Raw genomic sequence first — 133,618 nt, forward strand, 5'->3', positions numbered from 1 at the left:
CGTCTAATCACCCTCTTCGTGGCAATTACTTACGAGCGCCCAGCAGAGGGCAAGCGCGAGCTGCTTCGCTTTACCTGGGCGGCCTCGGAATAGAAAGCGAATCTCAGCTTTCCCTGCGTTTAGCTCCGCCTACCTATCGCCCATTCATTGGTTCCTCCCTTCACCAACGACTTCCGAGCTTGTTGCGAACAGCCAATCAGCTTGCGTTTGGGCGCCAGGCTCTTACTTTGCCGGGTGGCTGGGGCATCATGGCAGCCGCCTGCATGGCTGGTCGTTCGGGGCTGAAGGGGAGGGCGAAGGTGGCGTGGGGAGCCCTTGGGGGTACCGGCACCCGGGGACCCTGCCTGAAGGGAACGGGCTGGCTTCGGCTGGCGCGATCGGGTCTGACCAGGAGCCGGTGGAGCTCTGCTGGAGACCGTAAAGCGGTGTCTGTAGAAGTAGGGAGTAGGTAAGGGTGGTCGGCATGGCGGGGGGGGGGGGGGGGGGGGTCTTCTCGTTCCTTTTGAGCGGGGGGAGGTCCCTTCTTCCTTCCAGCTGCGCATTATGCAGTCCAGGAATTAGCTGACCGTAAAGAAAAATATTTCCGAACACGTGCGAAGGGTACTTCCCTATCAACTCCTTTGCAGTCCCTGTCAGAATGCCTAGGTGCCCTTCCCTTCGTAAAGCATTGAGCTTTTGAGCATGTGCAGTTATTTCCATTCCTGCTGAACGTTTATGAAGTAGTCTGAGCGCTTTCTTTACTGGTTCTCATCAACGGACATGGAAAGTAGTCAAAACATTTCTGACCATATGCAGAGTGCCTTTCACTTGTTGCAAAAATATCCATATTACTTATTTTGGTTTTGTCTTCTCTAGTGAACTCTGGGCAATATGGTTCCTCATTGCTAATACTTGATCCTTTGAAATAGGTTAGGCTGAGAGCAACTGGCCCAGTTACCCAAAACTTTATAGTTTAAAGCTTAGGGTTTTTTTCAGTTTAAATCCAGTTATCCGACTAATACACCACATTGGCTTTCTCCATTGTAACTTTGTGAAGTAGTAATTAAAAGGGCACTTATGAGCATGTCTGGTGTCTTGTTGCTGAGTAATCTTAGCCTTATGAAGTAGCAATGCTTCTGAGTGTGTCATTACTTCATCATCACAGAACTAGTGTGCTGCCTCTCTTAAAACCCTGTCACCTGTCTTAAAAACCCCTTCCTCATACCTGCATGAAGAGAGGCACCACTAGTTCTGTGATGATGAAGCAAAGACGCACTCCAGAAATAAAGAATCCTCTCTCATGCCTTTGTGAATAGGTTTGTTCTCTGAGTTGTGCCACATCAGCTTCTCCAGCCACAGAGTTTATCCTTATACTGTGCTATCTTCCTGTAGCATTCATGTTTCTCAAATGGGTTAATACAAGAGAGCATCACCACCTTTGGTCTCCAATGCCACATTATCTCTGGGTTTGTTGACAAGTGAAAATATAGGCCTTTCCCATCAAAGCAAAAAAAAGGAATTTTGATTAGTTTTTCAAAAGTCCTCTCCGCATCTCTGTGTTAAAAAAAGATAATTGCAATACATAATCAAAAGCCTATTGAAATAACAGAACTGACTTCAGTTTGTGTTGGGGTTCCTTAACCTGTTGTGCTTATCCTATACAGGCAAACGTATTTGCAGGGAAAAAAGCATAATTGTTGTACATGGTGATCAAACGCAAATACTTTGCTTCCTGTGCCCATTCTGAGAGCCTGCCACATACATATACTGTGAAATACTATGCAGTCATTATAAATGATCTATTCTAGAGTTTGAGGATAATATTTTTCTATCAGAAGAAAGTGTTTTCTTCTGGGTAAGAATAAATATGATTGTTTTGTTTTGCTTCCTTTCCTTCACCATTTTGTAGGTCACTCCAGCGTTTCTGAAGATAGTTTAAGGGTGAATAATAAAAATATTTACAGTGTAGAAGTGGTTCATATAGTGAAACTTAACCTCTCTCTCCTGTTCTCCCCCCCTAGAAAACTAGAAATTTCCTCTGGAAAATTAGCCAGGTTTGCTGATGGATGTGCTGTAGTACAGGTAGGAGCTCTCTTGAACTTCACTTTGTAGATACTGTAGAAGAAGTTCTGGGATAGGGGCTGTATGTAAGTTTCTTGTTTGTTTTTCATTAAGCTAGGGGATACGTCGGTGATGGTGACAGCAGTCAGTAAAACGAAGCCCTCTCCATCTCAGTTTTTGCCTTTGGTGGTAAGTGTTACACATAGGGTTGAAGAACAGTATTTTGGATCTTAGATTGACAGTGCAACCCTAAACAGAGTTAGTGCAGCCTGGATACATTAAATCTGTTCAGGATTACACTGTTCTTGTCTCAGGTGCAAGTGACTGACACCTTGTACACTGAACCTGATGCTGAACAGAGGGCCATAATTTGCATAATAACAAATGCATAGGATTGTGCTATTTGACTGTGTTGCAAATAATTTACAGGGGAAAAATTACTAATATTTCTGAAGTTTGTGGAACAACTTTTTGCATTTGGATGGATCAGATGCTGCAATGTTAATTCCTGATGTGTTTTCAATATCCTGTACTGCACTCATGATACTTCTTTCCTGGCAAGAGGGAAGTACTACTGGTGAGCAGATCATCTGATTCAGGAGTTAAGGTGTCACTTGTTCTGGATTGGGTTGCACTCTCTTAAAGGAACAGGTCCAGAATATGGGGGTGCTCTTCCACCCAATCCAACTCCTGGAGAATCAGATGATAGCTGTGGCCAGAAGTGCCTTTTGCCAACTTTGTCTCGTTACCAGTTGAAGTCTTTCCTGGGCAGAAAAAGGTCTGACCACTATGGTGTACATCATGATCACATCTGCATTAGTTTACTATAATGCACTTTGCTGCGTTTTAATTTATGTATGTTTGTGTACTATTATTTTAGCTTGGTTTTACATGTTTCACTGATGTTTGGTTTTCATAGATTTTAAGATATTTTTAATTAGGTGTGTTAGCTATTTTGGTAACTGTTAAGAGCGCAGAAAGACAGGTTATAAATTTTGTGAATAAGCAAAGAAATAAGGTGAACAATGTTACTCATGAAAGTTTCTTTTGTTACTTAAGGTGGATTATCGACAAAAAGCTGCTGCAGCAGGAAGGATTCCCACCAATTACCTGAGAAGAGAACTTGGTTCCACTGATAAAGAAATTCTTACCAGCAGAGTAATAGGTATGCTAAAAGACTAGGGTGTGTTCACATACAACTATTGCACTAAGTTCCTGATAATTTGAAAATGAAGAGTTTACCTCTGAATGGTTTTCCATAGGGCAGTTCTGCCAGTGATGGCGAACCTATGGCACGGGTGCCAGAGGTGGTACTCGGAGCCCTCTCTGTGGGCACCCGCACACAGAGTTCATCATGTGGGGGGTGGAAAATCTTCCATACACACACACATCTAGGCTGGCCTGGGCCACTAAGCACGACATGCACGCACCGCGGTGAGCAGGGAGGACTCGGCTGGCGGGCCTGGTGCCTGTGCTCCAGGTGGCTCTTGCCCAAGGTAGGGGGGCACAGAGGAGGCAGAAATGCTAGAGAAGCACAGAGCAGTGTACGCAGGACTTCCTGGAGGCTAAAGCAGGCTGGCCCCTGCTCAAGCAGGTAGGGTGGAGGAAGAGGGAGCCAAGCGTTTTTTTCTAAACTGAAACCTCAGCATTCAGGTTAAATTGCTGGATTGGCACTTTGCGATAAATAAGTGGGGTTTGGATTGCGATTTGGGCACTCGGTTTCAAAAAGGTTCGCCATCACTGTGCTAGACACTCAGGAAAGAATTTGCTCTTTGATTCACAAATCATAGAATCACTTGCAGTCTAATTCTAACACTTATTTGGATGTCTGTGCACTGAAATCAGTAGGGTTTACTAGGAAACGTGCTTATGGTTGCTGCTTCGATTGAACTGTCTTCATACAGCAGTGAATGCCCCAAAACAGTGTTTTTTGTCAATAGATTAGCTTTCAACCACTTTTTCCTTTTATGCTGTTTATTTTTACTCCTAGAAGAGAAAAGGAACAATTTTTGTTGATCCCTTCCCAAGGGAGCTGATTTACACTTTGTTTTTAATTTAGCTGAAATAATTTTTTCATTTTTTAAAATGCTCAATAAATCTAGAGATATTTCGCCTGTTATAAATCATTTGCTGTTTTAAAACTGGGAAGACCTATTTGAAGATGTTCCTCTATCTATAAATAGGATTTTCATGTTTACTTCAGCTAAGCTATTCATGGCTGTTGTGTGGTCAATTTTGCTAATTCTCTTTGCCTGAAGAGTTACTATTGTAGCATTCCATTCTGTTTAATTCACTGTCAGGGTAATTTGTGACTAGAGTGAAGTGCTGCTGGAGATCCTAAGCTCTATATGAATATCCCAACATCTTTTTATGTGAATTGTTGAAATATTTTATGCTCTCTCGTAGATCGGTCAATTAGGCCACTTTTCCCAGCAGGCTACTATTATGATACACAGGTAAGTGACTATGAGCCTTGTCCCTAGCACCAGTGATATGTGATTTATTTGCTACATCCTGATACCATTTTTTCTCGTTGCTCAATGTGGTTTACAAAATCTGCCAGAAATCTTATCTGTTAAAACCGTGTCAGGGGAAAAGCCTTCTCCATAAATCAACCAGGAACTTTCATGCCAAGCAGGGCTTTGAACCTGGATCTTTCTGATTCTAGACTAACACTAACTATTACAGTATGTGGGGATTAGGTGCAGTAACAAGAAGCGGTGGGAAAATGGGGAGGAAAACCTTCCTGGCAGTATTGAACCCTGGGGAGGAAGTCCCATTCTGCAGCTTCTCATGTGAAAGTGTTAACTTGGAGGTCCAAAATATTTCTAATGAAAGTTCGTTCCTTTCTTCTGTAAGTGTGTTTTTACTATGAAGAATAATATATATCAGTATTATTTTCCCAAGGAATATTGTATGTGTGAAAATATACAGCCTGTAATTGGTTTAGTATTTAAGCAAAATATATTTATCAGTTATTTCTGAACTAAAAAGCTCTTGTGGTGCCTTATAGGGAATAATGCATTGGTTGATATTGTTGCTGTTACCATGATTGGTATAGTGGCTGTCAATTAAATGAACAGAAGCCTCGTCTGCTCTCTCCTGGAACATAGTATAACTCAGAATCATCTGCCACTGTAACTAACTCTTCCTTTCCCTCCTCTTTTCTTTCAACAGATCCTTTGTAATCTTTTAGCTGTTGACGGTATCAATGACCCTGATGTGCTGGCAATCAATGGAGGTAATAATTTTTGGAAACCTGGCCTATGTGTGCTGCAGAAGAAGGTGGAAAGAGTTCCAGGATGGTAGAAAATGGGCTGTGTTGCTGCAGATTACAGCAACTAGAATAGTGCTTGGAGAGTTGGAAGCATCTCTCTGAGAGCAAAAAGCTAACAACACAAATTAAGCTAGGCTGGAATTATTATTCTAGATCTGTTCGTTTTCTTTCATGGCAATGTATTTAGTTTTAGGGATTATTCAAAAATGTTGTCTCCCCCCTCTCTCTGAAGTAGGACAGCTGACTCTACCCTTTCAAGATCTTACCTTGTTATTCTGCTGAACGTGTATACTAGGCCTTAGTAAAACATTATATATGCAGCTTCAAGTAATGTATTTTACTTCTTTTAGCTTCTGCAGCCCTTTCATTATCCGATATTCCATGGAATGGCCCAATTGGTAAGTAAAGATGTTAACATAATATTTGCCTTTAAAATGCACAACTAATGTTTCAGAACAATACACTCTGTTCAAGGCCTCAGTATCTTTAGGAGTAAACTGATAAAAGTTTGTGTTTTCAGTCAACTCCCAGAACAGGTAACTTCCATGAAATTGCATGATAGCTCAGTATCAGTCAGTCTTCATCATTGTTTAGCTGTTAATAGCGTAAATGTACACATTGTTTAGCTGTTAATAGCGTAAATGTACACAATCGGCACAACAGAATGTCCTATATGTAAGCAATACAATGTAAATGAGGTCCAGTTATTTATTTACAATTTTTATTTTCTGCCCCATCAGAGCTACCAAAGCAGCTTACATGGTAAAACAATTAAAATCAGGGTTGAAATATGTGTATAAAACTCACAACAGAAAATTAAAATACAAAGCAGAAGATGGGGAGGAGGGTCACTGACAAATTTTAGGCAGAACAAAAAATTCTTCATCCATTGGTGAAGAACACTGAAGGAAGAGTAGAGATGAATATTTCTGATGAGGGGGTTCTGTGTTGATGCTACCATGTTATTTTGAGACTGAGAAGACTCCCATCTGAGGTAGAGCTCTAGTCTAAGGGGATAGAGGCTATACAGGGGGCCCTTAAGGTGTGGTGGTCCCAAAACGTATTGGGCTTTAGAGGTCAACACCTTCAATTATTCCCTGAAACAAATTAGGAGCCAGAGTAGGTAGATCGAGTCTGGAGCAATAAGGTCTGTACCGGCTGCTGCAGTCAGCACCCTGGCTGAAGCATTCTGTACCATTTGGGCCTTTTCCACACATGCAGAATGATGCATTTTCAATCCACTTTCACAATTGTTTGCAAGTGGATTTTGCTATTCCGGACACCTATGAAGTGGATTGAAAGTGCATTATTCTGAATGTGCGGAAGGGGCCTTGGAGTTTCAGAACACTTTAAAGGCAGCCCCAAATAGAGCACATTGCAGTCATCTAATGTAGATGATACCAGGGAATGTACCATGGTGACCAGGTCTTTCTGCCTAAGAAAGACCACAGCAGGTTAACCAGTCGAAGCTGATGAAGGGTGCAGCTGCAACCTTCTTATCTATCAGTAGGCCCAAGCCCAGCAGCATTCACAAGCTTCAGACCTGCTGTTTTAAGGAGTACTACCCTACTTGGCGCATGAGGCATCTCAAATCCCAGGTCAGCCCTTCCATCTGCAAGTGCCTTTTTTATCTTGTCAGGACTAAACGTCAGTTTAATGGCCTTCATCCATCTCGACACGGTCTTCATGCACAGGTTCAAGGTTCTTCATCCTCCCTGGGATTTAATTTTGTAAAAATGAAACAATACAAACATTTTAAACTCTTTAAAATTCTGTCAGATTTATTGCAGATAAATACAAATTATATGACAAGTAATGTATTGGCTCTTGGTGTTGAACGAAAGAGGTTGAACTTGATAACCAACTATTGGTACATTTTATATTGGTCTTAATACAATCTAATAGCAAAAAAATTATCAGATTACAGTTTCTGAGGGTTGCTGTATTTTTGTGCAGTAGAATAGCTAGATTCAAGTCCAGTAGCACCTGAGAGGCCACAAGGTTTTCAGAGTATAAGCTTTAGAGACAGAGCTCCCAATTCACTGAAAATCTTATTGGTCTCTACTGGACTTGAAACTAGCTGTCATATTACAGACATTCTGGATAAATTTTGCATGGACTTCACTTGCCACTACCCTATGTAATGAAACGTGAATAACTCTGCCCACTCTTTTGGCAGATGGTTTTCATAGCAGTTTTCTCAGTTGTAGGTAAATGAAAGGAATAGGCTGTGAGGCTCAGTGTTAGATCTTCCATGCAGAAGACCCCTCTTCTTTTGTCCCCAGCAATTCTGGTTTAAAGGATCGGGCAATAAGAGATGTGTGGCCTGTTTCTGAGACCCTGGAGAGCTGCTGTCAGTCAGAAAATGATACTGGCCTTAATAGACCAGCGATCTATGTCAGTTGAAGGTAGTTTCATGTTTTTAAAATGGGAAATTGGCCAAATAGGAAATTCCGCCAAAGGATACATTCTTGACTCTACGCTACTTTATATGGTACCCAGTACAGAAAAAGAGAGCATGTATTTTGCCCTACTGTAAAAACAATTCAAACTTTAGAGTTTGTGCACAATCCCTGCTCACAGGATCAGGGATTTCAGCAGGCCAGTATTATTGTTTCCCAGTGCCCAACTGTTTCTCTTGGCTGGTCTGTCAGGGCCAGGATCTTGCTTTCTTGACTGCTGATAGGAGTAAGTTAAGTGTTGGATCCAGCCAGTTTTTTCCATCCACCTCACTTCATTTTTCTCTTGATGGCATCCCCCATCTCACATGGCTTTTGTCCATGGAGGTCCCAAGATTCCCATAATATATTTTTGGCTGGGTAAAGGAGACCCCCCTCCTCCCTTTTTCGAGAACAGCACCAACCTAAGTGTCGACCTCACTTGAAGCTGTTGTAGGAACATTTGCCCAGTAAAATAAAATCTCTTGCTTTGCTGGTTTGCCAAATGTATGGTAACATTGAAACTTGGATAGCTTTTCATTGTTTTAAAAAATGTTTACGTCCTTTCTTTGTCTTTTTGTTCCAGTTGCAAAAAAGGTAACTGATGGAATATTTTAATTTATGGAGTATTTTCCTAGGTGCTGTGAGAGTAGGAATGATTGATGGAGAAATCATAGTCAATCCCACTCGAAAAGAAATGTCTTCTAGTATTCTAGACTTGGTTGTCACTGGAGGTCCTCGTAGCCAGGTTGGTAAGTGACTAAAAATTATTATTTAAGTGGTAAAATGCCCAGGGAATGATTAGGGTTGTACTTTGTTTAAGACATGAGGTTGTACTTTGTTTAAGACTAAGCAGATCTTGTCCAGTTTGGGTGGCTGGGTGGGATCCCTCGATAAAAATGCAGTTTTAAATTGCGTAATATCTGTATGTGACAGCTGAAGTCCATTATGACAGTTTACTCCTTTGTGTTGTGTTTAAATTGATAGTTATGTTGGAAGCTGCAGCAGAAAACATATTGCAACAGGATTTCTGCCATGCCATCAAAGTGGGAGTGAAGCATGCCCAGCAGATAATTCTAGGCATACAACAACTGGCGAAAGAGCAGGGTGTTGTCAAGAGGACTGTCCAGAAGTTTTTCACTGCTCCAGAGGAGATTGTGGATTGTGCGAAGCAGTAAGTATGCAGAAAGTTGTTAGTATCTCAAAAATTGGTGTAATATTTAAGGAGGGAGCGGGAGAGAATTCTCCAGTAACTTGCAAGGCGCTTAAGGAAGCAGCTGCAGCTGAGATAGGAATTAACACTCTGCCCACTGCCGTCAGCAAAGCTCTTCCTCCTGTTCTTTGTCTGCCTGTTATGGCTGGTGCTGCATCAACTACTGGTTCTGCATCAGTCCAAATGCCTTGACAACATTAAGAAGGCAGTCAAATATTGAAAGAAATACATTCTATCCCTGGTATATTTTGACAAGAAAATGGCATAAGAAGGAAGACAGACAGGTGTACAGGTGGCTTCTGTACATTGTACTGTATTATTTGTCCCCACTTATTCCACAAAGACTCAAAATAACCAACACATACCAAAATAATAGCCTGAAAATAGTTTTTGTTGTTGGCTTAACCTCATAGTCCCCAACCCTCGCTGAAACAAAGGTGGTTTTCAGAGGTCATCATAAACCAACAGGAATGAGACACTCTTGGGTTTGTGTGCCTCCTCTGGCCCTTGTGAGGCTTTCCTACCTCACTGCAGACTTAACTGCATTTTGTTATTTAAATCAGATGCATTAACAACCTTCGGTTCTGGTTTGTAGGCCTCTTGTTAAAATCTGTAAATTAGACAGCCTAACATTTTATGGTGAGTTCTAAGCAAGGAAATTCTCCTTCATCTGAGAGCAGTAGCACAAACCTAATTTTTTGCCTTGTTCAAGGCAAGACTGTAACATCTTTGTGAGGTCTCAATGCAGCTGTTGTCTTAATTATGTGTATAGTTACCTTTTCTTGCATTTGTCCCTTGCAGTTGCCTCTTTCCATCCCTCTTAACGGATTTATGTTGCTTCTGTCCTCCAGTTAATCAGCACAAAATAAAACATAATAACATATAACATCATACTAGCGATTAAAAACTCAGCAGTGTGTAAGTACAGTGTAAGACAATGAGCAATTTAAGATTCTAATAAAATATTCTAGAAACAGACTAAAAAGCATAGTTAAAAAATCAAAAACAGGAGTAAATTGAGACATCTTTCCATGGTGCCTAACAAAATGTTCAATATTTACTCAAATTCAAGACTAGGTTTTTTTTCTAGGAATGCCATGAAAAGGGAGATCATCTTATGTTTCTATACAAGTTGAAGTTATAACTAGTAATAACTTTAATGTATGTAACTATGAGGCATTCCCTGTGAGTGCCTGCTTGTTCTTCACTGTCATCATCACCCTCATGGTGTTCTACCTTGGATTGGGAGGGGCCAGCCTCAGATTGGGCCGCAGAGATGTCTGATTCCCTGCTCTCTACTTCCCTTGCAGGGCGATTCCCCAGTGTGCACAGGCTTCTTCCTTACCTCATTCCTCCTCAGCCAGGTCCCTCCCGTTCCTTTTAAAAAGGGTTGCTCCGACCCCTGGGTTTCCCTCAGGTCTCCTGGGCCGTTCCCTTGCCCTTCCCACAGGACTCAGGTTGGCTCCTAGCCCTGTCCCTTCATCATTTTCCTCCCATTACTCTCCATCAGCCCCATCCTGGTGTCTTCTCCAATGCCGAGGCCTGCTCTAGGCCTTTCTGGCCTTGTGCTGCCTCCCCGGCTTCAGCTGCCCTGGGAGTCTTCACCAGCTCCTGTGGGCAGCTCCAATTTGTCCACTATTCCGCCCACCACAGCGCATCAGCTTGTTACAGCTCCTGGGCCTGCTGTGGCTTCTGGACCTACCGAGGGTTTCGGCCTGTTGCATCTTCTGGCCTCACTGCTGCCCCCCAGCTCACCACAGCTCTTTGCCCTGTTGCAGCTCGTAGTCCCACCATGGAGAGTCAAAGCCATGGGCAGACTGTTGGGGGAAGGGGGACACCCTGGCGCAGGACAGGAACATAGCCCCCTGGCCTGGATAGCCCAGGCTAACCAGATCTCGGAAGCTAAACAGTTCAACCTTGGTCTATATTTGCATGGGAGACTTCCTAAGCAATACTAGGGTCACTATAAGAAACAAGCAATGGCAAATAACCTCTGAATATTCCTTGCCATGGAAACGCTACAGCGTCTCCATAACTCATCTGGCAGCAGCGTGTGTGTTTTAAAAAAAAATAGGGTAGTTGACTCACATTCAGGATTGACTTCTTTTTGAGTAAATATGGTAGGATAGGCATCATGTAAGCCTCAAAAGGAAGCATGTGTTACAGGTGCCTTTGCTGAAAATACCCGGTCTCTGATGAGATATCTGCTTCTCTGGCTTATTTTACTTTATAAGGTGAAGTATGCATCAACAGTATACTTTAAAAAAATAATAGTGCAGTACAAACAGTCTTCTGTCCAGTCCAGTGCTTGTCTGTTCACTTAATATTGAATATAGAAAATGTGAGGCCTTTCCTGTTACAGAGATCTCAGTTGAGTGGGCATAACACATTTACCTTCCTGGTATAAATCTTTCAGGTATAAATCTAGCACATCATCTGTTTTTGCTGGGTTGTTCCAGTCTGTTTCAAGGCAGGGGGAATACATCCATACAAACGTTATAGGAGGAACTAGAGGGATCATGTAGGCCTTGCCCCCATCTCACTAAGGATTTATGTAAGCACCTGGTGTTTCTCTGGTGAAAATGTTATCTGTTTTGTGTAATTGACTTCTTGAGATTTTTGACATGAACTAAAATTACACCAAAATGTAAGTTGCATGCCATTTTCCCACTTGCTCTTTTTTGCTCTGCAAGGATTGCGTCTGAAAAGGTTACTGCCGTGTTCTCGGACTACAGCCATGATAAAGTGAGTATTTTTTAAAAAACTCAGGTTGCTGCATTACATTTAACTTCCTCAAATTCTTCATTTGCAAACTTCAACTTGAGTAACTAATGTGTACTCCTTCCATTTCACTACTTAGACTTCTCTGAATATACAGTACCCTCTCTTGCAAATGTGCCTGCAAATGCAAAGAGGGTATTCTTTAGCAGTCCCTCAACCATCAGTCAGTGGAGGCTGTCAAGATGAATATCAATCCACGCCATGCGTGCATGCATACACACAGCTGTCAAGTGTCTCAGGGGCACAGTAACCTACAGAACTGGATTCTGTATATTGATTGCTGTTACAGGAACAGGCACCTTATTCTGTTTCACCAACTAAATGGTGATCAAAGCTTTTCTCAAATTGCATATCTTAGAAAGGACATAAAATGTGTTTTAAGCAAGTTTTTCACTTGCTGGAATTAGATGTGTCATTAGTTAGTTGTAGCTAGGGAGGAGTAAAATCAGAAAATCTGGACATAGTTCATAGCAGTTGTCTCTTGGATGTGTGCCTTGCATTTGCATATATCCACAGTGAGGCTTCCCTTGTTATTGTCCATCCACTTGTGGCTTTCATTGTTCCTTTCTGACCTGTAGTGACTTGGAACCTGTAGTGACTTGGAGCAGTGTCTTTCCAGGGAATAATCTCTCCCTATCAGTTTGGTTAGGTAACAAACTCCCAAGTATCCATCATGGAGCCTTTTAATTGCTGGGACATGTTCCAAGCTGCACAATGGAATCATGTGAGCTGTCGCACTGGTGCCCAGCATAAACTGAGTGAGCAACCTACTTTCCTCTATCTGCACATAGCCTGAGAAAGACTGCTAGTGGTAGATGAGCATTTTACCCAACTGTGGAAATCTCTGTTAGAAGAAGAGTTGGATTTATATCCCCCCTTCCTCTCCTATAGGATACTCGAAGGGGCTTACAAACTCCTTTCTCTTCCCCCCTCACAACAAACACTCTGTCAGGTAGGTGCGGCTGAGGGAGCTCGAAAGAATTGTGACTAGCTCAAGGTCACGTGGCTGGCGTGTGTTGGAGTGTACAGGCTAATCTGAACTCCCCAGATAAGCCTCCACAGCTCAGGCAGCAAAGCAGGAAATCGAACCTGGTTCCTCCAGATTAGAGTACACCTGCTCTTAATCACTATGCCACTGCTGCTCCTGTTACAATATCCTTCTTAATTCTTTCGGAGGGCCAGTTTGGAGTCAGCTATAAACTGCTTTCCCGTGGTGGAGTTTGTTAGTATGAAGAAAAATTTCATGTGTTTGAGGTCCTTTAAAAATTATATCAAGTGAAGGGCAGTGCCTCTTCAAGGTAGCACTCTGAAGCTTCCATGCACCACTGAAATAAGCAAGAGATTCACAAATTAATCAGCTCTAATGTTTTGCATTCCAGATTTCAAGAGATGAAGCAATTAACAAACTTAGGCTTGAAACAGAAGAACAGCTGAAAGGCAAGACACCTTTTTTCAGTTACAGATATCGTTATATAATACACTTTTCTGGGTTGCAGTTTTAGGACTACTTACAGTTTTAGGACTGCTGACGCTTTCTTAAAATATTTCTTCCAAGGAAATCACAGTAGCCTAGTTTTTACTGAAATAAACCTTAGTGTGCGGCTTCAAGCTGCAGGTGTGGGGCTCACATGGCTTGGATCCAACCATCTTTTCCATTGGTGAAGATTGAGGGAAGAGGGTCCCCTATGACCCCAAAAAGGCTGTGTTGGACATCATGTGACCTTCATGGACGAAGAAGAAGAGTTTGGATTTATATCCCCCCTTTCTCTCCTGTAGGAGACTCAAAGGGGCTTACAGTCTCCTTGCCCTTCCCTCCTCACAGCAAACACCCTGTGAGGTGGGTGGGGCTGAGAGAGTTCCGAAAAGCTGTGACTAGCCCAAAAGCTGTATGGAACAGGGAGTGAGGAGAATTGGGCAGGGCAGGAAAAAACGTTGGAGGGATCTGACTGAATTGTCTTTCATACAAAAAAATTCCCTGCACATAGGAAACAAGACACGAGGGAGAAGGCTGGGCTATAATACTTCTCACATGTATAGTTTTCTACATGGATATATATTTTTGGTGTAGTTCTATTCAGCCATATGCAGATGAAAATACTTCATCCCACATACACCTTTGCCGTCTCAGTGAGAAGTAGGTCAGTATGGCAGATCCTGTGTTATGAACTTTAATAAAGGAGTATTTGCCTTCTTTCAATGCTACAAGGTATTGAGGTCAGTCTTCCCGCACACTGTAGTTTTTCATTATCCTTAGTGCTCAAAACTTGGTCCCTGGCACTGAGTAAAATTTCTAAAAACAGGAAGGATTCTTTTTAAATTGACAAATCCTTCTGATTCACAAATACCCTTAGGAGAAATCTTATGTCCCTTCTTATCACATTATCAGGGAAATAACACTGTGTTCAATTTGTGTTTCTGATCTGTGTTTATCTGTAGAAAAATTCCCAGAGGCAGATCCTTATGAAATAATGGAATCGTTTAATGTCGTTTCCAAGGAAATTTTCAGAAATCTTGTTCTCAATGAGTACAGAAGGTAAATATGGGAGTTGCTGCCTTGCTCTGTTTAAACTGATTTGATTCATGGAATGTTAAAAAGGGCTTTAAACAAAGGCCAAAGACAGAATCTTCCATGTGCTAGTTCAGTGTCCTTGCATATAAGCGCATACGCAAGGCGTTTCCTTTTGGGGGGAGGAAGCTTTTACATGATGAATAGGTGAGATGGTGCCCAGTCTGTTCCTTCCTGACTAAGCGCATTGGACATGCCTTTCAAATGAGAGCCCACAAACTCATCTGCCTCAGTTAAGTAGTCCTGATCTAGCCAATCCACAGTTATCTCATTTATGATATGGTCTAAGCATATTTAGGCACTTATTTGATCTGGATACTTCATGTGAATGTATTAGGCAGTGCAGGGTGGATGGCTGCAATCTCACTCTTCCAGTGTGTGTAGCCTTTCCCCATAAATTACTTACTTGCAATAAAACTTATTAATTATGTAGTGCTTTCAATGTTCCAAATTCATCATACACATTATCTTAACAGCCCTGCCAACCTGTATATAAGGCCAGTATTCGTTCTGCCATATTGCAGATGGAAGGTGAGGGTGAGAGAGCCTAGATGGCCTGAGACCACCTAGTGGGTTTGTGGCAGAGGTGAGACTTTAATTGGGAACTTCCTGATCTACAACTGATTCTTATAACCTAATGCTACACCAGCTCCAAGATCAATATACTTCATACCATAGAATCCCCCATCACTATGTATGGGTGTGAAAGTTGGACAGTGAAGAAAGCCAACAGGAAATCCGACACACAGGGACATACCTCTAGCACCCAGGCTGCTTAATTCCCAAGATCCAGATCCAAGTATGCTTCTAGTGCGAAGTTGAACAAGATTTTGGAAACTTCCTTCACTGTGACTTTTTTTTTCTGGATATTTACTCCCAATAGGTGTGACGGTCGAGACCTGACTTCACTTAGAAATATCAGCTGTGAAGTGGACATGTTCAAAACTCTTCATGGGTCAGCATTATTTCAGAGAGGTCAAACTCAGGTATATGCTTTTTCTCTTTTTTGAAATGTTGAAATGATGCCAAGTTATTTGATAAATACATGACTCAGGAAGCTGGCTAACACTGAACCAGACAATTCATCAAGGTCATTATTGTCTTCTCAGACTGTCAGTGGCTCTCTGGGTTTTTTTGGCAGAGGCCTTTTACATCACCTGCTCAGTGGTTCTTGTAGCTCAGGGGTCCCCAAACTATGGCCTGCGGGCCAAATCAGGCCCCCGGAAGACATTTATCCGGCCCGCTGGGCAGAAGCGGATCTCCCCCTTCTCTATCTCCTTTTCCCCAGGTTTACAAACAGCATTAAGCGCGGGCGACTCGCTGCTCATTCCAAGCAGCCGGAGGGGACCGTACCAATGCAGCAAGGGGGGGAGAGAGAAAGGCGGCAGAGCTGCCTTTCTCCTCCCTCAAGATGATAAGTGCGATTCCGACCTCCGGCCACTTGAATGAGCAGCGAGTCGCTCCGCGCTTGAGGCTGGGCTGCTTGCCCTAAACCTGGGGTCGGGTGCCAAACTCCAGGCGGCCCCTGGAGCTTGGCACCCCAACCCCCCTTAGGTTTACAAACAGCCTCAAAGCTGCTTGGGCGCACTTTCCGGCTCTGCTTTCATTCCAAGCAGCTCGGAGGGGACCGTACTCATCATCGACAAAGGGGGAGAGAGAAAGGCGGCCTGAGCTTCAGGGGCCGGGATTGGGCAAGGGGGACCAGCGCTGGGTGGGGGGGGCTCGGCCAGGGGCAGGTCGAGGGCGGATGGATGGCGCCCCCCCCCCCTGCGGGCAGCACTTGGTCCGACCCCCGGCTGGGCTCTGGCCATGCGTGAACTGGCCCCCTGTTTAAAAAGTTTGGGGACCCCTGTTGTAGCTGAACGTATTGGGGATTGAATGTGGAGCCTTCTGCGTGCCAAGCAGATGTTCTGCCGCACAGTTCTCCTCTCCCAAAATTATCTATGAGGATGCTGTACTATTTAATTTAGAGTTTTGGATCCTAGATTTGGACTTCATGTGCTGCCCTGTTCAACACATGAAATCCAAATCTAGAGTATTCCTCACTGGTGACTGTCTGGCCTCTGCCCTTCCTCTAAATCTATTCTGATCTGTCTACAGATGTACGCTTGTGCCATCAAGTCATAGCTGACTTGCAGTGACCCCAGCAAGGGGCTTTCAGTGCACATGAGAAGCTGATGTGGTTTGTCATTGCCTTCCTCTGCAGAGCCTTCCTTGTTGGTCTCTCATCCAAGTTAAAAACAATCCACACAAATAGGTAAAAATGGCACCTTCCTAAATATTTGTGTGAAAAATTAGTTGTCATTGAGTGCCTGACTGATACTTGTGGACCACATTCTATTCCTTTGTATGGCATTTAGCTTTTACAATTTAGGACTCAAACAACTGTGAAATATAAAGCTTAGGATGGGGGGGTGAGTTCTTACCAGGGCCTTTCTTGGGTGTTCTGACCACAAAGCTTCTGAAAGATAGAGGCTAGAAAGAAAGGGTACTAGCTCACAGTGGTGACTACTTGTGAAAAAAGTATGAATGCAGCCCTGAGTAGCAGTGGTCTTCTAACCCATTGGACTTTGACATTCCTGGATTAATGCTTCAATCCTGAACATACTATGTTAGTATGTAACTTGTTGTGGGGAGGGGGTGTGCTCTTATCCTGACTTTAGCTGTAATTTACTGATGTTGCTGCTGGTTCTTTGGTTGGACTTTAATAATATTGTCTTTCCTTTTTTGAAAAATAAGATATAATTTTTTTTAAGTATTTTGAAATCACTGACTTGTTTCAAGTAAATCTGGTTAAGACTGGGATATAATACTTGTAAAGATCAGGAAAGTGATGAAGGAAGATAAGGATAAGCATAGTCCAACGACTGTGTGTGGTGTGTGTGCTATTTCTTCAGTTACTCTTCCTCAGCTTCCTTCTCGACTTTTTCGTTGTTTTTTCTTTGTTTTGTTTTAATTGGATACATCAGGAGTATTAGAAGTCTCTAACAGTATTATGTAAGAATGTCAGGAAAATTTAGGACTGCATCTACAAAACAAAAGGCATGGTGTTATGAATGGTACCCATGTTGTATATTGTGTTGAAAGCCAGAGAGGTGTAACGGTTAAAAAGTTGGATGAGGACTGGGAAGTCATGAGTTCACCTTGCCATTCAGCCATAGCACATGCTGGATTACCTTAGCTAGCCACTGGCTCTCTGTTGCTGTTCATGTAAAACAGTGAAAAAGAAATCATGGTCATTATCTTGGGCTCCTTGGAGGATAAGCAAGTTAAAAATCTGTTAATGGCACATGGTATATCTTCTTCAAGAAATTATGTAAAATAATGACCAACAAGGGTTGCGGATCTATCCCTGGTAATGCACAGTGTCACCTGCTTGTAGGGTGCAAGTTGTGGGTGTGTGCTTGATTTGATGTTAAGGTTCAAATTACGTATGACACTTTCTTCAAACATTTTAAAAGGGGTTTTCTTTGTTCCACTAGGGGTACTTTTTGAGAGGGAAAATGGTAGGTAAGGGAACATTTATTTAATCTTCCTTTCCTGCCTTTTTCCTGTTATTAAAAGCAGCTGCTTAACTGCCAAGGTAAAAACAGCTTGGAGATGGGTATTTTCAGTACGAGAGGAAAGTTCATGTCACTGTATCATTCCTCCTTGGAAAAAAACCCATTCCTGGTGGCTGCATTTGGAAAAAGAAAAAAATCAAGTGTGTTAAAATGACCACAGAAAAAAATTAACTGTAACTTGAGTCCCAGATGGGTGACTCTGGGAAATGTGAAAGATACAGAGTACTACGTAGATGAAGTCTTCTAATAAACTGTTCCGTGAACTCACTTGCTCGTTGACAGTTTCTGGGCTGTAAAAGAGAAGGTGGTTTCTAGGTTGCAAATGCAGTTACAGAGGCAGAGGAAGAAATACTCAGAAAGGCCCTTAGTTACCCCTGTTGCCAGAGAGTATACTTCTAAGGGTGTAGGGTTTTTTGTGGGAGATTTGATACATTGGAACATAGAGAGGTGGATTTGTGACAGGCATCTTGAACCCATACTGGTATATATTTTCTGTAAATATTCTGTTGTAGAGAAGCAACCATTTTTGTAATAGATTCAAATCCAGTAGCTTTTTTGAGTCAAGGCTGTATTTATCAGATACTGATTATATGAGCTTGGACTCCTGAAAGGTTATGCCATGAAAATCTCGTTGTTCTCTAAGATGCTGCTGGACATGAATCTAGTTATTCCACTCCAGACAATCACAGCTATTCTCTGAAACTGTTTTATGATGGGAGGTAATTTCTGAGTATGCTATGTATTCAGTCATCTGTTAAAATGAAATGTGTGGCCTTACGTTGATTAATGCGTTTCCTCAATTTCGTACTAAATTGCTGTAGATTGTTCTAAAATAAAGTTTATTCCATCTTTGCAGAAATAATAGAATTGTATCCAGGTTTCTCTGCATGAGTGTACTTGAGCAGACATGTTCTGCATCACTATTAAAAGCAGCACTGTGTGTGGGACGTGCATGTCGGTGAAGGAAAAAACTTATGTGGGCGAATAACTTAAAATAGCAGCATCTATGAATCAGACCTGCTGCTGCTTAAATTGGAGGGTGGTTAATTTTTTGTTTTGTTTCTGGGGATCATTTTTAGAGGAATTGTGTGTACCGTATATACTCGAATATAAGCCAAGGCACCTAATTTTATCACAAAAAACTGGGAAAACTTATTGACTCGAGTATAAGCCTAGGGTGGGAAATGCAGCAGCTACTGGTAAATTTCCAAAATAAAAATAGATACCAATAAAATTACATTAATTGAGGCATCAGTAGGTTAAATGTTTTTGAATATTTATTTCAAAGAAAAACAGTAAACTAGCTCTGTAAGTGGAAAAGAGGGTCAACAAAAACAATATGGTATCAACAATAACTGTAAAAGTACAAAAACCTTAGCTCAATCAGCAACCAAGCTAAAACACAAGAGTTAAAATCCTTCAAAACTGGATTCCTCCTCATTTGGGACTCAGCAGCAGCCTCAACTCAAGAGAAATCCTGCCCTCCCCCCGATTGTTGCTGGCTTTGGAGAGAGGATTACAACTGAGTAGCAGTGTACAAAGTGCTCTTAAGAACATTGGCAGTATTAATGCAGTTACTTAATACTTGCTACATGCCATGTAGAACATGATGGGCAACATCAGTAGCAGCCTTGGTGTGCTGCAGTATGCCTCAATGGATAGAGTCTTTCTCTTAAATTAGACAGACCCAGTTTCAAATTCTCATTCCGCCTCTAAGCTTGCAGAGTAACTTTGGGCGAGTCAAGCTCTGTAAGCCTAAACTAGCAGGACAACAACTTGCCCTATTAATAGCAAAAGACAGTAGCACATTGGAAGCAACGTTTGTATGAAGCGAAAGGGAGGAGGAAAGCTCCCGGGGGAGTTCTATCACAAGGAGTAATATATTAGAACTTGCCCTATGAATCACGGTTATTGCATAGTGAGTTTTCTTTGTCTTCTGGTTCACATTCACAGCAGTCACAGACAGGGGACAGCAACTCACAGATGTGATGATACTGGCTCAGGTGGTGAATCCTAATAGTAAATTATCTATCTCCATGGTAACTTGTGAAATTTCCTTCCCAGGGAGATTCTTCTGTCCTCTGTGATCATTTTCTTTTAGTAGCTGATGTTGTCCTTTCTCTTGCATCTGACATACCCTAATTGATTCTCCTTGTTTATTTTTAATTGCATATTTTTAATATATGTATGATTAAAAGGTAATTTAATGTCTTTTTGTTTGCCTCCTTGATGTCTTTTTGTTTGCCTCATTTATTTTTAAACATTTTTATCCTGCCTTATACTTGAAGACCTCAGGGCGGTTTACAGCTTAAGGCATAAATATTGCCTAAAACAATTATAAACTGTAACAGTAATAAGGCAAAGGCACATGGCCCTGTTTATCTCACCATTACAGAGAGACACTAAGGCCCCAACAGGAGCGCCATTCATGCCAGCCAGAAATTCCCCCAGAACATTTAGGAACCTCTTGGCTTCCATAAGTAGAGACTTATAGAAGCCAAGAGGTTCCTGAATGTTCTGGGGGAATTTCCAGCTGGCATGAATGGCCAGACCATCTCAGTGGATCTCCCTCCACTTTAGACAGAAAGGTATTTTAAATAAAAAATAAGCTTAGCATCTGGACAAGGGGTGTCCAATTCTGGTGCTTCAGACGTTCATGGACTACAATTTCCATCAGCCCATGCCAATTGGCCAGGCCAGCAGGGGCTGATGGGAATTGCAGTGCATGAACAACTGAAGCGCCAGAGTTGGACACCCCATTCTCATCGTAGTGCATAAATCACCTTTGATGTGGCTACAAGGCTTTGTGCTCACTTAACTGAATTCAATATTCGGCCTTATTTTGGTTTTTAAATGTGTTTTGTAGAATTGCGTAACAAAAAAGTTAATACCCACCAAAACTGCTGTATTATCGTATAATGTCTTTGTTGTTCTAGGTCCTGTGTACAGTTACGTTTGATTCATTGGAATCAAGTGTAAAATCTGATCTTATCACAACAGCTATCAGGTATGTGACCCCTTTCCCACTCTTCTTTCTCCGCCCCCCTGCCCCACTTCTGATTTTGACTCTAGTTACATTTGTACCATGTAACTCAGATTTTGTGTCTAGTTGGCATTTTATGACATTTTATGTATGACATTTTAATTTTAAAAAATTATTTGAACCATCCTTTTGTTGTGTAATCCTTCTGTGACTTCTACATTGTTTTTGTTAGTACATTGCAGTTTACTGGGTGTTTGTAATTTGGTGACCAGTTTGAGAGAGTGTAACAACCCACTGTGTGTTATGGACTTCATTGTTGACATTGAGGACTTGATGTTTATGTTCTTAAGGGAAATAGGTGTATTGAAAAATATTTTAATTTCATGCTCTGTCTTTAAAAAACTGAAACTGCTCCTTCACTTCAAACAATAATACAAAAATAGGGAAAAAAAACAGGAGTGGATTTCCCACTTGACCCTGCATGATGTCCCTTCTTACTGCAGTCCTTGTCACACATAGCTTTTGTTCATTCAGGTCCTGTGATCCCCATCATAGTCTTGTTTGTCATCAGACGTAGAGCGGCACTAGTCAGTGTAGACAAGTAGAGACTGTAGTCTACCTGTATATATCTGACATATACTGCAGCCTCCCACCTTTGGTGGCCAAAATGGGCACTCCTCTTCCTTTCACCAACAGAAATTATGGTTGGAGCCAGCTCTCAGAATTCTGTCATTAATCCCAAATCAGAAGTCATCATAAAACATTATTAAGAGGAGCTAAGGTCTGTAGATCCTGACCTGGGTAGCCCAGAGTAGTCGGATCTCATCAGATCTTGGAAGTAAGCTGGGAGTGCTCTGGTTAGTATTTGGCTGGGAGACTATCTTGAAAACCCCATGGGGCTGCCATAAATTGATTGCAACTTGATGGTTAAAAAAGGGTATGCAAAGCTTTCTTAAGAAGCAGGGCCTTGCTTCTTTTGTATGGTTACAAGCTTTAATCACATAAAAGGGTTTGTTGGTTAATGCATGGGAGCTACATTTAATTGATGAAGACAGTTTATTAGAGTGTGACTGAAAATTAAAGTTATATCTATGTTCATGTATTTTTGAGGCTGTGTTTGTTCTGGGTGTGTTAATACAATGAGAGATAGTAAATATACATTTGGTTGGATCCAGCCAAATGTTCACTTCTCTCACCTAATTCCCCTCATTACTGTAGTCCCGGTCATGGAAGACATTCTTGGATGAGATTGGACTTTGGCTAGATGAGGCAGGCCTCTTTGGAAAAGGAGTTCCTTGTTCCTTTTATTGTTCCAACTCCCACCTCAACCCTGGTTTCATGTGGTAGTTGACTTAACATGGGTAGTTCATATGTAAAACAGGTGTTTTCTGAAGAAGTCAAAGAAGTTGCAGGTTTCTGTGGGAGAGATGCTCTCTAAAATGCTTAGTTTGTAGGCCAGGATTACTTCCCCTTCTCTATAGGAGAGCACTTAGTACATTTATGAGAACAGATAGGTTAGGTGAGAACATTGTTGTTAGGTGGGTGCTTCGCTGAGTTCTGTGTAACACTTTTTTTCCCTTTTAGTGGAATAAAAGAAAAAAACTTCATGCTCCATTACGAGGTATGATTTGCTTTCTGTTACCTAAGTTTCCGCTTAAGTATCCATGCTTAATCATCAGGCTTATTTTCACTCTGCTCTCTCTAGTATTTATCTGTTGTAAGTATTCTCAAGCCCTAGGCAGCTTCTTGTGCTGGAATCTTTTTCTAGGGCCTGAAAGTTGTACAGAAACAGTGTACAGAAAGTTGTTCTACAGAAACATGGCTAGAAATGTAATTGTGGCTATTCCTTCAGTGGGGTGACTTTTGGAGTGTCTTTATTTTAGAGGCTCTGTTGAGTTCTGATTCTGTTTCTAATTGCTCACGATATGAATCTAATGTATACCACTCTGAGGACTTTTAAACCAGGAAAGTAGCCAGTAAGCTTCATAACTAATCCTTCTGCACGGAAACAATCTTATACAGTCCTAATAGGGCTAGCAGCATAGTTGAATATATTAAACTTTATCTCACTGAAAAGGCCAAGCCTCTCAATAGTATATTACCATACACTTTAAAAAATGTTTGCTTCCAAGTCACATCTGACTTATGGCAATCCCTATTGTGGTTTTTAAGGCAAAAGACATTCAGAGGTGGTTTGCCGTTGCCTGCCTCCTCATAATGACTTTGGTGTTTCTTGGAGGTCTCCCATCCAAATATTTGGCAGCGTTGACTCTGCTTAGATTCTGAGATCAGATGAGATCAGGCTAGCCTGGACAATCCATGTCAAGGCCATTGTAGGATATCACTTATTAATTATAGTTAAACAAATATACGCTTGTACGCTTGTTACACATACCTATAGTATGCATAGGAAATGCTGTAGATAAAGGGTCTTTGACATGGCACCTTTCCTCGCACCCATCAAAGTGTTTTTAGAAACTGGGTGGCGCCAAGTGGGTTCTTGCCCATCAGTTCTTCTGATTGTCCATGTGGATTAAAATAGCATTATAGCAGTAGCTGCAGCCACCATGGTATTTGTTTTACTTTCTCGCTCCTCTTTCCCAATATGCATTCCCTTCACTTGGGTTTCCTCTGTGTGTCAGAGCCTGATGGTGGCCATTTTGTGGCTGACTCTGCCTTCTGTGGCAATAATTTTGTTATTGTACTTACCACCATGTGTCAAAATGACATATTTGAAAACTTCTTGGGAGTTCTCAGATTTGATTTCTAGACAGAAACACCTTTCATATCTTTGCAAGATGAATGAAAAATCCTGAACATTTCTAAACCTTAATTACACATGAATGTAAATTCCCTTGGTACACAGTATCAGGACATTTTGCATAAACTTTATTTAAAGTTAAGATGTTTCGGTGGGTCAGTGCCTGTTCCTTTTTTAACGTAGAATTATGATATAAATATTCAGCCTAATCTTATGCAGAGCTGAGCCCCAAGTCTGTAGCAAGCTGGTGTGGTTGGTGTTGGATCCGGGAGACCCTGGTTCAAGTTCCAGCTCAGCCCATGGAAGCTTGCTTACTGGGTGACCTTGGAACAGTCACATTTTCTCAACCTAGCCTACCTCACAGGACTGTTGTGAGGATAAACTGGAGGAGAAGAGAACAATGTAAGCTCCTCTAGGGAGAAAAGTGGGGTGCACAAAATTAAATAAGATTGCAGTGAGTCTTACTGTGCCTGAATCTGTATAGGGTTGGGAGAGGGGGTGTTCTTAAAGGTCAGGCTTTTGACGATGTTATAGGTGAATCATTCAGAAACATGTCTGGATGTTTTGAACCAGCTATTTTCAGTTGATGATGACGACACTTTAAATTACTATGGGTAACATTAACATAACAGCAGAAATGACTAATTGTGTTCTACCATCTACCTATTTTTATCCTCTTGGATGAGTTTCTTGGTCTTTTGCCTTTGAATGCTTCCAGTCCCAAGAACTCAAGATGCTGATTTTTTTCTTCTTTTTTCTTCCCATCCCCACACGTCTGTTCATGGAAACTTTGCCTTCTTATAGTTTCCTCCATATGCAACTAACGAGACTGGCAAATTTACTGGTGTAAACAGAAGAGAGCTTGGTCATGGTGAGTACAAGAACTTTTAATGTGCACAGAAACACAGAAGTGCTTTTTGTATTCACCGTATATTTTCCCATAATAGGCGCACTTGCGGAGAAGGCTTTGAAACCAGTGATTCCCCAAGAATTTCCTTTCACAATAAGGGTTACTGCAGAAGTATTGGAATCTAATGGTATTTGCAATTTTTTTCTCACTTTTAATTTACTGTTCCTGTTGGAAAATCAGCCGTGGGCATAAAGGTTGCTTAAAGTGGATTTATTACGTTTCTATTGCAGGATCATCATCAATGGCCTCTGCATGTAGTGGGAGTTTAGCCCTGATGGATGCAGGTATGCAGTCCACCAAATTTACAGAGCAAAAATCATGTTTTCAGTTCATTCATATGGTAGAGAATTTGTCATTTTAGAAATTGATTTTATTTTATTCGCAGAATTTAACATTTTGATTTTTAAAATACTAAGGATCATATAATCTGAGTCCCAGGGCAACAAGCGGTCTAAAAATGCAATAAATAAACAAATGTCGTCCCCTCCCCCCCCAAAAAAGCCTAAAGGAAAGTAATCAAATTTAACCATGGCAGCAACAAAACAGGGCAAGTAAGGACCAGCAAGTCAAAATAATTGTTATTAAAAATCAACTGGAATAGAAGAAAATTAACTTATCTATAACTGATGGAGTCAGTTGAGTGAGTCAAGAAAGGGAATTCTAGAGCTTCAGGGCAGCCATTGAGAAGATCTTGCTTCATGTAAAGGTCATGAAGCCTCTACAGTTGGTTTGGTATCTGAAGCAAGGCCTCTTTAGCTGATCTTAAAATAGGAGGAGATTCAAATGGGAGAAGACTCAGAATGGAGATCATTTAAAGTTTTTTTTTAGAACAAAGACAGCACATGAATTTGGTTTCTTATGTTTGGAGACATACTGATAGCAACTGTTTTAATACCACTGCAGTATGATTCTGTTGAAGTAGGGTCATAAAAATCAGGCGTGGATTGAACATTATGGCCACCAGGGAAAGTTCTGGTGGCAGAAGGGGGGGCGTCCCTGGGCCAGGCCAGCCCAGGGGCAAGGCATGGAAGTGCCTGGCTGAGCTTTGAGTGGGCTATGGTCGGTCTCTCTTTCTGCAGCTTTATTGTTAGCCACCTGCTCATCTGAGCGCCCATTGCAGAAGAAGTGGATAGTGGGCAGAATTAAGGCAGCAGGTATCTGGCCAGCCAGGAAACCTCAATCAAAGAGGCTCCCTTAGCACGAAGTAACAGCTGTTGTTGCTGCTGTGGCCACAGGGGGGCAGCGAGTAGTCACCACCCCTTTCCCACACATGCTGGGAAGTGGTCACTGTCTTCTCTTTGCTGCCTGTGAGTAGGTTCTATCGGAGCTCAGTTTCCTTGCTCCTCCAGTGGCACAGCTCACCTGTATAAATGGCCAGTCCTGGCTGGTAGCAGATGGAGGAGCCTCTCTCCATCTCTCAAACGAATCCAGTTTTTTCCCAAAGATTAGAAATGGATGCAGAAAGAAAAAAATTAAACCCTTCTTTTTGGCTTCCCCTCCCCACCCATGCAACAGGACCAGGGATCAATGTTCCTTCCCCTTCCCTACTTTCCCCCTACCCTGTGCAGTGTTGTACAGCTGCAGATAGCTGAGAAAACCTTGTGGGTTTTCTGACTGAAACTCCCTGGCTCTCTGTTCCCCCTTCCTCCCATCTCTTGTAGTTTTTCCCTGATGGTGCAGACTGGCTAGGCAGGATGGCTGGGTCTTTTCCCTGCCTTTCCTCCTTTGTGGGAGGTGGGTTTCTTTTCCACAGCCATTTTTCATCCTGGTCCATCCTTGCAAAAATGGCTGTTTCTTGCTTGCTGTTAGGAGTCCCAATATCCTCTGCTGTAGCTGGTGTTGCTGTAGGTTTGGTTACAAGGACTAATCCTGAAAAAAATGGAGACATTGAAGATTATCGCTTGCTAACAGACCTTCTGGTAAGAGTTCCTAGTTGTCTGTTTCTCAGTACTATTTGTTGCCATTTTTGTAAAAAAAAAACTTTGCTCTTTGGGAATCAAGGTTCTTCCTCAGCGTGTCCAAAACTCAGTACTAAAGAACCTGAATTTTGACCTGCATAAGATAAGCAAATCTGCACTACTGCTATTGTGCATGTGTGTTTTATTGTGAACAATCTGAACCAGGGATTTTCACATTGACAGGTTGGTTTGGATAATCACAAGTAAATGTCTATTTGCATTGCTGAGAGATTTCATAATTACTATTTAATTTGCATAGTTTCCAACATAACATCTTCCTCCATTGCCTTGTCAGTGCACACAAACAAGTGCAAAGGGGGAACTAATGCAGAGTCAAAGCAAAGATGAAAAACAGTATCGTGGGGAAAGGATTTTGGTTATGTTTCAGGAACATGTAGCTTTACAGATTGTCTGACAGAACAGCATGTAAAACAATGGAGTTCTCTCAGTTAAACATAATAAATTATTTCCCAGTGCACCATCATTTTTCTCTTCTCTCTTTTGATTCAGTTTGCATAGTCCCCAGCTGGAGAGTACATACTTGGACTGAACAGTGCACCCAAAATGCTGGCATTGGCAAGTACCACTTAGAGACGAGGTTACTCCTGTGGTTGCCAGAGTGAAATGCACTGGTAGTCTGGATCTTTCTCTGGCTTTCCCTTCCCACAGCAGCCCTTTGTAACCTCAGAAAAGGCACTGCTGGGGTCATAGGCCCCCCATGGGCTAAAAAACTCCCTAGTGTGCATGAGGGCCTGCAGTGAGAAAGGACATTGCTAGAAATTTCCTCCACCTTTGTTTGGTACCAACATAATATTTACTGTGCTTTCCTTCTGTGAGTCTGGTACAGGACTAAAACAGGACTGATTTCTTTATCTCAGTCTTCATGCCAAAGGGGGTCCATAACCTCTGACAATACAATACACTTTCAGGGATCACAGAGGGCTGATGTAGAAAGTGGGAGAAGATTTGACACACCCAAGTGCTGTTTGCTCTTGTTGCCATAGGATCCAACTCAGTCTTTAAACTATGTTCAGCAAAATCCAGTGTACAGGGGACACTGGTCAACTAAAGCGTGTATTTTCCAACGGGAACTGCTGTGGGAAGACTGGGGAAGACCTGCCACTGCAGCTCCCTTCGACTCACACAGCTATATCATCCATCCTTTTGCATCTTAACTGGGAAATCCCCTGTTCATGCTGTCAGTTTGCGTGCACATTCTTCATATTAGAATTCACCACTACGTGTTTGAATGCACATTCTGCATTGTACTCAAATTAACTTTGATGTTACGATAGACATACAAATTTCTTTCACACTACATTGTAACTCTTTCCCTGGCATCCTGGGAGCTCTGATTCTGTAGGAAAGCTTCTGATATTTGACACAGCTTTCTGGAACCTTAAGTTTGGCTTCAGTTGTTGTTCTTGCCTATTGAGTTTCCCTGACAATCCAGCTGAAGTTAAATGTCATGTCTTTCTCTAGGGATAGTGGAAACTATATGATGGAATTATTGCAACAGGAGGGAGGAAAGACCTCTGTGTATTCTTGTGGAAAGTGTGGGTTTACTATAAGGAAATCTGTTAATCGTAGTATGTATGTTCGTTTAATATGCCTTGAATGTAAACTGTTTTACATACGTAGACATAATCTCTGCAGCTTTTGGAAAACAATTGTAATATATATATTTTTGTGACAGGGAATAGAGGATTATCATGGTGATATGGATTTTAAATTGGCTGGGACAAATAAAGGAATAACAGCTTTGCAGGTATTCTCTAATTGCAATTTTCAAATTATCCTCGTCTAAATTATTCTACTGGTATGCAAATTTTTTAATTGTGTATTATTAGGCTGACATCAAACTACCAGGAATACCCCTAAAAATTGTAATGGAAGCCATTCAGCAAGCTACTGGTGAGTGAACAATCCAAGTCATTAAATCATTGCCTTATTCCTATGCTGTTTTGATTTTTATTTCATTAAGGGGTGATCACATCCTTCAAGAATCCAGTTAATAAAGCCATATACTGATCCACCTCCTTGTTTCTGTCTATGTTGAGCTGTTTCTAATGTTTGGCTGGCATGCCATGCAGGAAGAACCTTATAAATAAATTTGAGAAGCTCTTAGGAATTTTCTGTAATACACTACATTAATATCAAAAGAGCCAGATCTTACAAAATAAACCCGCACCTCCAAACTTCATGAAACACCATACCCTGCTAAGCTTACTAGATCTTTTCCCCTCTACCCATTCTTCAGATAGGTGAAGTTCCACTATGCAACTAGGAAATATTCATTTTCAGTGTAGGAAAACACGTTAGTAAATGTATTGGAGATAGGCTTGTGGTTTACATCCAAACATCAGTTCATGGCTAAAGCTTTATTGTGATGTTCTGCTGACTAAAACATGCAGACCTAGTTCTGCACAATGTGAACACCGTATTGTTAATTCAGGCTTCGATGATCTGCTTTGATGATCTCCCATCTCAATCTTAGCCATGTTTCTTCTTTCAGGCAAACCATTCTTTATGGTCAGTGAAGTGTGCCGCGCAGCCTGCTTTTTGTTTCTACAATAGAATGATAGTTCTCTCTCAGTGCTCTTGGGGTGGGGGTGGGGGGAGCATTTTGCTTCATTTGCATGAACTGCAGAAAACACAGGATCTGAAGAAATGAATTCATTGTAATACATCAGAGAATTTGTGTGAGCAGAACCCATTATTTAGGTGAAGGGGGAAGCCTTGCTGGGTAATACATTTGAATATAAAGAATCAACCTTCTACGTATCTCCCCCCCACACACACACACACAAACACACACCAGTCATACATAGATGCACAGTAATATTACTGTTAAAACCAGACAGAATAGAAAATGGAAGAAAAGTTCACTATAGCTCTTTAAAATATGCCTTCTTTGTAGTAGGAGAGGTTTAACATACTGGAAATAGCATATGTAAAAAAATTTGGTTGGATCCAAAATATGTCTTTCTGTGTTCTTAATATCCTTGTGCAACGTTAGACTGGAAACCTGTCTGCTTTTTGTTTAAACAATATGGCTACCAAAAAAGTTCCTGAAATCCTCACTGTGGTACAGTAGTACAAATGCATTGCCAGAAGAGGCATGTTAAAATCATTACAACAGTGAAGCAGCTTTTCCTATAAATGACAGATTTGTGGTTTGTTTGTTTTTAATGTTAGCATGTATGTGCTATATTTAAACTGAAAATATTTTTCCCCACAGTGGCAAAGAGAGAAATCTTGCAGATTATGAACAAAACCATTGCGAAACCTAGAGCAAGCAGAAAAGAGAATGGACCACTTGTAGGTAATAAACATCATGTGTAACCTACTATGTGTGGAAAAATTGCAAGTCCAGGTTTTTTTTAGGCTTGCAAAACCTGCTTGTGGAGAACAGGAGCTGGTGACGAGGGCACCAGTTGCAGTCTGTAGCTAGTAATGTAGACCTGTGTGCTCATGACATTCAGACTTATGAAAATTTCCTCATGTTCTTTCCTGTTAGTCTCAGTTTTGCACATAGAGTACACAAGTGGTGCTTGTACATTTTTCAGGGAAGAGAAGTGTGAAAGATGATTTGCCAAGTCCTCTAGTTGCATAATATAATATAAATGTCGTAAATATAAATGGGTTAGATAAACCCTTGGGTATGTCTTTTTAAAAGTGCTGATGTCAGAATGGGTTAATAAGGTTCTTTAGGTAATTGATTATCAGCTAGTAGAGAGCCAGCATGGTGTAGTGGCTAAAGTATCGAAACAGGATCTGGGAAACTCACGCCATGGAAGCTTGCTGGGCAACCTTGGGCCAGTCATACACACTCAGCCTAAACCAGGGGTAGGGAACCTGCGGCTCAAGAGCTGCATGCGGCTCTTCTGCCCTTGCACTGTGGCTCCACGAGCCGAGCCGCCAGCCCCATCCTTGCCCGCCCTGCAGGCAGCAGGGCGGGCGCACCAACTGCCCACTGTCGGCTGGGCCACGCAGTGGGCTTCCCCTCTCACCCACCCCGTTGGAGCGGGGCGGGCGCTTCCCTGGTGGCCGGCGAGGCCGAGCCGCCGGCTTCATCCTTGCCTGCCCTGCAAGCAGCAGGGCGGGCGCATCCATGCGCTTCTCAGAATGAGCGGAGTAAAAGGTAAAAAAAAAAACCCTATATATATAGTGTTATCTTTGTTTTAAATGTCAAAAATTATTTGCCGCTTCAGGTGTTTTCTTTTCCCGTGGAAAACGGGTCCATATGGCTCTTTGAGTGTTAAAGGTTCCCTACCCCTGGCCTAAACACTGGAAGAATTCGTATGGGAGACGTCCAAGGAATACCAGAAGTGTGAGGCAGAGGCAGGCAGTGGCAAACCACCTCTGAATGTTTCTTGCTTTGAAAATCCTTCAGGGTCGCCAAAAGTCAGTTATGACTTGACAGCAAAAAATAGGAAGTTTGTGAATCACTTCATGATCTGAGGTGAAAGTGAGTTAGACCAAGTGCGCATTTATTGAACATAATCAGGAATGGGGACTAATTTTTTTTCTTCAATGGGAAAGAGAATGGAGCACAGAGAATAAAATGTGCAGAAACTTGTAAACCGCTGCATCTTGTAGTACCTGAGCATATATATCTTTGCAATATGAAAAATAGGTAAAATAAAAATAGAAAATAGAGAAGACAAATTTTGGAGTAAACAAGTATGGTGTCTACACACGAAGTCTCCAATTAAAAGTAGGACTAGCAGCATATCTGGATATTGAGTTAAAATTGTAACTTTGACCTGTTCAGTATTGTGTCACTGTAGACATTCCAATATAAATGGTAGACACAATTAGTCACATTGAAAAATATATAAAATGTTATATATGCCAGTGCAAACACAGGTGGTGTTTGGTAATTCTTTAGCTTTTTTCATAAAAATCTTCATTGTGCACATTTGTGAAACATTTTTAGAAGCACTGCACTCATTCCAAAAGAGACAATAGGAGGGGTTTTGTTTTTTCTTCAGTTCTCCCCAAAATGTCTTAAATCCTTGGAGGAAAAAACAGGGAGAAAAAGAATATACTGACAGAAAAATAGAACTAAAAAGTGGAGACAGAAAAGGAGAAAACAGAAGGTAAAGAGCTGAAAGAGCAAAAAGATGTGGTAAAAATTAGAGACAATTAGAGAGCAATGGATTCTAATCTGGAGAACTGGGTTCCATTCCCCAGACCTCCACATGAAGCCTGCTTGTTGGCCTTGGGCTAGTCACAGTCTTCTCAGAACTCTCTCAGCCCAAACAGGCAGGCAATGGCAGACCAACTCTGAAAGTATCTTGGCTTGAAAAGCCGTATGGGTTGCTATAAGTTAGCTGTGTCTTGATGGTGCGCGTGCACACAAATTGAAGATTTGTAAAGTAAAGTAGTAAACTTGATGCCTTTTATTTGCTTTATACCCTACTTTTCTATTTAGTGGAGATCCAACGCTACTTACATTTTTCCCCTCCAACCTGTGATGTGGGTTAGGCTGAGAAGGTGTGCCTGGCTCAAGGTCAACCAACAAGTTCCCATTTGAGCATGAGTCTTCCAGATCCTAGTCTTAACACTGTAACTACTACATTGTGCTGGCATTAGAAGAACATTTTTTTCATGATTGCAGTACACTCACTGTGCCCGTCTTTTATCTGATACGGTTAAAAGATCATAAGAGCAGCTGATAAATGGCAGGCAGTATTGGTATTTTTTGTCTTTCAAACTGCCAGGGTGTTTTGCCACATATATCTAATTCTGACAGATGGGCTAGTCAGTGTGTTTGTATACTGATAGCTTTCGTGAAACTAATTTGGGAGAGTGTTTTAACTTGCATTCATAACATGCCAGAAAAGAATTAAAAATCTGGCAAAAACTTGATCGTATTACTGGAATGTGCTTAAGATATGGACACTCTGGATTTCAGAAACTGTTGAAGTGCCACTGTCAAAAAGGGCAAGATTTGTTGGCCCAGGAGGTTACAATTTAAAGAAAATTCAAGCTGAAACTGGTGAGTCTTCTTGCTTTGCAAGGATTTAATCACTACATTGATCTGCATTAGTATAAATATCTTTTTTAAAATTAGTGTACAAAATTACTGTACTGTTACTGTACAAAGAAAGCAAACTTGTTCCATTAATCTTAAATCCTACATTTACTTTATTTTGAAGGAGTGACAGTTAGCCAACTAGATGAAGAGACATTTTCTGTGTTTGCCCCGACTCCAGCTGCTATGCACGAAGCACGAGAATTTATTACTGAAATCTGCAAGGATGATGTAAGGCTGCATTCTAATGGTGGAGGGTTCATACATTAGGCATAATAATCTTGTGCACTTGTCTGGGGGAGGGATCCATCTCTCGCATTCCAACCAACTACTTTGCCTTAAATCCTTTGGGTAGGGGAAAAAGTAGAATTTATGGAAAGTTACAGAGGGCTTTGAAAAGGCCTTTCAGTTTCAAAAGCAGAAGTCCAAAATTCCTTGGATGTGCAGAACCCAGCATCGTTGCTCTTTAGATCTTGACCTATATAGCATCTGTGCTCTGAATCTGTCTCCATTGTTTTTTGTTTTCCTGTAGCAGGAATATCAGTTGGAATTTGGAGCCATTTATACAGCCACAATCACTGAACTGAGGTGAGTAAAACTAATTTAGTGATCATGTTTACCAATATTTTTGTGCCTTTCAAACTGGCCCATCTATTCTGATGGCAGTGACTCTGTGTAGTTTCAGGAAGGGAAAGTTCTGCCCCACCACTTGCCATTTGAGATTTTATGACAATAGATGCTGGGAATTGAATTTGGGATCTTCATCATGCAGAACATATGCTTGATAACTAAGCTGTAGGCCCTGATCAGAACGTGATGAAATAACACAAGCTTCTTATTTTATTTTATTTTTGGTGCAGAGATATTGGAGTAATGGTTAAATTGTACCCAAACATGACTCCAGTTCTCCTTCACAACTCTCAGCTGGATCAAAGAAAGGTATACATATCTCATTCCAACCAAACAGCAGCAAAATAATCCTGTTGTGTTTTTCAGTTGTTATGACTGGGGAAATGGTGTTAAATTGTGGAACTTGTGCAGAATGTCAAAAAACCTCTCTTTGTTGAAAATGCTGGTTAGATCGGTTTTGCTTGATGTTCAGTCTGTTTGAGAAAGCATCACCCACGAAGGTAGTCCTACTGTCACATGGGGCTTCTAGTGGTTTCCCATGATGACATATGCCCCTGCTTAACCACAATAATATTACACTATCTCATGTTCACAGACTATTCACTAGTCTGGGGTACTCAAACTTTTTGACCCTGTGGGCACATTTGGAATTCTGACACCTCATGGTAGGCGTCAAAACAAAATTATTAGTAAATGCTGTGAAAAACCCTATAAAGCAGCAGAATTCAAGAACCTTGCTGCAGAGAAAAATCAGGCAACAGAAATTAGCCAACCTTTTGAATACTAGACAAAAGGGGGTGGTCTTTGCCTACCTGGAATGAAATGTGCAAGGGTGACATGATAGGAGACAGTGTTCTGTAGTTCTGGAGCAACCACTGAAACTAGTCTGTTCCTAGTGAATTCTTGTCTTGCTGCACCTGAATTAGCATCTTAAACAGGGGTGGGAGAGGACGGTTTCTATGGGAATAGACTAGGGTCCCTTTATGTCATCTAGGTTGTTTGTGTTTGTCATAGCCATTGATGTATCAGTGGTAAATGTTATGTAGTTCATCATAGTTGAGTCCTTTATCTAAGCTTGTCTGTAAAAGTTGAATTACATGGGATTGAAGATAATGGCCAGAATCCTTAGAATGCTATAAACTATTTAGTTATTTACTTTAGTTATACCCCAGTGTATTCCCCAAGGGGGGACCCTAAGTGGCTTACATAATTCCCCTCCACTTTATCTTCACAACAAGGTAGATTAGGATTAGAATGTAGGGCTGGCCCAAGGTTACCCAGTAAGCTTCTATGGCAGCATGGGAATTCAGGCTTGGGTCTCCCAGATCCTAGTCCAATATTCGTACATAAGCTTACATATGACAGATCTTTTCATAGTAGACTAAGTGGATTTTGCCATTGCATGTTACCCAGAAGACCAGAAAGTTCTGGCATGAGTTCATACTTAACCAGGATTGTGTTTTTAGCATATGCTTGTGCATGTTTGTCAATCCATCTGAAAATAGTCCTAAACTGTACAAACAGAATTACTGATGGGAACATTCTTTCGTAGATCAAGCACCCTAGTGCTCTTGGATTAGAGGTTGGCCAAGAAATCCAGGTAGTTTTTCTTTTTATCTTTTTAACAATTCATGGGGGTGGTTGTGGGTTAGATCCCACCACTGTTTTCCACCATTGCAAAGTCCTTCCATTGGGACTGGGAGAGTAACTCTCATTACACCCTCCCCCCATAGTGTACTCCCCTACACTGTTTCTAGCATGTTACTTAGGGGGTCCCTTAAACTTAGGGCAGGCGTTCAGGAGTCACAGTGAGCCATAGCAAGGGGGGAGAGCTATGCAAACAGAACAGAACTCACAAATAGTTGGATTCTACTCTACATAACTATATTGATTACATTAGGGCTTTTCATGTAAATACACATTCACAGAGCAATGCTTTCACCAGAGTCATTACCTTGCTAATAGAAAACAACAAAGAACCCGTTACATATGCAGAATTGGGTTTCTTAGGCAGCAATCGCCATGCAGGTTTTCCTCTGCTTTGTCTTCCAAAGTGCAGCAAGATTTGGGGTGGGGGGGAAGCATTCTCCTCCTTCAATTGTCCACTTTCCAGGATTTCCCTTTCCTCGGTATGTTCTTTCTCAAACTTTGTTTGATATGGTCTTTCTGGAAAGAACAAAGATCAAGTATATTAGCAAGCCATCTGGATTAAAGGGTTCCACCCACATTAGCATCATTTTCCTTGCCTCTGTCACCCCTCTCCCCCAACCATTTCAGTTATGCCACTAGGATTGTTTTTCAGGCTGCAGTCCTGTCTGGGGGATGTTATCTAGATGATTGAGATGCATACCCACAACAATGTAACTGCTTAAAGTAACTAACCAATGCTGCTAGAAAGATATATGTAGCCAGCCTGCTGTATGTATCCATTGCCATCTGTGCATTCTTTCCTTGATCGTTACTTTATGGCTTCACACACTTTGTAGAATAGGCTTCCCCGGTACCTCTGTCCCATGAGAACTGTATTACATCCAATAGCTCGTAGAGCAGGAAGCCAGGTGACTCTCTCTTGCTATCTGCCATCAACCTTGGGGCGCCTTAGCTCCAAACACTGTTTTTCACAACCTCTTGGGAAAACAGGAGGGGAGCTTTCATTGGGGGTAGAGGGGACTGCGAATGCCAGTTTTGTCAGAACTGGCTTTGCCAAGTATGATGCTTTGATACCTCTTCAATAAACGCTACTGATCAACACGTCAGTCTATTGTCGAAGGCTTTCACGGCTGGATTCAACTGGTTCTGGTGGGTTTTCCAGGCTGTGTGGCCGTGGTCTGGTGGATCTTGTTCCTAACGTTTCACCTGCATCTGTGGCTGGCATCTTCAGAGGTGTATCACAGAGGGAAGTCTGATACGCACTGTTTATGGGCTTAAGGTTCCGAGACCTAACAAGTCCAAAGGACTAGACTTTTTTTATAAGTGAAAGCTGGGAATGCAGAGAGAGAAACAATAGATTGCTGTAACATTGTTGTGCTACTGCCCAAATTTATTTATTTATTGCTATCATGTCACAACTGATTTATGATGACCTGCCTCTGTGTCACAGTCCTAGTATTCCTTGGAGGTCTCCCATCCAAATACTTACCAGGCTGAGAGTGTGTGACTGGCCCAAGGTCACCCAGCAAACGTCCATGGCATAGTGGGGAGTCAAAACTGGGGTTCCCAGATCCTAGTCCAACAGCATAACCTCGACACCACTTTGGATGTACTGTGCAGTAGCAATCACTGATTTTAGGAAAGGCCAGGAAAAAAGTATTTTTGTGGGTAGGGTGAGATGCAGGGGAAATGGCCATTGGTCAGAAAAAGTGCACATGTTTCTCAGGTGGACATGCTAGTGCCCGTGCAAATGCCTCTGCATTTACATAGGTGGTGATAGGGAAATGGAGAATCCTCGCCAGCTGCAACTGTAGAAGAAACAAAGGAGGAACTTTCACATTTCAGGACTTTTGATTAGTCCCTTGGGATCCTGTTTCTAACATTAGCTAAGCATCTGTTACACTTATTCTGTTTAGTTAATCTTTAATTCTTCCCCACCTTAATTTCAAGGCAGATTTATCTTTTAATTTTTATATTGAATCTTTCGTATCATCTTGCCATATGCTGATAACAACCTTATTTCTTGTGGACAGGTAAAATACTTTGGACGTGACCCAACTGATGGCAGAATGAGGCTTTCACGGAAAGTGCTTCAGTCTCCGGCTACATCTGTTGTTAAAACTCTCAGTGACAAAAACAGTATCGTAATGGGAAGTGCTATTCCAGAGTCTACTAGCTCAGCATCATAGCAAAATCTGAAACCCCAGGAACTCTTCTGGACTTATCAATACTGTGATTCTTTGAATAGCTCTTTTGAAATGTCAGGATGCTATCATGTAGAGATTGAATAGCTCTTTTGAAATGTCAGGCTGCTATCATGCAGGTTTGTATTTTGTGCAGACATTTTAAATTTTGTATAAATATTGTTCATTGCAAGTTTATTTTTTTCAGTATCTAACTCACCCCCCTCCCCATTCCATAGAGTTGTTGGTGGTGGTTGTTTTCTTCTTCCCCTTCAAAAAACAGCATACATTCATAATAATCCTGATGAGAATCATATAAAACTTGATTCTGTGATCTAGCTCCAGGCAAATTGAACTGATCCCTTCAGATGGTAACAGAAGAACCATGACTTTACCTTCACAAAGGCGGGTCAAAAGAAGCACAATCACACACATCACTTTTTTTTCAGTATCCATCTGCTTGTGAGATTTTTTTTAAAAATCTTATATGATCATATTTTTATAAACTGGAGAACAGGATATGACCTTCAAAACTGTTTCTCTCTCCAATAAGCTTTGTTTCATTAACTTTTAGCAGAGCTGTATGTACATCATTCCCGTTTGAAACTATTGGGAAAAACTAACAGCTATAAAACTGTGCTACAAGATTTGGAAATAACTTCTAGTGGATATACATTTCTCAGCAGAAGTGGAACCATCAGATAAGTCTCTGGACTGCCGAAGCGACATAGTGACATGAAGGAATGGCAGAATAAGGACGTTTTATTTATGAAAAGGGAATATTCTAGAGCTACCACTTTTCAGAGATAATGACAGCACAGAGTCTTTGTCTCTTGCAGTGCTATCTTAAGCAGAGTTTTACACCCTTCTATTGAAGTCACTGGACTTATGATACAACTTTGGTCAAGATGATGCTATTCGTCACTTAGCTTCCAGGTCCTCTGAGCTCATGCATGCTGGAGCATTCAATGTGACTTGAGGGATGGAAGAACCACGCTGTCTCCATTCAGCTGCTGCTTGGGCTGACCACCTGTCATGTTGGCGGACTGCATCAAGGGGGGAAAGAAGACAGGTGTGAGCAGTGGAGTGTAAGTGAGCACAGCCTTGCCTTTTCTCAGCAATCATCTGTTGTCAAGGAAACAGTAAATAGCGTGGCCTAACAGGACCATAAAATGCAAGCTGACAAACATTAAAATTTTCACAAGCATTCTGTAAGTCTCTTAGGATTATTTGTGGGATGGTCCTCTGTCCTTTTAATAAAGATGTGCACTCTGATCATTTAACGTACAAACATCTTGTCATAGCATTTAAATAATATGTCTTACTGTGGAGAAGGTCATACACCACCTTAAAACAAAAATGAAATTGTTTAGAACATTACAGGGTGTGTGGAATTTCCTGCTGCAATTCATAATTCTGGTTTCAAGATATTATGTAACTTCTACTCAGAACTGTACTACTTGGTAGAAGTTATAGCCTAAAGGAATAAAAAGCAAAACGGCTCAATAAGTAGAATTTGGTTGCCAAAACTTCTTGTCAAGTGCTGTTGAATCCAGAATCAGACACATTCTATCAAGAAAAGGCATGTGGAATTTTTCTGAGATCAAGCCAATAATATCTATTAAAGAAATATATCTCAGTTTAAATTACAAACCTTCATCATAGTATCCTGGAATATAAAAAATCTGTAAAAAGAAAACCGCATTTATCATGTACAGCTGTATATTTTTGCTACTTGAGCTATTAAAATATTAACTACACTTGTTTCATTTTCCATTAAAACGTATTTCAAGAATACATATACAAGTTTGGATCTAGTCATCTTTTCCATTCAGCCTTACTTGGTTCCCATCATCACTACAACTCCATTCCACATGGCTTTTGTTAATGCAAGTCTTACAATTCCTAGAAAAGTTTATTTTGGTGGGTCAAAGGAACCTTTCTCTTTCACACAAAAGTTTTTGGATCCAACCCACAGATACAATATGATTTCTGAACATATGTTGTGGTGACAGGTTAAGACCCCATTTTAAAAAACAGCTTTAGACTGAAAACAAATTCTTGCTACTGAATCTTCTGAAACACTGTCATTAGGAGCATTCTGGGAGCCTAGGCAAATGGGGCCTCAAAATCGCTGCCATCCCATCAATCCCCCCACCCCCATTACGAAAGCTGAGCAATGGATGACCATTACCCCATGTGAGGCAGGTGGGAGCCAATGTTAGAAACTGGCACACCACCAGTCTGAAAACAACCTGTAAAGAACTAAACTGTATGTATAGGCAATACAGAAGCAGTACCTTTGAATAAATACCTGTGGCATGCACATACTTTACTGTGTAAATTATTTACAAAACCATACAGTCAGTCACCTACATAGCTGTGTAAGGAGCTAAGTGAAAGGGTTGGGTTTTGTTTTTGTTTTTTGAAAAAATCATGTTTCTGATAAAGTGCAGTGGTGTACATGAAACATCTGAGGAAAAGCCGGATTTTACATTAACAACAGCCGCTGGCTACAGAACAATACAGCTGCTCACCAGACATCCCCTACTGACTGACTATGGAATGGACTGGAATGCCTTGAAATGTTTACAGTTGTTCAAATTTCATGAACTGTGTTGCTGAAAGTTGTGCTTATGCTTTTCTGTGCTTTTTGTATCACCTCAGATTTATATGTATGGTTTTGTAGATAATTTACCCAGTAATGTGTGTCCATTCTGCCAGTATTTATTCAACAGGTACGGCTTGTTGTATTGATTATAATAGTCTTATGTACAGTTTAGTTTTGTATAGGTTGCGTTGTGACTTTTGTACTGTACACCCTTCATTTTGTAAACAGCACCAGTCAGAACAGGGACAAGTGGCTACTTCTGCCGAAGCCCAGGCTGGGATGGGTGCAAGTGGTTGTTGCTGTGAGTTGGCATACTGAGCCCTGGGTGGGAAGGATGTGAGTAGTGGCTGAAGCCTGCTCTTTTTCTTCTTTCCCTTCTCTGTCAGGGGGTGTGAGTATGTATGCAGCTGGCCCTGTTGCTCATCGGCTGAGACAACCCTTCCTGTCATTCAAAGATATGGGAAAAGAGACCAATTTGAAAATGGTTATGAATTATTCCTAATAATTATTCTTGGGGACATGGGGTTGACCATATCAGTGTTGCTATACAAGGCTTCTATTTTCTGGATACAGTTCAACCCGCTGGGTTTAACTTACAAAGCCTTTTGGTCGTGCAGCTTTCTGTACTTCATGGTTTCTTAGGACCTTGACGCAATGGCTTTTTTTCCCCCAATTGGACAGGATACGGAACTCTTTCCCCAAGGTAGTACTTCTGTATTTTCCCAGCACTTGACGTTTTCTTTCTGGGGAAACTAGCCTTTTCCCCACCTCAAATATTGCAACTAGATCTGTGGTTTTGTGAATGCCTGTTTTTCCCTGTCTTGAGGTACCATTCCAGAGTACTTATCCTTTCTCTCCCAATGATTCTGAGAACCTTCTGTTTTTATAAGCTCATTAATTTGAAGACTGTAGCCTCTTCCCCTGCACACTTCACTGTTTGCTGCTTTTTATTTTTAGTGCAGTGGTTCTCTTGTACTAAACCTCTAGAAGAGCTAGATAACTTCCTCTGGCCATTATGTATGGTTGTGGTGTTGCACTATTGGTGTTCAGTCAAACTAGTGTGAAAGCACAGTGCTAAGGAATTCTCATCAGCATCTGGAAAGGCCTGTAGATCACATGAGAATTCTATTAATTACTCATCTGTGTGTTATGTTCAAGTGCAGAGATGCTAGTTTTCTCAGCAGCTGTTCCACAACTATGAAATTATCTCCTCTCTGGGCCAAATCCAGCCCTTTCTTAAGTTCTATAAAAACTCTCTGCTTAGACTTGGCTTTTTAAAAGCTAAGGGTTAAACTTTTAGTAGTGTTTCACATTTTCATTTGCTTATTTAGGAAAATAGGCATTAACATGTCGGGCAGCCCAATCCAGATAGGGAGACAGAATGGCTTCAGGAGATAGACTTGCACCGACACGTTTACCATCCCAGCTGGTATAAGTGGTAGTTACACTGGCCAGGAGGGCAAGCAGGGAGGCGCACAGTCTCTACGATGCCCGACACACTTGCAGCCACCACTTCTACAGCTGTGCCAGCCTGGCACGGAGGGTGATGCAGCTGAGGAAACTTCCAAAGGTGACACCAATGCTAATTGGCTTCCACTGGGCTTTAGCCCCGGGGACATTGGCAGGATAGTCAACAGACTCCATGAAGTCCTCTGGAGGGCTTTCAGGTGGCTGGGGTTTTTCAGCTTTTCACTGCCTCTCTGCACTGCCTGGAGGAGGTGGTGTGGCAGCACAGCAGCAGCACTGCCCCCGGCTGCCCCAGGGTCTGGTTTGAGCTGTTAGGGTGTGGAGTGGTCTAAGAGTCATCAGGTTGGCTAGTTTCAACATAGACTACCCTTGCTAAACCTCTGCAGGAAGGACAAAGATGCTAAACTTCTGAGTTGAATTTGAGAGTTCAGTTAGGTGTTTTATTATGTGCTGTCACTGATGTTTTATACGTAGTTCAAGAGGAGATACTACCCATATATGTTTGTTTACAATCAAAGTTGTTAGCCAAATCACGAATACACATTAAATCCCTGTAGCTAACAAAAGTGCCTTCTAACAAGCAGAGAATGTGTATATTATAGGGTATTTATTACTGAGATCGAAATATAGGGCAACACTCTAAAGAAATGATAAATAAATAAACTGGAAAATACATTTATTGAGTTAACAGAAAAAAACCCAAGTTAAATCAAGTAAATAAAAATTGAAGGACTACAGAAAGGAAACAAATGTATATGTCAGGTTCACGGTGTAAACACTTTCCCAAGCAAAATGCCTGCTATTACGGGTGGAAATAAAGGGAGAATCAAAGACATAACAAGCCTTCTTCCAGAAGATGATGGGGCATCTCCACAGAGGGAAATTGACCAGACTGGAGAAGCACAGCAGAGTGGAGTGGAGTGGATAAGCAGAGAAGCCAACCATACAATTGAGAGAACAGGCTTAGATCCAAAAACCAACTACGTATTGGATGGGGTGAGGGATAAGTTTTTATACGTTTTTGCTAAAATTGTGGAAGGAAATGGCATTGGAATGTGATAGTGATGAAAAGCCCACCTTTCTGGAGCTAATTTGAAGAGGGTTTGTGGGGAGGGGTACATTGGGGAGCAGAGCTTTCTTCTTTTCCATTAAAAGTAAGAGTATCAAGAACTATTCCTTGATGCCTGAGTACATGAGAATAGGGGAGAGATCTTCCTGTCCTTAAGATGAGGAAATGACTGGGGCAGGCCCATTGCCCACTGTCTTGATGATTTGGGTAAATCATGAAATCCACGTTATCTGGGAGGGGACCCCCACAAGAGATTAGTTTCACTTGATTAATAGAGCCATCTGTACATTCTGTGCATGTCCTCAGCCTGACTCACTGTCATTATATCAGTTTGGTCCAGACTCCATTTTTCATTGCTAGGCTCATACTAAGATGTGCATGTGTGCAGAGATCAAAATGGGGGGTCCCCTGTGAAAGTGGGTCCCAGGGCATCAATTAGCATATATTCTATGATTCTGAAATCCAGTAGAAATTTGAGATTAGATTAGTGGTATTTGAATCTCTAGCATACAGATTTCAGAGGGGTGTTAATCTGCTGTAGCCAAAATAAATTATTTGTGGCATCTTAAAAGCCACTGGATTTCTTACACTGTGTGTTTTATGAACTAAAAATCATTTAATAGTTGTATGAACTATTATAGCTAACTGGTAAAATGGAATCTGTGGCAGTCATAATAGCCCAGACTAGCCTGGAATCATCAGAGCTTGGAAGCTAAGAAAGGTTGATCATGCTGGTACTTGGGTGAGATATCACCAAGAAAGACAAGGGTTGCTACACAGAGAAAAGCAATGTCAAACCACAGCTGCTCATCTCCTGCCTTAAAAACTCCATGGTAGAACGTCATGTGTTCGCCATGAATGTATTTATTTTTATTTATTTGGCTGTGGCCTGATGGCACACTTTACTTAAAGAGATATCTAAAGCTACAAATGGCTGAAAGGGTTAGGGGAGTTATTGCCCATCATAGATGTTATATTACACTGCACAGATGAAAACAGAACCAGTTCAAAGGCTAAGCAACTGAGTTGGAGTTGGAGTGAGTCTGAATAGAGTATGTGACACACAAAACTGCCTTATGCTGAATCAGACTGTTGGTCACTCTCCCTCAATAATGCCTATTCAGACTGGCAGCAACTCTCCAGGGTCCTAGGTTTCTTTCACATAAAGAGTTTCAGTGGGAAACACCAGGTAAAAGTTGTTCAGTTGGAATCCATCTGGAATCCATTAGGGTTCTCCAGATTAGAATCCACCTGCTCTTAACCACTATACCATGCTGGCTCTGTTTCTCCAGACCTGTTGTCAACCCTTCCTATTACAGAAAGTAAACTGTCCCTCCTTACCAACTCATTCTATTTTAATAATTCATCAGCAGTTGGGAGTGATCCACACTCTGTTAGGATTGCTCACTTTTTTGTACATTACTAGATCTTGTGTCTTGCAATACAATATTAACAAACCTTGTGTGTGTAAAGTGCCACCAAAGTCAAAGCTGACTTATGGCAACCCCAGCAAGAGATCTTCAAGGCAAATGAAAAGCAGAGGTGGTTTGACAGCACCTTTCTCTGCAGCCTTCCATGGAGGCCTCCCATTCAAGTACTGACCCTGCTTAGCTTTCAAGATCTGACAAGATTGAGCTGTTCTAACACTGCCTTCCCTCCATAACAAATCTATCCTGAGAAACTGAGCCTTCTGATCTTGAAATAACTCCCCCCTTTCACCTGTATTATAAATCTCTCTGCCAACACTTCAGGCAGTTGAGAATGTGTAAGAAAATGGGCTCTGGTTCACAAAAGCTTGTGGTGTAATAAATTTGTTGATCTTCAAGGTGCTATGGAGACTGTTGACCTAGTGACCTTTGTAATAGCAATTTATAGGATGTTGTTTTTAAGGTATGTTGTGTTTTGTAGTCAGGGTCTGCCCAGCCATAGAGACAACCTAGGCCAGTGCCTGGAATTCCAAAATAACAGTTAAGGCAGATGCCACCAGAAGTGTTTGGTAAAGAGCAGCAACATGTACTTATGGAGAAAGCACCCATTGTGCGAAGGAATACCTGTAGCTGATTGGCTGACACTGCAGGGTTCAGTCAACACAGACAGTTGGAGTTGTTTAAGCAAGTTATCGTTTTTTGTTGGACTGCTGCTCAGGAGCACTGATAATTGTGATGAGAAGTGCTCTAAAGTAGACAAAATCAGTCAGTTCCCAGTTCCATTGTTGCTATGATTTGTCCCCTCTCCAAACCTTACCCTACTCATACTCATCTCAAGGTATTTCCAACCGAACTGGGAACTCCAACGTAGTAAGAGGTATTGCTAAACCTTGGGTTTACTGGTAACTGGAAATGGGTAGCTCATTACAGAAATAGTTCTCCTTTAGCTGCTTGCATCCAGTACTCTGCTGTCAATTCCTTCCCAGCTGGAGGTGAATCACGCCCATTTAAACTGTTTCTGACGCTCTTGTTTTCCTTTGACCTCTGCACGGTAATACGACACACCTAACAGTTACATTGTTGAGCCTTCTCGCCTCATTCTGCAATAGCATTTCCCTCCCAACCTATTTCTGCGTATACGAGAGAAAAAGGAACAATACAGAACACACTTCGTTCAACGAATGGATTGTAAACCTCACAAGTTTTAATGCCATAAACCAGTTTCTAAAGTGCTCCCTGAAAATACTGGCCGCACCTAAGCAGAAGCACTACTAAAATAGCTATTTATATATGCATATAATACAAGAGAGACAAGCAACCCTTTCCTCCCGCCCTCGGATGCGAAGGGATACAGGACGCCTGCGCAAGCTCTTCTCCGCCCTTCGTAGCAGCTTCGCGTTCTCGCTGGCTCGTTGTTCTCCGTCTCGGCCACCGTAGCCCCTGCTGGTGGAGCCCGTGCAGGCCTTCTGCCTCCTCCCTCCCCTACTCCGAGAGGAAGAGAAAGGCAGGAGTCGGATTACAAGATGGCGGACGCGCCGCGGTGGTAGTCGCTGTCGCTGCTGGTACAGTCGAAGAGGCAAGAAGGCGGCGGCGGGCCTGGGCGCCATGAAAAGAAGCGGCGTGTTGAAGGCCTCCTGAGACACTCCCCGTGCCCTTTCCCCCCGGCCGGGCCCCCACCATGTCGGACACCCGGCGGCGGGTGAAGGTCTACACGCTCAACGAAGAGCGGCAATGGGACGACAGGGGCACCGGTCACGTCTCCTCCACTTACGTGGAGCGGCTCAAGGGGATGTCGTTGCTCGTCCGGGCCGAGTCGGATGGTGAGGAGGGGAAATGGGGCTAAGCAGGCCTAGCAGCTGTTGGCTGGCTGGCTGGGACAATAGGGACCGGCAAGGGAGGGGGAATATGGTCTACGAGCCAGGGGGCTTCCTCGGTGAAATCGGGCCCCCACTCTCAGTCTCTCTTGTGAACTTTTGGGTCAGGAGACAGGCGGTGTAAGGATGCGTTTATGACCTCTTTCATGGCTGTGCCTTCTTCCCACCCTAAGAAAAGGTGTGGATCCCCAGTTATTGGTGGTCCCCTTTCCCCCCCGAAGTTCACAGACAGCTTCTCCAAGGAAGCCCCATACGCTGCATGTTTCTTTGATACCCAGCTGAAATGGCTTTGTGAGATATGCCGATGACTTTTCTCCTTGCAAATGTATTTGTAAAAGTTACTAGCCCACCTGACCGCACGTAGTATTTGTATTAGTTGGTGGAAGAACCAAATTTCAAACAGCTTCCTGATCTAGTCACCTGAAAATGTTATTTACTTACCCAAAGTGATCCAGGAGTAGCTGTTTAGAAGCCTGTTATAACACTGTAATGCTGTGCTTTTCTCTTCCTCAGGAAGTTTTCTTCCAGCATTTCCAATTGTACCCTGTCCAGACATGAATGCAGCTTGAGAATTTCCCTGCTGATTCCTCCACTTCTAGAAAGTTTTTTTTAAGTTTGTGCAAAGGAGACAAACAATGCAAACACAACCCGTATTTTATATATTACTCTGTCAGTTCATCTCTCTAAAGGAACAGATCTCTAAAGGAACTTGTTGCTTCCTTGGATAAACCAATTATTTTTGATGTGAGACCCACTTCCACTTAGTATACTTTTCAGCACCCACTTACAAAGTAATTTCATGCCGCTTTTCCTCTCCCCTGCATTATACACGCAGGAATCTCACATCAGTTAACATTGAGCAAGGTTATATTTTGGGTTTTGGTATTTATAAATCTATAGATTTATTGAGCACCAGGTTGTAATTCATGGTCATTTTCCAAACCGAAATTTGCTATGGAGTCTCCTGAAGTCATCCTTCACAATCTGCCCTAGTCTCTCATGTCTTTGCGCTCCATCTGTAAGAGAGTCATGAGGCACTAGATTAAATTAGCAGTGCAGTCCTAAACAAAGTTTCAGTCTTCTAAGTACACAGACTTTAACAGATTTACAAGCATGTAACTTTATTTAGGATTTCACTGTACATTTTTCATTTGAGAAATTATTGCCTACAGTGAGCAATGAAACCTCTCCATGTCTCTTTTTTCCCCAGATTACTCTCTTGTGCTGGGTGATATAGGAGTAAGAAAATCTCACTGTTTTGTGTAGTATATGAAACACTTTTAAAATTTTCCTCAGGTTTTGAATACTTGCTCTCTCTTGATGCTGAAAGAAAATAGGAAAATACTTTTATTGGTGAGAAGGGCTATTCTCTCTTGAGTGGAGAATTAATTGAAAAGGTTTTTTGTTGCAGTATTTTTGTAGCAGGGGTTTAAATCTTACTGTCTCATGTCATTACTTCTACAAATCAGGAAAGCTGTTTTTAGAAGAAAATGTGTTGGCAACACTGCTGACGAACAGGTGTTAATGTGCTAAATAAACCTTGTCAGGGCTGGAAAGATTACTGGAGAACTGTTGCCTCATTACATTGGTTGCTTAGACACACACATAATACAGAGTTTAGGTTTTCAGAGTTCAGTGTTCTGAAAGTACTGTAGCCCAAGGGTTTGTTAGCTTCTACAAGAAGATAAAAATATAAAGCTCTTGGATGGCTAATTAATTTATGTGACTATTTACCAGAGATTGTAATCTGGTACTTTTGGAATCTCCCAAATGTAATGTTTTAGAATAGGGTTTCAGAAAAAGTGGGGATACTTTTACATTTTGTTTTGATATGTCTCTCACTTTAATCATTGATTGTTTGTGCAACTTCTTTTATAACTTAATGGGGTTGTCAAAAACAGGTATTACTTTGGATGCGATCTAAAGGTAATTGAAATATTTCAGCCTCCCAGAGGTTCCTAATCTGAATTTCTTGTTAATTTTTCAGGTTCACTTCTGTTGGAATCAAAGATAAATCCGAACACTGCGTACCAAAAGCAGCAGGCATGTACTAATTTTGATATGTTTCTGTTTTGTTAGTGTTGAACAAATAATCAGAAACTTGATATTTTCTACAGTGATAGAGTAAATTAAGTAGTCATGTTGTATTTTTAAGCCTCTAAAGATTTTTCATGTAGTGAGTGACCCCTTTTAAAGTTCTTATTAATCCATTTGATTGTGATATAAAGGAGGGGTATAGGTGTGTGGTTTAGAAAAAACGTATTTATTTTATTTTTGCTGTTAATATACTGGCATCTGAAACTCTGGATCTGATATGGAGTTCTTCATCATAGTGGATTTAATTGGGCTGAGATCCACATTTTGCATACCACTAAGCTAAGAAATTAGTATGAGTAACAGGTTTCATATGCTTGTACTTTTCAAGAGTTGATACTCTGACGTACATTCATTCATAGATATGTACCACCTTTTTCTAATTTCAAAAGTATTTGTATACATTCTGCTTTTTACTGGCAATTTAACGCTGCTGTTCTGTCTTGTAAATTGCAATGTTTCTGGGTTCTTACTTAATGCAGGACTCTGCCACTTAAGTTCCTTCAACTGAATACTCCTCCTGTTGTTCTGTCTACCTGGGATTGCAGAATTAGCAGGGAGGGGAGCAGGAGGCTACGCCTCTTGTAGGCCATAATATTTGACTTCCATGGTGTATTAGAAGTTGTGCAGATCTGAATATCTGTATCTAGTACACAGTTGCTTTTTCACTGCGGTAATTTATATGTATTTGTTTCTATAGCATCTTACCTGGATGTTTGAACAGGATAAATGTTATACTTGTGATGATATTGCATCAAAGTTATTTGCAAAGGCAGATTTATGGTCACATTTGCATAAACAGCTACTATGCAAACTGAAATGTAGTCTTCAGAAACAATCATGGTAGGAAGAGGAGACTATGGAAAGATCTAAGGGTTGTGGATTTATTAATGAACTTTACAGTGCTGTGTTGTACTTGATGTTTGTCTGCCATGAATACTTTCCCCTTTTATGGAGAGTTAAGTTGAGTAAAGTATAGAGGTTATCTCAGAGATCTTTCTGTTTGTATAATTTCTTGCTCTGTCTCTTGGTGGAAGCTACTGTGATAGAGTGGATTCTTAGAATAAGTATAGTAGTCCACTTTCTAATGGGAAGAGGCACCATAACAATGGCTTTACTCTAACAACATTCTTAAGAATGGAGAGTTCAGGGATAAACTTATGTGATGTTTTTTAATTAAGGTGCCAAATAATGTTTTCACTTTGGTCTCTCTAAGCCTATTAGTCAGTGATCTCAGAAAGTTCTGCTTAAAATGAAACAAATAATACTAAGCATTTATGGGTATATGGCCTAACTTGCTGAAGGACTGATTGGACAGTCCTTCCACAAGCTGATCACCATTCATGTCTCTGGAAATTAAGGGCTGTTCTTATAATCAGGAAGATGGTAGAAGTTTGGTAATATGTGTTAGAATGTGACATACTGGAAAATCGGGGGGGGGAAACGTGTAGCGGAAAATTATTTGTAAGCCATATTTGTTTGAGTTTATTATTCAAGGCATTTTCTTCAGACAATAATTTAAGAACGGCCGTGAGCTTCAGTTTTGCGGCTGGAGCCATAGGAGGTGAACATGTTTTTTATGCTTTTGGGAAATTCAGTTGATTTCATTAGCACCCTTACTTACTGTGGAATCTGTCTTGTAAGGAACTGATTACTGGAGCGGGGCTGACAAAACAAAATCTAAAGTAAAATGTAGCACTGTTTGAAAATGAACCCAAATTACTTAGCTTTAATTCACTTGTTACCTGTTTTGGTATTAGCTTATCTATTTCAACTTGGACATCTTGGGACTGTGTACAAGAATAATTAGTTCTGTGTAATAAACTTTCAGGTTATTTTTACTGTAGTAAGAGCTGATGCTCCCCTTTTTCACTGTGTCTAATTTTGTCATTAGAATTCAGACAACTGCCTATTAGATACCATTTTACACGATGCAATTAGAACTACATATCACAGTGTTTGCTCTTTACCTTTGAATAAGTAGAAGCATTCCTGAAGATGAAAGAAAAAGCAGTACTATTCTGAGTTAACTACCTACCAATCTCAGCTGATGCATTCCCAGCCCTCCATCACACTTTAGTGTGACCAGGCATTAATCTAAGGAAGTCGAGGCAAGACCTTGGTTTTTGATGGCTGTACTTCTTTATTAAATTTATATTCCCTGTTTCCTCCAACAAGCCTAATAGTGCAATCCTAAGCAGAATTCTGCCTTTTTTGGATTCATTGAAGTCAGTTGCCTTAGAAGGGTGTAACTGTGCTTAGGATTACAGTGTAAAACAGCTTATGTAGGGCTCTCAGGTACCTTTTGGTGCTAACAAACATGGCAAGTAACTGCCTCTGGGTTAGGGAATTGCTGATTCCAATTGTGTTTATGTAAAGTGGGTACATTGATGACCTCCTCTGTGAAGCTGGAAGAATAATTGGATGGGCAAGCATTTTGCTCTTGCACATGCTTTTGCTGGAATTAAACGTCCTTGCTTGTAATCTTTTATGTATAAACACAATCGAAGAGGATTTTGTAGTAATTCCCCACTCCTCCACACGAGTGGCAGACTCTTATCTGGTGAATCAGACTTGTTTCCTCACTCCTACATTCCTGCTGGGTGACCTTGGACTAGTCACAGTTCTTCAGAACTCTCTCAACCCCACTTACCTCACAAGTTGTCTGTTGTGGAGTGAGGAGGGGAAATGAGTTTTAGGACCCTTTGAGTCTCCTTGCAGGAAATACAGGAGAGGGGGGTATTAATCCAAACGCCTCTTCTGCTACTTGTTCAGTTGTTGTAGAGACTTGAGTTCAAATTGCTACTTAGCCACAAACTCACTGGATGACCTTGGGCAAGTTCCTGTTAAGGTTGCCAGAAGTCTTGGTGAAAAATGTCCAATCCCTTTAGTACAGGTTTAGTGTATAGAAATGGGCAGCTCAAAGCCTTTCATGACATGGATGTAAAAAAATATCACTTAGTAGGTGACATCCCATTATGTTCCTATTAAAGGGACTGGACTTTTTTTTTTCTCCAGATAGGTGGCAATGTGAGTTCCTATCAAAAAGGATCACTGTAAGGATAAAATGGAAGTATGGAAGGCCAAGTGAACTCCTATGAGCTTTTTGGAGAAAGGACAAAATAAGAATATAATGAAAGTTTTGCAAAAAAACCCCTTAAAAATAAAGTCATTTCTGATCTTCTCATTGACTGATTCTGAAGATGTTTTACCATATATACTCGTGTATAAGTCGACCCACATATAAGTCGAGGCACCTAATTTTGCCACAAAAAACTGGGAAAACTTATTGACACGCGTATAAGTCGAGGGCGGGAAAATCAGCAGCTACTGGTAAATTTCAAAAATAAAAATAGATACCATTAAAATTACATTAATTGAGGCATCAGTGGGTTAAATGTTTTTGAATATTTATTTCAAAGAAAAACAGTAAACTAGCTCTGCAAGTTGAAAAGAGGGTCAACAGAAACAATGTGGTCTCAACAATAACTCTAAAAGTACAAAAGCCTTAGCTCAATCAGCAACCAAGCTAAAACACAAGAGTTAAAATCCTTCAAAACTGGATTTTTGGTCAAGGGAGGAATGTTTATGTTAGCAGTACCAACATTTCAGAGTGTCTTTAAGAGACCCTCCTGATGATACCAGCCAGGTTTGGTGAAGTTTGGTTCAGGAGGTCCAAAGTTATGGACCCTCAAAAGGGTAGCTCCAACTACTATTAGCTTCATTGGAAACAATGGGGAATGGGAGCACCCACTTTGGGGATCCATAACTTTGGACCCCCTAAACCAAACCACCAAACCTGGCTGGTATCAGCAAGAGATTATCCTGCTGATATCACCCAGGTTTGGTGAAGTTTGGTTCAAGGGGTCCAAAGTTATGGACCCTCAAAATGTAGCCCCATCTACTAATAGCTTCCATTGGAAACATTGGGGGATGGGGGCACCCCCTTTGGGGGTCCATAACTTTGGACTCCCTGAACCAAACTTTACCAAACCTGGGTGGTATCATCAGGAGAGTCTCTTGAAAAATCCATGAAATTTTGGTGCAGCTATCCTAAAAACTGCACCCCCTAGCGGCCGACAAAATAAAAACCCTAAAATATTTTTTAAAATATACCTCCCTCGCGTATAAGTCGAGGGGGGCTTTTTCAGCACAAAAAATGTGCTGAAAAATTTGACTTATATGCGAGTATATATGGTAATTAACAGCGTTCAATTGGATCTCTTAATCTTAAAAGCTCATATTGCATTTTAACATTGTATATTATGAATGTAAAAGGTGTGGAAAAGGTATAAAATATGCTTTCAAGACTGAATTGTTCATTTAGTGTTCCCGTGAAAAGACATTAGCGAATTCTCCAACACTTGAGAATTAATGTTGCTAATTAATAGTTTATATGGATAATCATGAATGAAAGGGCATGTTGAGAACTATTCCTTGGCAGCTGACAGCTTTGTAGACGCACCTTCTTTGGTCATGTTGAAATCATACAAATTACAATAGAAACTCCTTTGTTGGACACAACCCTAATTGGTTGCTGCTGTGGTGTGCTTTAAATCAAATAATGAGTAAAATCTTTTGTTTTGAAATAGGACACATTGATTGTTTGGTCCGAAGCAGAGAATTATGACCTTGCCCTAAGTTTTCAAGAAAAAGCTGGCTGTGATGAGATCTGGGAGAAAATTTGTCAGGTATGGTTTAAATTTTTATGCTATGTCAATTTGATTGAGACTTTGCTGGTTCATTTATTTTTAGCAGCTTATAAGCAGCACAATGTGCATAATTTCTGGACTTTGTAGCACTGAGTTATTCTTCCGTTTCATGACTTGTTCAGTGAGTAATTTGCTGTTTCTTTGTGGTCTTGATGTACATTGCAACTATTGCATGTATATTACCTGGCATATATCTATATTTAATATATTTATAATTTGATTTTTAGACTGCTCTTCCCCATACAGGCTCAGGGCAGCTTATAACAATAAAATTATAGATAGAATCACAGTATATCATACCAAGGCAACCTTAATATCAGTTTGAGTAAGGGGTATGAACTAAAAGAGAAAAGGAGGAGGGGAAAAGGAAGCCAGCTATGATGGGTGTTATTGCTGCCCTCAACCATAGGCCTGGTGAAACAGCTCCGTCTTGCAGGCTCTGTGGAACTGTGAGAGGTCCCGGGTCTCATATATGTGATATTCAATTAACACAAACTTAAAGTACAGTTCTATACGTACACAAAAATGTTTTGTATACACCTATATCAACATATTTGTAATGTGGCTTCAGTTTCCTGTAGTCCCAATAAACCAATATTTATATTGTTTTGCAGTCCAGCAGAGCACTTTTGGGTCTGGAAGGAGATGTGCCCAGTCTATACATGGCTGTCTTGTGATATAGATAATTCATTGGTTGGCATTTGGATAGGACTGTTGTCCCCAAGGGCCAGTGAGACATGTTCAGGGAGGTTGTTTCATGTTGAAGAAGAAGAAAAAGAAGAGTTGGATTTATATCCCCCCTTTCTCTCCTGTAGTAGACTCAAAGGGGCTTACAATCTCCTTTCCCTTCCCCCCTCACAACAAACACCCTGTGAGGTAGGTGGGGCTGAGAGAGCTCAGAAGAACTGTGACTTAGCTCAAGGTCACCCAGCTGGTGTTGGAATGCACAGGCTAATCTGAATTCCCCAGATAAACCTCCACAGCTCAAGCGGCAGAGCAGGGAATCAAATCCGGTTCCTCCAGATTAGAGTACACCTGCTCTTAACCACTATGCCACTGCTGTCCTCAGCTCTGATGAACAATGGGGAAGTTCCTCTGCTTTTTTTCTCAGTAACCATATTTGCTGTGAAAGTAGAATTTGATCTTAAAGCACCTGAATTTTGATTCATGTCAGGTTGCAGAATGCCAGAAGCCTATTCACATGATCAAAATGTATGTGTATGCATGCTGCTCAGACCATTGGTTTTATAGTTCTCCTTTATATATACCGGCCTCAATCACCAGTATACATTTCAGAATGAGTCAGCAATTGTTCATCTTTCCATTTTTAGGTTCAAGGTAAAGATCCTTCGGTGGAAGTCACACAGGACCTCATTGATGAATCTGAAGAAGAACGCTTTGAGGAAATGCCTGAAACTAGTCATCTGATTGATCTGCCTACTTGTGAGCTCAACAAACTTGAAGAGATCGCTGATCTAGTTACCTCAGTTCTCTCATCACCCATCCGTAGAGAAAAATTAGCCTTGGCTTTGGAAAATGAAGGCTACATTAAAAAATTACTGCAGCTTTTCCAGCTTTGCGAGAACCTAGAAAACACTGAAGGCTTACATCATTTGTACGAAATTATTCGAGGAATTTTGTTCCTCAATAAAGCAACTCTTTTTGAGGTGATGTTTTCAGATGAGTGCATTATGGATGTTGTGGGATGCCTTGAATATGACCCTGCGTTAGCTCAGCCAAAAAGGCACAGGGAATTCTTGACCAAAACAGCAAAGTTTAAAGAGGTCATACCTATCACAGACTCTGAGCTAAGGCAAAAGATTCATCAGACTTACAGGGTACAATACATTCAGGACATAATCTTGCCAACGCCATCTGTGTTTGAAGAGAATTTTCTTTCTACTCTCACTTCTTTCATTTTCTTTAATAAAGTTGAGATTGTCAGTATGCTGCAGGTAAGTGAAAATTGGGAGGATTTACACCTTGAGGCTTCCATGAATGATTGAGAGGTTAACCATTGTATGCGTTTTCCCCCATGTTGTTTACTTGAATTCGGTACTAACCCTTTTCATTTTGATGCTTCTTCCTTATGCTCAATGTTGGCTAGTTTTATTCTTTGTTGTACTATTTTGGATAGTGCATACCTCTTGAACTAGACATGTTGCATCCTTCCCTTTCTCTCTTCATGTGACTTAGAAGTGGGTGGCGTTCAGCAGCAGCCTTACTCATGGCAGATGGTTGCCAGTTTTATCTGTTCACAAGCAGCTGTGTTGTGTGCCCTGAAGAAAGCAAAAGGTGGTAGAAATGGTGACAAATGTCAGTTTTCTTGTACGTAGAAACAGCAATCTGTGAATGTGTTTGGATATTTTATATAAGACTGTATGAGATGTGCATGACTGTTCAGTTTCCGTCTTTTGTAACATTTAAAATTCTCTGTAGAATAATGCAGTGATCTTATAGCTAAATCACTTCTGATATATGCTATAATGTCTATTGAAGATTTAAAAAAAAATTTGTTGCAGTCAATACAAATACAAAAGCTTAAAAAGTACAGAGTAAAAACTAAAAAAATTCCCGAGTAGAATAGTTTTTTTCATTATTAGAAGCGTCTTTAAACATAACATTTTATTGATTCTGGTAGGTTTTCCCAGACCACGGCCACACAGCCCGGAAAACCCAGCAGAACCAGTTTAATCCGGCTGTGAAAGCTTTCAACAATAGCATTTTATGTTGTATTGAAATGATTCTTGAACTCATGCAAAGTGGGTAAATATAATAATCCTATCCCCTTTCAGGTAAACTTATTACTTAATACAAATTCACTCCAAATATGTAATCCCTAAACTCTCATGTGTAGGGAAATTCTGTGTGTGCAGTCTAGAACGTGGAGCCAGAAAGAGGATTCTGTGTGTGTGGATGGGGGATGGGCAGGCAGAGCATTTCTATATATCTGCCACCTGCTTGGGCAAAGGCTGGGGGAACCAGTAAGGAAGTTTGATCTTGGTTTCTGCTGTGTCAGCTTCTGAGACAATTGTACTAAATGGCAGTGTGTGGAGAAATGCTTCAATTCAATCAATATATGATTGAAATCTATAAAATTATGCATGGGGTAGAAAATGTTGACAGAGAGAAATTTCAATACTAAAACCAGGGGCAAACATTGAAAATGCTGGGGGGAAGAATTAGGACTAATAAAAGGAAACATTTATTTGCGTAACGCGTGATTGGTATTTGGAATATGCTGCCACAGGAGGTGGTGATGGCCACTAACCCGGATAGCTTTAAAAGGGGCTTGGACATTTATGGAGGAGAAGTCAATCTATGGCTACCAATCTTGATCCTTCTTGATCTGAGGTTGCAAATGCCTTAGCAGACCAGGTGCTCAGGAGCAGCAGCAGCAGAAGGCCATTGCTTTCACATCCTGCATGTGAGATCCCAAAGGCACCTGTTGGGCCTTTGGGATCTGCAAGTAGCAGAGTGCTGGACTAGATGGACTGTGGTCTGGTCCAGCAGGCTTGCTCTTATATTCTTAATTCTTTTTCACCCCAGCCTTCTCCCATTGGGGACCCACAGAAGCTTTCCTTGTTGGTCCCCTCATTTATTCTCATTTATCAACCGTTAAAGTATGTTAGGCTGTGAGAGTGCAACTGGTTCAAGGTCAGACAGTGAGCTGCCAGGGCAGTGGGGCCTTGAACCTGAATCTCCAGATACTAGTCTGACAGTAACCACTACACCATGCTGACTCTATTCTTGGCTTGAAGAGTATATAGTCTGGCTGTAGGAGTCTGGATTTGAGTGGGCTCCAGAATCTTTGAGCTCTAAACCTTGTCACTTTTTATGGCAGCTCTCTAACCACTATGTGGCAGTACAGCTTTAGTAATGCATAGGCCAAGGTGGCTAAAGCTGCTAGAGCAGATTTGGTATTTCAGTTGTTCTGAAGGCAAGTTACTGTGATGTAGCTTTCGAAGCTTATGGCTGTGGCAGCAACAAGCAGTGTTTTGTCCAGTGAAGTTGCCCTGCAGAATGAAGAGCCTGATAAATTGCAGCTTGTGGTCCTCAGGTAATGGGGGTGAATTTTCTAGTCATTATTTTTTACTTATGCTTGGTCAGAAAAGACCTCTGAAGTAGAAACACTCTTCCAGATAAAGTTGTTTGTTGATAAACTCAATTCTAGTTGACTCCATCTTAGTAGTGATTGCTTGGATCAGTATTGACCCCCAACTTCAAACAGTGGAGTGCAGATATCCCCTAGTTCTTTGAGCATCTGCTTTGCATGTGGAAGGATCCGGCATCCAGTCTTTGGCACCTCTGCTTAAAGAGATTTGATATGAAAGACCTCTGCCTGAGACCTTGGATATGTAGACAGTACTGACCTGGAGATATTCCTGGTCTGATTCAGCTTCATGGAACAAGGAGTTGCAAATGACAAGTTGTCAGCTGGACCCATTCCTATCCTGACTGGAGGAACCTAGCCAGGATAAGTTGTCAGCAACCAAAGCCTTGAGAGCCACAGAAGATCTTATGCTCTGTTGGCTCCTTTGAGCTCTGCTGTTTTGACACCACTGATGAAGTGACTCTTTGACCTAGCAGATCCTTAATTTGTGCTACACTTTCCTGGAGTATTTTAAGTTCATGCTTGGCAAGAAGGTTCCTTCTGGCAGCGGTGGATGATTGCTTGTCATTGTTCTCCTCTTTGGCATCCAGTTGTATAAGACTTGAAGTAGAGTATCATCAGTCTGCTGATGACCCCCCAATTATATCATTCCATTTTGCCTCTTCTTGCTTCTCAGGTTCTTCTGTTATGCCTTTCCTGTGTCTTGCTATTATGGGAGCAAATTGATTGAAAACAAATATTGAAGTAGTAACCATTGTCAACCATTGTGACTTGTGGGGATTGGAACACCCATCACTGATAAAGCTAAACTTCTCTTTGTCTCCTGGATGTTGCTGCTGTATCCTTGGGTGGTAGCAAAGGCCAACTGTGCCTCCAAGTCCGCTGCACTGGTGAAACGGCTGCTAAAATATCTTTCCATTTAGACCATTCAAACCTTACTTTGTCCATTAAAGTGAAGTCACAACTGAATGGAATTTCTCAGGTTTTGTCTGTTAAGGTACAGGTAATTCAGAATGTGTTGGTTTATCATCTCACAAAAAAGGTTATCAAAGTATAACCTGCAGTGCTTCATGGTTGCTTACTAGATATGTTAAATATGCTTTATTAAATTTCTAAAATATTCTAAACTTAGTCCTGTAAGCATAAGAATACATATTCCTCTGATGGCTTTCCTTTAATTATAGAACTCTTTCCCCTGCTCAGGCACCTCCTGGAAGCACAGAAATAGGGCCCTCCTAAGCACATCTACTCAGTGGAGCTTACTCCCAGGAAAGTGTTCTTAGGAATGCCCTGCAATGCTCCTATATATGGGCTAACATTTTAATAGTAAGGGTTAAAATGGTATTGGGTAGAATTTTTAGCAGACAGTAGTCTTGCTGGCATTTTAAAGTGTAATATTTAAAGTGCAGTATTGTATGACATCTCAGCCTGGTTCTTTAAAATTAAGTGAACTAAACAATTGGAACATAATTAATGAACCTTAGAAAGTCAGAGTTAGGCCTTTAAAGCCTTCACTATTCTTCTCCCCCAACTCCAATGTCTTCCGGGAGCAAAACACATGGAGAAGATATGTTTAAAACACCAGTTGCCAATACAAGTGTTTTGGAAACTGTTTCCATTTTTATTTTGATTTTTGTGGCTGCTTCTGGGACAACATGAAATGGGTACATTTTTGAGGTTTCTTGTTGCCTGCAGGGATCTAAATAGAAAAAGTTCAGATGAATCAGTATTGAGCAAATGTCTGTTCCTCAGCTGGCAGTTGAGTAGTTGTAAGTAAAAAGGAGCAGCATACATAGGAGTAAGATCTTGCTCCAGAGATCTGCTTTAGAAGTAAGCCTGAAGTCTCGTTTATGCTACTGGATTTTTTTTTTACTTTCTTTGGATAGCAAATCTTTTTCCCTTTCAAAATTCCATATTTCAAGAACTTTGAGATTCATTTTGGTTTCAGGCGGCACTGTTGTGTGAGACAAAGCTGTTGCAAGGCTATTTTTGCACGTGGAACTTGTTCTGGGTACTTTAGATCTTGGCCTTTACTGGCTTGTCAATTTAGAGGGTATCCTCGCTGCTTTGGAAGGTTCACACTCTCATTCTGGAAGAAAATGCAGAGCTCTAGAGCTGTTGTCGTAAATATATCTTGCAATCATATTCCATGCTTGTTGTAATCAATCTTGCAAAAATAACCTTTTTTGCAATGTGAATAATGATTTTTTTCAAGGTTTTTACAAAAATGTTCTACAGAAATTATATGTAGAAACAATTACAACCCAGTGAGAAATCACAGGTCAGCATTTGACTGGGACTAGTGCTATTGCCTTTTCTTCCATAATAGGTAAATCTTCATTGCTCACGAACTGCTGAAATGTAAGATACAAATTAACTATATTCCTTTTGATCATTTTATTATACTTTTGACCTCCTTAAATTGTGGCAGTGTATTGTTCAGATCTTCATTGGCTTGGCTCAGGGACTCTTGGGGATCTATATGCCCGAGGGAGGGAGGGAGTCCTAATAAATTTTTACTTCACCTTTTCCTAATTTTTTTTTACTTTAAAATTAAGCATCGTGTAAAGATGAACACTCTTTTTCATTAAAAGGGGAAGTATTAATTTGAGACTTGAGTGGTTATTGCTTAAGCAAGGTATACCCTTTTCAGCCTAAAGGTGACAGTGCTGTTGCATGTTCTCCAGCAGAAGTCAGAGCAGCCTGCATTATAAGAAGCACCTCTTCTGTTGAAACTATTATGGTCTGTTCTGGAAAACATAGCCATTTGATAAAATAGCATTTATATTGCTTGGGATGCTTGCTAAAGTTGCACCCAACATGAGAAAGAAAATGGCAGGCACAACTTTACAAAAAGGGAAGTCTTGATAACCGGTATCCAGAGCAATGTAAATTCTGTTTTATCAAAGTACTGTGTTTCCCGGTACAGATAATAATATTTTCAACAGAAGCAGCACTTAAATAAGGTTTTAAAATGCTCCCAGAAAATCGAAAGGAGGGAGAGGCAGGCACTAGGACCCCACAGAGCAGTGCAACCCAGAAAGTTGGGGTGGATTAACGCACACATCTCCTGTCAGCTTTATCTTGAAAAGAGTATAGAAACAGCACACTGGGTGGTCCTGTGGAGGAGTGAGGAAAATAACATATATTTGTTATCTTACCTTAACAATAGTCGAAAAATGAATAAAAACCATATCAGTTTTAAATCATTTCACACTCAAGCCAATATGTTCTCTCCTATATGTGGCTAATTCGTAATTGTAACTCATCAGCAAATGAAAAGAAAATTGCCTCTTTGAAAATATCAGTGTAATTTAATAGTGGGGGAGAGCCACAACTCTGTTGTTGAGCTGAGTGAATGGCTGCCATATGGCTATGCGATGACTTCATTGTAGGATATGCCCCAGTATGCGTCATGAGTGTGGCGGCAGTATGACACAGTCAGGAACTCTCGGATGACATTATGTGGAGGATACAGTGGAGGAAGACACTGGTGTGTGTGTGTTGTGGCAGTTTTGCACAGTGATGCTTTTCTGAACCTTGTACTAATGCTGAAAATAGCATGCAGACTCAAATGTCAGCGTAGGCAGGCATGAGATTGTGGGCCATTTTGGGAAAAAGATGGGATGCAGGAAATGGATCTATGACCAATTGATGTGTCATCTGGCTCTGAAGTATTCCTCATCTGCACGTTGGCTTAGCAAAGCTGTTCTGTTCTGCGTTTTCAGTTAGTTGGACATTGGTAAACAGTAGCCTACGCTCCCTGAAATGGTGGGTTAAAGTTGGTTCAACCCTCAGATTGGGCGGAATGAGGTATTGAAAGAATTAGAGGGGCAAACCTGGTCTTCTCAGACAACTCTTAGACGTTGAGTGACAGAGAGAGAATATGGCTTTCTTGTGCTGTGACTGAAACATGCTTGGAAGGGAACTGACATTTTTCCTGTTCCCAGTACTTGACTGTTTTGTACGATCTCTTCATAGTTGGGCTCTTAGCCGGGTTGGCATTTGATGTCAGAGAGCTGGCAAGAGATTTAAGATTACATTGTTTGGCAATTTTGTAAAATCAAATTATGCCCATTGAGAATTCATCTTTCACTACTGCAGTGAAGAGTTGTTTGTTTGTTTGTTTTGCTTTTTAAACATGGAGTTATTAAATTCCTTACCCTCAAAAAAAGTATTTCCTTGGCGGGGGAGGGGGGTATAGATTTTTCAGCTGCATTCACAAGTGACAAAAGTATTCTATTTCATTGCTAAAGCTGTTCAAAGTGCAGGTTGAAAATCATGTTAACTCTCTTTCAGATGGATCCGTAAGACGCTCGATAGAGCAGATGTAACAGTATTTGTATGTGCTGGTGAAGTGCTGGCTTGCTCATTTGCCTAGAACTGTCTACCCTGTGTGCATTTTGCTTTGGGGTCACTTTTATTTACTTCTATTCTGTACTTGTAATTTTATTCAGCTGTTGATCTGAAGGGGCAGATGTATCAGTGGTCCAAGCTTATAAAAGAGGAGATAAGGCTGAAAGGAACCATCGCATTTTTAGTATGCATTAGCGCTGTAATTCTTAATGGGGGGGGGGAGGTCTGTCTAAGATATTAATTGCAATAACCAGTTTTCTTAAAACATTTTGTCAAGAAAACATAAATGCAAGAAAAATTTGCAAGGGTACATGTGCAGCAAAAATGAATAACAGAATGGGAGTTTTGGCATGTGAATTTCTGATATTTCTGAGGGTGTATGTGAAAGATCAGGAAAAGTAATTGATATAAGCAAAGTGATACAAATTGATCTGTTAGTTTTTCATTGCAAGGTTGTGTGTGAAGGGGAGGGTATACATAGTATCTGTTGTCTTTGTAGAGACTACCCAAAGATTAATCAGATAATTGCTACTTATAGAGTGGGACCAGGGACTGTTAAGCTCTTCTGCGTGCTGTTTAGCATGACTTGTGTCTTCACATCTACTTTTCTGGAATTTTGGATCATGTCACTTGCCCATGCAAACATGCCTAACCAGAGGCATCTTGGTACACATAGAGTATCAGCACTACTGCAGAGATTGACTAGTGATTGCTTGTGGGCTGAGTTGAGGACCCCTCTGGCTTCACATGACAACTTTAACAATTTCCTCTGTTCTTCTTTCTTCCTGTTTCCTGAAAGTGGAATGAGCTAAAAGTGGGACTTTTGGTTCTCAGAGAAAGAGACATTCATAGGCATTGCATTTCAGAAAGAACAGGAAATATGGGCCAAGTATACAACATAGCCCAGAGAAACCTGCTTTTGTACTATAAGAATAGGTACCTTAGTTATGACACAATCTGTAACAATTATTGTATCCTGCAGGAAGATGAAAAGTTCTTGTCTGAAGTTTTTGCACAGCTAACTGATGATGCTACTGACGATGACAAGAGGCGTGAACTGGTAAGTCTGGTTTGGGTGATTCAGTCAAGAAATCAGTGCTGCGTCCCTCCAGGTTTTTGTACATTTTTAACGAATTCAGGCTAGGATAGCAATTTCAAAGGGTCTACCTGTGAAGCAGGCTGGATTTTTCAGTTCAATTAAACCAGCCTATCCCAAATTTAAGCATGGTTTTCTTTGGCATAATATGTATAGAACATTAGCTTGACCTGTACAGCAGTTGATAAACTAGTGAACATCAAGAGAGCGTAGGATAAAAATAAGATACTTAGTTCTTTAAGAGTTGGATCCATTGGCTTCCTCCTACTAAGTGAGGAGGCTTCTACTGGAAGAAAACTTTCTGCAGTGGAAGAATCTTTATTCTAAGGAGGGGAGCTGTTAGATCCAGTTTTCTTAGGTGTATGCTTACAATGTACAGGATGGGTCATATATTTAGAATTGAACATATGATACATGTGCACTTGGTCAGAATGTTATATTTGCTACAGTTTCTTGAACACACTTCACGACAAGCTCAGACTTACTGCTACATAATGTATGAGATGACTCATGGTCATCATCTGTACATTGGCTCTACCACATGGCTTTGGAGCCTGGAATGTTTAGACAGCCAGAGATTTTAGTTGTTACTTTTTACATGAGACTGAAGTCTGGAAGTGTGAGGGCATTGTGGAAGCAGAATAACAAACACAATCCAGGCACTAATTTACATCATCTGTCCCCTTCCGTTGCTGTCTTCTGTGAGTGAAAACTTTCTAAAAAATATGGCATTCCCTCCCTTCTGCCCAAATTTTTTTTTCTTGGTATGTATTTTAGTTCTTGTTTGATTGTTTTAATGATGTGTTCTTTTTGGCTGGGTTTTAATTGTTATTACAATATGACTTTATGTATATTTTAATTGTTTAGCTTCCTTAGTGACCCTTGTGAGGGTAGAAGGGCAGGATATAAATTGTAGTGAAATGAAATAATAGACGGCTAGCAGCTACTTAAGTATTTTCTCATTGTTTTTGTATCCATTAGGCTTTACTTCTCCTAAGTTTTCTTATCTTTCAGTGTTTCTTTTTCTATTCTCAGGTAGCTCTGTAGTTTTTAGTCAATCAAAATCTTATATCACAGAATATTAGAACAATTAAATTACAACATATTTGTTACATTTCACGGGAAGTAGCTACATTAAGAATATAAATGTTGTTAACTGTTCAGGATGCAGTATTTCAAAAGTTCCTCATGTTAGTCCTAACCTTATCTTGCCTCTGCATTTAGAGGTACTTGAAGGCAAAAAATAAGAGAAAATGAAGATACCTTTTTCAGTGGTACCTCCTTTGTCACCTGAAAAATTGGTTCTGAGTCAAGTTGGGTAGAAAGACCAGATATGCATTTTGTAAATCTATATATATATATATATAATATATATAATATATATAATATATATATATATAGATAGAGAGAGAGAGAGAGAGAGAGAGAGAGAGAGAGAGAGAGAGAGAGAGAGAGATTAATGTTACTAGTTGTGTCCTGGTTCTTATTGTAGTTTTTTTTATACCTTACAGGTTAATTTTTTCAAGGAATTTTGTGCATTTTCTCAGACACTGCAACCTCAGAACAGAGATACTTTTTTCAAAACTTTAGCTAAGTTAGGAATTCTTCCTGCTCTTGAAATTGTAATGGTAAGTCATACCCTAAACTATACTTGAGGAATTGCAGTAGTCTTTTTGTTTTGTTGTAATGTTTTATGAGGTATTTGGGACTTTAAAGAACCTTCTCTAAATCTCTGATAATTGGGGAAGTTCATCGAAAACGTTGGCTTCAGTGAGTTTCCAAACTTGGAAGTGGAAATATTGCCACTCACAATATTTTCTGATGCTTTTAAAATAAATCACTACTAGATAGCTGCATATTTCTGAGCTTATTTAGACAGCTATGTATCTGGAAGTATGATGATCTGAGAATGAAAAGCAAACCTCTGCCTGTATTGTAACCAATTTTTATGTGTAAGGTTCGGAGGGGCAAAACTTGGTGCTAAACTGTTGATACTGTATCATGTGGATGCCATGGTGAACTGGGGTATGGAACTCTGCATAGATGTGCACATTAGCTATTTGGATTATGATTCAAAAACTTATTGTCGAAGGCATACCTGGCATGCGAAGCAAGAGGCCTGGTAGGAAGTTTAAAGAAATCCTTTTTTTTCCAGTGGAAACAGGAAGTATTATTTCCTGTCTCCTGCATCAAATGAGAGGAATGTAAAGGGTTTGCCTCTGTGAATCACAAACTTCAGTAAATTGGCAGACATTTTCCCACCTTCGCTCAGGAGCTCCTGAAATGTTTCGAGCTTGGTAGAGCATTGTAGACCAAACTCCCCTGAGCACAGGGGCAAAGACAGCACTGAGAAGGGAGAATAAGGAAGAGTAGTCTCTGCTGTTTGTAGGGTCCAGTCTTCAGCTATTCGGTTTGATTTGTCATCTACAGGGTTTGCCTAGTTTGCTTCCAGTTAGCTTTCTAATTAAATTTGACCACTAGGCCATCTAGTCTGATATCCTGTATCAAAAGTGGCCAGCCAGATGCCACCAGAAGGTCAATAAGCAGGGCATAGAGTTGCATCCTTCTCCAGCTGTTCCCCCCCCCAAATACTGGTATTCAGAAGATTACTGCCTGTGAACATGGAGATTCTGTTTAGTCGTTGCATCTAAAGCCATCAATTGGTCTTAACCCCCATGAATCTGTCTGAGCCCCTCTTAAAGCTAGTAACAGCGAGTAACCATGAATCTGTCTGAGCCCCTCTTAAAGCTAGTAACAGCGAGTAACCATCATCACATACCATGGCAGTGAATCCCACCCATTAAGTTCTCTTTGAGCAAAGTTGTACTTCCTGTTACCTGTCCTAAATAAGCTGCCCATCAGCTTCATTGGGTGCCATTGAGTTGCAGGGGGTGAAGTTCTCCATCCACTTTCTCCACTATATACATAATTCTGTAGACTTGATAGTCTGCACCTATTTATCTTTTCACTAAATTGAAAGCACCAACCTCTATACCTTTATCTTGTAGGGAGGGTAGTCCAACCCCTTGATTATTTTTTTGCCCCTTTCTGCACTTCAGTATCCTTTTGAGATACAGCAACCAGAGGTGAATTTTCCTTTTTTCCTTCTGTAACCCACTGAATCAGTGTTTTCATCGGGCTTACTACCAAGACCCCAAGAAGCTTCCTGGTCAGTGATGGCCACCAGTTTGAACCCTAGCATTGTATAATTAAAATTTTAAAACTCACACTAGTTTGCATCTCCTTGCATTCACATTGATCTTCATTTGTCACATTGTCATTCACATACCCATCTTGGAGAGATTCTTTTGGAGCTCTTTGCAGTGTTTTGTTTTTCAACAGCCTCCCGATGGACACGAGACTTTCCTACCTCTGAAAGGAAAATCAGCCACTCAGATGAGCCCATAGGAGTGCTGCTGCAGCATCCAGTCACCTTTGAGAAGGGATCAGATGTTGGAGGGAACACAAGAGAAAGAAAGAGTTGAGTTCTGTTTCAGGGAGAGATCAGGGTCAGCTCAGGTCTGGCTCAGGAAAAAGAAAAGACAGAGTGAAGGGTAGCTCTGCCTGGTTGGTCTAGCTCTGTCCCTGGGAGAGAACAGAGTGCTCGAGTGTTTGGTGATGAGCAGACCTTGAACAATTTAATTTGACTCTGGGGAAAGGGCAGGCTGGTGTGGGTGGAATCCTGTGTGTGAAAGAAGATCCAGCCTGGTGGCTAGTCAGTGGAAGTCTGTTGGTGCCTGAAAGCACTGTAGAAAACTCTGCAGTACTCTCTGAAGTCATAACCAGTTTAATTTTGTGTGCCTCAGCCAGGTTTCTACTTTGTCTACCTGTGCTGATGGTTTATTCCTTCAGAGCCAATCGGTAAATAAGTAAATATTCTTGGTTGTTTATATATTAATCCAGCCTTGGTGATCTCAATCTCCTTGTGCACCACAGAACACCTGGTAACTGAGGGGACAGTTTATAGTTCAAAAACCTACATCCGTAAAATCTGAAGAGGCTCTGTGTCCTCTCAGTAGGAAAAATAGGATTGTCACAGAGGTCTTCACAATCTTTTGCTTTTCAGTGTTCTGAATAACTTGGCTACTTTTCTGCTCACATCCAGTTCCAGGTCAACAACTTAAACAGCACAGTTCCGTGTAGAACCCCAGTGCTTCCTTCCATCTTGACAGCTGTCCATTGACCCTACCTCTCCTCTTCCTATTGTGTAACTAGTTCCTAATCCACGGGGGGACTCGCTCTCTATTTCTTTGAAGTTTGATCAGGAGTCTTTCATAAAAGGACTCTGTCAAAAGTTTTTTTTAGAAGAAAAGTTACATGGTATTTTTCAAATAAGCCACGTTCATATATTCATTAACCCTAAAAAAAACCAACCCCAAACTACAATAAAACACCAGAAGCCATTCTAAATCTTTCCCTTCAGCAGAATATGTTTCTCAGCGTTTAGGATAATTCTGTCTTTAATAACAGTTTCCATCAATTTACCTTGAACAAACATTAGGTTAATCATTCTATAACTATGTGTATCACTTCTGTATCCCTGTTTAAAAACCAGTGTTGCATTTGTTACCTAACAACCCTCTGGAAGAAAGTCCAATTTTAGCACCATTTTTGTTGAGAAAGGAATTGTTTTCTGTATTTGAGTTGCTTAAGAATCCCTGGGTGTGTGCCATCTGGACCCAACTTGATCTTTCATCACTTGTGCTTGGCTCAGTTCTTCCATCAGCTTTCCCAAAAGCAGCAGCTGAACGTAGGTAACGGCCTCATGTTTTCCACAACAATAGCTGCTTATATCATTAAATTAGCTTCTGTGCAATCTCCTTTTCTTCCTTAAGCAGTCTTTTCGTGCCTCTGTTGTTCACGGGCCCTGTGACCTTCCTGGACCAGCTTCCTGCTTCTGATGTAAATGAAGAAATTTTCGTTGTTTGTCTTAATATTTTTAGCAATATGCTCCTTGTTCTCATTTTTCTTGTTTGTCATCAGCTTGTACCAGAGCCTGTGATCCTTTCTTGTCCACCATGTTTGGGCGAGACTTTTAAAGGAAGCCATCTTTCCTTTTATAGCTTCCTTTACTTGCATCCTCTTAAATCTGGACCTGCCGTTCCTAATCTGTGGTCTACATTTCATTTTAGCCTTCATTGTTGTGGACTTAAAACATTTCCAAGCATACTGATGGGGAGGAGTTTCTGTTTCTCCCCTCCAACAGCAGCCTAGCCAGCCATGCCACATCCCACTGCATTTTCACAGGGTCCTCTGAAGTCTGGAACAGCAGCTTTTATATGGGCTGCAATAGGCTGCAGCAGGAAAGACAAGGTTGAAGAGGCATCTCCATTCTATCTGTTTGGGTTCTGCTCTTGGTTCTCCGGATCCTGCCTCATTGACTTTGGCATATTTGAATATTGCATGATAGTGGCTGCATCCAAAATGTCACATTTGCTCCAAATTGATTTTATTTTCATTTCAGGGCATGGATGATTTGCAGGTTAGAGCTGCTGCTACAGATATATTTTCATATCTGGTAGAATTCAGTCCATCCATGGTCCGAGAATTTGTGATGCAAGAAGCCCAGCAGAGCGACGACGTAAGAAAAAAACAATATGCTTATGTGATATATTTTTATCTGAAAAAGGCAAAATACTCATTTTCTTTAGTAGCCAGTATTTCTCCCTATAAGAGTGTATGTCTAATGAGGTGGAGGTAACATGTCTGCGCATGTATTCTGATCAGTAATTTGGAGTGTCATGACAATGATTTTACAGCAGTGATCATACTGTTGTTAATGTCCAGATTTCATACCTATATGAAGATGGAATTTTGGTTTGTTTCCTTTTAGAACTTCTATGCTGGTTTTCTGTGGCATGTCTTTAAAAGGTGGCAACAGTAATAAAAATTGTCACTGAATTTGGCCTGGTGCCTAAATGTCAGTGAAGTAGGCACTAGGTGACCTTCAAGAAAGTAAGGTGTTCAGAAAGTGAGGTGCTACCACTGGGAAAGCTCTGTCTATAAGTCTCCAACCACTTCACTAGTGCAAGTGGGGACCCAGAGCAGAGTGTGAGAAGAGAATCAAGAAGTCATTCTACCTCTGCTTTCTGGTGAGGCTGCAAAACAGCTATTCCAGAGCATTGAGGGGGGCAGTCTGGCAAAAGGAAAATAACCTGCTCATGGCAAAATTGGAGTATTTTTAATTGGTTTTTATTGTTTTATATCTGTTGTTCCTGACCTGGATTGCCCAAGGTAACTCAATATCATCAGATCTCGGAAGCTAAGCAGGGTTGATCCTGGTTAGTACTTGGATGGGAGACCACCGTAGACGTGATCTCATACTCAAGCAGTTCCATGTAAATGTCAAGTAACATGTCCTGCAGGATCCTATCACATAAATGGCACAGGACTGAGTACCACATTGTGAAGTTGACCAGCTACATAAGACCAGAAGCATGTCCCTTTCACTCCCAAAGCATTGAGTTTCTCCTGAAGGGTACCATATTTGATGGTATCCAAAGCAACTAAGGGGTTCTAGGCAATCAGCAGAGATTCACTCTCCCAATAAGGTGATCAGTCAGGGCAAACAAGGCTGTTCTCTTCCTGAACCCAGGCCTCTATCCAGATTGTAATGGATCTAGATGGTCTGGCCTTTCAAGGCCACCTTAAAGCTGAGTGGCCACCAGCTCATGAAGCCCAAGAGTGGCATGTTGGCTACTGAGCAGTAATTATGTAGGCCATTTTGGTCCAGGGATGCCTAGATGTGGTGGGCTGCATGCTTCTAAGCAGCTTGTTCACTTCAACAGGCCTCACCAGCTGAAGGTTGTCCGTACTGGTACGACCAAACTGCACTCCAACAGCCTGTTGATATAGAGCTGATATTATCATGGCATCTAAGTTGTGAGCTGTTTTATATGCAAACTGCATTGCAAAAGAGTTAAAATGAGCCTATACATTTTCCTGATCACCATCCTCAGGTGTGTGAGATAGAAGCTCCCTCACAGTATAGAAAAGCTGTACCAGATGGTATTGCACTGGCACAGTGGTGTGGGACAAATGAGTTTGCTTTGCTGTCATCTCTACCCCAAGATAGTCACAATAATGGGCTCTCACCTGCATTTAGTCACATTCACATTTTCCTTCACTTCCTCTCCCTCTGCCCAGTCCTTTAATTGCCTCCAGCGCCACATGGAACCAAGAGGCATTATGGGCTCCACAGGAGAGGAGAGAGGGCACTGTGAGGCAGTCATGACCACCATCTGGAATCATCTCTTCATCTTCTGACAGCTGGTGGAGGAGCTTTTTTATACTGCTCACTGTACCCTGGGTATAAAATCCTAGATTTCTCCTCCAGACCCTTAAAAAGTGTTGCTCAACAAGTAGTAACTCTAAGGTTTTGACTGGTTGTCAAGTGCAGGGGTTTCATCAGATGTGTTTTCTGAAATCTGTGTGTTGCGTGCATGTGTACATAAAGTAGCCGCTTCTATTTTTGGTGCTAACGTTTAACCTGTAGCTTCCAGAGGAGGAGTATTCGAAGATTGCATAGTTGGTGGACGGCAGAGAATTGACAGTTAAAGGATCACCGGTCTAATTTGTCTTGGTTTTGTTTCAGGACATCCTCCTCATAAATGTAGTCATTGAGCAAATGATCTGTGACACTGATCCCGAGCTTGGTGGCGCTGTTCAGTTAATGGGGCTCTTGCGTACACTAATTGATCCTGAGAACATGTTGGCCACAGCTAATGTAAGAAAATGGAAAGGGGTAAAGAAATTTTACTGTCTAAAAAACACGTTAAATAAAATCTCCGTCTTTTGGCACTCTTTAACTGTTTTGCAAAATTCCCAGTGCTGTTGCATTTCAGGCAAAGACTTTTTGAAGCATGATTTTATTTGTAAATCCATCACACATCCTTGAAGTGGGAATGGTGGATTCACTTGAAAGTTTTCCCACAGCATGCTGTTGGTGTATTTTGTTAAAGTGTGATTTTTCAACTACATGGCACTTCAGCAAATTCATGATATATCCAGACGTTTCCTTCAAGCTGTAATTTACATATGTTTAGACCACCAAGAGGTCAATTTAGTGTTATGATGGGCACCATTCTAGTTGTGGGCATGTTTCTACCCTCCCCTTCCCACTGTTCTGGGGCAGCGGGAAAAGTCCCATTCCATTGATGAGACAGAGTTTACTGTTCATCTGATACAGCCTGTTAAAACTTTGCATTCCAGTGTGGTGTCGTGAATAGCATTTGGGGTTTGCCATGTTTCAGCCTAAGAACTTCAAGTGGCCACAACAACAAATTAATAATATGTTGTAATTTCCTTTTCTGATAGGGCAGGAAGTAATGTAAATAAACCCAGCCGTACACATACAGCACATGTATATGCAAAATTTAGGTATGTTTAACTCAGTAGCTGTTTCAGCAGGAATGGTTCCTTTCATCGCTAAGTGGATATTTTACAGGCATTGAAAGTAATGTGTCTTATGTCCCTGCTAGTAGAGACTCTTACATGACTACATGACTGTTATAATATTTAGTGTCTCTTGTTTCAGAAAACTGAGAAAAGTGAATTTCTCAATTTCTTCTACAACCATTGTATGCATGTTCTGACAGCTCCACTTCTGGCAAATACATCTGAGGATAAGAGTGATAAAGGTAAAGGTAACCTCTAAGTAAGGTTTATTGTCATGTCCTTCTCTGCCTACGGTGCATTAGCATAGGTGGTGGTGAGGTTCATTTGCTAGAGTAATATATTTTTATTGTGTTGTCTCAGTTAATGTCATATGCAGACCCAGGATTGGGGATGCTCTCATGTTTAGATATTTGATCAAAGATCTTTGATCAAAACACATGTACAGTATAAAGTTGTTATGCAGAGTGCGTCTTAGCAACAGATTTCTTGTAAACAGCTGGTATAAGAATTTACGTGGCATCAGTGGCAGTGGATTGTGCTGTCAAGTTTCCACCAACTTATGACAACCCAGTGGGAACTTATGGGCAACAGACACTCAGAGACGCTACCTCTGCACTGGAACCTTGGAATTTCTTGGGGGTCTCCTATCCAAATACTTACCATGGCTGACGTTATGTAGGTTCCAGATTCTGAGATCAGGTTAGCCTGAGCAGTTCAGGTCAGGGGTCTTCAGATGGCGTCATGCAGGGGGCCATATAGTAAAACAGTATAGAATTCAAGCCTGTAGCTAAAGTTTCTTATCCAGATGACATCAGTGCTCCATACTTTTACTATAAATCAACATTTATTATGACCAGGAGACCAGTCGACAAACAGTTTAATCCTGTGCAAGCACTGGGTCATTACTGACCCATGGGATGACATCATATCACGATGTTTACTAGGCAAACTATGTTCATGGGGTGGTTTGCCTTCCCCAGTCATCTACACTTTACCCTCAGCAAGTTGGGTACTCACTGTACTGACCTTGAAAGAATGGAAAGCTGAGTGAACTTTGAGCTGGCTGCCTGAAACTGACTTCTGTTAAGACTGAACTGTAGTTGGGAGCCGAGCTTTGACTGCAGTACTGCAGCTTAGCACTCTGCATCATGCAGCTCCTAGTTTGACCCATATGACTAATAAAAATCGGGTTGAATGAGGTGCTAATGTTATTGTGACCTGTACCTTTGTGGAATGTACTCAGGAATAGAAATTGGGTCTTAGAAATCCTGTGATGCCACTCAATAGAACAGTGTTCTTTAAAAAAACAACAACAGGTTTTCTAGTGGATAGTATCCTTCAATGTTGTATTAACCATGAGAAATTAAGAGGTGGAGAGTATAATACATGGGAGGATTTAAGAACATAAGAACAAGCCAGCTGGATCAGACCAAAGTCCATCTAGTCCAGCTCTCTGCTACTCGCAGTGGCCCACCAGGTGCCTTTGGGAGCTCACATGTAGGATGTGAACGCAATGGCCTTCTGCGGCTGTTGCTCCCGATCACCTGGTCTGTTAAGGCATTTGCAATCTCAGATCAAGGAGGATCAAGATTGGTAGCCATAAATCAACTTCTCCTCCATAAATCTGTCCAAGCCCCTTTTAAAGCTATCCAGGTTAGTGGCCATCACCACCTCCTGTGGCAGCATATTCCAAACACCAATCACACGTTGCGTGAAGAATTGTTTCCTTTTATTAGTCCTAATTCTTCCCCCCCAGCATTTTCAATGAATGTCCCCTGGTTCTAGTATTGTGAGAAAGAGAGAAAAATGTCTCTCTGTCAACATTTTCTACCCCATGCATAATTTTGTAGACTTCAATCATATCCCCCCTCAGCCTCCTCCTCTCCAAACTAAAGAGTCCCAAACGCTGCAGCCTCTCCTCATAGGGAATGTGCTCCAGTCCCTCAATCATCCTTGTTGCCCTTCTCTGCACTTTTTCTATCTCCTCAATATCCTTTTTGAGATGCGGCGACCGGAACGGGACACAGTACTCCAAGTGCGGTCGCACCACTGCTTTATATAAGGGCATGACAATCTTTGCAGTTTTATTATCAATTCCTTTTCTAATGATCCCCAGCATAGAGTTTGCCTTTTTCACAGCTGCCATGCATTGAGTTGACATTCCCATGGAACTATCAACTAAGACGCCTAAATCCCTTTCCTGGTCTGTGACTGATAGCACTGACCCCTGTAGCGTGTATGTGAAGTTTGGATTTTTTGCCCCTATGTGCATCACTTTACATATAAAGTGCATCACTTTACATATAAACATATATGTGCATCACTTTACATATAATTTGGTATCATCTGCAAACTTGGCCACCACGCTACCCACCCCTACTTCCAGGTCATTTATGAATAGGTTAAAGAGCACTGGTCCCAAAACAGATCCTTGGGGGACACCACTCCCGACATCTCTCCATTGTGAGAACTTCCCATTTACACCCACTCTTTGTTTCCTGTTTCTCAACCAGTTTTTAATCCATAGGAGGACTTCCCCTCTTATTCCTTCATTGCTGAGTTTTCTCAACAGTCTCTGGTGAGGAACTTTGTCAAAAGCCTTTTGGAAATCCAAGTAGACAATGTCCACCAGTTCACCCCTGTCCACATGCCTGTTTACACCCTCAAAGAACTCTAGTAAGTTTGTAAGACAGGATTTGCCTCTGCAAAAGCCATGCTGACTCTTTCTCAGCAGGTCTTGCTTTTCTACATGTTTTATAATTTTATCTTTAATGATAGATTCTACTAATTTACCAGGAACAGATGTCAAACTGACTGGCCTGTAATTTCCCGGGTCCCCCCTAGATCCTTTCTTAAAGATTGGTGTGACATTGGCCATCTTCCAGTCTTCAGGGATGGAGCCTGATTTCAGGGATAAGTTGCATATTAAAGTGAGAAGATCAGCAATTTCATGCTTGAGCTCTTTAAGAACTCTTGGGTGAATGCAATCTGGGCCAGGGGATTTGGTAACATTTAGTGTATCAATGGCTGCCAGAACTTCTTCCTTGTCTACCACTATCTTCGCTAGTTCCTCGGATTCGCCTCCTAAGAAGCTTGGTTCAGGTGCAGGAATGTTCCTCACCTCCTCTTGGGTGAAGACAGATGCAAAGAATTCATTCAGCTTCTCTGCAATCTCCCTTCCATCTTTTAGCACACCCTTTGTTCCTTTGTCATCTAACGGGCCTACCGCTTCCCTTGCTGGCTTCCTGCTTTTGATGTACTTGAAGAACTGTTTGTTGCTGGTCTTGATGTTCATAGCCATGTGTTCCTCATAATCCTTTTTTGCCTCCCTTACAGCTAACTTGCTTCTCTTTTGCCACCATTTGTGTTCCCTCTCATATTCTTCATCAGCCAAACTGGACTTCCATTTTCTAAAAGACATTTTCTTTTTTCTGATAATTTCCTCAACCTCTCTTGTTAACCATGGTGGCTTTCTTTTGGACTGGGTGCTGCCTTTTCTAACCTGTGGAACACATTCCAGCTGAGCTTTTATTACTGTGTTTTTAAATAACCTCCAAGCATCCTGGACAGTTTTGACTCTCTTTATTTTCCCTTTCAGCTTCCTGCGCACTATCCCCCTCATCTTTGAGAAATTTCCCTTTCTGAAGGCGAATGTAACTACATTAGTAGTTGCCACTTGTTCACATGCTGAGATACTGAATCTGACAGCATTGTGGTCGCTGTTCCCTATCGGCTCAACAACACTGACTTCCTGCACCAGGTCCTGGGTCCCACATAGAATTAGATCTAGGATCACCATCTCCCTGGTTGGTTCTACAACCATCTGCTCTAAGCCACAGTCATTTAGCATATCCAGGAATGTTCTCTCCTTACTATGACCTGAACATGCATTTTCCAGCTTTATATGGGGATAGTTAAAATCACCCATTACCACTACATGTTTGTTTTTGTTGGCCTCTCTAATTTCTTTTTCCATCTCGAATCCTCTTGTGCACTTTGGTCAGGGGGACGATAATATATTCCTAATATTAAACTGTCCTTCACACCTGGTATTGATATCCACAGTGATTCTGTAGGGGAACCAGCTCCCCTTGCATTGTCTATTTTATGTGATACTATGCTCTCTTTGATGTAAAGGGCAACTCCACCCCCAATGCGCCCTGTCCTATCCTTCCTATAGAGCCTGTAGCCTGGTAGAACAGCATCCCACTGGTTCTCCTCATTCCACCATGTCTCTGTAATGCCCACTATATCAAAGTCCTCCTTCAAAACTCTGTACTCTAGCTCCCCCATTTTAGGTCGAATGCTTCTACTATTAGCATAGAGACACCTGTATACCCTGTCTCTGTCCTTAACCTGGGATTTATGTGCTTAACCCTCAAGTCTTTTGTAGACACTATCCCTTGTCACATGCACATTGCTATGTTCCTCGCTTGTATGTGGTTGATTTAGAAAAACCTCTGTCTGCATCCCCATAGATACTGTATTCCGAACCGAAGTCACCTCAGCTCCTGTCGGCTTTCCCCCAGTGATCAGTTTAAAAGCTGTTCTGCCACCTTTTTAATGTTGAGCGCCAGCAGCCTGGTTCCTCTTTGGTTAAGATGAAGCCCGTCCCGTTTGTACAGGCCTACCTTGTCCCAAAAGGTTCCCCAGTTCCTGACAAATCTGAAACCCTCTGCCTTACACCACCTTCTCATCCACGCATTGAGACCCTGTATCTCCGCTTGCCTAGCTAAGCCCTCTTGCTGCCGTGGAACGGTAGCATTTCTGAGAATGCCACCTTGGAGGTCCTGGACTTCAACCTGTTTCCTAGCAGCCTAAATTTAGCTTCCAGAACCTCCCGGCTACATTTCCCAATGTCGTTGGTGCCAATGTGGACCACAACTGCTGACTCCACCCCAGCACTGTCTAAAAGCCTATCTAGACGAAGCGTGACATCCGCAACCTTCGCACCAGGCAGGCAAGTCACCATGCGGTCATCACGCCTCTCACAAACCCAACTCTCTACATTTCTAATGATCGAATCACCCACTACAAGGAGCCTCCCACCTCCCCGAGGGGTATCCTCAGTGCGAGAGGATAGCTGATCACCAGTTAAGGAAGGGATCCCATCTAAGGGAGCATCTTCCCCCACCTCAGACTGGCACCCTCCGTCCCCAAGACCTTCATTCTCCATGACATCTGAAGAGATGTCACCTTGGGAGTGGGACCCAGCTGTTAGGTCCCTGAAAGCCTCGTCTGACACCCTCTCTGCCTCTTTCAGCTTCTCCAGGTCTGCCACCTTGGCTTCAAGGGAACGCACACGTTCCTTGAGTGCCAGGAGCTCATTGCAGTGAGGGCACACCCACGACTTCTGTCCTAGTGGCAGATAGTCATACATGTGACACTCAGTGCAAAACACTGGAAAGCCCCCATCCCCCTGCTGGCTTTCTGCCTTCATATCTGATTTGTTTAGATATTTAAATATTAAGCTTTTAGTCAGTGCCCCCCTGGAGCTATCTGCACGTACTATCTGTCAAATATGTCCTTATTAATTTAAAAAACAAAAAAATTAAATTAAAATTGCGCACGCTCTTCTGCTCTTCCTGGCCAAGTCTTCTCCTCCACTGCTGCAACTCCTCTCTGCTGGTTCCAGAGACTGAACTAAAGCCCCACCACTCTGGTTCCAGAGACTGAACTAAAGCCCCACCTCTCAGGAGCCCAGGACAAAGAGGAACAAGAGATGAACTCTGTTAACCCCTGTTAAGCCCCACCTTCCAGATTCAGCAGCCTTAGCTCACAGGAGCCTTACAAGGAGAAAAAGAGATAACCCCTGTTAAAATACACTGTTTTAAAAGCTGTGGCTTTGAGAAAAGCCCTCCAAAATGAACACCAGCAGGTCACTCTGCTCTTCCTGGCCAAGTCTCTTCTGCTGCTACTCCTCTCTGCTGGTTCCAGAGACTGAATTAAAGCCCCACCTCTCAGGACAAAAGCCCCACCTCTTAGGACAAAGAGGAACAAGAGATGAACTCTGTTAACCCCTGTTAAGCCCCACCTTCCAGATTCAGCAGCCTTACAAGGAGAAAAAAGAGATAACCCCTGTTAAAATAACACTGTTTTAAAAGCTGTGGCTTTGAGAAAAGCCCTCCAAAATGAACACCAGCAGGTCACTCTGCTCTTCCTGGCCAAGTCTCTTTATTTCATTTAGCATTAGATGTTGAGAGCAGCAGAGAAAGTGGCTTGTTAACGTCTGGCTCTGCAACCAATCTCTTGGATCCGTTTTAAGTGTATTTTGGGCTTTTTAAGGTGTCACAAAGTTTATTTTTGTGTTTGCAGTTAATAGTGCACATAGAGGTCTGAAATATGTCTTGAAATGTCAACTCCTGAGATTTGAGAATTATTGGAACTGCAAGAGAATAGAAAGGAGCTGATTCACCCAGCTGCTTTTGGGCAATGCATCATTTTACAAGCATGTCCTTGACCATGGAGTCAACATGTGTATCTGTCATATAACTTGTTTTCATCTGCTTGTACTGACTGTGTATAGTTGGAGTGGGATTGCAAGCAGAATTGGGCAGCTGATTCTGTGGCCCCCAAAATAGTGAATGAGTTCTAATGCAGTGGGTCATAATTTGGTTAGCCTTGAAATAAAATATATGTTCATTGTCCAGTATTTTGCTACAATAATTTAGTGGGCAACTTATGGTGATTAAATCTTTTTTTTTCTTTGTAAGATACAATTGTTGGAAGCAACAAGAATAACACGATTTGCCCAGGTAAGTGCAGTTTTTAAAAATTGAAATGCTGCATTTTGATGTAAGAAGAGCCTTTCTGGAAAATTAGATTGATTGTGTCTATGTTTTGCTGAGTCACACAAGCACATATACTCGCTCAGAAAAATTGCTCTGGTAGTATTTGATGGAGCTACACAGTTACTTAGAATGCGTTCAACTGAATAATGCAGGAAAAGCCCATCATTCATATTAGATTGAGTAAATAAAATTTTGGATATTATTTCATTAAAAAAATAGTCTGCCTTTTATTGTTCAGATACGTACTAACATATCTGGCATAAGAGCATTAGTGCTAGTGAAGAACTGTCTAAACCAAGCCCAGTGATACATGGGGTCCATCTATACTGCAAAATTATATTTACCGTTGATCATTTTAATTGTCACACCTTGCCATACAGAATTATGGGAACTGGGTTGGAGATTCCTGGGCCTTCCCTATAGAACAGTGTTTCCAGGGGTTGACTGGTGGAGGACTATGAAAGCTTTACAAAGTTTGTGCTAGAGTACGCCCTCAAGCTGTTGTTGTGAAAGATAGTCATCCTTGTTGAAGTATTTTTGCTGCATTAGTGCAACCTATACCTTGGAGCATCTAATGCAGAATTGTCTTAAACACATGAAGACATAAAGCTGCTTTATACTGAATCATCCCAGTAGCCCATCAGAATCAATACTTGATACTCAGGTAGGCAGTGGTTTCCCAGGGTCTCAAGTGCTCGCTCCTTTCACATCACTTATGATCTGACCATTTTAGCTGAAGGGGATTGAACCTGGGATTTTCTGCATGCAAAGCATATGTTGTGCCACTTAGAGCTATTCTGGTGCCCCTCCTTTGCAGAAGTGATGAGACCCGTGGGAGGAGCAATCGCAACTGCTTACTTTGTGGTGGGGGCTTTGGGGAGAAGCTAAGTGTCATTCATGTTTCACATGATGTAGAGGACCACAACTTGGTTGGAGCAGTGGAGTGCTGCCAGAGGTGGGGAAGGTTGGGGAGATGATCAACTCAGGACATAAGGCACCTCCTTCTAACAGCAAAGGGCTAGTTTACAGGATCAAACTGGAAGACTTTATAATAACCAAATTATTATATTACATAGCCAACTCAGGGAACTGAAGATCTTATGAACCAGTTAAGTTTAGCACATGGAGATTTTGTAGGAGTTGGTAACTTTCAGCATAGTCTTGAGCACTCTGAAACATTAAGTGACAGCTTGCATGTGTATTTGCCACATTTTGATGCACTGAAGAGTCAGCTGAACTGTTTTAAAAACATTGGAGAAACTCCAGTTTGTGTAGACTCAGGCCTGTTCCTCACGGGCCCTGAAGACCGGCGTGGGGCTGGTAAAATGCCGCTGTGGGGGAGGATTTCGCACTGCTGCTGGAGTGCAATAGCAGCAGTGGTGCATTCCCCCCACAATGATGTTTTTTGGGAAACACTGGTGTTTTCCCTGCGCTGGTGCAGATCCCCTCTCACCTTGTCTCCCAGTCGCTGGTGCGTCCCTGGAGAGGCCAGGGAACACGCCTCCTGGCCTCTGGCCCTGGAGGCGGTGCCATGGCCACAGGGACATGTCCCCTGGTCTCTAGAGCGACGGTAGCCGGAAGACAAGGTGAGAGGGGATCTGCGCCAGCTGGCCCGTGCGAATGTGGCCCCATGGGCTGCTGGGGCACGTGGGCCGTTCGCAGGGTACAGTGCGAATGGCCCTGGGGGGTGCACCCCCGCTTGCGAGGCCTGTGTAGAACGGGCCTCAGTTGCAGTAGGCTCCAGCCAGTATAAGTACATTCTCTTCACAAATTGTGACATCGGACCTGAGATCTCAGTTTACACGTGAGAGTTCTTCAAGGCAAAGAGCTCTATCTCATCCACCTGACAAAAGGGAAAACCTGCAGCCTCATCTTCTGTGTAACTAGTCTGATGACTGCGGAAACTTCTCCCCAGGTTTCGTCGTATCTGATTTGATCTGTTTTGTATTGCAGACAACTATCAAACTGCACAGCTGCTTGCCTTAATTTTGGAGTTACTCACTTTTTGTGTGGAACACCACACCTATCACATCAAGAACTATATTATGAACAAGGATTTGCTGAGAAGAGTTTTGGTCTTGATGAACTCAAAACACACCTTTTTGGCGCTGTGTGAGTAGCCAAGAGTTTGTGGTATTTTTCTGTGTGTACTGGCCATCTAGAGGTATTCCCCTATCCATAGTGAACAAATAATTGTATGCTCAAGTTTTTGTGACTGCCCAGAAGAAATACAAAATACAGTATCTGTGCAGAATTTGTCCTCTCTGCTTTTATTTATCATTTTAAAAAATATTTTTTCCTTCCTTCAAAAACGTGTGCATTATGCCTGGTCAAACCTGAAGCCCAAAGAGATGCTGAATAGCATTTTTGAATAGCATGCAGAAATGAGCACGGCTCTCAAAAAACGTGAATTCATCTTGGTCTGTGTTTTTGTGCAGGGGTGTACATGGTGCCATGTACAGCTCTTTTCACCATATTCAAGTACTGATGATTCTTGATCTAAACTTGGACTGAAACTGTACTCCATGAGAGAAAAAGCACATTCTGATTTGTGCCTTGAATTAGTAAAAGGTTCAGCTCACAATACGTTCTTTTTTTTTTAAGGAAAAAATTAGTATAGCCTAACAAATGATGGGTTAAATCAGAAAACAGACACACACGCTTTTAAAAGAACACATCAGAACTCTGTTGAAAAAAAATTATGAGTAAAAGACCTTCAGCAAGCGGGCATATTTTGACCTGGCACCTAAAACTAGGAAGGGAGGTGGACTAGCACCTGACTTGCCCAGTGGCCACTCAAATGTCATAAGAGATCAGTAAGTCCTATCTCCAAGCCCAACACAGCAATTCATTAGTAAGTTGGAAAAGGAAAAGTAGTTGGAGCTCTCTACTGAATTTGCATTTTGGCACACGAGCAGGTATGCTTTCTTGTCAGTTCCTGATCACTTCAGTGTTGCTCCTCCAGGGCAAGTACCTGGAATTTTGTGTTCCACATCGCTTTTGCTGGTACAAGTTTCACATATACATGTCAGCCTTTTACCACTGTGCATTAAACTGATAGAAATGAACCTCTCCATCTGTGTGCATTGTGAAATGAAAGTGTGTAGATTATAAGTATTCAGGATGTGAAATGTGCCTTTGCCTTTGAGAACTTCAAAGGACATGAAAAATGCTTCTTAATATTGTAGGTGCACTTCGTTTCATGAGGAGGATAATTGGCCTGAAGGATGAATTTTATAACCGTTATATCACAAAAGGAAATCTGTTTGAGCCAGTCATAAATGCTCTTTTAGATAATGGAACTAGGTACAATCTGCTGAATTCAGCCGTCATTGAACTATTTGAATTCATCAGAGTGGTAAGTTAGATTTCCCCATTTTTGTCTCTTCACAACTCTTTTTAGGCACGTGTCAGTTTAAGTATAATGATCAATTAAATAATGATCATAAGATTTTTAAGTGCATAAAAAGCTAGAGCCAGATTGAAAAATTTTGAGGAAGCAGTTTGAACATTGTATTATTTACAAAATGTTGCTGCCTCTCAGAGAACCTGACAAATTTATTGAGAATTACAGTTATACGAGATTTTATTCAGAGTTATACTACAATAAGAAGAAACCAATTGTAACAATGCTGGCTAAAATACTTACATATACATTTAATTAAACACTTACACCAATAATCAAAGTTGTAAACCACCCAAATGGGGTGAGGTCACAGAAGCAACATTTTGTACAAATCTCATCTGAGAGGCTCGTGGTCAGTAATGACTTACAACTTTTTAATCAACAGAAGCTCAAAGTTATGTCGAGAGAAATGTTTTACACAAAATGAACTCAATCTTGAATCCAGAATCTTGTTGTCTGGCTAAGATGTTAGCTAGGGCCTGTGGCAGATTATCCGCCCTGAGCCCGACTGCAGTTGGGGAATGAATTTAATTTAAAATAATAAAATTTAAAAAATTGGACCACAGGGAGAGCCTCTTGGGCAACATTCAGGTTATAGATGTTATTGAAACCTAAGAGCACTAAAGAAGTTCTGAGGAAGTGCTTTCTACATGAAATAAGGCTGCACCAGATAGCTCGTAAGCTTATGTTGTTTATCTTTGAGCTTCTATTGATAACAAGTGTTTTTTTTTATTTGCTGGATTTATATCCCGCCCCTTCCCCAAAGTTGCCAGTTGTTATTGACTTCAAGCTTCTAGATACAAGATTGCTGTAAGCCCATTGTGTGTAAAACATTGTTCTTATCGTTGCTTAACTTTGAGCTTTCATTGATAAAGGTTTATTGATAAAAGTTTTAAATGGTTACTGATTACAAGCCTCTCAAATGAGAATGGTATAAGCTCATTTCCATCCCAGTGCTGTTACTGCTGGAGGCCTCCAGAAAGCCTTCTCTCCAACAGCCAAATAGTGTGGATGCCATGCAGTCCATATGGCTGTAGCCAGGGTCCACTTCACTTTTGGTATTCTCTGTGAATAGATCCTCTCCCTCTCCTCCACAAGTGCCCACACTTTCAGTATCACAGCTGACTTTCAGAAATATTCATTCTGATAAGCAGTGCTAGACTGGTTGAAGACTGGTTTTTTTCAGGTTATGTTATCAGCTTCTAACAATATCAGTGTCACAACCTCAGACTTATTCAGTAAAGGAATCAGTACTTGAAAGCAGAACTCTTATTTATTGACAGCAAGCGTAGACAAGCTGTTGACTTAAATTGTCAGAACTCAGGACATCAGAACAGACAAAGCATTATATACCGCAGCGCACATACGTCAGCCCCACAACCCTCCCTTACCTTCTCTGTGGTGGAAAAGTACTGTCACGCACTCACATACTCTCACGAACATACATTCCTCAAACGATGAGAACTGGGATGAAGACACTCAACCAACCACCCCTCCACTGCAGTGCATAATTAGATAAGTGCAGACTGGTTCAAAGGGAGATGAAACATTCCTAGGGCTGCTTGAGCTGTAAGCGTTCAGTAGAAAGAAATATGGTAGGCCCCAGGCTAAGGCATTAGAAGGTCATGACAATAAGCTAGTTCTGCACTAAAAATACTTCTGCTGTTCACTATGTTGTGCTCTTAACAACTGTTTGTGCACACATTTCTTGCATATTGTAGGAGCATATCCATGCCGTTAGCCCCTTGAAAAGCAGCTCAATAAGGAGAGAATCTCAGAATCAGAGTTGGAAGGGGCCATACAGGACATCTAGTACAACCCTCTGCTTAATGCAGGAGGCATTTAGTTACAGTTGAGAAATGAGAGTTAATAAATTAATATGCTTCCAGTTGTATTAATATCAATACCAATAATATGAAATGGAAAAGGTTTCAGCCTAATACAAAGCCACAAGGAAATCCTTTTTCCCTACCCCAGATGAATGTCTCCATTGGAGAACCAGTGTGGTGCAGTAGTTAGAACAAGGACCACGGAAATGTTGTGCCTTAATCCCCACTCAGCCATGAATCCCAGTGGGCGACCATGGCCTGTCATGCACTTCCAGCTTCATCTGTCTGAGATTGTGAGGGGAAAACTTTGTATGGTCCCCTGAGGCTTGAGATAAGGGTGAGATAAAAAATTGTTCATAGTGCACACAACAAATTCTGCAAGCTCCATAAACCCTGAAGAACACCTATGGAGAGTCACATGAAGATTCTGGCATTCACCAACCAATAGCCCAACTGTCCTTAGACAGCAGCCTTGCAGCTTATTAATGCATTCAGTTTGTTTCCACATTAAAAGCGTGGAATGGAAGGCAAGGCATATGACTCTGTCAAGGATGTTCTTGTGTAAACAACACCAGTGTTATTATCCCTGTTCTGTAAAGATCCCTGCATACCTAAGTATGCCTTTGGGTAACTCAAAACTTGTGCGCCTGAATTGCTTGGAATCCCTTGCCTGGGCAGACACAGAACATATTGCAGAGGGAAGAGTCTCTGAGCCTAATTTATCCCTTTTACTGCAAATTGAAAGGGTGGCAGTTAACTGAACCGTAGCAAGGAGCTCATAATGATGCCTCTCACCTTGGTTGCAATAAACTTTCTTTTGTATTGATGCAGGAAGATATCAAGTCCCTTACTGCACATATAGTTGAAAACTTTTATAAGGCACTTGAATCCATTGAATATGTTCAGACGTTCAAAGGACTGAAGACAAAATATGAGCAAGAGAAAGATCGGCAGAGTCAGAAATTGAACAGGTGTGTACGTATCTTGAAAAGAGGGGTGTGAATCTGAAAGGGCCGAGTCTCTGACACTTTTCTTGAAGTATTGTTTTGATCGAGCCTCATCCTAAAATGGTATGTCTTGCAGTGTCCCATCTATACTGCGGAGCAACAGGTTCCGCAGAGATGCAAGAGCCTTGGAGGAGGACGAAGAAATGTGGTTCAATGAAGACGAAGAGGAGGAGAGTGAAACTGTCATACCCCCAGTAGAGAAATCAAAGTCTGAGGATGATTTCCCTGATAGCTATGAGAAGTTTATGGAAACAAAGAAAGGTATTTTACTAAGAGTCCTGCATAAACTCTTCCACATATTCACAGAATTTGAGATTCAACATGGCTGTGGTCACTGGAGAATTTAAAAATGTGTTAAAATCTCAATAAACTAGTTTCTTTTCATCTGGGTTGCAGCAGGAAACGGGAAAACATGGTGGGAGTGAGGGTTATTTCTCGGTCCTTTTCTATGGTCTTCATCCCCATTCCCTGCTTGGTGCCAGGTTGGATCTTGTCTATTCCTTGACCAAAATAGTTTCCCAAATGAAACACTGAACAGAGTTGTATAGCAAGATTTGTGTAATCCTCTTCGCAGTTTTGCAAGACAGTTCAATCTGCACAAATTGCAGTAGTCCAGTTCCCTTCATGTGGAGCTGCCAGCTCATACAGATGGCACTTCTCCTGGGGGAACATGCCGGGGAGGGGGGCACACTGCAGTGGTTCCATCTGAAGTGAGGTATGCCCAACATGGAAAGAGTATGTTTTGTGGAGTTCTCATGTCTGAAATGCAACAGACTTCTGATGTTATGGCAAAGTGACAGTGTATCCCCCCCCCCCCCCAAAAAAAAAAAAAAAAAACCCAGGGCAAACTGCTAGCTGTTTGCTATGTTGCATGTGTCCAGGGGATTGTAGATTCTCAATGACTATACTGAACATCAAAATTGTTTTTCCATTAGCAAAAGAGAGTGAAGACAAAGAGAATCTCCCCAAAAGGACATCTGCAGGCGGTTTCAAATTTACCTTTGCCCATTCTGCCAGTGCAACTAATGGAGCCAATACTACAAACAGTAAATCTGTAGCAGCTCAGACATCGCCAGCAAGCTCAAATGGCTCCTCTTCAAAGAATGCCAACTTGACTGCAGCGGTCACGGCCACAAAGGTGAGCTGACTGAAACATGGGTGGATTTGCAGATAAGAACCATGTTGATGACATGGTGAGGAAACTTCCAGATCTTCAGATGAGGTGATGGGGGGGGGGGGGATGATGTGGGGTGGGATTCTCTCAGTAATTATTTCGTGGAGTTCATATTTGAAGTTGGCCAAAGTTCAACCTTTCGACAATATAAAACATAAAGCAAAACTTACCTTATGGGGTGGCCATTGTCCTGAGATGGCTTGTGTGGCCCAAGGTGGTGTGTCTTTTGATTTCAGTGCTGTATTTTGTCAGTTGTTTGAATTTCTAATAAGGTCTTGCAGGGTAAAACGCTCAGCCAGACTGGCGTTTTCCATCTGTGCCAGGCTAGGTACCCTACTTGCCATGGTGATCCCTGCAACATTCATCTCCAGACTAGACTTCTGTCATTCACTCTATACAGAGCTATCCTTGAGGCTGATCTGGAAACTCCCAGTCAGTTAAAAATGCAACTGCTTAGGTCCTTGCAGGAACACTATGGAGAGCCCATATCCAGCTAGTGCTCATCAGCTGCACTGGCTCCAGGTGGAGTACTGAATCAGATTTAAGGTGTTGGTATTAATCTTTAAACCCCTAAACGTTCTGGGCCCAGTGTAAAGAAAATACACTGGACTCAGTGTTGTGGTTTAGATTGTTTCATAAAGGTCATAGAAATGCTGAGAATGTTTCATAATCTGTGATTTAGCAGCTCTTCTAATTGGCCTGTCTTGACTACCATGTTTTACAGGTGCCTGTATACTGGTAAAGTAGCCAGTCAGTCATGTTTTCAGGGCGAATCGTTGTGGTTAATGAATGTGGTTTTTTATTCAGATGCACTTTGAGCACAGCAGGTCTTGACCTATGAGTGAAAGTTTTACTGACTTCATGGTTTCATAACACTTTCTGAATCTGTTTAGGCGTGATCCATTTCACTTGTAAGTCTGCAGAAATTATGGCAGGTGGGATGTGTGCACGCATTTGATATTATTATTATTATTATTATTATTATTATTATTATTATTATTATTATTATTATTATTATTATTATTATTATTATTATTTATAAACCGCCCTCCCCCGAAGGGCTCAGATAGAGATCTCTTGACCTTGTTTTCCCTACCCTTAAGAGCTGCCTTCCCCCATCGCTTGTCCCAAACATCTGATGATCAGAAATATGCTGCCTTGGGTGATGGAAGTTCCCCATAGATGTTATGGGCAGTAGTTACCAATAGTCCTAGATTCCACTAGTCATCTATTTCTGTAAAATAAGAACATATCATTGGCATGGATAAAGTAACATTTTCATTATTATTATTATTATTATTATTATCATCATCATCATCATCATCATCATCATCATCATTATTATTATTATTAATTAAATTTAATAGACCGCCCTACCCCCGAAGGGCTCAGGGCGGTTTACAAAACAATCAACATTTGAATACAGCAAATAGTTTCAATTAAAACAATAAATAAATTAAACATTAAAACACTAGCAGCAGTGATCTTCCACAATTAAAATAAGTAGATGATGTCCGGCATTAACCCCCCAGGAGGGGACAGGCCGATATTCAATCAGCAGATGACAAAGCTGTAAGGAGCAACAAAGAAGGGTGGACTCAGTGGCCAGCCTCACCAAAGGCCAGGTGGAACAGCTCAGTTTTACAGGCCCTGCGGAACTCCCCGAGGTCCCGCAGGGCCCTAACAGATGGAGGAAGAGCGTTCCACCAGGCAGGGGCCAGGGTCGTAAAAGCCCTGGCCCGGGTAGAGGCCAGCCGCATCATGGAGGGACAAAGGACCACCAGTAAATTCGCCTCTGCCAAACGGAGAGGTTGACTCGGGACATATGGGGTAAGGCGGTCCCGCAGGTATGAGGGCCCCAGGTCGTAAAGGGCCTTAAAGGTCAATACCAACACCTTGAAGACAATCCAGAACTCCACTGGGAGCCAATGCAAGCGGCACAGCACGGGGGTAATATGGTCTCTAACTGAACCACCCATGAGAAGACGGGCCGCAGCAGCAGCTCTGAAAACCAGGGGCTCTGAAAAAGGATACTGTTATTTGCCCAATATTTGTTTATCAGGTAAAGAAATAGAACCTTCAACGCTTTGAAATCTGTTGCAGAATTTCAGTTCTTGATGCGTTAAATATGCATTGCTACTCCTCCTGCACAGCACAACTGCATATACTAAGCATAGCACTGTGTTGTGAGGTTCTGAATTTTGCCCATTATTTTCAGGATTAGCAAGGTATCTTCACAGCAGTTGTGCATGGAAATTCTTTTCAAATGTGAACTTTTTCTTACGTTTGGCAGGGAAGTTTAGTTGGTCTTGTGGATTATCCAGATGATGAGGAGGAAGATGAAGAAGAGGAAACATCTCCAAGAAAAAGACCTCGTCTTGGCTCTTAAATATTGAAACAGTCTCTTAATTGTGGATTCTTAAACGCTGTGACTGTTTGAGCTGAATAGTCTGACTCGGAAAGCTTTCTCCCTGGAAAATACAAGAAAATACAAGGAGTAGCAAAAGAAACTCTACTAGAAGGGTTTAGTTCTGAGAATACCAGACTTCCAAAGATCCTAATCTCTTTCCAGAAAATGAGTCTGCCATTTAGGCAGTTGAAATTAAACTGAAATGGTGGGTTAGAAATCAGCATCTGGATGACAGCTTGCAGCAAAAAAAGAAAAGAAAAAAGAACGCCTTGGGTTCTAGGAGGGGATGGGGATGGGAAAAGTAATTTGTTGATATCGCAGGGGTCCCCCAGTTCGTACCCAAGCTAGAAGAAAATTGTACGGCTTCAGTTGCAGATCTAGTAACATAACTTCGTAATGGTGCTGTCCATTGTGGTTTTTTTAGCAATTGCCTCTTTAAAATTATTCTCTTTCCATGAAAATGAATTCAGACATTGGGGACCACTATTTGCACAGTCAGCCAAATTAGGAAGGGTAACTCCCTGCTTATGTAGTGCATGTTGAGTGGCACAGTGATCCTCCCCCCCCCCCCCACACACACACACACACTCTAAAACTCCATATTTTGGGAGGAGAAAAGAAACTGGGTTCAGAGTGGTGGCTGGTTAGAAGTTAAGAAGCTTTCTGGAAAAAAACAATACCAAGGATTATCTGTTTTCAGAAAAGAAGAAAGGAAACTCTTGAAATGATCAATAAATGCTTGTACTTGACATGGCACCAGATTGCAACTAGTGATAGTGTCTGATGGAAACCCAGCTGAATTGAATCACCCCCTGCTAGCTTGGCCCGGCTCCTTGGGCCATCTGCATTTCTCATGTGCTCAGAGTGAGACAGAATGCTGTGACATGGTGTCAGGAGGTTCCGAACACTGCTGAATTTAGTGGCACTTGACCAACAGCGATTTTGGAGGCAAAGTCAATGTGCAGCACTGAGGTATGGTACAGAGGCAGCTGCTCAACACATTCCATGTATTTAGGCAAATTTCAAAAGTACATTAGGTAAAATTGATGGGGGCAAGCATTTTTATTTTCAGAACAAGTGGACTGTAAATATTTTAATGTTAGTTTGGCCATATATGATCTGAGATCATGCAGAAGAGAGAGTAAATTCCCCAAACTACAAATTGTTTCAAGAGTGATACAAACTATGAAACCAGCGGATAATCCACCATTATCAGTCACTCTTGTAATGTGTCGATGGGTCCATTTCTCCTGGAACAGTTACTGACAGTTTCCCTGTTTTGGAGATTTTTGTAGTTAATTTTAATTTTAGCTATTGTTTGCAAAAGATGGGCTGTCTGTGTAGATATGAAGTATAGTTTTTCCATAAAACAGAAGTTTATTTTGTATTGGAAAAAAACACTGTACTTGTTTTACACCATTTGTATACATGTGGTGATATTAATGCTGAACTGTAAAATTCAGGAATTAAAATGTGACCCTGTAATTCCATAATTATTGGTTTTGTTTGGTTTGTTGTAAATGGTAAGTTAATTCAGATTTTGAGATGTGGCCATTTTAGAGGATTCTAATGAGATAGTTATTTGTACAATTTAATCATTCTATGCCACTGAACCAAATCTAACCAAGCAAAGGATGCTCCTAGAGTTGATTCAGTGAATTGTGATGACTGACAGTTAATATGGCCTGAAGGACATATCTTTTTTCCCCTCTGGGGGCTCCAGGCAACCACAAATGGGGCTTCCTCATTCGTTCAACTGAGATTTACTTGATGGGGAAGTAACCAGGAAAACAATGTAGCTGGTTCAACAGTGTTATTGCATAGACTTTGATCTCTCTCCACTTATCACAGGCGATATTTCCTCTGAAGTTACCATTGAGGAAGCCCAGGGGGCACAACATGTACCATTTCCCCTAAGAGTGAAATTATCCTTGTCTGTTCCTAAACCTTTTTAATGAGTCACTGAAACAGAATCTCCAAACATTTGGATTCTTATTCTTCCATTTTGTTGCAAAGACTGTTAAGAGCTTTAAAACCAAAAGCAGATTAGCTCATGAGTCACTTCTATCACAAAAATCTGAGTTTAAAAAAAATTAAGTGACATAAACAATAGGTGATATGTCAACCAGTGTCTGAACACTTAGGAAGTCTTGAATGATATGAATGACAAAACTCTTCCCTTTCAAGTAATACTGTCCGCCTCAGATGCACATTCTCTTTACCCCTCCTCACTGTCCAGTTTATATTCTGGTTGTTTTGCCCAGGGCAGCCCACATTTCAAATGCCTGGGGCCCCTCAACTGGTTTTTTAAGAAGAATACACCTGCCAACATGTCTCAGTTAAATACTATTTTAATAAAAAGTTACATGAAATGTGGATTGACTATTTCCTTATTGTGTTGAAAATTTAAAGAAAGCCTTTTGGTTTCTCATAAACAGTGGGACAGGAGTGATGTTTTTGCAGTTTTGAATTATAAGCCACATTCGCATCTTTGCTGTTACCGCCTGAGCTTCAAAACATAAAAGCTGTTTTGATCATGGTAAACGTAAGAACATAAGAGCCTGCTGGATCAGACCAGAGTCCATCTAGTCCAGCACTCTGCTACTCGCAGTGGCCTACCAGATACCTTTGGGAGCTCACATGCAGGAGCTGAAAGCAATGGCCTTCTGTGGCTGTTGCTCCTGAGCACCTGGACTGTTAAGGCATTTGCAATCTCAGATCAAAGAGGATCAAGATTGGTAGCCATAAATCGACTTCTCCATAAATCTGTCCAAGCCCCTTTTAAAGCTATCCAGGTTAGTGACCATCAACCACCTCCTGTGGCAGCATATTCCAAACACCAATCACGCGTTGTATGAAGAAATGTCTCCTTTTATTAGTCCTAATTCTTCCCCCCAGCATTTTCTATGTATGCCCCCTGGTTCTAGTATTGTGAGAAAGAGAAAAATGTCTCTCTGTTGACATTGTCTACCCCATGCATAACTTACTGCTTAATACTTGCAGACTTATTGAAACTACATGAAAATATAAATGTTGCTAGTGATCCACACTTCTAAAAGCTAGGTTTGAGTCCAGTAGCACCTTAGACACCAATAAGATTTTCAGTGTATGAGCTTTCAAGAGTCAAAGCTGTTGTCATCAGAGACGTCTATTCTTTAAAAAGTTCTTATCCCAATAATTTTGCTAGTCTGTAAGATGCTACTGAACTCAAATCTGGCTGTTCCACTGCAGACTAACAATGGTACACTCAAACTACACATTACAGAAGCTTCCAGCTTTAAATATACAGATGTATGAAGCAGTTCTAATTCCAGGGCTTCTTTTGTGACAGTAATCATTGTTACCATCAAATAACTTTTTCAGGATCCATGAAATCACTCCCCAAAACTGCCTAATTCTAAATGACTCCAGAGTGTGGAGCAAACACTGCAGAATGAGGCCATTGAAATTTCTCAAAAAAGGATCAGACCATCCTGTCTCATACATTGGACACTCATTTCCTCTGGAGGTCCAGCAATAGGGCAGAGAGACCAAGATCTTCCTCTGATCTTGCCTAATATTACTGGTATCCAGATGTTTACTGCCTCTGAACATGGAGGTTCTCCTAATCACTGGCTTGTAACCACTGGTAGACTGATCCTCCAGGAATCTGACTAATCCCCTTTGAAAGTGGTTATACCAGTGGCCAGCATTACGCACTCTGGCAGCGAGTTGTACATTTTAATGACTTATAGTGTGAAGTAGTTATTTGTTGCTGACTGTTACAAGCTTTGGAGTATTTGATCCAGCTTTATTGCTGGAGAAGCAAGCAGACAGCTACTGAACATGCAGTCTACCAACTCCACTTAGCTCAGAAAATGCCCCCCCCCCCCCGACTCTGCAGATCTGATTACAAGGATCGATATTATGGTTACCATGAGCCTAGACTACTTCAATGCAGTTTACAGGAGTCCGAACCTGAAGTCAACATGGACATTTCCATTGGTACAGAACACCACAGCCCAGCTACTGTTAGGCACTGAGCGGGATCTGCATATTGCTTCCTTTTTACAGGCAGTCCACTAATTATCAGCTACCAAGTATCACCTATAAATCCCAAAAAGCATCAGGCCCGCATAGCAGCAGAATTACCTCTCCTCTGTCTGATGTGAAGGCTCTATCACCTGAGCAAAACCTGCAGGTCCCACCCTGCAAGCATAGAACACAGACCAAGGCCTGTTCATGTTCATCCTATATAGAAGCTCCTACACTGGGGAATAGTCTGCCTGAGGCTATTAGGAGGTTCCCACACTTGTATTGCTTCACAACATTTACAAAACAACTGTTCATGAGGGCATTCCTTTAGAGGGCGCAAAGCTGCAGTTAATAGATCAGCTCAGGTGACTTATTAGGCATAAACTCTTTCCTATACTGATTGTCTTGGTGCCTTAAACAAATACGTACCCATGTGATGTTTTTTTTGTTTTTCCCATTCTACAACCCCAGCCCAATATCATTTTGTCTTACCAGGAATCTTTGCTGTTAGATACAAATGTGTATGTGTCGTGTAATCTACTTACTGAGTGACTAAAAGCTTGTTTTTTCATACTTGAAATTTGCCTTGAGTCTCAGTAAGAAAGGCAGACTATAAATGAAAATAATTATCATCCACAGTACAAGCTTGTACATATCAGCATATGCCTACTTCTACTGCATAAAGTGAAAGGATGCTAAACTTCTCTGCTACTTTTCAAACTTTTCTGTGAAGTGTAAATGGCGTGGGTACACAGGGCCGGTTACAGACCATGGCAGTGTGTACCAGACACACAATGAAAACAGAAGAGGTGCTTATTAGTGCACAGGTTCATACCATATACTTGGTGCAACTGAAATGCATGAAATTCCTCAGACATAATTGGCTACGCAGCTTGCCTAACATGTCAGCACATTTTCTCTACCGGGTTTACAGAAGAGCTTCCAAAATTGAAATTTGAGTTTAACCATTTTAATGCTAAGCTGTTACAAGTTATGTCAAGTTCTTACTTTAAAAAAACTCACATTCAACTGAACATATAGCATAATGTCAACTTCCAGCAATATATATTTGAAATCTTAGGAATCTGAACAGGACGCTTAATAATGTTTAATCTAATTAAAAACTTAATGAAGAAAATTACTTCTTTTGAAATATATAAAATCAAATTAATGTATACAGTGTTTGAAAACAAACAATTCAGTTCATGGTTAAATATGTTCTAAAGGTAATTCTTATTCTCAAGTCTTCTGAGAAGCAACTTCTCTAGGTTATCGCTTGTTAATAACTTCTTCTTTTAGCTTTGCTGCAAGGACTCTTTTCTTCTTTAATGCCCTCTGCTGTTCTTCTTCAGACAGGCCCTAGAACAAAAACAAAAGCATTTAATGTGCAATACTTAAGGTTGCCTCAGTCAAAGTTTGCCAATGTGAAACTTTGTTCATAGAAATTAATGCTAGAGTAGTACTACCACCAACAGCTTCAGTTTAAGGTGGACATGTCAGTGAACTGTTAAGTTTGGTGGAGTATTGATACATCATACAGAGGTAGTCAGGGTTTGCCATTTAGGTGCATGTGTGTGCACCTCAAAATTACTTCCACTCCTAACACAAGATCGTCTGTACTTGTCTGATCTGGGTTTTTTTTTCCAGGTACAAATAACCACTAGTATGAGTACCATCCTGTTAGATTTGCATATTCTACCACTTGTTTGAATCTGTTTTATTGGAAAGATGCAACAGAAATCTGACACTAAAGTCGCACTAAAGACTCTAAATCGCCATTCCCTGTAAATTTTCTGGAGCAGCAGTCTCCTCACTTCAATCAGTTAGGAACAACACAGCAGGCAGTAGTCTCCTCCAAACAATCCCTATCTGAATGTGGAATGTCAGCACATAAGCGCAGTTAAGTAACTTGAATGCTGATAAACTGGGATGCAGAACAGGGGACTGGATTTCATCCCTTCCTTGAACATCAAATTTTCCTGTCCTGCCAAACAGTACAGTTCAAAATATCACCTCACACCAGAGTTTAGTACCCCATAATGTAAACAATTTTTAAAAACAGGACCCATTAATGTTAACAAAATGGCATACTCATTTTTCACCTCTTTTGAAGGTATTAACTCTTCTTTCTGATCTGTATTTTGTGGTACCAAGTTAGTTTTTGAATCTTTCTTCAAAGCCATCAGTGCATCTCGCTTCTGCTTTAGGTATTCTTCTCGTTCCTTCAGTTCATGTGCTCCAAGTTCTGAGAAATTCTGAAAGAATATGAAAGGTGCATTTACCATATTGTCTCAAGTGCATTTTCTATCATTTAGATTACTAAAGAGTTATTAAATATTGGAGTGGGGGTGGGGGGTTAAAAATTGTTAGTTTAACTCTTTTTGCTGAACATTCCCAAGAACAAAATAGCAAAACAGGAGAGAAATAATGCAGTCTAAGACACTCTGATCAGAAACCAGACTTTTTTTGTGCAGAAGCAACACAGAGCTGAACACCAAGCCATCCTCTGTACATCCGCCATAGTCACCTTTTCCCTAACAGGATCAATCACTGTAGTTTTAGGAGTTACAAACACCCAGGGCCAAACAATCTGATGCATTTATATCCACTCATCACTTCACATTTCTCCAAGCTTATTTAATCTACAGGAACTTTAATCTTTAGTTTCTCGGACACCAAAGAAGTCTCTCCACCAAAGTTCTCCTCCTGAATCAGAATAGCAAAGTGGTTTAATACCGGTACCGAGTATTACATCCAAGATGGCGACCGCAACGGAGCTCGGCAGCGGAGCTCCGCAACAATAAGGTCTTAAAACCCCTTTTATTGTACTTTGCCCGGAAAGCGGTTTTAGCTACCTGCAGTGGCGTACAGCACTACTTTTATGAACTTTCATGAACTTAAAACTTAAAACGGTGGCACAGCGGCATGCAACTTCTACCTTTCGTTGCGCCTCCCGCCCCTTGCCTTTCGCCGTTCCGACCGGCCCTGCCGCTCCTGCTGGCCCCGCGAATTTGGCGATTCTGGCGGCTCCTTCTATTTTTGTCATTCGGACTCCTTGTTATTAACAACGTTAAGGCACAACTGAGGAGGTCGGTGGCAGAGACCTCTACAGGACCTTTTCCAGTGATTTTTGTGCCTTCCATTCTCCGGCTGCGGCTGTTTCCACTTCTCCTACAGCTGACGTCGTTTCTTCCGCTCCGCTGGTCCCCCCCACCTTTGATGGTAGCGCCCAACCTTTTTGCAATCAAGGTACCGATTAAGGGGTTGGTGGCAGAAACCCCTTGGGGCGCAGTTTGGGCGCAGACTCAGGTGGGTTTGGGTGAACAAGGGTGGTGCGAAGAAATGAATCGGGAGTCCCATGGCCGGGAGAGGCCGGATGCATTATGCCTAGCAACAGCTCTAACGGAGGGGGCAGTGATTGAGGCAGTAAGTGATTCTTTGGAAATTGAGCCCGCGGCAGTGGAGGCCAGGGCGAAGCCGATTAGGCCAGCTGGATCTAGCTGGAACTATTGGATGTATGAGAACATTTAACAAGAAAGACAAGCACCAAACCGTCTGAGGTTCCAAGGTGGTGGGAGAAGCTTAAAGAACTGCACACAACATTGCAATGCAGAGAGCCTTGGGTACTGAACCCTAGAACCCCACTGAATTTCAACAGGAATCACCTTCACCTCTTATGGGAACTTGGTCTCTCATCGCTTTGGAAGATCTGCATAGCGAAAGTGCGGCTGAACACGCCGGGAAGTTGTGCTGTGCCCCACTGTGGAGCCTACTACTCCTTCCCTCCTGTTGTGATTAATTAATTAACTGATTGATTGCACAACACAAACTTAGTGGTAGGGTATGTAGTGATAGTGATAGCTTAGATTTTAGTGGGTGGCTTGTGAATTTATTGTATAGTTAACTGTTTATTGTCATGTATTAGTTAGTAAGACTTATTTAGGTTAGCCAGTGGCGAACCGAGTCCACCCAAAGTGGAGAGTTTTCGCCGGGGTCGAGTTAGAGGGGACAGTGGGAAATGGGGGCACCCCCTTTGGGGCTGGGGATATCAGTACTGATGGGACGGGGCATGTATGACGGTAGGCGGCGGCCATATGAGAGAAGGTGGGTGAGATATGGTTATGCTCGCTCACCTTCTGACCTCCGTCCTATCCCGAGGGACGATGGTGGTTGGGTTCAGAGACACCCTGCTTCATCCTTGGTGTTGATGAATGCCAGGTCCATAAATAACAAGACCGCAGTCCTCCGAGATTTTCTCGGAGTACAGCAGATGGACCTGGCATGTGTCACCGAAACCTGGGTGCGAGAAGGCGAGACCGTTGCCTTGGGCGAGGTCGCACCACCAGGTTTCGCGTGTCTCCACCGTTCACGAACACAGGGCCGGGGGGGAGGCGTGGCGATGTTCATCCGTGATTCCATCCCTTTTAGGGCTATCCCTGTCCCGGAGATCACTGGCATGGAGTGTGTCGGCCTGGAGTGGTTGGCATCGGAGAGGTTGGCTGTCCTTCTGGTGTACCGGTCGCCTAGCGCTCCAGGGGACGGCCTGCCGCGGCTGCTGGAGGTGGTGGCAGACTGGGCGCTGCGGTTCCCCAGACTTATTGTTCTGGGGGACTTCAACGTCCATGTCGACGCCGCCTCATGTACCGTAGCCGCGGACCTGGTGTCATCCATGGCGACGCTGGGCCTCTCTTTGGTAAATTCTGGCCCCACTCATGAGGCCGGTCACACTCTGGATTTGATCTTTGGGTCAGGTGTAAATGTGGTCTTATCCTCTTGTGATAGAGTGCCATGGTCTGATCACTATGCCCTGAAGGTTCGGTTGAACATGCCGCAACAACCCCGACTAGGCGACGAGCGGATTTTTGCTCGCCCGCGGAGACTTATGGATCCTGTTGGATTCCTGAATGCTCTACGGGATCCTGAACCCACCGGCACCCTTGATGGACTAGTGGCGGACTGGAATACCCGCCTCTTTAATGCCATCGAGGTTGTTGCTCCCCAGAGCCCTCTACGACCCCGATCTCGGCTGGCTCCTTGGTATAACGAGGAGCTACGCTGTCTGAAACGGGAGCTTAGACGGCTAGAGCGAGTGTGGCGGAAGTCTCGTGACGAGGCTGCGCGAACATCTTATAGGACGTTTATGAAGGCCTATGAGATGGCGATGAAGGAGGCGAAGAGAGCATTCTTCTCCTCCTCTCTCGCATCTGCTAGCTCTTGCCCAGCACAACTGTTCCGTACTATTCGGTCGCTTACCTCTTTATTGGAGAGTTAAAAAAATGATCAATTGGCTATTAGCTGTGAGGCATTTATGAGCTATTTCGCAGATAAAGTCGCGCGCTCTGCCAGGACCTTCCTGCCACCTTAGAGACAATTTGCGAACTGGAGGCTCCCTTGCCGTCTTCAGGCCCTTGCCTGGCCCAGTTTTCCCTGCTCTCGGAAGCCGCTGTTGACAGAGCCCTGGCTGCTGTTAGACCTACTACCTGTCCTCTGGATCCGTGCCCCTCTTGGCTTATTAAAACATGCCGAGAGGAGCTACGACCCCACCTGTTGAATATCATCAATAGCTCCCTTGAGCAAGGAGTCTTTCCTGGTGGGTTGAAGGAGGCAGTGGTCCGCCCACTCTTAAAAAGACCGTCATTAGATCCTAGTGATCCGGCCAATTACCGCCCTGTCTCGAATCTTTCGTTTCTGGGGAAGGTAATTGAGAGAGTGGTGTTGGAGCAGCTTCAGGGTTTTCTGGAGGACACATCGGCCTTCGATCCCTTCCAGTCCGGCTTCCGTGCTGGGCATGGGACGGAGACTGTTCTCGTCGCTGTCACAGACACGCTCCGTATGCAGCTTGACCGAGGCGGATCGGCGCTGCTGGTATTATTGGATCTTACCGCAGCGTTTGATGTGGTCGATCACGATCTTTTGACCCACCGCCTGGCCGCTTCCGGGGTGCGGGGCACTGTCCTTCAATGGATTACCTCGCTTCTCCGGGACCGGAGTCAGCAAGTGTGGTGTGGGGACAAAGCCTCCCGAGGGTGCCCGCTTCATTGCGGTGTACCTCAGGGAGCGCTGCTGTCCCCACTGTTATTTAACATCTATATGCGACCCCTTGCTCAGCTGGTACGGAGCTTTGGGCTGGTATGTCATCAGTATGCCGATGACACCCAGCTCATTCTGTCGATGGAGGGGGGAGCCGTCACCGCCCCTGCAGCTCTACAGCATTGTTTGGAGGCAGTTGCTGGTTGGTTGAAACAGAGCAGGTTAAAGCTGAATCCAATGAAGACAGAGATCCTTTGGCTAGGCCGTGGGGGGGAGGTGGGGGATTTTCAGCCGCCGGTGTGGGAGGGGGTCTCATTGGCACCGACCCCTTCAGTTCGCAGCCTGGGGGTCCACCTGGATTCGTCTCTTTCAATGGAGACCCAGGTGGCCCATGTAACCCGGGTTGCGTTTTTCCATCTTCGCCAGGCCCGGCGACTGGCCCCCTTCCTCTCCCAGGCGGATCTGGCCACAGTGGTCCATGCAACGGTCACCTCCAGGCTAGACTATTGCAACTCGCTCTACGCGGGCCTTCCCTTGCGGTTGATCCGGAAATTAAAACTGGTCCAACATGCGGCGGCACGTTTGCTCACAGGCGGTGCCTTTAGAGATCACATCATGCCCGTGTTACGTCGCCTGCACTGGCTCCCAGTTGAGTTCCGGATCGTCTTCAAGGTATTGGTTTTAACCTTTAAGGCCTTGCGCGGCCTGGGACCCTCGTACCTACGAGACCGTCTGGCCCCATATGTCCCACGTCGGTCCCTGCGGTCAGCAGAGGCCAACTTGCTGGTAACCCCCGCCCCCTCTATGATGCGGCTGGCCTCTACTAGGGCCAGGGCTTTTATGGCCCTGGCCCCTGCCTGGTGGAATGCTCTTCCTCCAGCTGTCCGGGCCCTGCGGGATCTCAACGAGTTCCACAGGGCCTGTAAGACCGAGCTATTCCATCGGGCCTTTGGTGAGACCAGCCGCTGATATGGGTGCCTGAAACAGCTTAAGAAATATTCTGAGACCCACTGTCCCCCCCCCTTTTTAAGAGGAGTTTTAAATAGCTGGATGCCATCTATTTTAAATATTTAAACTTACTTGGATTTGAAAATTGTATGCTGCATTTTAAAAAATTTTAAACTTCTTGCTTTATCTGTTTGTTAATGTTGTACACCGCCCTGAGCCCTCCGGGGGAGGGCGGTATAAAAATGAAATAATAAATAAATAAATAAATAAAACTCCCACTAGTAAAAAATGTCACTCCACCAACAACATTTCCAATATAATCTGATTAAGGACTATTCCCAATTGGTGCAACAGCAAACCCACATCTGTCACTGCATATACAGTCAAATTAGAGTCACAACCATTCCTGGCTCCTTGTTCAAAATTTCCAAAGAATAGATAGCCCCATCACACACACACCCAAACTATTCTATTTTTAGTCAGTGCCTCACCAGAAGATGTTGTGTTCCTAAAGATGAGTTGAAAAATACAGTGGGTAAAGGAAGCCACGATACTCAGTTTACAAGACCTGAGCAAGGCTGTTAACAATAGTACATTTTGGAGGACACTGATGCATAGGGTCACCATGACTCAGAAGCAACTGGATAGAACTTAACACATAATACATATTTTTTACTGAATGTCAATTTCACCTAATTGGTTCTGTCCATTATTATGATGAATGTTAACTGCACTAATTGCTCATATTTTCTTTAAAGCATACACCCAAAATATCTGCTTTAAAATGTAATAATATCACAGCAACTATTAATGTAGAGTAGTATACAACGCCAACATCCTTTGCAAGTATGGGCTATGAGCCAGCGCTCCTGACCTCCAAGTGCTGTAACTTCTTTCTCATTCACAACTACTTCAGGCTGAGGAACACTGCATGGCTACTATGAATATTAAAATATTCTACATAAATAAATAATACTTGCAAAGGCCTACAGTATGTTAATATACTGATGGGTGATACATAGCAGCACTTCTTTAGTTGCCATACCCAAATTATCTTTTATTAGCCATCAATTGAAAGAAAAATATAAACAAGATGAGCAGATTGGATTTGAATTGCAAGACTCAGAATTATGGGTGGCTCTTTGTAAAGAAGAAAAATTCTTAGTAAGAAAAACGCATAAATTGTTATTGACAATAGAGACAGAAACAGAAAGAGTCAAGGAAAATATGATAACATGGGCACAAGATTTAGGTAGAGTTATCAAATTAGAAGAACGGGATAAGATTTGGAGAAAAAAACCTGAAATTTATATGTTGTACAAACCTAAAAGCTAATTTCTGCAAGGTGTTCTATTGCTAGTATCTTTATCCAGTAAGTCTCAAAGGTATTTTATGTTTGCTGGAGATGTAAACAAGAAAAAAGGTCCTTTATTCACATGTGGTAAGTATGTAAGAAGGTTAAACAATTTTGATACAAGATTTATAAGTTGATGAAATATATATAAGGATATAATTTTAAATTGAGACCAGAGATGTTTTTGTTAAATATGTTAGACCCAGTTATTGGAAAAAAGAACAAGTATTGTATATGATTTCAGACTAGCCAAGAATTGGAAATCTATGCAAATTCCTTCAATGGAAGACTGGATAAATAAACTGGCTGAATGCACAGTAACAGATAAATTGTCTATGTTAACAAAATACAAAAATTGGGAACAGTTCTTAGAAGATTGAGATCTGCTTGTAAATTATGTTAAAAGCAGAAAAGAATTTCAATACCTGCCAATGAGCCTTCAACACTAAAAGAAGAAGGAACTGGGCTTTGCTTATTAAGAGTGGCACTTGTAGGATTGGTAAATAGCATTTAAGAGGAATATTAGAGGGAATTAAGTATTAATATGAATTTGTAAAGCAGATGTAAAGGAATGGAAAGCGTAAATTTTATGGTATAGCAGGAAGTTATTTTTTTATGAAGTTGGAAGATAAGTGATTTGTATTGCTTTCTACTTTTTGTTTTGCATATATGAATCAATGATTTGATGTGTAATAATTTGTTTAAATGATAAAAATAAAGATTATAAAAAACTATTATTTCTACATTCTTGGAAGAAAAATTAACAGAATTCCATTTCCGTCTTTTGATTTGTTTATCCTAAGCTTTAGTAGATAAAAGCTACTTTTCAAAAATATACTGAAAAAATGTCAGTTATAAATACTCGCAGCATGTATTTATCTCTAAGATGTAGTAATATCTTCCGAACATTTAGACTCACGACTACCCAGTAAACCTGATCTTGCTAGTATCTAATATATTTTCTACACCTCCTTTTGAAAAATAAAATTTTGCAACACACTTTTTAGCCTTTCTATTAAAATCTTTCCTCTCATCTTCAATTAATCAAAACTCTTAATTACTGTTGATCACATTACTCTTTGCTCCTTCTACGCTGGCTCCTCCTTCTTGTTCATAGCATAATCAAATGACATTCAAGCCTTTTTATTCTTACTCCCACGACTTGCTCTCCCTTTTCATGTCCCCTCTTTTTGCACCTCTGGAGCCCTGGTCCTATATCAGCCCCAGATTACATCTTCCATTTCCCAACTAGGCTTTTTCTTCCTTACTACTTCTTTCTCCAACCTCTTTACCTCCTGACCTCTGTTGGGTTACTTCAACTGGTACATTAGATCTGACAGAAACTTGTGTCTCTCCCTGCCATGTAACTAATAGTGCACATCTATGTTCCTTTGAATTTCAGGAGCAGCAACAGCAGAAGGCCATTGCTTTCATATCCTGCATGTGAGCTCCCCACTGCGAGTAGCAGAGTGCTGGACTAGATGGACTCTGGTCTGATCCAGCAGGCTCTTTCTTATGTTCTTAATCTCTGCTACAGACTGAGTGCAAAGCCTATCTCCTATTTTCATTTTGTGCACAATGACTACCACTTGTGACACACATTAACATTCCTATGAAAACAAATAGGTTAGTTAGACCCTGCAGAAATTGTGTGCTAATGGAAGACACTTGCATCAGTGGAATGGGACTTTCCTGCCTCCCTTTGCTGGCCGACTGAGCTCCCTGAAAGGCTGCTTCTGGGTGACAAGGAACTCTCAGTATCGCATGGGGGATGAAACTGGAAAATTACCACTAGGTTCTACTAGGGATCTGTATACAATTATAAGAAATAAAATACAAAAAGAAATCCAAGATTATACTCTAGCTTTAGACATTAGTTCAAGTATCTTATCAGTGTGATTCTACGCAGTTCTTGAAATCTAAGCCAACATTGGGTTTAGATTAGAGTAACTCTGCATAATGTTTCACTGTTAATTACATATGGTTTATATTTTTAAAAAGACTATTCAACTTACTCGTCCTTCAGTCCCTGCTTGCTTTGTGACACATTCAGAACAAATCCCAGTTGCTTTTTTCTGACTCTCTTCCTTCAGTTTGGAAGAGGGAAGTTCTCGGGTAGAAATTTCTTTGTTTTTTGCCTCAGGACCTGAATTTTCATTAAGAGAAACGGTACTATATCTTACTAGAACAGATTAAAAGACTGATAGTTCAACTTGATTCACACAACTGAACTGGAGAGCCAGCATGGTGCAGGGGTTAAGAACAGTGGACTCTAATCTGGAAATTCAAGTTTGATTCCTCACTCCTCCACATGAGCAGCGGAGTCTTATCAGGTAAACCAGATTTTTTCCCCACTCCTACACATTCCTGAGGGGTAACCTTGGGCCAGTCACAGATCTTCAGAACTCTCTCAGCCCCATCTTCACAAGTTGTCTGTTGCGGGGAGAGGAAGGGAAAGGTAATTGTAAGCCCCTTTGAGTCTCCTTACTCAAGGAGAGAAAGAGGGGCTAAAAATCCAAACTACTATTACTCTTCTTTCCTGCCTTCCTTTTCCCACAGCAGCCACTAGAGTTCAAAAGTATCCCAGGAACAGCTCTAGACACACTATGGAAGTCTGCAACAGGAATGTACTATCAGCCTACATAAATAAATAAATCACACACACCTCAAGCTGTAAGTACCAGCAGAAAACAAGTAATGAATCCAACACAAAGATTTAGAATATTTATGGCTGATATATTTTAATTAAAAATAATTAAAATAGCATTTCCCACTTTTCCTAATCCCCTTTGCTATTTGCAAAGTGATTTACTTTCATGGCCCTCTCAACAATACTATGAAAGAGGCCATTGGGTTTTTTCCTGCCTTTTTCCTGCCATTTTACTGTTATGAATGTCAAGCTCTTAAATTTTCCCATATGACATACCCCAAGTTCAAAGCAGAGGTGGGACTTAAGCTCAACCTTTTTAAGATTCAAACCAAATGGCCTAGATCACAACAGCTTTGGAGACTTAGATTATAAGAAAGTCTTCAACTATTGAATGTTCTGGAACAATTTTCATAGGATGGTAAACAGGTGCATAATAAGAGTTGGATAAAGTCATAAAGGATACTGTGTAATTACTGATTTCTAATACTTGAATTGGGGGCATCTGGGTCAGAAAGATTTCCACCACTTCTACCTGACCCTGAGTTTTTTCTTCAGGAGCAGCAGTGGCATAGTGGTTAAGAGCAGGTGTACTCTAATCTGGAGGAACCGGGTTTGATTCCTTGCTCTGCCACTTGAGCTGTAGAGGCTTATCTGGGAAATTCAGATTAGCCTGTACACTCCAGCACATGCCAGCTGGGTTACCTTGGACTAGTCGCAGTTCTTCTGAGCTGTCTCAGCCCCACCTACCTCACACGGTGTTTGTTGTGAGGGGGGAAGGGAAAGGAGTTTGTAAGCCCTTCGAGTCTTCTATAAATCCAACTCTTCTTGTTTCCAACTTCCCCTACAGCATCCAAAACAACTATAACCAAGGACACAGATTAAAGTGGAATAAAGACACATCCCATTAAATTTCTCTTTGGATGAGTGGGCAGGTGGGTTTTGTTCATGCTCAGAATGTTCAATTTTTATAACCTGTTAGGAGATAGCCTAAGGGAACCTCTCTTCCTCCATTTGTTCAGATTTTCATAGAAGCATGTTTTGTGTTTTCTATCCATGGAAATATCAGAAGGGTTTCTTGTCCCACAACAAACAACAACAACATGCTGTGGTTTTTAAAAATACATACATGTTAGATACTTAAAAATAATCATACCAGATAGCAGTCTGGGAGCATGCTGAACAGTCTCTTTAGCTCTTGCACTTCCACTAAGATATCCTGGAGATTTATGTGCACCATCAGATGATCTCACTTTATTATGTGACTTAATATTTAATGGGAAGGAGACAAACATAAGAATAAAAAATAAAGTATCTGTCATACAAATCAACTAAATGTAGGTAATATAGACTGACATCAAGATGAAAAGGGTTTTTGTTTTGCTCACCCATGCTCAAAAAAGCTGGAGCATACAATTCAGTTCACACAGAGGGCATAATTCACGTATCTGCATAAATGTATATATACAGGTTTGCATCGAACTAACCATACACGGATCCATTCACAGAACTGAAACTTTCTTCTTCCTCTTCCCACTGCAGCCCATCATAATGCTTAACGCTGTCCCCAATGGAACAGTGCTGGGCATGCTGTGGAGGTCTGTAGCAGGTGGGGGAACCAGTAAAAATTCTGTCTCTCACCACAGTATTTTCTCCCATCAGCAGAAAACAAACACTGTTATAACCCACTAATGGTATATAATCACTAAAATTGGCTTACAGAATACATATTAAACATAAGATAGAGCTGGATTACTCCTTCAGATGCTGCTTCAACAACTACAGTCACATTCTAGTTGAGGCCTTTTATTAAGTCAGTAAGGCCTGATAAACACCGGGTGACCTTGAGCCAGTCACATACTCTCAGCCTAAACTGCCACACAAAGGCGCCTTCCGCACATGCAAAATAATGCACTTTCAATCCACTTTCACAATTGTTCGCAAGTGGATTTTGCTATTCCGCACAGCCGCAAAGTGCATTGAAAGTGGATTATTCTGTATGTGTGGAAGGGGCCAAAGTTGTTGTCAGGATAAAACAGAAGAGAGGAGAATCATGTAAGCCACTTTAGGTTCCCATGGGGGAGAAAGGGGAGGTACAAAGTGTAAATAATTTTAAAAAAAAATGCGTTCAACTGAATCTCAACATACTTCTTTAGATCTTTTCCTTTCTTGCTCTAGATCATATTCTTCCTTTGATTTCCTGGAAAATCAAAAAGAAAACAAAACGCAATATTCATATTGCAACGCTAATTCAAAATACAATAATTCTCAACAGCCATACTCCACAGAGAACTCCCAATTGCAAATTCCTAAATGAAAAGGTAACACAGCATATTGGGGTTCCACTTTGGATAAAACAGAATGTTAATTATAAGTAGAATTCTGTGAAGTATAATTCTCTGAAATTTAATCTGCTCCCAGCTTTCTGTGAAGCAGACAAGCTTCCACCTTAACCTGATCTGAGGGCTATCTCATGCTCCCAGAAAATTGCTCAATCTTCTCTCTCACAGAGAGAGAGTTAAACCAACAGGTTTGTGAAAAGACAGGCCCCGAATGACCATTTCAAATGAGATACTGAATTGAATTCCAAATTTGAGCCATTCAATGCCTGTAACATAATATGTCAATAGTGAATAGGAGTCTGGGAAATCCCCAAGACCCAGAAACTCCAACTAGCTCAAAATGCAGCTGCATGGGCACTTATACAGACCTCGTGGAATCAGCACAACTCGCCCGGTGTATTGCCAGCCACATTGGCTTTCTCAGTATAATATTAATCTGGCGATCAGATTCAGAGTTTAAATTGAATGGCTGTAGGAATACTGAGTGGTCTGGGACCCTGGGACTACCTGTCCAAATACATCCCCAAGAGAGCACTTACTGGTGAGAACAACTTACTGGTGATTCCTGGCCCAAAAGATATCTGGTTGTCCTTGACAAGGGCTAAAGTCAAACTGAATGCTTTGCCAAATCAGACCTGGGCTTTGTAGGGCCTGTCATAATTCCACAGGGCCCATAAGATAGAGCTATTCCGTTAGGCCTATGATTGAGGGCAGTGATGGCATTCCAATAGAATGGCCTTTCTTTATTCCCCTTTCCTTTCTTCTTCCCCTTCCCCTTCCCTTTCCCTCACCTTTCCTTTTGGTTGCCTTTGTATATAATTCATTCACCTTAGTAAGAACTGGTTACAATACCACTGGATGTATATTTATTGCAAGAATGACTATTGATTTTATTGTGAATTTTTGCTGTAAGCCGCCTGAACCTGCCAGGGGAAAGGCAGCCTATAAATCAAATTATAAATACATTAAAAATAAAATAATGTTAGCTATGGGCTCCACCAAGTCCTTGTCATCACGTCAGTATTAAAGTCATGGGAGGAATCTAAAGCAAAATCTACAGGCAGGAACTGTCTTCTTACCTAAGAACCTCCCTCAGAATTTTCATTTCTTCTTCTTCAATTTCAGTGTATGCATCAGACCCATCTGTCAAACAGTCAGGGAGCACACCTGTTAAGGAACATATGACATACAGTTGCTAAGGTGAAGTAGGAGCTATTCTCCATTTCAAACCTGGGCCAATATTCTAGTGAATCCTGAAAAACATTCTTGGAAGCAATTGCATCTCCAATGCTTGATACAGGCCCTAGCCAAATTCATGTTAATATAAGAGGTACATCAGCGACCAGAAATCCCAATGAACGAACACAGGGAATAACTTTTGTTTCTGCCCTCTTACACTTCTGTGTTTTTCTTCTGTGATAGCCAGGTGCTTTTTCAGCTCCACACTTACACTGTCACACTTTCCAGTAGCAGTGGCCCAGATAATTTTAGTTATAGTATGGGTTGTGAATGGTTAGTAAAGCAATATCCTAAGACATAATTAGCTAAGAAATGGAACATGTGGCAATGATACATTCCCACCAATGGGTCAGTTCTCAACTTGCATTCCAAGCAGTCCACTGCCCACCTTCCACTGACCCAGGAGCAAGCTGGGTCTGATAAGGAGGGTGGTGGGGAGCCCCCCTCCCTCCTGAGCCCCCCTATTCCCCTTCCACTGTCTCCTCCCAAAGACCAAGTTGGTGCATGTGGGGCATCAGCTGTAAGCTGTTGATGCTGCACAGGGTCCAGGAGAAGCCCCACCCCCCAATGACCAAATCATGCCCTGTGGGGAATTGGCAGTGAATGCCATGTAGGGCCCGGAAGAAGCCTCCTATTCCCTCTCCCGTCTCTCCCCCCACCCCAGGACCAAGCCAGGCCCTGAAGGGCATCCCCCTTTCGCCCCTGCCCTCCACCCACCCCAAACAAAAAGTCGACCTGTCTGCTCTCCCCTCACCCCAAAACCCAAGCATTGCTTGGCAAGGCCACGGCAGGAAGCCGCCCTCCTCACTGGGCCAGGCAACACCCTCCCCATTCCCCCACCCCAAGACCATGGAAAAGACGTACTCAGTGGCAGAAGCAAAAGGTAAGTTGGTGAGGGGTGGGGCCAGAGAAGCTGCAGGGTTGGGCAGGAGAGGGCAGGCAGACAGGAAAAGCAGTGGGCCTCCCACCAGCCCAATCAGTCCCCACCTGCCCTCCTCCCACCTCCTATCCAGAGCCCATTTTATTTTAATTCAAAATAGGCTTCACTGCTGGTTAACAAATAATTATACTGGATTACATGCTGCCATCACAGAAGCAGCCTTGGGACAAAGAACAGGAATCTGAGGTAATTTCTAATACTTCCCTCTTTTCTGGCATGATTTACACCAACGCCTTCCTTTCACAACATATGCACACACACAAAAATTTGTCTCTTCTTTTGAAAGCCACCGACCACTAAGCATCGAGCCTAAGACAATAAATGTAACCAATTACTGGTTATCACTGCAAGGGACAGCAGAACTCTGCTTTAAAACAGTTTCAGTTTTGCACACCCACAGATAGTGGGTCTCTTTCAGAAAGAGGGGGAAAATATTTTTTTTAAACCCAGGAACCTCAGCCAATTGAAACAGGGTTAGCTTGTATCTTGCAAGATTTTCTTCAGTCCCTTCACAAGTCACTAACCCACTATTTCCCCAAGGTAACACAGCATGGTGTAGTGGTTAGCAGCACTGGACTCTAATCTGGAGAGCCAGTTTTGATTCCCCACTCTTCCACATAAGGCCTGACTGACCTTGGGCCAGTGGCAGATCTCTCAAACTCTCTCAGCCCACACAGAGGCAGGCAATAACAAACCACTGATGAACATCTTTTGCCTTGAAAACCCCACAGGGTCACCATAAATCAGCTGTGACTTGACAGCACTTTACACACAAAAAAACCACAAGACAGCTGTTCTATTCATGCTTCTTTATTGACTACTCTGACCAATGTACCTACACTAGAGTTCTTTTTCTTCTCTGGGTGAAGCCTAGCTGTTCTGGTAATTTCCCCTGTTTCTTTTATGCTCCCCCTGGCCGTCCTTAAGGTGATGAGATACTTTCTCTCCACTTAACTTTCCTTCCCCCACCCCTGCAAAGAAATTCTACAGCCTTTCACTGGTTGATGTCACTTAGTATCTGCCTACTCCTCCTGCATGGAAGGAACAATTGGGATGCCTGAAGGACGAACCTAGAAGCTGTCTGTCCCAGCCCTCTCTTTCCATGTCTCATTGTTGCTTCACTTGGTCCCTTGCCAGTATTTTTCTTCTTGATATTACACTCATAGCTCATTAAATCCAGTGATGTCATAAAAAAGCTGGAGTCAGGTCTGGTCAAAGTAAACAAAGATTTAAGAGCTTTTACTGCTTATTTCTTACCATTTCTTTCCTGAATTATTCTTATTGCCTGCAACTGCATTTCAATATTTTTCTGAACCATCATTTCTTTAAACAATTTGAAGTCTTCTGCTGCCAATACTGGCTGTAAAATGGCCTGTGTAGGGGGAAAAGGGTTTTACAATATTCAGCAAAGTCATCCAAACAACTAAATTACGATTCTACCGCCTGCACAGTTGTCCTCTTATCTTAGGCAGTACAAATGGCTCCTCATCTGAGACTCCAGCTCTTGAAACCTGATTCTGATAAAATGCAGACATTTTGTCCTTAGTTCAAAGGTCTCCCCAAAACTCACCTAAACCAGAGGTTGCCAACTTTTCTAAGCCTGCAGGGGCCCTTTGAAATGCTATCACAAGGTAGTAGCAGAAGATCCCAAAGCAGGCACATTGCCAGACATTTTTTATGAAGGGAGGAGGACATCAGGGGGCCATCCATCACTATTTACTATATTTATAGATCCATTTTCTATTTGAGACACAAGGTGGATTACATCATAGAAAGCAATGTAATCAAACAGCAAGACAAATCTCTAAAGCAACACAACAAGTCTAGGATTATAAAAATTCAAGAAGTGCAAAAAAGAATCAGACATGTCATGTCAAGCAATGCAGAAAATACTGTAAGATCATGATGGGATAGCACACACTGTAATATAGACTGAAGTCCTGTTCTCAATTAGCTTTATAAAAATGCTCTCCCAAACAATTGTTTTACATAGTTTGCAGAATTAAAGTAGTTCAGAAGCATTTCTTCCATTTATTGACAAATTGCCATTGCAACCTTCTTTTCTTTAAAAAAATTCTGCAAAGGGAACAGAAAGCTTTGCTACTCTGTTCAGCATTCTTATTTTGTTTTGGGGTAAACAACTGTGTTTTTCTGTCTGGAGAACAAATTAATTTACTTATCTTAAAACTCTTGGTCTCTGCTGCAGTTCTATGCTTGAAATTCAGCTACTGTTGGGTTATAGTTATTTGACTCCTGTTCTGTCAAAAATAATTTCCCCATCAATAAGTGTTCTTCAGGACTATTGTAGAACACTGGCCTGTTCTCTCTTTTTCTTTGCTTTGTTGGTACAACATGATTTTTACGCCCTCATTACTTAATCTCTCCCTCTCTCCCTCCCTCCCCCTCCTCCTCCTCCAAAATTTTACTCCACTGCTTGCAGGCTTTTAAAATCAGAACTCTTCAGCCTTCCTAACTATTAATTCTGTTTTAGCCAACTGCACAGAGAATTCACACTTGGAAAGGTTTATGACAGGATTCACAGTTTTTTGCCTCAACTCCTTCCTTTTCCCATTACTTAGAGAATTTACACTTGAAAGACTTGTGACAAATTTCACATCAACCCCTAGTGTTGATTGGAGGGACAAGACAAATTTATTGATGGGGCTCTGCCCTTTCATGTGCCACCACAGCGGCTGTCGGCCTGTCCCAAAGCAACATTTTTTAAAAATCTGCTTAGAATATGGCCCCTTCCACTTTCTAAAAAACTCTTCGTGAGTGCCAGAAAAGGTGTCACCCCGCACCATGAAAATCCCTGACCTACAGAGAGGGCCCTTTTTTCACAGCTTGCACAAAAGACTACAAATTGTGTATGTGTTGGGGGGGGGGGTGTCCTGTTTTGGTTCAGTTTTTCTATGGAAGTTCCTGAGCAGATTCTGTGTTTAAGCAAATGCCAGTACAGTACAGTATAACCTGATCCACTGGAGAACACTCCAAACTGTTCTCCATGACCACTACCTTTCTATCCACAGAAATCCTTTGTTTGCATTCACATACTGTGCTGTGTGGAGGGACTATTGCTAACAGAACAGTAGTGATGTAATGAATCACACTGGCAAAGCGTCCTAAGTTCACAGCATTCTTTTGATTGGATGGGATTTTTAAAAAATTACATACATTTACATAAATTAGTTAATAATCACCAAACCTCCAAAATTCATTCAACTGTACCTATAGAAAATTTCTTGTTTCCAACTTTCTTGTAGTCTTTTCTATTAATATAATCACAGCAATTGCCCTAGTTTTCCATATTAAATATTAATAAATTCAATACTACCTTTTTACAGATTCCATAGGAACCCTATTCCAAAATCAACAAACATGATCCATCACTAAGCAAAAACATTCTGTGCATAACTCTTATAATTCTGTTTCAACTCTGAAATTTTGTCCATAATTATTATGAACCATATGTCCTGCTACCAAATTTCCAAGCCTGGTAAAGTCTACTGCTTTCAATTAATGACTGTTAGCATTCCAGTCACAACCCAAAGATGTACTATTAAATTCACAAGTAACTGTTCTGTATTATAGCCCAAGAGACACAATAATGGTGTAAAATAAAATATTTTTCTTGTAATATCTCAAAAAGTCCTTTATAATACTGCAATACCGCTGTATGAGAAATAGGAACCAATTTTTTTCCCACATCTGACACACAGATAATGCGTATGAAAACATTCTTGATAACCTGTTCAGTAAGTAATATTCCTTTAGTTTCTTCATTCTTTGATAACCAAGATACTTTAAAAAATACTTATCCAAATCTTTAGCGTCAACTCAATTTTAAGATTATTTCTCAACTTCTTTGAAAGTTGTATCTAGGATTTTTATTTTCTTAGAGATATTTTTAGGCTATTACTTCTTTTTGTTAAGGTGGGTTATATAATCACTTCTCCATTATCATGAGTAGCTTCTCAGATATTGGTTTCTGGCAGTTTCATTAATGAAGTTTTTAATTTGCATATGCTGCAATATTTTATTTGCTGACCTTCCGATTTGGGCCTCAAAACATTCCCATATCCTTGCTGCTACACTAAAAATGACAATATTATTAGGTGTCCAGAAAATTAAATTTCAACTGCTTTGAGCCAAGAGGAAAGGCAGTATTTATTAAAATATCTGTAACACTGCAACACAAATACCTGATTAGAGGATATTCCATAGTAGAGGTGCAACCACAGAGAAGCCCTGGCATGGATCCTACCACTCCATTAGGCAAAGTCTGAAGCCTTCACCCAGCCTAAAGAGTACTCTTCCAGTTGAACAGTCATTTAAGTTGGAGGAAGGCCCCTTAGCTTGGAAACACTTTCTCTATCTTAAGACTGAATTCACACCCTTATCTCTGGTTGCCACCCTCCTACTTCAGAAGGTGGGGAAACACTAAACAGCATTTCAGGTATCAATCATCACTCACAAATGGATTTATATGAAGAGAACCCCAGTCCCAGGCTTAGAGCTTCAACAAAAGATACGAACCAGCAAGGTAAGAACTAGCATGTTGTGTCCAGAAACAACCTGGCAGTCAGTGTATTCATTTTACACTGGCAATCTATGCCATCTGTAGTATGACACTCAATGATCTTGTTGCACATTCTGTGCCAACTGAAGTTGCCAAGCTTCTTGATTATTGAAAACGCATCCTAACATGGATGTTCGAGCTTCTCAAGGGGAAGCCACAGCTGGTGCAGCCAACTTAAGTTGTTAAAAGATGCCATGTACACTAGGGGAGACCTAAACCTTCATCAATAGACATGGGTCCAATATTACCTACCCCCAAGCTGCAAGTCTGCTCTATGACTTCATTCAGAACAGGATAACTGTTTAATCACAATTCACTTTGTTATCAATAAACAAAACCATGTAATTGTGCAGGAATTCCACTGGAGCCTTCAATTAAAGAATTCAGATTTGATGCTTAAAGATTCAGGATCCATTATCTATTCCTAATAGTCAATGGACTGGAGTCATTATGTGCACACAAATTTAAACAGAAATAGATCATTTTTTGTGTTTACAGATAATATATTTTGAGGAAAATCCTATGAACTGAAGTTCAGGTATAAAATCAATATAGTGTAGTTGTTAATGTGTCAGAGAAAGATCTGGAAGTCCCAGGTCTGAATTCCCATTCTTTTCCGAAGGCTATTTGATGACCTTGGGCCAGTAACAGCACAACCTACCTCACACTGATGTTGTAATGTCAAAATGGAAGAAAGGAGAATGATGTAAGCTGCTTTGAGTCCCAATTGGGGACAAAGGCAAGGTATAACAGTGTAAATAAACATATTTCTAGGAAAGAAATTAACATGTTAAAAGACTTACCTGTGAGGTCCGAGTTTTGGCAAGAGGAGACATACAAGCTTCTTGAAATTTCTCTTCATTAATTCCAACTTCCTTAAGGTAAGTGTCTAACAACTTTTCAACCTACAATGATAAATAATATAGCATGTGAATAACCAAACAAACACTATCTTCAACATGTCCAAATAAGACGTTATAAGGGTCAGGTGGTTGCTGAAAATAAGCTCAAATCTTTTTCTCCCCCTGCCCCAGTAATGTCCAATGATACAAAACGTATGACTGCTCTGCGTGTCACTGAACGTGCTCCATTATTGCTTGCAGGGGATGGAAACCTGGAATGCAGTGACATAACAGCAACATTTTTCTAATGCTTGACATTACTGAGGTAAAAAAAGCACAAGAATGTGCGGGTTGCTGCTTCTGACGACAGTCATGCAAATGCTTTAACATCTAGCACGGATTCTCAACACTCAGCACAAAGTGACAGAATGTGGAATCTTTGCCATAGCACAACAGCAATAAGTCAAGCACACTGTTGCTCAAGAAAATTTTCTTTTGTTCTTCTCAAACACCTGAGCCAGCCATTTTCTTACATCATTCTCCTTTCTTCCACTAGTCAACAACAACAAGCCTTTATTGGCATACGAAACAGGACAAAAATTCTTCCACTAGTCATATTTTTCTATAAAATGTTTGGTGAAAGTGAATATTACTCACCAAAGCTTTATACTCCTGATGAATCTCAGTGTAAGACAGCTTGCTTTCTTCTTCATCATCAAAAACTGTAAAACAAGCTTGGTTTAATATGTAGACAACTCAAAAATCCTGAAAGAGCAACCCTAAACAAATATATCCAAAGCAGCTCATTCTCAGGAAAGCGTTCTTAGGATTGCTCTGCCATTTCTAAAATATTCTGCATCTACAAAGATGTTGAAATCATACTCCTATATAATGAAATTTATCTAAATGGAAAAACCTAACCATCTACAGAATTGCATGGACTACAGGACAGGCATTTCCTAGGCTGCAAATAATTCAGCTTCCCTTACAAATTTATCACATCTTCAACAGCATCTCAACATAGAAACTTAATTGGATATAGTTCCTTTGGTTACAGCAGTGGCTAAGTGAATGAACTTTGACCCAGGAGGTCCCTGGTTCAAACTTTGCCTTTGCCGTGAATATATCAGGGAGCCTTAAATAAGCTACTTCCTCTCAGCTTGTCATCTGCTGTATGGGGATTACAATACTGGCCTAAATTACAGGGGTTAGCCTTACGAGAAAATTTGTGTGAAGAATTTTGATCACTGAAAGCAGGATATATATTCTAACTATTTATTGTCCCTTTCTGCCCAATACTACTTACTGTTTCACTTACCCCTCAGGTCAATCCCACCTCCCCCTGCCAGTGAAATTCTCAGCTCACATTTTCATGACCCCAGAAGGTTCATGATCCACATTTTTTTCCCATGACTGTTTATGGATCTTTCACTAATGTCAAAGAAAATTATCTGCATATGCAGGTACTGCAAATACTCTCACAAGCTGAGTTAGTTTTATCTATACACCCAAATTTTACTGAAGAGCAATGGTTCTAGGCCAATATCATACTGCAGCAATTTTTTTAAAAGTCATGAAATCAAAGAGTTCCCTATTTCCTCAGAAGAATCTGCCAACAACAGGAAATAGAATTGTTAACTATTTTAAAAACCACTTCAACGCCAAGACTTTGGCTGCTATACTACTCAAGGCAATGTTCTCAATTCGATTCAATTCTGTAATGCGTGCTTTGATGCAGTATTCTGACAAAATGGTTTATTTCAATATTTGTACCCCACCTTTCTCTTGGCTCAGGATGACTTCTAGCTTCTTCTTATTCTCAACATAACCTATGCTATAAAGTAGCTGCTGATCCCTGACACAGATGTACGCATACGTAAAATAACTCTACAGATTTTTAAATTACAGAAGCTCTTTCTAGAACTACCAGTAGCAACTCAAATTTTAAAAACTGCAAGAATGTGGAAGGAAGGAGACTGAATATCTCACTGAAAGTAATTAAATGTAGAGGGAAGATAGCTATACTCTGGTATGTGATTTAATCCACAGTCAGTATATTCATGTGGTTCCTCATCCTGCAAGCCTGCTTATTTGCACATTTCTCATTAGCTACATTGGGGTATATTTAAACTCACAATATCATACTCTAAAGTTTGAACACACACACACACCAACCTAATGCCTTCATCCAGAGACTTTTTTTCCAAAAGAATCTAAATTCCAAATCATCTTCTCTAAACCCAAATTATCTACCTATTCCACAAGTGGTTTTCCCTGTGTCTTTTGTACACAAGCTGATAAAACGTTTCTCTCTGCTTCCCCATCCCTTACCTTTCAAGAATGATCTAACTATAATGGAGACAATAAAAAGGTAACTAGAATCCAGTCAAATAAACTAGTGCCACAGATATTAATTGCCTCTGGTGCAAAAGCGATGTTTACAAAAGCCATTATACCACAAAATGCTTTGTTAAAGGAAAGAGTTCTGCAGAAATGACAGCTCATATTGAGCAAGAAACACCCTAACTCTGATGTTACTTAACTAATTTTCTAGCAGCTTCATTACATTCTGTAGTTTCACCATTGTGAACAAAGCACATAATTGTTTATTTGTCACATACCCAGCACATTTTATTCAGGGCTCAAATAACCCTGGCAAAATTCACACACCCATGGACTACAGGAACTCTTTATGCTGTGAAGCTAAACCAACTGCATCCAAGCAGTGATGGAACTGAAAAACTCTAATACGATGTCTTCTACTCTGGCCAGTGGGCCAGATAAGAAAGCACTTGTCTACTCCAACTGGCAACATCTCTTCAGTGAATGAATAAGTGGTTTTTCCAAAATCCTTTAAACTGAAGATAGAAGGTCTTCTGGGACCTTCTACATGCCAACCACATGCTCTACCACTGAGCTATGGCCCTGTCTTACATTATAGTTCTGGACACTAAGAACCTATGACCTACCTCAAAAAATATTTTAAAAACCATTAAATGGAAAGGGTGGGAATTGTTTTTAAATGGCTAACTTAGCATTTCTGCTTCTCAATGGCTTAATGAGGGGAAATTCAGAATTTAAAGATTAAAAGGGAACTGTTAAACACTGTTAAAAATCGTTAGCATTGAGAAAAGCTCACTTGTCAGGTGTCAAGACCACTACCCAACAATAACACTGACTCAGCTATACATCACACAGCAGTACCTTTTCCAGCTATAGAATATTTTAGTACTTCTAAAGAAGAAACAGATGCATAGTGCCAACCAGCTAAGCAACAGTTGCAATCTTGTGTATTAAAAAGAGAACAGTAGGGAAATGGGACGCTTCCTTTCTCCATTCCCAACAGGGCTGCACGTCTGACACGTTTTCAGCTAGTAAAGGATCAGCATACTCATGTTTTATCTGAATCTTAAAGATAATCAATGTGCACCATTATTTCAGTACATCTGCTGAATATATACATGATACATAAATTACAGGTTGGAGAGAGCAGAATCACAAGTTATTTGTTTAAAATGCCATGTCATAGAGATAATGCTATATTTTGGAGAAATGTTTTGTTCAATATTCAATACATGCTACAAGAACAAAAACCTTTGAACCTCTTTCCTCATCATCCTCATCATCACAATCAAGTCCAATTTAATCAGTTCGAAGGTTCATTAATATCAGCAGGAGGTGATATTTATCCGTTCATTCATCACTGCAATCTTATGTATACGTGCTTGGAAGTAAAGCCCATTAAATTCTGCAAACCAAACTTCCAGCCTGCTAAAAAAAACACTCTTGAGATATTTGTCTATACTAAAATAAGTCGAATTTAAGGTACTAAACATTGGCTCAACAATGCCTAATAATAATAATTTTATTTATGCACCTTCTCCCATTCCTAAACCTAGATTTCTTTCCATGCAAAAGCAACGCATTGCAAAAAGGAAACGATTTGACAAAGTCAATTGTTAAGGAAAAATACATGTTGAGGATTTCAGCCGCGAAATCCAGGGTACTTCTCTCGCCCAGCCCTTCCCCTCCGCTGTCCCGGCCGGCCCCTTCTCTCACCCTCACACTTTTGTTCGACGAACTCCACGATGGGGATGGACCAGGCGGGGCTGCGGAGGAAGCCGGCGATGCTGTCTACCACCCACTCCACTTCTGCCTCCGCCTCCCCCTCGGCCGCCATCTCATCTCTCCTCCCCTTCCTTCTCTCCCTCACAAAAAAAAGTGTCGTTCGTAGCGCCAGAGGGAGGGGCGAGGGGGCGCGAGGCACAGAAATCCGGCGACGGTTGGGGTGGGGGGATCCCACCTCTCGTCACTATAGCAACCGTCGTCACAATGAGAATGGGAAGAGGAGAATACACGCTCCGCAACGTCGCGCGCGCACAGCGCCGAAGGCGTCCAAGCGGGCGCGCGCGCAAGCAGAGTCGCACGCGCCGAACCTCCGCCGCCGCCGCTGCTGTTCTGACCGTATAATCCAGTCACGCGCTTCTTCCCGCCCTCCTTTTCTTTGCGAGGAAAGGCACGTGCGCGGTCGCGCGCTCCGGTCGAGGGTGAAAACGCTGCGGTTGGACCAGAGAAATGTTATTAGCCACCGCTGTGGGGCGCGCGAGGTTCGCGCGGTAGATGTGGCAACTGCTGAGGGAAAAGGTTGCTGACCCATAGCTGCACTAAACGGCGGGCGCTGTGGCCTTTCCCCTCAGTTTGAGGGAGAGAGTCATCGGAGGTGCTGCTATTGGATTTTTCAGTTCCTTCTCCTTACAGGGCTCTTGTACATTATTGTTAGTGGCTTTAACACTATAGGGCAGGGGGAGTATGTATGTGTGGGGGGGAGGGGTTATCTTTTTGTTACCACTATTAAAGGAGAATAATAAATACACTAAACATTATTATGAAAGTATACTGGGCATGATCCAGCCCAAACACATTTTAACAAAGCAGTTCTAATTAGCGAATAACCCTTCTTGAGAGTGTAATTCAGTTTAGAATTGCACTGTAAATGTCCTTGATATTCATGTGGTTAATCTTTGTGAAGAATAGTGGCACAACAGTCTTTCATTCTTATTTACAAGCATACTTTCAGCCTTTGTATTCTAGTACATCTTATTGCTGCAGAGCTGAAAAATGAAATCATGGACCAAGCGTAGCACTTTTTTCTTTAGAATTGTCCTGAGGTTGAGCCAGGTAATATTGGACTATAAGTAACATTAATAAGAAAAAATAAATAAGGGATACTCCATTCGTTCTTTTGTGGCTGCTGTGCTAGAAGATCTTTTCTTCTTTATTATCTCATTTTATTACTGGTGAATACGTTGGTCTCTAGGAGCAGTATAACTCACATACTCCTCTCCCTAACTGATCTCTAGAGAGCAGTATTTCTGGCAGAAAGAGAAAGCTGATTACGTTAAAATGCAGCTGTTCAGGGAGACAGGAGTTAAAACCCACCTGAACTTCATTTAGTTGAGGAAGAATCCAGAGACCTTAGAGACTCTCAATAAAGGATGCTTTCAGACATCATGTTTATTCAAGTTACCAAATGCGGAAGCAAAGAACTGGTTTATTCATAGTATAGTCAGAAGTAGAAGGTGAGCAACTGCACTCACAGTGTTACAAAGCAACATTTAAAATGTATATATAAGAAGCTCTGGAGGAGAGGAGAACATTGTTTAACCAAATAAGAGAGAAGGCCAAACATCATACACTTCTGGTTGAGGCAAGACACACAGTGTGAATATCAAAAAAGATTTTCTGGTTTTATTTAACTCCAAAAATGTTCAAAAAATATTCAGTGAAACTATAGTAACAAGACCAGGGATCATGGTGAGACTCAGTTTTCAGTCACATGGATTATTGTCACCATATCAACTCTCAGCCAATGATTTAGAACAGAGGTTCCAAACCTTTTCAATATGTTGACCCACAAGTGCAAATTTACTTGGTACAGTGACACATTCCAAGTCAACCCAGAATTTTCTGGCATCCTAAGGAAACTGTGACCTTGAAATCCATTTAGTCCAGCATTCCATTTTCAACAATGGTCCACCAGATATTTTTGAGAAACCAATAAACATCACATCCTATGAATCTCAAGCAAGGGCATTCTGAATATATCGCCTCTGCATATAAGGCCTACAGTCCAGCCTTTGACCACCCTCTTCTTCTCCACTATTCCTTGTAATCCCCCTTAAGAAACTCACAGAGGTAAGCCTCAGGCCATGTTTTTCTTGATTCTTTATCAGTCAACATGCATATGAAGTGAAGAAAAAATACCAACACGTCAAAGCCTTGCTTCAAATTAAGCACTGAAGTTAGTTCTTCTAGGTTCGTCACATATTTTGATTTTCCTAGAGAAATATTATTCTACATATGAAAATGTGTTGGCCTATAATTTGCTTTTTTAAAATAATATTTTATTAATTTTCTGAAATATAATTTACAAGCAGGAAAAAGAAATAAAGAACAAGTAAAACAGGGAGAAAAAAAGAAATACAGCTGCTCATAAACTTATATTTTAACATAATGAATCATAACATTATTACATTACTATCAAGAGGAGCTGTTCTATAGTTTGAGAAAGTTCATGCAGCTACCTTCCTATCATTTAGTTCCAAAATGCGCAACATCTGAGCATCAATAATCGAGTTACTGTATGCATCTTAATCCGGAATTAAGGCAATTTAATAATATTACTTATTAATCTTACATAATTGATTCAGCCTCAAATAAAAATACAGTTCCCATTTCTCATCAAACTCTTGTTTTGATTGTCTATTTGCAAAATTTACAAAATTTGTTAATTTGGCCATGGCAGCATATTTCATAATGTTGTCTTCCCAGAGTTCGGTATTTAGATCTCTTTCAGTTTTCCAATGTTGGCCTACAATTTGCGATAAAATGTCACATTTTGCTTATTGAGATAGCACAATTGGTTGCATTCATTACATGTGACAGGATATTCTTTTCTCTACAAAGTAGAAATAGCAATGCAGGTGAATCACATAAAATGGCCTAGTTTTCAACCGCAGTGCAGTGGAAAGGGCTTAGCATGGTACAAGATGTGAAAGCACCTCAGTTTCTATCTCAATTTACAAGGCAAACTTTTTGCCTTTGGATAAGAACCACCCAGTATGAGATGGTAGATGCTACTTAATAGATGTTTGCTAAAAACTGCTTAATGCTGAGCAATATACCACTGTTAACCACCTTCATACTGGGTATCCCATGTCCCCGGGTGCACGCTATTTTGTCGTATGATGGGGCGCCAGCAGCTGGCAGGGTCCCCATGCCCAGCCTTTCCTGCAGTGCGGTGACCCAGCCAGTGCCTGGCGGCTCCCCCTGTGCCAGGGTGCCACTCGCCAGCTGAGCTGTTCGCTGGGGCTGCAGGCTGGGTCCCGCGGCCGCCTCCCTAGGAGGCCAGAGAAGGTGTTACCGCGATTTGCCAGGTAACAATAAGTGATTTCAGCTCAGCAACTTAATGAGACGCAGGAAGCCGATGTTCTTCAAGCAGGGAGGTTCTTTATTGGCAAGTGATTTCCTGGCACAGCTCAGCAAAGAGGACCCCCACATGGCTGTGCATCAGCCCCTTTTATACATTTCCCCAGTAACCCAGAAAGGGGGTGTAGGGCAGTCCACCCCATCAGTGCAAAAACCAGAGGAAGGGGGCGAATACCCTTCCATCTAATACAGAGAACATATCCTAGAACACCAAAGGGAGAAAACAATCCCTTTGCACATGCTGATGAGATCAAATCCCAGAAGAAAAGCTTGCACCTTCTTGCCTGAGGTGGTTCCTTGGGAGTGTTAGACAGAGACAAGTTTAAATGATCCAATGAATTCTTGGATCCTGAAAGTAAGGATGTGAACAGTCTAATGAGCTTCTGGGTCCTGAGAGTAAAACTTCTAAACAGATCCCAATAACACAAACAGGGATTTGACACTATTCCAGCTTAGCGAGTTCACACCCTGAGTCCGCATCCTTTAGTTAGTCAAAAGGCCCGCTTTGTTGGTGAAGATGGGATTCCTGGGTGTTGGTCCCAGAAACTGAATTCAAGGGCTAGCTTCGCTTGTCGCCTTAATATCAACCTTTCTGGCCACTGCTTTGGCCATCAGACACAAATTTCAAAAATAACATTTCTAAACTCAAACGTTAGGGAAACCTTAAAGGATAAACACGTGTACCTATACTTATGAGTAAGACTTTACAGATACTTATTGGCATGGCTTTCTTAAATCTAACGATAACAAAACCTTCAACTAACTGAAGAACCTTATTAAACTACAATCCTAAATAGCAGGCATATCATACATTCAGCTTCTAAAGGGGCTTTTACTATATCCTAGAATGACATAAACAAGAGGAAAACCGTATAGCATTGGCACAAACATACATATGCGTTCTCTGTGAACCTTATGGAAGCTTCTGAACCACACAAGTCTCTGCGTCCGGGCATGAAGCCAGTGTAGCCAGGCAACCTGACTTCAGGAAAATATTTTGTTTATTTTCCTGGCGGTAACAAAGGCAGGAGCCGGCCTGCGGTGTGCCACCTGTGCCACCTGTTTGAGTCACCCACTGCTGAGCCCTTCCCCTGGCCTCCCTGCAGGCCGACTCCAGCCCTCTCCAGGGACGCTGGGGAGGGCAGGGCCCAGGGGATGGCTGGGCCTGGCAGCAAGCAGCCCAGGTGGGCATTGTGGTAGCAGGCCATCCTCCAAGCCGCCTGCCCGAGCTGCCTGCCGCCGAGCCCCACCCCCCAGCCTCCCTGCAGGCTGGCTCCTGCCCTCCCAGGTGGCCACTGCAGCAGCACCACCTACCTGAACCGCCCGCCCAAACCACCCTTCCCCCATCCTCCCTGCAGGCTGGCTCCTGCCCTCCCCAGGAAGGCTGGGGAGAACAGGTCCTGGCAGCTGGTGTCCCAGGAACCAAATTTTCAGGTTGGCACCACGGTGGCACTCACCTGCCCCGCCCACCCAAACCACCCACTACCTTCCCTCAGCCTCCCTGCAGGCCAGCTCCTGTCCTCCCCAGGGAGCCTGGGGAGGGCAGGGCTCAGCGGCAGGTGGCCATGGCGGGCGCTGCAGCACCAGACCAGCCCCTGGAGGACAGGAGGCGGCCTGCTCCCCCAGCACCCACCTGAACTGCCCATCTGGGTTGCCCACCACCAGGGCCTGCCCTTTGGGTCAGGAACTATATTTTCCTTTGAGGATAAAAAATAGTATTGAAATAGCTTAATAACACTTATTAACCTCAAAGTTTAGTGAGAAAATGTTTGCAACAGTGGCGTAGTGGTTAAGAGCAGGTGCATTCTAATCTGGAGGAACTGGGTTTGGTTCCCTGCTTTGCTGCTTGAGCTGTGGAGGCTTATCTGGGGAATTCAGATTAGCCTGTGCACTCCCACATACGCCAGCTGGGTGACCTTGGGCTAGTCACAGTTCTTTGGAGCTCTTTCAGCCCCACCTACCTCACAATGTGTTTGCTGTGAGTGGGGAAGGCAAAGGAGATTGTAAGTCCCTTTGTGTCTCCTACAGGAGAGAAAGGGGGAATATAAATCCAAACTCTTCTTCTTCTAAGATTAAAGCACAAAAGAGAATTGAAGTCAGCATAATATAATTAGTTTCCTTCTCATGTAATAGGGGTTTCCTGTATCCTGTCCCTGCTATTGCCTCCTGTCCACATTCCCAGACTGCCCTGATGCTCTTGATAATGAGACCCTTAAAATGGCTTTGGATTTAAAGCAGCAAGCTACAAATGAAGGAGGAAACTGCATGAGCAGAAGTTCTTTCTATTTGTACAAATAGCCCTTAGGATCAAACACTTGAAGTAAGACAATTGTGGATGACACTCAAAGATTAAACTAAGCTGGTTCAGACCAGTACAAGTATTGCTAAAAAAGCAGCAACAGTGATACCTTCCATCTTCTGCATTGAGCTCCACAAGATACACAGTTCTGATAAAACCTTAAGTATTATCCTTGTTTTAGCTTGTTAAAATTGCTTATTATTATTATTATTATTATTATTATTATTATTATTATTATTATTATTATTATTATTATTATTATTATTATTATTATTATTATTACAAAACAGTTATACACAAGCAAACAAGATCAATATGTAGTTTTTGTATTGTCATATGCGTTGGACACTTCCCAAGCATCTAGGACTGTGTGATGTATCGGCTTGAATGAAATGCATGCAGGCCAATTAGGAATTGGCCTTTTGCAGCCTTTGCGACATATGGTGATTTTGTCGAAAGCGGTGTTTTTAAGATGCGTTCAAGATCTTTGGAGGCACTGCACCCGAGTGTGCCTATCTACACTGGGATACCTTTACTTTAGTTTGTGCCAGAGTCTTTGTAGTAGTTCAATCCTTAAATCCTCGTGGCCGTGTAGAGTTTTTTCCAGTTGCTTCTCATCAATCCTGCTGTCGCAGGAATTGCAACGTCAGCTATCCGCACTTTCTTTTTTTTCCACCTGTCGTGAGATCAGGAGTATTGTGTTCCAAAACTTTGTCAGTCTGAATTGAAGTCCCAGAGTATTAGTTTTCGTGTTCATTTTGCAAGTGACCTTTTCGGGTTTGTGATTCCACCAGTTCTTTGTCACAGGCAGATCGGTTGGTTGGCACAAGTTCCGTGAATCATCTGAGCAACAGTATTAACCTCTGCTTGTGTAGATCCGTCTCTTGCTTGATCTTCTTGCAGCAGCTAAGTATGGCGATCCTATTGTTTAGATCTGCTTCCTTTGCAGAGTCTGCATTATTATTATTATTATTATTATTATTATTATTATTATTATTATTATTATTATTGACAAAAACAACAAACACATTGTATCACAATGGCCAGATCACTGGTTGGTGTTGGCCTTCTATCGCTTAGCCGAGTTCCACCCTGGAGACTAGGAAGGCGATGATATTATATCGGTATAAAAAAAAAATGTTTGCAGGCCGAATTAGAGCGGCTTTTCTGCATTTGGCAGACCAGTGATTTTACTGATGATGTTAAGAAGTTGTTGCAGGAAGTACTGTCCTAGAGATTTTGGGACCCAGCGCAGTGGGATAAGCTGCTGCTGGTTTTGTGCCATAGACACTGCTGTTCAATTTTTTTAAATCTTTGATGTTTGTAATTTTTTCTGGATTGTTTTTTCTTGACCCGAGGATGTCATTGGGTATTGTAAAATCAATAATCCACACTCTATTGTTCTCGACAATGTAGAAGGTAATGTCTACTGGTGTGTTATCGCCAGTACTTTATCTGTTTGAATTCTAAAATCCCATAATATTGCGGCTTGCTATTTTCGATCACTTTTGATTGTTATGTTCCCGCAAGTTCTTGGGTGTGGGAAAAGCCATAGTCACCTACGTAAATTCCAATGAATCATTTTAGTAGCTTCGTTAATGCCTCAATTTATAATCCAGTCTGCCGCGATCTTCTTGCATGTGAGCTGAGTATGGGATCACAGTTTCATCGATTCACTACATCTGCATTTGGCATTGTTAGATATTTTATGCTCGATTTTTGTTTTTTTGTGTGCATTTTGATTATAAATCGGCGTTCTTGAACTGGCGAGAATTAATCCTTCTGTTTTTTTGAGTGTTCCAGATGTTAACCATTGCCATGTTTGGCAACATCCACTTTTCCACTGATTTTAGCTACATATTGACCATGTAATGCTTTATTATGCCAGTTTTCTGTTCTTTTTTTTAAAGTTCTACTTCAATATTCTTTTTTTGTAGCTGATACCTTCAATAAGTTCAGATTTTTTGACTTCTTTCAGGGCTGGCTGTTGAGTGCCCTTGATGTAATCTGCCAAAGCATGCTTTTCTTCTTCTACAGTTTGTTTTACTTGCAGTAATCCTCTGCCGCCAATTTTGCGGGGCAGATATAGTCGATCAGTGTCACTACAAGGATGTGTAAAGCGTAGTGGATCATCATCAATTTTCTGGTTTTTCTGTCCAAAATGTCTAAATCAGCTTGAGTCCAGTCAATGACGCCAGCAGTGTAACAAATTACAGGTATAGCCCAGGTGTTTATGGCTTTGATAGTGTTGCCACCATTTAATTTTGTCTTCAATATTTTTCTAACTCTTTGTGTATATTCTTTACTGACCGCAATTTTAACTTAACCATGTTTGATGTTCTCTAGTTCCAGGATGCCCAGGTATTTGTAGGCTTTGTCCATGTTGTTTTTGATCATTTGGCCGTTGGGCATTTGAATTCCTTAACTGTTTTTTATTTTTGTAAAAATAATAATGTACCTATTGTACATGGACGATTTAATGCTGGCAGTTGTTGTCTTTCAAATGCAGATTGTGCATGATTTGTGATTTTTCTTTTCAGTTCTTGTCTCAGTGTCAGTTTGATGTTATTATCAGAGCTGACCTGTTCCTTTTCTTGCTCTAGAACAGGGGTAGGGAACCTGCGGCTCTCCAGATGTTCAGGAACTATAATTCCCATCAGCCTCTGTCAGCATGGCCAATTGGCCATGCTGGTAGAAACTGATAAATTATAGTTCCTTCGAACATCTGGAGAGCTTAAATTCCCTACCCCTGCTCTAGGCCATTTCATCTGCTTACTAGATATTCCTTAGCAGTGTCCAATTCAGTTGTTTCATCAGTCAATTGAGTTATGTTTGCAGAGATTCCTGTTGTTACACTGTCAGTATTCTCTGTGTGTTCACATGCACAAATATTTTTTATTTCTTCCAATTCCATATCAGTGAACACTTTATTCCGAATAATGAATTGTCTTTGATCAGCCAATGTTTGTTCTGATATTGTGGATTCTGGATATTTTTCCTTCCAGAAATTAAACATTTGTTTTAAATAGCCTCTTTTTGATGGTTCAGAGTTGTAATAGCAAGTCATTTTGGCGCGATTTTCAGGCACAGTATATTTCTGATGTTTCTTTGGTTGAATATTTGTGGGGTACCCTGCAGGACTAAGCCCCTGTTCTTCATTCATAGTTCCTGGTACCTGTAGCCCATTTGTCGACGGATGTCCAGGGACACCAACACCCACTGCGGTCCTTGTTAACCAGGGCGACAACCGAGCCGGTATAGGGTTCTGTTTCTTTAGTTTCACCATCATAATAGGTTGGTGGGTGCACTCGGTCTGGCTTCTCCGATGTGGCCTTTCTGGCATGGGTGACCCTTCTGGTAGCATACACTACCGCCAGCTAAGCCCACAGCTTCATGGAAGCACACAAGCCCCTCCGCCACGACAAGGCTGCACCCGTGGAGGGGATTATTATTATTATTGTTTGATTTCACAGCTGCCAGATCTTTAGCTGGTTGTTGGCCTTCATTACAATTCGAGCCTCAACCAGAGGCCTAGGAAGTTGTAATGTATCTGCGTAGTATTCGTGCGGATTCCAGCAGGGCTGCCTTCTCAATTTGACAGATGTTAATTTTGTCAATTTGAAGATTTTTCAAGTGCTGCCCTAGTGTTTTTGGGATGATGATGATGATGATGATGATGATGATGATGATGATGATGATGATGATGATGATGATGATGATGATGATGATGATGATGATTAAAACTTTTATACCGCTCACTCTCAAAGGGCTCTGAGCGGTGAACAACATAACAAAAGAGCACTCTCATAATGGACATTTTATTGTATTCTGGAAACATAAATTCATTGAAGTACTTTGGAAACCAATACTGCAATTAAAGGGAACATTTAAGAAATGACATAACTTTCATTAAAATATTTTCCTTGGGAAATAATAATATTATTAATAAATTAATAAAATAAAAATAATTATTACATATTATCTTGATAATGTTTGCTAGCAGCAGCAAATATGCTTGCTGTCTCTTACTATAAATTTATAACAAGACCATTATTAATGGACTTGTGCAAATGACTAATATGTGGTGCTGATAACTGTTAATATATTATAAGAAAGCAAAAAAAATGGTCATGGTCAGAATGGTTTCAAATGGATGTTATTGTACATTAAAATAGCAAATTCCAAGATAATATACAACTGAATTGTAAATGTGAGTACATTGTTTGTCTGATGTAATTAATCTTTTTAATAATAAATACTCAATAGAAAATAAAATAAATGTACTATCTTATTCTTCCTTCACTTATCTACAAGCATGTAAGTCTGGCTGTAAACATAAGCTGTGAGCTTCTAGGCACAAACCAAGAGGCAACAGGCAAAGGGCTATTGGCCTTTGGCCCTTACAGTCATCATTGGCTGGCCTCTAGCCCTGAATGAGCCAGCTCAGTGAATCCTGGACCAGTGAGGAGTTGTTTTGTGTTCTCTCTCTCTCGTTGTTAGTTGTTTGTTTCTTTGTAAGCTTCTTTGCATCTGTGGTGGGGAGAAAAGTGAGACAGAAGTATTTCAATAAATAAATGTACCAAGAAGTTTCAATAGTGCAACAATATATAGGTTTTGAGAATTTTTAAACCAATTCACATTTAATAAATGAGATTTCCACCTGAGCAGTTAGGTCAGGCAGGAACGGGCAAAACAAATTATCTGTGAGTTAGCTGAAATATCCCAGAAAAACCATAGAATAAATGAAGTGGAAGCAGCTGTAAAAGAACCTTCCTTTGTCAGCCAGAATGCAGCGTTGTTTTTGCAGCATTACACTTCATCTGACCTGAAGAAGATTCGTAGCAGATGCTCCCATAAGTATAGAAGCTTCTACTGTGTTACACTCTGACTATGGAGTAGTTTGGCTACAATTGAACCTGGAGGGTGGCATTGGAAATGTTGAATCCTATCCGCCAGACCACCAGGAAGAAGATTGGCCAGAGGGTTATTTTAATTCCTTTTTCAAATTAATGCATGACAGCACTTTAAGATTCTGCTTTCAGTAATACTGCTGTCTGCAAAATAGTATTTTTGTTTTCATTTTAAACTGAATAGTATAAATTTTATATGAGGATCTGCTTCTAAACTTTTTTCTAGATTTTTTTTTAAGATGCAGACTGATGTATATGTTATTTTAGCTACAAGGCTTAGCATTCTAAATCATGAAAAACTTATGAGACTGTTATATTTCCTTATTCAAAATACAACTCAATGGCAATCTCTCGCCAGTTTCACTGGGACTATCATTCCATTGATAGATGTTCAGTGTGAATTTTTTTTTAAAGGAAGAAAGCCCTTCTGATCCTTCTGAAATGGTGGCCTGAAGAGAAGTGGTGTGGGCAGTAGATGATAGGGAAGAGTGAGAAAACTCGAAGAAAGGTAAACACATGCTGATCTCCTTCACCTTTCCTCAAAGGGAGAGGACAAGTTGAACTTTCAGAGCCTTCAGAAACAATGGGGATTCTCTGATCTGAAAGTGGGATGACTGAAGAGGGGAAACATGTGTGTAATTGAGAATCAAACCCAAAGGGAATGTATGCTCATTGTGAAGGAGACTACAAGTGCATAAACTGTCCCAGATTCAAATATCTGCTCTCTATGAAACTCACAGCATAACCTTGGGCCAGTTATTCTTTTTCAGCCTAACCTGCCTCACGAGGCAGAGGATAAAATACATGAAGAGAGAATCATGTATGCTGCTCTGAGCTTCATGAATAAACAGCAGGATTAAAATGTAACAATAAAATAAATAACTCTCAGAATGTTAAACTGGCTGAACCTTTACTGACATTACAACATCATTCGAAACTTTGCTTTTGCTCAGATTTGCTTCAGTGCATTTTAACTACTTGGCCTTTTTGGAGGATAGACTGCTGAGGTCCCTTCCCAAACCCTGCCTTCCCCAGGATGCACCCCCAAATCTCCAGGAATTTTCCAACTGGAGTTAGCAATCCTAAAAATTATCCCATCCCTAGCAGTGGCCAATAATATGGAATATGAAATGACCCCATAGTGGTAGCATGTCACAGATTTCACTAATTAGATACTACAGTGAGGGAAAGAAGTTTATACATGCAATACAAAACAGTAGCATATAAGGTAATGTAGTATGAGCCTGAGACAGGATGCTATGCGCATACATTCTTTTACCCCTCATAAGATAATCACGTGCCAGTAATTTTTGACAAGGAATCCATTCAATACAACTTTGAAATGTAAATCTACTGTACTCAACCAGAAGTTAAAAAAATCAATCCCCTTTACTGCAGAACCATTTAGAAGTTGCAAGTTGTAGTTTGGAATTAAGCTACATGCAGGAGACAGCCAGTCTAATCATGCTTGGACAAAGAAATGAACTAATTTGTCCTCTTTTACAGAACCCTTTTTAAGTTTTATAGTGTTGAACAGAAAAGCCAGTAGCGTGTGAAATGGCCTAGAACAGAGGAGTCTAAAAATAAATCCACAACAGTAGAAGAAAATTAAATTATTCCATTGCAATCCCTTGTGATCTTGATTAATACTTTAAAAAGTTTTATAAATGTCTTGCAAAAATTTTAACTTCAGCAGGATCCCTTTAAAAGAAATTGTGGTGCTTTGCAGCAAAAATAAAAAGCCACAGAAGGACAAGATGGAAAAGAAAATTCATCTTGTGGGATAGAATCCACACAGAAATTGTACAACTGAAATGGTAGAGGCGTTCGTGTCAAAGCAGATTTATTAACGAAGCACATTTAACTCTCAGTTGTAGTTAATATATTTGACCCTTCAGAACCCAGATGCAAAGAAAATACAAGAATATAAAATGAAGAAATGTCAAGTTCTACAAGGCAATCATCCTTGCTATAAAGGAATTAAAACCTGACTTTTCTAAATTTAAAATGGCTCTTAATACAGGCGAACAAGAGGTTGAATAAAAATAGATGAATGCTAACATTTGCACAGTGATTAGAATGGATTACATGTTTTATCTGGAGCTCCCATAGCGTTTTTCTGAAACTCTAAGCTCAGAGCTGAAAGTGGAGCAAATGTTTTTCTAGAATTCTACAGTGTTTTTGGAACTCCATTTCTGCCCTTGTTTGCTCTTGTGTTTTTGTAATGTGAAATATGTTTGTTTGGAAGAACTGCCATCCTCTCAGTATTTCCTAGTTTGACCAGTAAAACTGTCAAGTAACTGGTATTATAAAAGCCAGTGTGATGTAGTGGTTATCATGCTGGCCTAGGATCTCAGGAATCTGGGTTCAAATTCCACTCTGCCATGAACCTCAGTGAGTAACTTTGGGCCAGGCTCACTCTCTTAGACTAACCTACCTCACAGGGGTTGTTGTAAAGATAAAATGGAAGTGAGAGAACCATATATATTTTTCTGCGCTCCTTGAAAAAAATGCCAGGATAACATGTGATAAAGTTTTAAACACCATTTGAGATGAAGTAGCAATCTGTGTAGTTCAACCAGAATGGTCTGTACCCAAAGTTTTACTAACAAACTGAGCCAAAGAGGTCTTCTAAATGCCATTATTTCATATAAATCATGGCGGGAAAAGGATTTTTTTAAAACTTTTATTTACTGCCAGGATAGGAGAAATAAAGATGTTCAGGAAAAAGACTTCAAACTATTTACAGGTGGTATAAAACTACCTGTTATTTATAACATTTCAATTGTCAGTTGTCAGTCAAGCTTTTTACTTTCAAAGCACATACTGGCCTTCCCTCAACTTTAGGTTACTCACAGTGTAAATGTGAATTCCTCCCAGAAACCTCAAATCTCTAACCGTTGTCCTTGAGAAACTGGGTCCTGAGTTATAGTCTCTTCCTGAAGTATTCAGTATGGTAGCCTACAAAAAAAAAAACAGACTCTGAGATTGATGTAGTCTCTTGAGAAAGGATGTTCAACATATTGTCTCCAAGCATCCACTGTTCAGGCTGCTTACATATAAGACAGACTCTGAGACAGGATCCCATCTGTCTCATTATGCAAGGCCTCCAACCCTGTCTGAGCTGAGCTGGTAGCATAACAGCCAATTCTCTCTTACTTTCCCCCTCCATTTGTCTTCTTCAGCCATCCATGGACCCTGATTGGCTGCAGAGGTGGAACGAGGGGAAACTGCGCCCCTGCCGCAGCAGTGCACACCACCATTCCCCCTTTACAGCCTGGCCATGTCTCCACAATGGCTCCACCCAGGGTGTTGCGCCCCACCCCCCATCCCATGGTCGCTACGCCACTGATTGGCCGTTATATGCTCTGCCTATATACCAAACAGACATACAGCGGATTGATACTGGCAGAAAGGGACAAGACCTTGCCCATCTGTCACAAGATGTATATGCAGTTCCCCAGTGGTGTATAGTGGCTCCCTGGGACTATTTAAGATACTGAAAACAGCGCAGGGTGAAGCTTTGTCATATCTCCTCACATGTGATGGACCCAGTCCAAATAGCATCCATTTAGGGTTGTAAACTCCAGATAAGGAAATGTCTGGAGATTTGGGGGTGGGTGGAGCTTGGGTAGGGAACTCAGAAGGAATCTAATGCCATAGAGTCCACCATCCAAATCTACAGGGAATTTCTACAGGGAAACTGATCTCTGTAGTTTGGAGATCAGTTATACCGTAGTTCTTTCACCACCTGAAGGTTGGAATCCCTAGGCCAGTGGTGGCAAACCTTTGGCACTCCAGATGTTATGGACTACAATTCCCATCAGCCCCTGCCAGCATGGCTAATAGGCCCTAGGCCCATGTGTGCCTGGAGATTAAGTTTCCTGCATGGACTGTTGAAGGTTTCCATGGCCAGAGTTAACTGGCTGTTGTGGATTTTTGGGGGCTGTGGTCTGGTAGTTTTAGTTCCTAACATTTCGCCCACATCTTGGGCTGGCATCTTCAGAAGCAAGTCACAGTAAGATGTATTTCTCTCCCCATGAAGAGAAACACATCTTATCATGACATTCCTCTGAAGATGCCAGCTATAGATGCTGGTGAAATGTTAGGAGCTAATACTACCAGACTACCACCACCCAACCCAGAAAACCCTCAACAGCCAATTTCCTACATGGAAGCTGCAATGTGTGCCTGATTGTACAGACTTGGGAAGACATGAGGAAAGCTTAATCTGTGGTTATGCCCTTAGCCTGATGATAAGGAGAAATAGAATTAGGTGTTCGTTGGCTCCCCAGCTGAGCTTGCCAGCGCCCTCCTGTATTGCCTCCCCAGCTGAGCTTGCCAGCGCCCTCCTGTATTGCCTCCCCAGCTGAGTTCGCCAGTGCCTTGAGTTGTTGCACACTCAGAAGGGAGGGTGGAGGACTCACAAACCACCTACCCCCCCCCCAATCCACACAATTTTCCACCGTTGGAAAACAGGGGATCTGACTTCATCCTCAGCCCTGGCCCTTGTTGATGTTACACAGGGTTAGCCTGCTCCTCATGCCCCCTCCACCAACTAGGGCCTCAGGGTTGGGACTGAGCCGACCCCTCCTTGACTTTATTGGCTGCTTTCTCTGCCTCTCTTTGCAGGAGCCCACCCACTCCTTCACCTTCCCTTGTCCTGGCCCCCTTCCTTGCCCCAACGCAGAGACCTGTTCTGCGTCATGGGGCTTGGAGCTTCTGGAGCCGCCTCCTTTTTGACCTATCCGCATCCCCCTCCTTTCACCAGGCCGCCATTCATCCCTCCAAGTTCCAACATGCACACCTTGTCAGCCTATTCCTTGTCCTAGCCCTGCAACTCACCTCTTTCTGCCCCGGCTGGGGTGCCAAATGTCACCTGCCCGCTGCTCACTGTGGTTTGAGCAGTGGCAGGAGATCAGAGGCTTTCCCTTCTTCAGATGGGCAAGGGAGGCGGGCAGGGGTCACATGGCCAGCATTGTCTTCCCATGCATCTGGTGGCTGTGGCTGCCCCCAGGCTTCTGGCAAAGATGTCAGAGGGCTGCCAGCAGCCAGCCCATCCGAGTCCCAGGCAGCAGCATAGCCAGCCACCATCCCATGACCCCAGAGCATTGGTGGACTGTACTCCAAATCTCTGAATGACCTCTCCCAGTAAGCAGCATGTAGGAAAAAATAACTCCAGAGAGTTGAGCAGTTATTCCTCAGCACCATCTTCTGAAAGATACCACCAGAACCACTTGTGCAGTGCCAAAGACCCCAATTCTGCCAGTAGTCAAGAGTTATTTCTCACGTTTCTGTCTTGCCTTTCTTGTAAAGCACAGAAATCAGGTTAATTCTTTTTTTTCTTACAGCAATACTGTGAAATAGGTAAGGTTAGGAGACAATTACAGTACAATGAGCTCAGTGGTCGAGAAGGGAATTAAATGCATGTCCCTGTGGTATAAATCTAATATTCTAGCGAGAACGTTGCAATAGCTCTTGTAATAATAAAACTGAACAGCTAATTAACCAATAATGTTTTAACTATGACTTGCTAAACAGTTTCAAAATAACCAAGTATCCAACACAATTTAATTTCAATATCATTGAGTAAGCAAACAGGTTACAGAAGAAATAGTGAAGGATAATTTAAAAACATAGTTCCTATATTCGTAGTTTCTAGATAAATGGTAATACAGGGACACAAGGACATTTGCAAGGAAAATAATCAGTGCGCAAAAGGGGTTTTTTTAACCCTTTCCCTGTTTGTCCCTAAAATCATTGCCTAATCTCCTTTCCCCCACCAAACTTATTTTGGAGCTGCAAAGAAATGGCAAAAAATGGCAAAAAAGGGATTTTAGAAGGGCTAAGTATTTCTACTGATTTTCCCCAACACATGCCCCCCCCACACACACACATTACAGAGCTAACAAGTTTGTCATGTAACATTAAGTTCCATCTTTAGGCACATTAAAAGCAAAGCTTACATTTTCTCCTAATGATTCTTTTCATTTTATTTTTCTGTAATTCTTATTATTGTTCTGAAAGATTGTACATTCTGCATATCATTGTTTTTATCCATTGCTATTGGTTGTTAAGTAATGATTGCCCTTAAAAGGGAGTGCTTTGTACAAAAGCCAGCTTTGCCTTTTTGGCTTTGAGAGCTCAGAGGTTGCCTATTTATATAGCTGCTTTCTCATCATTATGATAGGTGTAGTGCATGTGGGAAAAGGGTCTGTATACTACAGGGACATTTGCAATAGGACAGACAATGGGTTGCTGTGCACTGTCACTATTATCTGGCAATCATTCACCTATAGGGGAAAAATTAAAGGGGTGCAATCAGGGACATGAGTGGGTGGTGGCCAAAAATGCTCACACTCTTAGTGTTCCCAGTGCTTGGAATCAGAAGCTGGTGTTGTTCCATTTCAGCTGTGTCAGATTGTAGTTCATTGATGTTTCTCCCATAGAACTCGAAGAAAGCAATTGAGAACCAAGAGCCCGTCTATCTGCACAGCTGTGCCCTGGGTTCTGTTTCGCTAGGATGTGACAAAACATTGGGACAGTGTGATGGAAAGTTGGAAGCTAGCCTGTGTTATTTCAGTGGACTGTGGCATTACAAACTACAATTCTGAAACCACAATGCTGATTTTAAAGGAATAAAAAGGGACTGAATTCTTCTTTTGATGTGAACTGTTGCAATATATGTTTGTAAGTTCTTTGCAATCCTTGCAGCTTCAAAAACAGTTATCAAAAAGGTTTTGAAACTGCAGAAGGAATGCTTCAGCATTTTTAATAATAAGGTGATTCATTCATTTTCAGCATGCCTTTTAAAATTCTCCTCACAGTCTGACACCAAATATAGCCATAACATAGGAGATGCTAAAGCTGTTCTGGTCACCAGTTAGTAAATAGCAACCTCTTCAATGTTGGGTGAGAAAAAAAATACACAATCCTGCCAAAATTAAACATTTAAAAGAAAAAGTCCATGAGACTGTTGCATGCTCAGCTCTCCCTCGAAATCAGTGATAGTGAACCTTTTCGAGACCGAGTGCCCAAATTGCAACCCAAAACCCACTTATTTATTGCAAAGTGCCAACACAGCAATTTAACCTGAATACTGAAGTTTTAGTTTAGAAAAAATGGTTGGCTCCGAGGCGTGCATTACCCAGGAGTA

General features: G+C 41.5%; 3 protein-coding genes across 6 annotated transcripts; 2 read left to right on the top strand and 1 right to left on the bottom strand.

Moving 5' to 3' along the window:
* Positions 1 to 248: 248 nt before the first annotated feature.
* On the top strand, positions 249 to 38,797 carry PNPT1 (polyribonucleotide nucleotidyltransferase 1). The gene is made up of 28 exons (XM_048504742.1): positions 249 to 448; positions 2,001 to 2,061; positions 2,155 to 2,229; positions 3,100 to 3,205; positions 4,447 to 4,496; positions 5,218 to 5,281; positions 5,668 to 5,715; positions 8,394 to 8,507; positions 8,743 to 8,929; positions 11,662 to 11,713; positions 13,129 to 13,186; positions 14,186 to 14,282; positions 15,199 to 15,301; positions 20,815 to 20,885; positions 22,446 to 22,482; positions 24,427 to 24,493; positions 24,570 to 24,659; positions 24,763 to 24,816; positions 26,342 to 26,451; positions 28,187 to 28,258; positions 28,341 to 28,404; positions 29,732 to 29,815; positions 32,414 to 32,497; positions 32,658 to 32,764; positions 33,066 to 33,121; positions 33,394 to 33,472; positions 34,716 to 34,763; positions 36,847 to 38,797. The coding sequence occupies exons 1-28, from the start codon at positions 249 to 251 to the stop codon at positions 37,000 to 37,002; spliced, it is 2,394 nt and encodes a 797-aa protein (XP_048360699.1). The 3' UTR covers positions 37,003 to 38,797.
* Positions 38,798 to 45,048: 6,251 nt separating this feature from the next.
* Positions 45,049 to 89,206, top strand: PPP4R3B (protein phosphatase 4 regulatory subunit 3B). Of its 2 annotated transcripts, none has more exons than XM_048518240.1 (16): positions 45,049 to 45,390; positions 47,432 to 47,487; positions 52,131 to 52,229; positions 53,582 to 54,205; positions 61,703 to 61,780; positions 63,328 to 63,444; positions 67,281 to 67,397; positions 69,411 to 69,560; positions 70,353 to 70,455; positions 76,927 to 76,968; positions 78,958 to 79,116; positions 80,193 to 80,362; positions 83,071 to 83,210; positions 83,323 to 83,507; positions 84,182 to 84,384; positions 86,714 to 89,206. In XM_048518240.1, the coding sequence occupies exons 1-16, from the start codon at positions 45,249 to 45,251 to the stop codon at positions 86,807 to 86,809; spliced, it is 2,481 nt and encodes an 826-aa protein (XP_048374197.1). In that variant the 5' UTR covers positions 45,049 to 45,248; the 3' UTR covers positions 86,810 to 89,206. The 2 variants fall into 2 exon arrangements, with proteins under 2 accessions (XP_048374197.1, XP_048374206.1); XM_048518249.1 differs by having other exon boundaries at positions 69,411 to 69,542.
* A 2,592-nt stretch (positions 89,207 to 91,798) lies between these two features.
* Positions 91,799 to 116,243, bottom strand: CFAP36 (cilia and flagella associated protein 36). 3 transcript variants are annotated; one of them, XM_048518264.1, is made up of 10 exons: positions 115,825 to 116,233; positions 112,423 to 112,487; positions 111,727 to 111,828; positions 107,602 to 107,716; positions 105,245 to 105,332; positions 103,972 to 104,023; positions 102,980 to 103,088; positions 101,192 to 101,322; positions 92,947 to 93,099; positions 91,799 to 92,203 (listed from the first exon to the last, which is right to left on the bottom strand). In XM_048518264.1, the coding sequence occupies exons 1-10, from the start codon at positions 115,943 to 115,945 to the stop codon at positions 92,114 to 92,116; spliced, it is 1,026 nt and encodes a 341-aa protein (XP_048374221.1). In that variant the 5' UTR covers positions 115,946 to 116,233; the 3' UTR covers positions 91,799 to 92,113. The 3 variants fall into 3 exon arrangements, with proteins under 3 accessions (XP_048374221.1, XP_048374230.1, XP_048374238.1); XM_048518273.1 differs by lacking the exon at positions 115,825 to 116,233 and adding an exon at positions 115,643 to 115,667; XM_048518281.1 differs by lacking the exons at positions 101,192 to 101,322; positions 102,980 to 103,088 and having other exon boundaries at positions 115,825 to 116,243.
* Positions 116,244 to 133,618: the final 17,375 nt, after the last annotated feature.

Source organism: Sphaerodactylus townsendi, linkage group LG01, assembly GCF_021028975.2.
Source record: "Sphaerodactylus townsendi isolate TG3544 linkage group LG01, MPM_Stown_v2.3, whole genome shotgun sequence".
NCBI classification, from domain to species: Eukaryota; Metazoa; Chordata; class Lepidosauria; order Squamata; family Sphaerodactylidae; genus Sphaerodactylus; species Sphaerodactylus townsendi.

What these genes read in the sequence shown, in the direction of transcription:
- CFAP36 (XM_048518264.1), bottom strand. Translation starts at nt 115,945, where the DNA reads ATGGCGGCCGAGGGGGAGGCGGAGGCAGAAGTGGAGTGGGTGGTAGAC. An exon ending in CGTCGAACAAAAGTGTGAGG is followed by an intron (nt 112,488 to 115,824) that starts GTGAGAGAAGGG and finishes CTTGTTTTACAG; the next exon opens with TTTTTGATGATGAAGAAGAA. An exon ending in CCAAAACTCGGACCTCACAG is followed by an intron (nt 107,717 to 111,726) that starts GTAAGTCTTTTA and finishes CCCCCTACACAG; the next exon opens with GCCATTTTACAGCCAGTATT.
- PNPT1 (XM_048504742.1), top strand. Translation starts at nt 249, where the DNA reads ATGGCAGCCGCCTGCATGGCTGGTCGTTCGGGGCTGAAGGGGAGGGCG. An exon ending in CTTATCACAACAGCTATCAG is followed by an intron (nt 20,886 to 22,445) that starts GTATGTGACCCC and finishes TTTCCCTTTTAG; the next exon opens with TGGAATAAAAGAAAAAAACT. An exon ending in AGCCATTCAGCAAGCTACTG is followed by an intron (nt 28,405 to 29,731) that starts GTGAGTGAACAA and finishes TTTTCCCCACAG; the next exon opens with TGGCAAAGAGAGAAATCTTG.
- PPP4R3B (XM_048518240.1), top strand. Translation starts at nt 45,249, where the DNA reads ATGTCGGACACCCGGCGGCGGGTGAAGGTCTACACGCTCAACGAAGAG. An exon ending in CTGCTCTTGAAATTGTAATG is followed by an intron (nt 63,445 to 67,280) that starts GTAAGTCATACC and finishes TTTTCATTTCAG; the next exon opens with GGCATGGATGATTTGCAGGT. An exon ending in TGAGGATAAGAGTGATAAAG is followed by an intron (nt 70,456 to 76,926) that starts GTAAAGGTAACC and finishes TTTCTTTGTAAG; the next exon opens with ATACAATTGTTGGAAGCAAC.